Consider the following 144,179-nt stretch of genomic DNA (forward strand, 5'->3'; position numbering starts at 1 on the left):
TTTGCTCTGTCAGTCAGTGTATATTAAAATGAGTCTGCAGTGATAAGAGTCGAGGGCTATGAAAAAGAAGCAAATATCCAGAAAGGAATGAGGAAAGTTTGTTGATTATCTCGTTTGTATCTTAGATCTTTCGTTCTATTCCCTTTCTCTAAGTTCATTAGTCACACAGCCGTTTGGTCCCTCTAATCTCTTTTCATAAGTTCATTATTCTCACAGGTCCTAGGATATTTTTCTCTATCGTTAAGTTCATTGGTCTCTCACATCACTGGCACTTCTCTGCATTGTCAAGTTCAGTAGTCTCACGAGTTCTCCGTCATTATTCTTCCTATTCATAAGTCCATTAGTGTGGTGGTTCTTTGGTATTTCTTCTTTCTATTGTTAAGTTCAATAGTCTGGTGGTTCCTTGGTACTTCTTCTCTCTATTGTTTAGTTCATTAGTCTTACGGGCCTTTCGTACTTATCTCTTTTTGTAATTTCATTAGTCATACAGTCCTTAGGTTCTTGTTACATCTCCTGATAAGTTCATTAGTCAGGTGTTTCTTTGGTATTTCTTCTCTCCATTGTTTAGTTCATTAGTATGGTAGTTCTTTGGTATTTATTCTTTCTATTGTTAAGTTCATTAGTCTGGTGGTTCTTTGGTATTTCTTCTCTCTATTGTTTAGTTCATAAGTCTGGTGGTTCTTTGGTATTTCTTCTCTCTATTGTTTAGTTTATTAGTCTACCGAGCTCGATAGCTGCAGTCGCTAAAGTGCGGCCAGTATCCAGTATTCGGGAGATAGTAGGTTCGAACCCCACTGTCGGCAGCCCTGAAAATGGTTTTCTGTGGTTTCCTATTTTCACACCAGGCAAATGCTGGGGCTGTACCTTAATTAAGGCCACGGCTGCTTCCTTCCCACTCCTAGCCCTTTCCTGTCCCATCGTCGCCATAAGACCTATCTGTGTCGGTGCGACGTAAAGCAATTAGCAAAAAAAAAGTTCATTAGTCTGGTGTTTCATTGGTATTTCTTCTCTCTATTGTTAAGTTCATTAGTGTGGTTGATCTTTGGTCTTTTTCTCTATATATTTTAAATCTTTGGTATTTTAATATTGGTATTACGTCGCATTGACTCAGAGATAAGAGAGGCCAGCGGTAGTACTGGGAAGGAAGACTGAAATAAAATCTAGGGCTTGATTCCTACAATTGAAGCCAATCGTCTTTTCTCAAATAAAACAGGAGTAAATTATACCTTCATTAATGACCGGATACGGATGTTTAGGACCTAAAAATTGCCCAAATATGAAGGCAAATGAAGATAGCCAAATATGACCCCAAAAATGGAAAATATGACCAAACATACGTACTTCCAACGCGTGAGTTTTGCCACTAGTTCTTTTATTTTAAAGATACCATTCATTATACGATATTATTGCTCTACTTCAATTCATTTCTTTACTAGTTCTTTTAACTTAATTCCATTACACTATATCATCAATTCGTTATCAATAATTAAGCTGTGGTCAGTACCGAAGATATTTTAATTAATGTTGCAGTCTTACGCAATGGTGATAAAGACCACATCGCTGCTCCTGCAAACCACTGAAAATCATATTAATTATCGGAATTAAGAATGCGGCAACAGTTAACGTGGGCAAAAACCCTTTATTTGAAGTAAAATATGGAAAAAATATTACATACCACTTGTTCGCCATTCATCTCAGCATTTTTATTGTCTAGCAGTGTCACTAGACATTAAAACAACCTAAAGCACTTTCTTTAACTTCGCACACTTTACAGAAGAAGTTTCCTCCTCGAACACTTTGACGCAATTTCTTAATTTAACACTTTCACTACACTTCCTTCAGGTATCACTGTTAATGTAAGTATGAAGACTTGGAAATAGTCTCACTTGACATTTTTAAGAAATAACATTGGAGAAAGGTATTTTAGGCTCTATCTGAAGTGGTCACAAGTCACAAGTACTAAGACAGATAGGGAGATAAGCCCTTGTCTCGTAACAAGGGTGACATTTCAGTAGGCGTAAATCCTCGCAATGCAAGTCTTCCTGTAGGCTACGTTTACACTAGCAAGTTACTGCAGCAATTTACTTGCGCGGAGCAACTTACTGGGCAAGTTCCTCAGCAAGTTGACATGCGGCGATTACCAATTTCTTGGGCAAGATGCTTGCAGCCAGTCTCATGTTAGCAATGGAAAGGATACGTCGTGAGCTTCCGCAAGTTACTTGCATGAATAAAATTCGATCCTATTTTGTGGAAGATTTTTTTGCTAGTGGCTTTACGTCGCACCGACACAGATAGGTTTTATGGCAACGATGGGATAGGAAAGACCTAGGAGTTGGAAGAAAGCGGCCGTGGCCTTAATAAGGATACATCCTCAGCATTTGCCTGGTGTGAAAATGGGAAACCACGGAAAACCATCTTCAGGGCTGCCGACAGTGGGATTCGAACCCACTATCTCCCGGGTGCAAGCTCACAGCCGCGCGCCCGTAACCACATGGCCAACTCGCCCGGTATTTTGTGGAATTGGAAGACGCAAGTTTGTAAGTAGATGGTCCTATTTCACACATTTATTTCTCTGTATATTGTAATTTAATTTAGAAAACATAATTAAATTCATGCAAGCACCATGCATATACTCAATGGTCCAGGAAGGGCACTGGTGAATTAATATACAAACCGAGAGCTTCCCAGAAATTTGGGACGTTCACAGTAGTGAATCCAAAGACAGAATTAAGACACCCAGTGCTTACAATACCAATGCGGAGGGCTTTTACACGCCACCGAATGAAACACTTAGAAAATGCTACAACTTGAAAACACAGTTTTCCCAGAAAGTGAAAATTGTACAAATAAAAAGTAGCTCCTCGAGGTCTTACAAAATATATTCCTTAGCTAGGGGAAGACTATTTAGCTTTTTGAACACCTGAGAGCGAGGCTGTGGATTCCTTGTTCCCATTACAGAATATGTATTGCCGTAGCTGCTTATTGAGGTGCCAATGTACAGTGCATGGTGTTTTGGGTTCTGATTTTATGACATTTTACGCCTGTCTTATTTAGGAGATGATTTGAGTTTTGTTAGGGCAGGTCCCCAACTACGCTAACATTTGAACTATCGCGTAACGTAAGCGGCACCACGACGGGACTTCTTCTAAGCCGCTTGACCGAAGCAGCAGCTGCATTTTCGGACGAGGAAATTGCCGGCTACCAGCCCTGGAACATCTTAGACTGGAGGGTGGTAATACCACATGACATAAAATGTGCCCATATGCAACAAATATTAGTTGCTAAAACGTAGAAAGTTTAAATTGTTGAATTAGAAAGTGAGATGGTATTTTCTAGCAGTGTTTTACCGAACAGATTTTTTATATCTTTGTCGTTTACCGCGGGTATGAAGTGGGTGGGCCTTTTTATTGTGAGTTTGATCATGGAGAAATTGTATCAGGTAGCACATTTCCACTTCATTCTAATTAATTTCAAGAAACACTCCAGATCGTTTGTAGACATTCTACATAAATTTTGTAAACTATTCGCATTATTGTGGGCTCCATACTGTGTTTTCTGAGTATAGAGTCCTAACCCAATAATTTGCGCATTCGCATTATTGTGGGCTCCATACTGTGTTTTCTGAGTATAGAGTCCTAACCCAATAATTTGCGCAAGTTACTCTTTAAGCTTCGGTTTTTCAATGTTGTGACAGTTGATTTGCCTCCATTAAGCTTCATATGATTCTCTTCAACCCATTGATGGATACTTTCATGGTCCCTTTGTAATTCTGTACAAACCTCTATGTTATTTATTTCCCTATAAACAATTACGTCATCTGCATTCCATCTTATTTTTGATGTTATATTGTTCCCTAAATCGTTCGCATATATTACGGTATGAAAAGTAATGGACCAATTATACCACTCTGTGGAATTCCCTCCCAAACATTCCCTTCCTGTGATACACGATTTCCTACTATGACTTTCTGAAACCTTGAATTTGGAAATTTTCTTATTCAACGTATAACCCTTGTGTCCAATCCTATTCCCTCCAGTTTCTTTAATAATATTCCACGTTCCACTCTGTCAAATGATTTGGAAATACAACTGGCCTCCTGCATCCAACTGATCTGGTATGTCCTGATGAAATCTCACCAGTTGTGTCTTGCAACACAATTTCTTTCTAAATCCATACTGGCTCCTCAAGAACCAATTTTTATTTTCACATACTCCTCTAATATACTTTGCTTTTAAACTCTCCAGTATTTTACAAATTACACTGGTCAGGCTGACTGGTCTGCAGTTCTCAGGTATCCCTGTATCACCCTTTCCTTTATAAATTCCTTCCATTCCTTTGGTATTACACTATTATTCATGACATAGTCAAAGATCAATTTTAAATAAGGCGCTATGTACCACCCTGTTGTCTTCACTACCTCCCTAGTAATTTGATCACTACCTGTCGCTTTTCCTTGCCGAAGCAGTTGGATTTCTCTGAAAATATCCTCATTTGTGATTGAGAAGCTTCTTGTTTCCTTATGTGTCTCTCCCCCTCTATCTCCTGTTTCGCGTTCCAACTCCTGACAATCTTCTACTAAATCTATGCGAATTCCATATTAAATAGATTTGCTTTCTCATTATCTGTAAAAAAGTGTTCAATCCTCTCTCCCACCATTGTGGGAATTTGGATTCATTTTCCCTTTTGATTCCTAATTTATGAATACAGAATTTTTCCATTTCCCTTTGTGATCATTACCCTCTTATTATGCCATTCATGTAATTCTCTTTTGCTTCCTTTGTAACTAAATGAAGTTCCCTTATTAGCTGTTTTCTAGTTTCTCTATTCTCCCTACCCACTTTGATTTTCCTATTTACTATTCCTCATTTTCTTTTTAATTTTCTTATTTACCAGGTACAAATCTATCTCTCCTTCCCAAATGATTCTTCTAAAGTTTGCCCAAAGTGTATCGAGATTACTCCCTTCACCTATACAACTACTGAATTGTGAAGTCCCGAATTCATCAACTTGGTTTTTCTGTACAATTTCTTGTCTTGTATGACCCTCTTATTAAGCCATTTTGGTACCAGTCCTACATCCATTATTACAGCCTTATGGTGAACTATTCATTCAATTACCTCGGTTTTATCAACAATTTCCCATGGTTTAATAAAGAATACATTGGGTAAGTTATTGAGATGAGTTGGCGCTTGTTCTATTTGTGTAAATCCTCCCTGCCAAATGAACTTATTTGCCAGTTTCTGTTCATGGACTTCACTTGCATCTCCAATCCATTCAATTTCAGGCAAGTTTAGATCTCCCCCAATAAGTACCATATAATTATTATTGTTTTTATGTGTATGACCTATTCGTTTCTCAAGTATTTCCATGTTTCTTTCCCCTCTTCCAGGCCTATATGTTCCTCTAATTCCCACCTCCTTCATATTACCACAAACGAATTTTACACCTAATATTCCATCCATTTCATCGGTAAACCAGTCATGTGAGCAATAACTTTCCTTCACCAGAATAAAATCTCCCCCTCCCATCTCATCTTCTCGGTCTCTACGATATACTGCATACCGTTCTGGAAATACTTCTCTATTACCCACCCCTTCTTTAAACCATGATTCACCGGGCGAGTTGGCCATGCGGTCAAGGGCGCGCGGCTGTGAGCTTGCATCCGGGAGATAGTGGGTTCGAATCCCACTGTCGGCAGCCCTGAAGATGGTTTTCCGTCGTTTCCCATTTTACACCAGGCAAATGCTGGGGCTTACCTTAATTAAGACCACGGCCGTTTCCTTCCAACTACTAGGCCTTTCCTATCCCATCGTTGCCATAAGACCTATCTGTGTCGGTGCGACGTAAAGCCACTAGCAAAAAAACCATGATTCCACTCCTGTCACCATATCAATCTCATAAGATTCCATCAATGTACTGAATTTTGATAGTTTACCAAGAGCAGTCTTAGAACCCTTTCTTCCCTAAAACTTGGCTGTTGCAATTGGGCAACTTGAAATTCCTTACTTTCCTGATTTGTTTCCTGAATTTCATAGCACTGTTTATCTCCTTTCAGTGCCTTCAATTAGTTTAAAGAGCACGGAAGTGCAATTACATTCTGCGGTACTGTAAACTCTTTAATACTTGCACACAGTTACCTTGCCAATTAATCTTTACCCCAGTTATGCGTACCACGCCTTGTAAAATGCTGTCTATCTAATTTACCTACATAAGTCTATCATATTACCATTATTAAAGTGCCTACAGATACTAATCATATGTTTGTTAGTTTTTCCAACTTCTTTACTCACATTCTGGAAGATTATACATACGGGGCAATTTCAAAACTAACACATTTTTTGAATTTAAGCGGGATAGAGTTGATTTCAAATGTTTAATAGCAGCGCCCTCTTCATTTCTTTACCAGTAAACATCATTAGAACTTGCACACAAAATCACAGTAATGTTTAATCGGTTTTTCACATTTTTCGCGAACACTAGCCGTTATTACAGAAGTAGCAGCCCCAGAATATACGCTACCTTGAACTGCCCCGACACTACATTCCCGCTTAATTTTCTCGGCAAGTCCCCTGCCGTGACTGTGACTGTAAATATGCACTTATGGCCCTACTTGTTCCTTTTTCATTAAACTATTTTCACTAGGTCTGTTGGGAAATATGTCACTATCACTAAAATTATCATCTCTGCTAACACATTGAATCTATTTGACGTCAAAATCATTTTATCTCGTAGTAAAATAACGTCTATTCTTTTATGCTGAACTTGCTTAGGCTTATACCTACTAGGAACCTCCTTACACTGATTACGCTCATCTAGTTCCTTTTCTAAGTTTCTAAGCCTATCTAATAATTTGTCACTTTCTTCCTGTAGCTCCCTGATCACTTTATCTTTCGTCGTAAGTTGCGATTAAAGTCGCTTGGTTTAAAACATAGCTCGTGAACACGCAGTTACATACACATGAATCTTCGTTTACTTCCTCAGTGTTACCAACACTGTACGAGTGAAAACGCTAATTGATTGTGCCAGTTCCGCTAGAAATCCGCTAGATTCTTCAACACTTAATTTACTAATAAATAAAATATGCAATCTTGCATATTTGTTTCGCGAGTTGGAACGAAGCTTAATAGGGCATGGAATTGAGAATGGTTGCAATAGCAACACTTCGTTATAAGAGAGTAGGTATGATTTATTAAATATAAGATAATCTAGTGCTTAACTGATTACCGGTTGGCAATTTCCTTATTCACATTCTGGAAGATCATGCCTACGGGGTAATTTCAAAACTACCGGGCGAGTTGGCCGTGCGGTTAGAGGCGCTGTGAGCTTGCATCCGGGAGATAGTGGGTTCGAATACCACTGTCGGCAGCCCTGAAGATGGTTTTCCGTGGTTTCCCATTTTCACACCACCGCAATATAAAGACTGTACTACAATCACCAGGCATTAGGATGCTATCACACCTGAAATGTTCCGCGGAATTTTAAGACCCCAACATCTGTTGATTAGTCAATAATGATATTGTAAGGGCTGTCACTTATGTATTTTTTCAACTCATTTATGAAATGAGGGTCAGGTGTGTTTTATTTATTGCAGTATACTTTGTTCTATGCATCTGAAAATCTCTGTCAACAGCCGAGTCTGCAAACATTGTCTTGCAAACTTCGGCAAAGTGGTTAGTGGTTAATAAATTACAATGTTCCGGAATAAATACACATGATATTTAAACATGCACACACAGAAAGTACAATGAGTCATTAAGGCAGAGGTAATATAAATTGATAAAATAAATCGTTTGAGCATAAAAGCACATAATGCATGCACAACACACTGATGAAAGTCACTCAAATACTAAATACCTTAAAAATGAACCCTGTGGTGCTGCAGTAGAATGACTCAGTCCCACACAGACAGCACTGATGAACTGAATATACACACTCACAGAGGAAAACAGATCTCTTCCCAATTACATGAAGGTGATTTACAATCTCGACCCGACGGAATTGAAAGATAACTTTGGTGGTACTTCCACCGGGGACTAGGTACATTCTAATTGTTCCCTCTAAATTGATTCAATAATATTTATGCCATAAATGTGTGGCATTACCTTTACAATTTACAAAGCCACTAGAAAATCCTCTGACACATCAAAATTCCGCCAAACATTCCGCTAGCCACTACATGAATTCTTTCGGCGCTAAAAGGAAATAGATACCGCTAGATTTAGCGGCAAATCTACTAAGTTGGTAACACTGGTATGGCAGTGGGATCATTAATTGGATTACCAAAACTTTCCAAAACGCTGGCGGCTAGTGCGTCGTTGAAACACCAATTCAAGCCTGGTTTATAAGAAAGTACAGGGACGGTGCAGTAGGGCAACGGTATTCAAACCTTTTGACCGGGCGAGTTGGCCGTGCGCGTAGAGGCGCGCGGCTGTGAGCTTGCATCCGGGAGATAGTAGGTTCGAATCCCACTATCGGCAGCCCTGAAGATGGTTTTCCGTGGTTTCCCATTTTCACACCAGGCAAATGCTGGGTCTGTACCTTAATTAAGGCCACGGCCGCTTCCTTCCAACTCCTAGGTCTTTCCTATCCCATCGTCGCCATAAGACCTATCTGTGTCGGTGCGACGTAAAGCCCCTAGCAAAAAAAAAACAACAAACAAACCTTTTGGTTGGCGTACGACCAAAATCCAATTGTTTTACCTTCGTACCCCTGAAATACGAGCATATTTTGATTATAACAGAAATACCAAATGATTGTTGATGGATGCCAAATAATATTGCACTTAAGAAAATGGAAATTGCAACACCATGAAGGCATTGGTCGTTTGTATTGATTTTCAAGATATAGAACGATGCCATGTAGGTATGTAAACGATCAAAGATTCAGACCCATTGGATTGTTGTTACAGGTCTCCGCACGTGATTGGTCGCAGAGGAATCAACTCTAGTATACGGACTCTGGTGTAGCGTAGTTGACTTGCAGTCTATGCAGTGAACTGTTCCCCGTCAAACATGCCTCGACGACAGAGAAGAGCACGCTATCAACAACTGTCGCCGTTTGAGAGGGCTCGGATAATTGGGCTGTGTGAGGCTGGATTATCGCTAAGGACTGTCGCAGCACGTGTTGGCCGACAGGCATCTACGGTACAACGTGTATGGCAGCAGTGGTCAAATGAAGGCACCCACACTCGTAGACCTGGCACAGGCCCAGCGCGACAGACAACTGTGAGAGAGGATCGCCGCATCATTCGGATGGCTCGGATGGAACCCCACGCAACAGCAGCGCGTGTTACACAACAAACAGTTGGTTGGTAATCGCCTGCGTGCAGCTGGCTTACGAGCCCGTGTCCCTGCAGAAGGTGTTCCATTGATCCCACAACAGCGACGTGTAAGGCTGGCCTGGTGTCGAGAAAGATCGACGTGAGTCGACGAATCGCATAGGGTCGTCTGTAGTGATGAATCGCGCTTCTGTTTTGCCCGCAGTGATCGTCGGAATCCTGTGCGCCGACGTACCGGGGAGAGGGGCCGCCCAGATCTTATTGTCGAGAGGCACACAGGGCCAACACCAAGCATTATGGTCTGGGGAGCTATTGGCTTTAATGTGAAATCACAATTAGTGCTTGTTGAGGGCACTATGACTGCTCGACAGTAGGTTGATAGGGTACTCAATCCAGTGGTTGTCCCTATGATGGCGAACATTGCTAATGGGATGTTTCAGCAGGGCAATGCCCGGGCTCACACTGCACGCATCTCCAGAGAAGCTCTCCACGACATCACAACCTTAGAATGGCCCGCCAGATTCCCGGACCTCAGTCCTGTTGAGCACCTGTCGGACATGTTGGGTCGACAACTGGCCAACCGTCCTCAGTCACCCACAACTCTGGAACAACTGACCCGTGCAGTGCAGCAAGCATTGGCCACAATTCCTCAGGAAGCGATCCAGGGCCTTATTGACTCCATGCCTCGACGAATTCATCAATGTATTGCAGCTCGCGGTGGGCACATCCTGTATTGATTGTTGCCCAAACTTGCGGTTAAAGGGATCTGAAAGTGTAATCATCGAATCACAACCAAACACTCATCCTGCATGTTCAATTGCAGCAATGTAGCACCACTCCTCCTGGGTGTTGCAATTTCCATTTTCTTCAATGTAGCTATAATAATAATAATAATAATAATAATAATAATAATCATCATCATCATCATCATCATCATCATCATCATCATCTGTCACAGATTATCCCTCTTGCTCAGGGTCTCTGCGCGCACTGAGGCATGAAATAGTTGTGGCCGTGGATTGAATGCCGCATGTCCTTCCTGACACCATGGTATTTTTTATTGAAAATTCCACCCCAGCAACACAGGGAATCAAGCTACTGTCGCGGGGATGACAGGCAATCAGATAAACCACTACACCATCCTGTTCCTCAATAATAACAAAATACTGGATGTATCTGTGATGATGTTACAAACTTTCAGGGTGATGGAGGAAGGCAAATGGATCAATTTGAGATGTGTAGGTATTTTCAGTCTTCAGCCCTAAGGCTGGTTGGATTCTCAAAACTCCACCATCAGCTGTCACAGATGGCCTAGGCATCACTGAAGAGGCGTACTATGGAAATGAAGAGGGAGGTAGTTTCCCGTTGCTTTCCTCACCGAGCCAGAAGTTGATATTACATATCAGTCTGCCAAGCTACTGAAATGCATGCACCAACCGACCCTATAAGCAATCTTTTCACACCATTCATAGCAGGGACCGGCTGCAGAAGGAATGGCATTTCTAGCATCGCTCATACCCCAGTCACTTTCATACTGTCAAAGGATAAGACAGAGACAAATCAACGAAAGTAACAAAATTAATCTAGCACATACCAGAAGACATAGTGCACTGTAAACACTAGGTCCTGCTAGCAAAGGCAACAATTTGAGATAAGGGATCATATTCCGAAAACGATTGAGCCAAAAATTCTACTGATTTAAGTATGTTTACCTGAACAAGTTTCACAAGCTGCTCCATTTATAACAAATGTTCGAAATGGTGACCCCTGCATTAATGCGGGCATGGTATCGTCGCACAAAGTTCTGCCGTACCCGTTCAAATATCCCCGCTGTCGTCTGAAGAGCGCCGCAGGCAGCGAAAATTCTTGCCAAGAGATTCTCTTCAGTCTCGACAGGTGTCTCATACACGAGGCTTTTCACATGGCCCCACAAGAAGAAATCAAGTGAGGTGAGACCAAGTGAACGAGTGGACCAAGGAACAGGACCTCCTCTTCCTATCCACTTTGTCGGGAATGTCTGATCCAGGTGTTCACGAAACCACAGTCCAAAGTGAGGTGGGGCTCCATCATGTAGGAGCCACAACCGTTGAAGAAGGGCAAGTGGGATGTGTTCCACGAACGTTAGTAGTATATCTCTGAGCACCACTGTGTGCACTGCTGCATTTAGACGGGGAGGAAGAAGAACGGGGCTACTTCGAAGTTATTGACTACGCCTGCTCACACGTTAACTAAAAGTTTGTGCTGATGGCTCTTCACAACTATAGCGTGGGGATTCTCATCGGCCCAAACATGACTACTGTGACAATTTAGCATTCCGTCTCTGGTGAAACAGAATTCATTCATCTGTGAAAAGCACATATACAGGAAAGTGAGGATCGACTACAAGGCGCTGCAAGACCCATTAGCTGAACGTGACTGGATGTTGGAAGTCAGCAGGACTCAAAGCCTGCACTTCCTGTGGACGGTAGGGTTTTAGTTGCATTTCATGTAATGCTCGCTACACAGTCATATGCGAAATATTCATTTCACGAGTAACTGCTCGAGGGATTATTGCAGGCAGCTCACCCACTTGAGCAAACACTGCATCTTCTAAGTCGGGAGTCCGTGTAATTCGTCCTCCTCGTTCATTGTACTGTGGTACCAATTGCCCTATTTTACTTAATCGTTGCACCAGTATTTGAAACATGGTGTGAGCCGGATGTATCCTACGTGAATATTTGGTCCTGTACAACCTTTTGGCTTCTGTACTGTTTCCATTTTGCTTGTCCCTACACGAAAACCATATCTGAAAGTTCCGTAACTGGGTACAACTCCATTTGGATAGGGCTGATCAACGTACCACTTCAACACGTAAACACCGACTGAAGCCAAATAGTACAGACATTCCACACCGATCGCGTCAGTACACAGACGCCATCTGCATTAGTGTCGTTGAGTTATTATCCTAGCCACTTCTGCTCGTCGGGGTTGTCTCCCGTATTGTAGTGTACAGTACAGTCGGAGGTATCAGACCGATTTTTGCTTTAATCTGAACTGCCGGCGCAGTCATGTAATGGATGTGGCGTTGGTCTACTACCCAAGTTAACGGTTTCAAACCCGACTGAGGTCGGTGGCTTTTAAGGGTGTTTATGGGTGACAACTCCATGTCGTTGGCTTCCGCCACGTTAAAGAACTACTGCGGGACGCAATTCCCACACCCCGGCGTCTTAAGAACGGACGGACGTTAAACAACTTGCATTCTTAATAACTTTTGACTCGAACGTTTCCGGACTACGTTTCCTGATCTCAAATTGATCCATTTGCCGTCCTCCATCATCCCTGAAAGTTTGAAAAAGCACCCCGGATACATATATTGGGAATTTGCTTTACGTCGCACCGATACGTCTTATGGCGACCATGGGATAGGAAAGGGCTATGAGCGGGAACGAAACTGCCTAGGCCTTAATTAAAGTCCAGCCTCAGCATTTGCCTGGTGTGACAATGGAAAACCACGGAAAACCATCTTCAGGTCTGCCGAGAGTGGGATTCGAACCTATTACCTCTCGAATGCTAGCTGACAGCTACGTGCCCCAAACCATGCGGCCACTATTTCGGTTAATAACGATAATGTATTGTATAGGCCTATGTGTATATATATACCAGCTCCGATCGCGTGGACTTCCTAATTGGATCAAAGTAATCGTTCCTCGGTACTGCACTAAGACATTATCTGAAAATTCCTAAGTATAAAACTCAACAAGAAATGAGTTTCGTTTACCCCAGATCCTCCTTGTAACATGTGACATGTGAGAAACAGTCCTCCCACAAGTCGAAGACAAAAAAGTACGTGTTACTTTACGTTTAAAGGAAATTCCAAATGCCTATTCCGCCGTGCGGTTAGGGGCGCACGGCTGTGAACTTGCATCCGGGAGATAGTGGGTTCGAATCCCACTGTCGGCATTCCTGAAGATGGTTTTCCGTGGTTTCCCATTTTCACACCAGGCAAATGCTGGGGCTGTACCTTAATTAACGCCATGGCCGCTTCCTTACAACTCCTAGGCCTTTCCTATCCCATCGTCGCCATAAGACCTATCTGTGTCGGTACGACGAAAAGCCACTAGCAAAGAAAAAATACCTCTTCCCACGTCTGTAACATCTTAATTTTTTGAGATATAAATATCTCCATAAAAAGAATTCAACCCCTTAATCAGTCCTTCCCTCACCCTCTACCTAACTGGATTTTTCGAAAACTTAAATAAATACATGTTTCTTTATTTTTAAAGGACATTACAAATTCCAATTTTGACGTCTGTAACACGTTAAGTTTTTCATATATACTGCAGATATACAAATTTTAAAAGTTTACACACTTGCCCAATTCATTTCATCCCCTTAAATGACTTTTCCGAAAACAGAAGTACACTCTTCTTTATTTATAAAGGAACTTCCAATTACCAATTTTCATGTCTGTAACATCCTCAGTTTTTCAGATATTTGTGTCGTCATAAAAATAATTTAGCTCCTTCTTCACTTCTTTTCAACCCCCTCCCCACCACCTAATTGAAATTTCCGAAAACGATAAACACGTGTTTCATATTTTTAAAGGAGAGTCCAAATACCAATTTTAACGTCTGTAATATGTTCATTTTTTGAGATATACTGTAGATGTACAAATTGTAAAAGTTCACAAACTTTTTCAATTCTTTCCACCCACTTAAGTGGATGTTTCTAGAACAAAAAGATACATATTTCTTCATTTTTAAAGGAGCTTCCAAATACCAATTTTCACGCCTGTAACATCTTCAGTTTTGATATATGTATCCTATTAACATAATTCAACTCCTCCTTCACTTATTCGACCAAATTTTCAATTCCTTTCACACCCTTAAGTGGATTTTCTGAAAACACAAAATAGGCTTTTCTTTGTTTTGAAAGGAACTTCCAAGTACCAATTTTCACGTCTGAACATCTTTCGATTTTGGGATATACTGTGTGTATCCTCATAAAGAAATCCAACTCCTTCACTTATTTCCATTCCCCCCCCCCCCATTAAGTGGACTTTTCGAAAGCAAAAATACGTGTTTCTTATTATTGTCAGAGGATATTTCAGATACCAATTTTCACGTCCGGAACATCTTACGTTTTTGAGAAATAAGTATCCTCATAAAAGGGTTGCAACCCATTTTTCACTTTTTTTACCACCTTAAGTGGATTTTCAGAAAACAAAAAAGTAATTGGCTCTTTAATTTTAATGGATATTCCAAATATTAATTTTCACGTCTTTAAAATAAGATATAGATGTACTCATTTAAATAAACCCCTTTTTGCCCCCTTAGTGACGGAATATTCAAAAGTACCCTCTTAGTGAGCACCTACTCTGTAATATAAATGTATCCCCAAAATTTCATTCTTTTATATCCAGTAGTTTTGGTCCGGCGATGATGAATGTGTCAGTTAGTCAGGACATGTTATTTTATATATACCTAGGTATATATATATATATGCCAGGTGGCTCCCGAACGCCGTACTTTCCACTTACAAATGTCCCGCATGCACAAATGATGAATAGGATGTCTACCAACTGATTTTCACAGGGGCACTACTGTCAGTGGGTAGGTTACGTCAGAATATTAAGAGATAAGAACCAGCCTGTTGCTCGCAGCATGTTACTCAGCGTTACATGTCTAATGCACCCCTTGCAATAGTAAACATCGTTTTCCACCGCAAATTTCTAGGTTGGTGTATGGTACAGCCGTACTATATTTGCTGTCAGCATATCGGCAATGGATAGTGTGTTCAGCAGCGACAAATACACAGACATTATTTTAATCTGGACAACCTGGTCGGAATGCAGCCGAAGCTCCAAACAGACGTATGCCAATGCCCCCTACACACGTATTTCACCGAACAGTATTAGCTTTTGTTTCATACAAGCAACTCTATTATCGAGTGGAATTTCTACACGTTTATAAATTAATAATTAAATTTCCTTTTCTGCATCTTTGGCGCGTTTACAAACAGTAGCGGTAATTAGGGGGTGGGGCGAGGAGGGACAGTGACACCCTCCCCCCACTTTTTGGAGTAAACATTACATTTTTTCCACTTTAGCCAGCTGGAACTAGGAATTATTTTAAAAAAGCTATTTGTACTAGCCTTGTTGTCTTATCTGCTAATTCCTTCCTTTATTTTTTAATTATTAATATAATTATTGTCAGAAATACGCACAAAATGCCGTTCGTCACGGCTAAACGATTTGTATAGCGCTACGGCAGTTAGTAGAGACTTTGCATGTGCTGTGAGGAAGGGTAGTAGGGGTACATTTTTTTTGACAAGGTCGTGGACACTGAGTTATAATTCACCCGCTTGCCGCGCGCTTCCATCAGTCTGGCACTCTCTTTTAGTGCCAATTACTTTCTTAGTGTGTATTCAAATACTAAATGATTTTTAATTGCATAATCATGCCGTACTTCTATTTAATTGTACCGGGCGAGCTGTCCGTGTGGTTAGGGGCGCGCAAATGTGAGCTTGCACCCGGGAGATAGTAGTTTCGAATCCCACTGTTGGCAGAGCTGAAGATGGATTTCCGTGGTCTCCCATTTTCACACCAGGTAAGTGCTGGGGCTGTACCTTAATTAGGGCCACGGCCTCTTCCTTTCCACGCGTAGCCCTTTCCTGTTTCATCGTTGCTATAATTCCTATGTGTGTCGCTGCGACGTAAAGTCAATTGTAAAAAAATATTTAATTGTAATTTCAACGGGAGATAATACCAACCTTACTTTCACCGGGCTAAATTCTTTCATTTGTGTTACGTTATTTATTATGTAAATGTAATTAACTTGCCCCGTGGTTTATTTGTAATAATAATTTTTTGAGATTGTGGTTAAATGCTTTATACTAAATTTTTCACTAGGCCTCAGAAACAAACCACGAGACAGGTTAAATATAGATTTACTTAATAAATAACATAAAAAAATCAAATAATTTAGCCCAGTGAAAGGAACGTTGGTATTATCTCCCGTTGAAATTACAATTACAATTGAATTTGTTTTACAATTGGCTTTACGTCCGCCTCTGTGGTGTAGTGGTTAGTGTGATTAGCTGCCACCCCCGGAGGCCCGGGTTCGATTCCCGGCTCTGCCACTATGTTTTGAAAAGTGGTACGAGGGCTGGAACGGAGTCTACTCAGCCTCGGGAGGTCGACTGTGTAGAGGTGGGTTTGATTGCCACCTCAGCCCTCCTCGAAGTGGTTTTCCGTGGTTTCCCACTTCTCCTCCAGGCAAACGCCGGGATGGTCCCTAACTTAAGGCCACGGCCGCTTCCTTCCCTCTTAGTTGTCTAACCTTTCCAAACTTCCCATCCCCCCACCAAGGCCCTTGTTCAGCATAGCAGGTGAGGCCGCATGGGTGAGGTACTGGTCATCCTCCCCAGTTGTATACCGACCCAATGTCTCACCCTCCAGAACACTGACCTTGAGGCAGTAGAGGTTGGATCCCTCGCTGAGTCCGAGGAAAAATCAACCTTGGAGGGTAAGCAGATTAAGAAGGAGAAGAATTGGTTTTACGTCGCACCGACACAGATACGACTTATGCCGACGATGAGACAGGAAAGGGCTATGCGTGGAGAGGATGAGGCCGTGGCCTTAACTAAGGTACAGCCCTAGCACTTGCCTGGTGTGAAAATGGAAAACCACGGAAAACCATCTTCAGGCTTGTCAACAGTAGGATTCGAAACCACCATCTCCCGCGTGCAAGGTCAGAGCTACGCGCTCCTAACCCCATGGCCTGCTCGCCCGTTGCAATTAAATAGAAGTACGGCATGATTATGCAATTAAAATCATTTGGTATTTGAATACACACTAAGAAAATAACAGACACTAAACAAGACTGCCAGACTGACGGATGCGCGCGGCAGGCGGCTGAATTATAACTCAGTGTCCACGACCTTGTCAAAAATATGTACCCCTACTACCCTTCCTTACAGCACATGCAAACTCTCCACTACTTGCCGCAGTGCTATGCAAATCGGTTAGCCGCGAACGGCATTTTGTGCGTATTTCTGACAATAATGATGGTAATAATTAAAAAGTAAAGGAAATAATTAGCAGATAAGACAACAAGGCTTGTACAAATAGCTTTTTTAAAAATAATTCCTAGTTCCAGCTGGCTAAAGTGGAAAAAATGTAATGTTTGCTCCAAAAAGTTGGGGGAGGGTGCCACTGTCCCTCCTCGCCCCTCCCCCTAATCACCGCTACTGCTTGTAAACACGCCAAAGATGCAGAAAAGGAAATTTAATAACATATTAATTTATACACGTGTAGACATTCCGCTCAATAATAGAGTTGCTTATATGAAACAAAAACTAGTACTGTTCGGTGACATACGTGTGTAGGGGGCATTGGCCTACGTCTGTTTGGAGCTTCGGCTGCATTCCGGCCAGGTTGTCCAGATTAAAATAATGTCTTTGTATTTGTCGCTGCTGAACACACTGCCCATTGCCGATATGCTGACAGGAAATATAGTGCAGCTGTACCATACACCAGCCTAGAAATATGCGGTGGAAAACGATGTTTGCTATTGCAAGGGGTGCATTAGACATGTAGCGCTGAGTAATATGCTGCGAGCGAGAGGCTAGTTCTTATCTCTTCATATTCTGACGTAACCTACCCGCTGGCAGTAGTGCGCCTGTGAAAATCAGTTGGTAGACATCCCATGCTTCATTTGTGCATGCGGGACATGTGTAAGCAGAAAGTACGGCGTTCTTGAGCCACCTGGTATATATATATATATTGTCACTGGGCAAAGGAAACCTCGTAACGCCTTCGGAGTTAATTTTACATAAGACGCCAAAAACTGAACGGTGAACAATGGTCGGAGAATTGTTCCTGGCATTTTCAGTGCTTAATGATAGTCCAATTATTCAACCATTAGGGCTATCTGTTGCCTTCGCAAGCAAAGTGACAAGCCTTTACAAGGCTGTTGGAGAAACGTGGATTTTTCCTGAGTGGAATTACTAGGTTTTCATGGCCTAGCAACAAAAATAATACAGTATATATATAAACGGCTGTAATTATTAATGCAGCAATTTCTATCGTACTATATACACTGCTACTGAAAAGAAATTGAAGTGAATAAGTGGATATCGAAACAAAAAATTAAAAATAGAGTAATGCAGCACAAGTAAACACTTTTACTTACCTAGTCGAGGGAGGTGTAAAATGACACAAAGTAGAACTAATAGTTCGGAAAGGGGATTCTGTGTAGTGGTAGAAAAAAAACACTACATGACAACACGATTTTATTAAAAATGAGCGGGCTCATCTATTTTCTGAACTGGTCATAGAAAGCTACGACAAATTTGAGACGGGCCCACGTACCCCTAGTGGTACGCACACCACACTTTGAATACCACTACACTAGGGGATTATGAGATCAAAGGTAGTTTGTTGCAGATAATCAAAGACAATTTTGCTGAAAATAAAGGCGTACAGAGAATAAATAAATATATAAATAAATAAACAAATAGATAAATAAATGAGAGTCCACATCCTGTTTTCCAGTCTGTCGACCGGGTCAGGAATGGAATGAATGAAGCCCCATCTAGCGGCGAAGACAGGAAGTGTGCCGGCTGCCGAAGCCTGTTGCATTCCTCCAGGGCAATGATTAATGACCGACAGATGAACTGAAATAGTATTGGAGAGTGTTGCTGGAATGAAATATGAAAGGGAAAACCAGAGTACCCGAAGAATAAACTGTTCCGCCTCAGCTTCGTCCGGGTCAAATCTCACGTGGAGTGACCGGGATTTGAACCACGGAACCTAGCGGTGAGAGGCCGACGTGCTGCCACCTGAGCCACGGAGAAAAATAAATAAATAAATAAATAAATAAATAAATAAATAAATAAATAAATAAATAAATAAATAAATAAATAAATATATTTCACTCTGTTATTTTCGCGGGTATCTTGCACATGGTCATTTGTTGATTACGCTGAAAGAGCTTCTTATCGCCATACTTGCGTGCTTATTCCCAAGATGCCTCACCACGTTGATGAGTGTGTTAAAGCATTATCAGTTCAAGGACACATTCTCTCTGCGTGAGATTGCCATTTGGAACTTTCGAAGATGGACATACAACACAAAATAAGTCTGCTGGCCATTCTTGTAAGTACACACAGCATATTAGTACCCCAGTACAGGATTACTTTCGAACATTCAGAAGAAGCACAGATTATTCCAGTAGCGAACATCACGAGTACGATTGATGCAGAGTACCACTCATGAAATTAATCTGATTTTTAAGCATCATATGATCTGGAGTTGATTATTAGGTTTTTACTCGGGACAGATTTTCTGGGTTTTCTTTGACAATAGCCAAGGATAACATATTGATCATTTATTTATTAGTTTTTATGAATGTTGTCCATATTAACCGCTATTTTTAACCCATTAAAATCCAGTGTTCTGTTTTGAAGACGGTGCCTAATCCCTATTTTTTGATATTTGTTTCACGTCGCATTGGCACGGACAAGTCTAATGGGTGACGATGGGAGTAGGGCAAGGTTAGGACTGGGAAAGAAAAGACGGGGGCCTTAATTAATTTACAGGCCTAACATTTGCCTGGTGTGAAAATGGGAAACCATGGAAAACAATCTTCAGGGATGTCGTCAGTCGGGTTTAAACCCACCATCTCCCAAATGCAAACTCACAGCTACGTGACCCAAACCACGCATCCAACTCGCATGGTTACCCTGTTTTAAAAATAATGTCAAGGCTTTGGTTAATTAAATTTATTACTGATTCCTGTACGCTAAGGAGTTCTCGTAATGCGTTCGATAACCAGTAAGAAGGTCACTAATAGGCCGATGTCTTTACAATACTCTGCTACATTTTCCATACTTTCAACAGCATAAATTTAGTTGTAATGTTCAATGTACTTTGTAATTTTCCCCTTTGAAGTTACCATATAAGTAGTTAAGTGAAAATACGATTGTGTTCCCTAAAATGAATAATAGTAACTTCAAAACTATACACTTTGTTATTGACAGAAATTGATACACATTTCTGTAGGAAGTGAAACATTATTGTCCGTTTGTTAAACTGTAGTGCCCAATTTAAGTTTGGCCCATATCACCCAAACTGAGTACGCCTTTTGAAAGAGAAAAACATATTTTTGTTGTGATATGTTTCCACTAAACTTAAGTGTATTGAAGTAGTTATTTACATTACAAGGGCCGAATGTGAGGTTTCACATATGGTGAAGCACGAAGCTCGAAACTTTTTCATCCATATAACGTCGTTTAGTGCTATTTGTTTTACGTCGCTCCGACATAGATAGGCCTTATGGCGACGATGGGATAGGAAAGGCCTAGGAATGGGAAGGAAGCGGCCGTGGTCTTAATTAAGGTACAGCCGTAGCATTTCCGTGGTGTGAAAATGGGAAACCACGGAAAACCATCTTCAGGGCTGCCGACAGTGGGGTTCGAACCCACTATCTCCCGGATGCAAGCTCACAGCTGCGCGCTCCTAACCGCACGCCCAACTCGCCCGGTTCCATATAACGAAGAGTATGTCGAATTTCTTTATTTTTATTTAAATAATTTATGAAGATGAACATATTATGCGCAGTTCAGGGACCAATATACATACAGCCGACACAATCCCTGAAAGAATCGATATTCTTCAAGAATTTGTCGATATATATATTGACTCGCCATCATGAAGCAGTGTAACCATCTGGTAAGTAACTGTTTTACATGGAATAAGAACGATTGCTGATGGTATGTTATGTTGGCAGAAGCTGAATGCTGTAAATAAACACAGTATCATAAAGTTCCACCTTATACATTATTTTGGAAAACGTAGACCTATGAAATTCGACATCGTATGAAATGACGTAATTTGGACTTTAATGGGTGTTAATGCTGTTGCCAGAGACTTTTTGGTAATTAGTTCTGTGAACGTGATTATCTGTGTAATTGTTGTGCTTGCAGCTGTGGATGTGTACGTATATAATCGTCTCACTCAAGGTTAGATGTAATTACACCAAAACATAAGTTACGGTGCTATAAAATATGGGAAAGTATCACAGTTGCAGACGAAGGGTGGAAAGTCTGACTGAACGTAGTGCATTGGGTGTATCATAATGCAGCCTTTCATGCTGCTTTCAAAAACAATGGTGGTTTGAACTGTTAAGAAAAATCTATGTAAAATACTTTCGTCAACTTCAGGTATGTCAGACTGTGTGGCTCATATGTTCGAGTGTTGGCTTTCTCGTGTTTTCTCAGAATTCATCCTCTTCTTCTTTTTCTTCTTCTTCTTTACTCTATGTGTTTACCCTCCAGGGTCGGTTTTCCCTCGAACTCAGCGAGGGATCCCACCTCTACCGCCACAAGGGCAGTGTCCTGGAGCTTCAGACTCTGGGTCGGGCGATACAACTGGGGAGGATTACCAGTACCTCGCCCAAGCGGCCTTAGCTGCTATGCTGAACAGTGGCCTTGCGGGGGGATGGGAAGATTGGAGGGGATATACAAGGTAGAGGGAAGGAAGCGGCCGTGGCCTTAAGTTACCTACCATCCCGGCATTTGCCTAGAGGCGAAGTGGGAAACTACGGTAAACCACTTCGAGTATGGCTGAGGTGGGAATCGAACCCACCTCTAATCAGTTGACCTCCCGAGGCTGAGTAGACCCCGTTCCAGCCCTCCTACCACGTGTTTGGCACCGCCACTAAAATTGCCCACAGTCTGAGTAAAACCAAGGACGAATTGTCCCCACTTTTACATCCTGGGGTATACGAAATTCCCTGTACTTGCGGTAAGGTATACATCGGCCAAACATGCCGGTACATTGGTACCCGTATCAAGGAACATGAACGTAATATTCGTCTCAACCAACAAGACAAATCGGCAATAGCTGTGCACGCTCTATCGTCGGTTCATGATGTAATGTTCCAAGATGCTCGAGCTCTTACCCACACTAGACACTACAGGCCCAAGATTATACGGAAAGCTGTTGAAATACGTAGAAATCCTAACAATTTTAACTGGGACACTGGCTATCAATTAAGTAATACCTGGTTGCCAGATATTAAGAATTTAAGTATGTAGTTCCCTTCCCTGTCCCTTCACTATTGTTATTTCGTCTCGGTGTTTTATAAATTCGTACGTTCTTCATTGCCAGATGTTTCATTCCAGGCTTGTTTCTATGTCATACACCTGTCAATGTCATATGTTATGTGAACCTCTTAGGCTGATTCTGATGGTTCGGTCAGCTTCCGCTTCGAACGCTAGCGCTGTGCCACGTCCTGGAAACCATCAGTTCGCGAATGAACGTACCATTTCCACTTCTATTATAGCGTCTAAATTTAAAGAGTCATTGTTTAAGAAGCCTTTCTCATGGACAGTCGAGATTTCTTCTGATGACGCAGAGCACAGTTCTCTGCGAAACGTAAAGAATTTCACCTTTTTTTTCTTGACACGGCATAAGCCCAAAAGCCATACAGTATCATGTCTATAAGTACGGGTCGTGAAAGCATCAATGGCAAGTTGTATAATCGTTAGAAATGTGACATAATTCCACAGGCTTTATACGTTTATACTAGCGATATTTGAAAACCGCATCAGAAGCAGAATACAGTATAAGCATAAATAACAACGTCAATGTGTAATGTTATTTCCAGACACCAGGCTAAATTTTTATTTCATTATTATGTAAATAATTAATTTCTAACAACCAATAAGGCATTTAATTTAAATGGATGTTATATGATACTATGTTGTAAAAAAATAGTAAATATTGCACGTTCGAATTTGCCCCACTTATATACGAACGACTTACTCAAGTGAGTGCACCCAGCACACTCACCGGCCGTTTTCTTCCTGCACCTAGGCCTTTCCTACCCCTTCGTCGCGATAAGACCTATCTGTATCGGTGTGATGTAAAGCAAAACCGTAAAAGAAACTCCACCTGGCGATAACTAACACAGCTCATCTTCTTGAATAATAGATGAGTCATGCACAGGTAGTCCGTAATTACCTCAAATACTTGCCATATATTTTCCAGTACTGTCCTGGAGAAGCTAATGTCTGCTCTCAAGAGGCAAGATACTTTCTTAAATATGGTATAACTATACACCATTAAGAGAACGCTACTTAAAATACGCAACTACACGTGAAATATGCATAATAATAATAATAATAATAATAATAATAATAATAATAATAATAATAATAATAATAATCGGAAGTCTGATTCTTGTTGTTTTTATTTTTTATACTCTTATTATCAATATTGTAAAACGAATCTTTGCACTGGGAGGTTGGATATAATTTATTGTGGATCGTTTACTTTACAGTATTAGATTTATAAGTCCATTCTCAGTTTTACGTACTTAATAATCTACTTAACAGATTCAGAGTTGTTAAGGGAAATCATAAGTGACTCTGTGTACGAAAACTGCGTTATAAGCCAAAAAAAAAAATGTTCGCACGAAAATTGCGTTATAAGCCAAAAGAATGCATTTCATGTCACTTCCCTACCAAAGTTTGATTTTTTAATCTGTTACGATACGATATGTAAAATCTACCCAAGCACCCTTTACCGTACTCGTTAGCTGGAGTCGCTCAAGAGCGGCCAGTAACCAGCATTCAGGAGATAGTGGGTTCGAATCCCACTGTCGGCTGGTTTTCCGTGGTTTCCCATTTTCACACCAGGCAAATGTTGGGGCTGTACCTTAATCAAGACCACGGCCACTTCCTTCCCACTCCTAGCCCTTTCCTATCCCATCGTGGCCACAAGACCTTTCTGTGTGGTGCGACTTAAAGCAACTTGTAAAAATAAGAAAGAAAAAAGCATGTCCTTCGCAACATAACGTTTTGCATTGTTGCCCTTTCCCTCTGGTTTAGGTGACTGCTGTCCGAGGGGTCCTGGTTTGGGCAATCTGTACCTAGAGTAAAGGCTGCTGAATTTCTTGGACTAATTATTGACGAATGACTAACGTGGAAGAAATCATGTTGAATCTATCTGTGACAAACTGATCCCAGCTATTGGCATTCTAAATAGACTGAAATACAAAGTTTCTCATGATTTATTGACAAATGTTTTCCAAGCGCTAATTGAGGGCGATATTAGTTATATGATCCATATATGGGCATGTTGTACACTTGAGTTGTTATACTGCATAAAAGAGCATTGAAAATACTTTTTAAATTGCCTCTCTTAACTGCTACTGAACAGTTGTACAGATTGTGCAATGTTCTCTCACTTGATAGCCTACGACAGGAATATTCATTGGCTATGATTTATAAAATTATTCGTAATTTGGCACACTCAAGTACATCAAGTAAAACAAATTCAGTAATTCACAATTATAATACAAGAAATGCTAATAATATCCACAGCCAGTTCGTGCGTAACCTCGGCCGAGGTAACACGGCAAGCGGCGTGTCGGTACTGTGCGGTTATCGCGTAGTGCAAGTGTGTGTTCCAAATACATATTTTGTGTAGTTCTTGGAAAATTGTACGTACAATCATGGCAAGTATCAGGAAGAACACTATAAAATGTGTTTTCGAAGACAGGATTAATAGGCCTTCACCTTTAGAAATCCATCGTTGGATTAGTCACGAACTAAAACTTAACAGAGACCAAGTGATTGCCATACAGTTAAATAACGGAGAAAATGCTGTGTACATAAAACTAGTATCTGTGACTCTTTATGAAAACCTTCTAGCACGTCGCGAAGGAGTGAAAACTTTTCTATTAGCTAATGGCGGTACCACTAAAGTAACGAATTCGGCAGCGGACACTTTAACTAAACGCGTACGTGTGTTCAACCTCCCTCCAGAAATAAGCAACGATCGCCTTGCACGAGTGCTCTCTACGTATGGAGTAGTCAAAGACATCCAGGAAGAACGGTGGAATGAAGCCTACGAATTTTCTGATGTAAGTAATGGCATACGAATTGTAAAAATAGAACTTAAGTACCCTATCCCGTCTCAGCTTATGCTGAATGATTGTAGAATTCTACTGTCGTACGAAGGACAATCATAATCATGTTTCTATTGTAAAGAAACGACACACCTTCATATAGATTGTCCCAATAGGAAAGCGTGTCCCGCGCTGAGTAGAAAACAAACATACAGCTCCGCAGTGGCCGAATCTGATGGGAGCAGTACACTAAGCAACACAACAGATGCAGAAGTCGGCGTTCTCTCTCCTGAATACCCAACCGTATTAGAGAGTATTACTCACACTCCGCATAAACAACAACACAACTTTCAAGAAACCTCCCTTCTAGCTGACAGCATAGCAGACACACCTTTACCTCGTAGTACGGAAGAAGCAATCAGGACACTTTGTAGTGACAGCCTGGAGAAGGGGGAAAATATTCAGACACTACGGGAGACTGTAGATCAGGCGGCAGCTGACGAGAGCCCAGTTGGAATGAAACAAATAGTAAATACACCACTAGAAAGACAGCTGTGGTCTGAGGATATGGAACTTCAGGAAGACACTCATACACCAACAGGAGACACTCAGTTAACAAAAAAGAACACACACCCAGATTTTACAAACCATCCAGTTACAGACAACAAACAAACAACGCCTGCTTCCTTGCGCAGTGAAGACATGGAGTTTACACCGGATTTAGACAATTCTTCCCTTGCTGACCATGTAATTGATCCTAACGCAACTACAGGACCGAGTGTTAGTGAAAGTGCAGTGACGTTGCTAGCAGGTGACAAGACTACCCCGAATACGACAGGCAGTACCAAGGACTCTCACAACCTACAGATGAAAGTTGTCAAACAATACGTTGCACGTGACGAATCAAAACCGTACTGCACCCAAAGGCGTAGTACCTCACGCAGTCGGCTTAAATAATAGAAACTATAAACCAGTGTATGTGTGACAGTGTATTGACCACAACAGCTTAATCACATCCTTCTACCGGAATTAATTCTACTACAATTACCTTGATTCTTCCCTTGTTTCTGCAGATGACTCTTCTACGCTGTGTCACCACCTTGAATGTAGACGGCGTCAAAAGTCTAACCACGCAAGCTCTCCTTCAGGATTTTCTCAGGGTTCATGACATAGATATCCTATTTCTTCAAGAAGTTAATGATCCAAACTTAGACTGGCTGTCGGGATACGAATATAAAGTAAACGTAGGTCCATCACTTTGAGGCACGGCTATAATATATAGAGCAGGACTGACTGTTTCTGAAGCGGAGTTTCATCCCAATGGTAGAATTGTTTCTGTGCAATGTGAGGACATCATTTTTATTAATGTTTTTTGCTCCGTCCGGTTCGCAAGGGCGTCTAGACAGAGAACGCTTATTTGAAGATGACATCAGATATTTTGTGCAGGGCCCTATTAACAACATAATTTTGGCCGGTGATTTTAACTGTGTATTAAATCCGCGTGATCAAACTGGACATTTCAATAACTGTCGCAGCCTACAAAATCTTGTTGAGGGATTACAGTTACATGACGTTTGGGAACTGAAACATGGAACTAACGTCCAACTTACATTCTACAGGGCCGGGTCAGCTTCTAGAATAGATCGGGCTTATATATCACGAGAGATGAAAACTAGGCTACACAGTTCTGAGGTTATACCGGTGTCATTCAGTGACCATCATGCTCTCCTCTTTCGTTACTCAACCACAGTACGACCACCTCTACATGGGCATGGATACTGGAAACTTAATGCGTCCCTCTTGTACGACCAAGATGTCCAAAATGATTTTCGAACACTATGGATGAAATTGCGTAGTAAAAGATATAAATACCATTACCATGTTACCTGGTGGACGGATACGGTTAAACCGGAAATTAAACGATTTTTTCAAAAGATTTCCAAACAACGGGCAAAGGAAAAGAGGAATACCTTGAATTTTTGTTATGAAGTTTTATACCAGCTTCAACGACAGCAAGCCAGTGGAGAAAATGTACTTAATGAAATGAAATAACTCAAACACACTATCATTAATATTCAAGAGAATCATCTGAAAGGGGCGTTCATCCGTGCAAAAGTACCCTCGGTATTTGAAAAAGAGCGTGCTTCACTATTTCACTTTTTGACTGAAAGACGTAAAGGGAAGAGGAAAGCATTTACTAAACTCCGGGATGAGCATGGTCACATACAGTCGGATATGCAAGACATTCTCAAAATTGGTGCAGACTACTTCACAACACTATTCCATGATGACCCACCCATTAATCAGCACTTTTAAAGCATCCTACAGCACGGTCTACCAACACTGAATAAAGCGGATGAGTCAAGTTTGATTGCAGATATTACCTCCAAGGAAATTCTGCACTTTCCCAAGCACAGCGTCATCGCTCTCCAGGCCCAGATGGAATAATTTATGAATTCTACAAAATAATGTGGGATATAATAGTGGGGTGACCTGTTGCAAGTATACCAAGAAATACTAGAGCGGCCACACATCTTAATGGAAGATTTCACGTCGGGAATTATTATTTTAATTCCCAAAACCACAAGACCTCTAGGAATGGAAGACTTAAGGCCGATCACTTTGCTAAATACAGATTACAAGATCTTCACTAAAATAATAGCATCTCGAATAAAACTGCAGTTGAAACAGATCATCGGACCATGGCAATCGTGTGGGACATCAGGTCAAAATATTATCTCCAATCTGTTAGTGCTAAGAAACATCATTCTGTTACACGACAAAGCTTCATCGAACCTTCCTCCCACGACACTCGTAAGTTTGGATTTCCACAAGGCCTTCGACAGAATAAAACATCCATATCTATGGTCCACAATGCAAACTTTCGCCTTTCCACCTAAACTGACTGAGTGCATTAAAGGACTGTATAGAACAGCTACCTCACGAATCATTATAAATGGACATCTAACTGGGAAAATACCTATACGGAAATCACTTCGTCAAGGATGTCCCCTTTCTATGCTCCTGTTCATCGTAGCGCTAGAACCATTTCTTCACCGAATAAATCAGTGTATATCTGGCCTGTCACTCGGTGCACAAAAAGTGACAGTACGGGCGTATGCTGATGACGTGTGTGTTATCCTAACAGAACCATCCGACGAAGAGCGAACTCTACATATCATCCACGAATTTGAGGAAGATTCAGGATCGAACGTAAATAAGAAAAAGTCCGGAATGCTGCTTCTTGGCCGTCATCAATCACCTGCGCCTAATAGATCACTGCCCATTGCAACTAAGTTGAAGATCTTTGGAATTGTTTTCCAACAAAATTTTAAAGATATGTTAACCGAGAATTGGACGTCGATAATTAATAAAGTTAGAAACACTTTAATGCAACAGCATACCAGGTCTCTGAATTTCATCCAAAAAGTATGGCATATTAATGTGTTTGCTTTATCTAAAATTTGGTACTTTGCGCAAGTCCTACCTGCAACAAAACAAATAACACAGAGTATAGAACTTTGTCTAGGAGAGGTTCCCTGTTTCGGGTAAGACGTGATAAGCTGTACTTGCCGATTACACATGGAGGACTCCACCTAATCTGTGTAGACCTGAAATGTAAGGCTCTGCTGGGAAGAACAATACTTAAATCACTGTCAGGGTTGCACACTCGAACAGAACTGACATTTCTTCAACCTCCGGAGCCTGATGTCAGAGGTGGTCGACATAGGCATGTACATCCTGCTTTCCGAACCATTGTTGGTATCTTTGACAGTCTCCCGCAGGACCGGAAAGAAAGAAAAGAATTTCACTCGACAAAGAATTTCTACACTTACCTGCTGAAAGGATTACAGCGACCAGTACCGGTAGAACAAAAATTCCCTCGAAGAAAATGGAAAATGGTGTGGTCAAATGCTAACAATCAACGAGTACCCACTCAGTGGAGGTCATCAGTCTACTCGGTAATTAATGACATCGTTCCAACAGCAACAAAACGATTTCGTCACAACTTGTCTGAAGATAATATGTGTGGACACTGCGGCGAGCTCGATACCACAGTGCACCGAGTTACATCTTATCGAGAAGCGCGACTTGTCTGGACATGGACTGTCAATACAGTGAGGAAAATACACGGAGGTCTGTTTTCTTTATCGACTGAGCAGTTAATGATTAGCGAATTTCAACTGGAGGAAAAATCAGCAGTGAATGCTGTAACATGGTTGCTAGCGGCGGCAGTGCATTGGAATTTTACGGCATACGGTAAGAGTGGATGGACTTTGGTGGACTTTATCAGATCAATCAAGACTGCTCGTTGGGAACTGGTAAAAAACCGCAACATAGAGAAATTTGCGAAACATCTATTTCATTTTTGAATGTATTTATTTTATGTTACCCGGTGATGTACTGAGAACTGATAACAGTGAGATGACTTTGTATTTTTTTTTCAAAAGAGTTTTAGTCTAATTTTGGATTCTTTCCTTACATTATAACGTGCAGTTTAGTGTTTCTATTAGTCTCAACACTCGTATACCATTCTACAGGTGTGCTTTTGGGTTTCAGCTCAGTACCTTCTTTAAATTGTCATTAAAAAAATTAATTTGCAATGTGATTTGTACTTTGTAACTTTGTACATTTGAAAAGGTGAATAAAAACAAAATTATATCTTAAAAAATATATCCACTGCACTGTTATCCATTCAGATAAATATGGAAGTAATTCCATATGGCATTATTCTCTTAGTCTCTACAATAAACTGTCGGAAGATATAAAGAAAGTCTCTTCAATACAAATGTTGAAAAAGAAGTTAAAGAATTATCTTAAGTAGAGAAAAATGTAGATTTTATAAATTTCGAAACTGACTGTTACATTTTCTTTCTTGTATTTTTAATAGTTTGTTTGTCTGCTTGTTTACTCTTGCAGTGTATCATTATTAAACAATTCAATTATATAAAACAAAACATATACATATGATTACATTTATAGGATATATTAATATTCGATGACACTAACGTAACTTATGTGTGACGTGTGGTACTTAGATCTATTCATGTACCAAAATTATTATTAACTAAATTTGATGTAACAAACATATCTTACTGGAGTGTGTTAATCTACTTTATAAATACTCTGTAGCCATGATAATATTAGAACGTACTGCACCACAATGAGATTCAGCTCAGGTGCCTCAGCTAATAAATAAATAAATAAATAAATAAATAAATAAATAAATAAATAAATAAATAAATAAATAAATAAATTGAAAAATAAATACCTGTGATATGCGCAAATACAGAACATTCTACCATTAAAGAGGGACGATGCTCGACATTAGACTCATTTATTCCCACATTATGAGCTCGTTGATGACCTCTAACCTATGTTTTTCTGTTGTAGGACTGTGATGTATAACGTGTGGGCAATTCAGGACCTATCCAATACGAAACTCAGAATGGTCTACTAGCCAATTATTTGTTTTAATACAACCCGCTGTATATAGTCAGCCTAAAAATATCGACTCCTGTTCCTATACATAATTATTACAACGAAATATTTGGGGTTTAAGTTCAACAATAAAGAGAAATCGCTGGTACTAATGGCAGTTTAATGATAGAAACTGTAATCTATATATATAAAATAACTTGTCCTGACTGACTGACTGACTGACTGACTGACTGACTGACTGACTGACTGACTGACTGACTGACTGACTGACTGACTGACTGACTGACTGATTCATCATCGCCGAGCCAAAACTACTGGACATAAAGAAATGAAATTTTGGGGATATATTCATATTAATATGTAGGTGCTCGTTAAGAGAGGATTTTTGGATATACCGTCGCTAAGGGGGTGAAAAGGGGGTGATATTTTAAAATGAGTGTATCTATATCTCAAAACTTTAAAAGTTTACAGATGTAAAAATTGGTATTTAGAATCTTCTTTAAAAATAAGGAAACACGTATTCTTTCGTTTTCAGAAAATCCCAATAGGAGGAGTGAAAAAGGGTGAAAAAAGGGTTGAATGCCTTTAATCAGGACACCGGTACTTATACCTCAGAAACTGAAGATATTACAGATCTGAAAATTGGTACTTTTGATCTCTTTTAAAGATAAAGAAACACGTATTTTTTTGTTTTTGGAAAATCCAATCAATGGGAGGGTGAAAAGGAGGGTGAATTTTTAAAATGAGTGCATCTATATCTCAAAACTTTTAAAGTTTACAGACGTAAAAATTGGTATTTAGAATCTTCATTAAATATAAAGAAACACATATTTTTTGTTTTCAGAAATCCCAATAGGAGGGGTGAAAAGGGGGTTGAATGCCTTTAATGAGGATACTTATATCTCAAAAACTGAAGATATTACAGACCTGAAAATTGGTGTTTGGGGTCTCCTTTAAAAATGAAGAAACACGTATTTTTTGTTTTTGGAAAATCCAATTAAGGGGGGGGGGGGGAGGGGGTGAAAAGGGGGTGAATTTTTAAAATGAGTGTATCTATCTCTCAAAACTTTCGAAGTTTATAGATGTAAAAACTGGTACTTAGAATCTCCTTTAAAAATAAACACGTATTTTTTGTTTTCGGAAAATCCCAATAGGAAGGGTGGAAAAGGGTGAAAAAGGGGTTGAATGCCTTTAATGAGGCTACTTATATTTCAGAACCTGAAGATATTACAGACCTGAAAATAGGCATTTGGGATCTACATTAAAAGTAAAGAAACACGTATTTTTCATTTTTGGAAATTCCAAATAATGGGGGGTGAAAAGGGGGGGGGGGTGAATTTTAAAATGAGTGTGTATACATCTTAAAACTTGAAAAGTTTACAGATGTAAAAATTGGTATTTAGAATATCCTTTAAAAATAAAGGAACACGTATTTTTTTTTCTGTAAATCCCAACAGGAGGGGTGTAAAAGGATGAATAATTGGTTGAATGCCTTTAATGAGGATACATATATCTCAGAAACTGAAGATATTACAGAACTTAAAATTTGTATATGGGATCTCCTTTAAAAATAAAGAAACGCGTATTTTTTGTTTTGTTTTTGTTTTTGGAGAATCCAATTAATGGCGGTTAAACGGGAGTGACAATTTTGGGTGACGTTTTTGAAAGAATATATTTACAGAATATCTGAAAAACGTAAAATGTTACAGACGTAAAAAGTGGGTATTTGGAATCTCCTGTAAATGTAAAGAAACATAGGTGACTTGATTTTGGAAACTCCACTTAAGGGGAACTACTCGTAAAAAGGCATGAAATTTTAAAATGAGAATTTTTACAGTGCATCTAAAAAAACTTAACATGTTACAGAAGTGAAGAATGTTATTTTTTATCTCTATTAAAAATAAAGAAACGTGCATGTTTAGTTTTCGGAAATACCACGGGGGGGGGGGGGGGGTAAATGCGACTGAAAATTGTGTTGAATTCTTTTAATTAGGCTACTGATATCTCGAAAATGAAGATGTTACAGACATGAAATTTGATATTTGTCATCTGCTTTAAAAGTAAAGAAACACGTATTCTCGTAAAATCCAATGCGGGGGGGGGGGGGTGATAGGATTGCAAAATTAATTGACTTAATTGTATGAGAATACACACATCTAATAAAAACTAAAGTTATTACAGACGGGAAAATTGGTATTTGGATCTCCTTTAAAACAAAGAAAAACGCGTTTTGAGGGGGGGGAAACCATCTTGGGGGGCGGGATTGAAAAGGAGTTGAATTCCTTTCATGACACATAAATCAAAAACTGAAGAAGTTAGAGTCGTAATAATTGGTATTTAGAAGATCCCTTACTATTAAAGAAACAAGTGTTTTCTGCCGGAAAATTCACTTAGAGTGGGGGCGGGAGTGTGAAAGGAAGTGAAAAAGTGAATTATTTTTATGGGGATATTTATATCTCAAAACTGAAGGTAATAGACGTGAACATTGGTGTTTGGAATCTCCTTTAAACATAAAGAAACACGCCTTCTTTTAACTTTTTGGTGGGGGGGGGGTTAAATAAACTTAACGGCGGTGGGGTGTAATAGGAGGTGAGACCAATTGATTTTACTGTTCATAATTACTTATAAGGAGCCTCCGTTGCTCAGGAGGCAGCGCACCGGCCTCTCACAGCTGGGCTCCGTGGTTCAAATCCCGGTCACTCCATGTGACATTCGTGCTGGACAAAACGGAGACGGGACAGGTTTTTCTCCCGATACTCCGGTTTTCCCTGTCATCATTCATTCCAGCAATACCGTCCAGTATTTCATTCCATTTGTCTTTCATCGATCATTGCCCCAGAGGAGTGCTTCGGCAGCCGGCACAATTCCTATTGTCGCCGCTAGATGGGGCATTATTCATTCCATTCCTGACCCTGTCGAATGACTGGAAACAGGCTGTAGATTTTCGATGTACTTATTCTGATCATAAACCAATCATTTTTAATCTTTCCTGGGTTCGTTTTCAACAGCCATCTTTTCCTTCGGAGAATGTTCTTAGATTAGAGTAGACTCTCCTGGCATATAAATAAAAATTTAAACACATTTGAAATAAAAGATAGGAATGAGATTGACCGTCAAATTGTTCACCTCTATAATAAGGTCAATAATGCACGGAAGTATGTCATTCGTATCGCCAGAAATCCCGCACACATGCCTACGCGGTACAGTGGTGCTGGTCACATTGTCAACAATGACAATGGCAGCAGATGCAATTTACCGCCAGGTAGCGGTCTTGCATCTTGCTGTGGGGTCCAGAACATTTAATAATAATAATAATAATAATAATAATAATAATAATAATAGTAATGTTCTGGACCGTCGTCAAATATGCGGACCGCGCTGGAAACGGGTCCTGGACGGGTAATGACTAAGTAAGAATGCAGTCCGGCCGCGGATTCAGGACTGCCAAGGCACCCAGGACGACACCACGCCGGATCTCCTGATGGATTTGATCCATATTAAAAATGCTTATAGGAAAAGATGGCAAAGATTTAGGGACCCAACTGATCGGGTGGAATACCTGGACCTAGCCCGGGAAGTACGAAATCGATTGCTGGAAAGAAAGATTGAAAAATGGGAGGAAACTAGCCGTAATCTATTAGAAAACGAGTCAGATCGCGCATTTTGGCGGATTCTCGCAGTAAACTTGTCAGATCGCGAATTTCGGTGGATTATATATCAAAAACAATAAGCATTCAACTATAAATTTCAGTATAATACCGTAGCGAAGCACGGGTAACTTGCTAGTCTGTATATACACTGACTGGCAGAGCAAATGCAACACCAAGAAGGAGTGGTTCGAAAGGGATGAAAGTTGGGGAAAAAACAGAGACGGCACGGACGAATAATTGATGTTTATTTCAAACCGATATGCAGGTTACACAATGCGCACGGCATCGACTCAGTAGGATGTAGGACCACCGCGAGCGGCGATGCACGCAGAAACACGTCGAGGTACAGAGTCAATAAGAGTGCGGATGGTGTCCTGAGGGATGGTTCTCCATTCTCTGTCAACCATTTGCCACAGTTGGTCGTCCGTACGAGGCTGGGGCAGAGTTTGCAAACGACGTCCAATGAGATCCCACACGTGTTCGATTGGTGAGAGATCCGGAGAGTACGCTGGCCACGGAAGCATCTGTACACCTCGTAGAGCCTGTTGGGAGATGTGAGCAGTGTGTGGGCGGGCATTATCCTGCTGAAACAGAGCATTGGGCAGCCCCTGAAGGTACGGGAGTGCCACCGGCCGCAGCACATGCTGCACGTAACGGTGGGCATTTAACGTGCCTTGAATACGCACTAGAGGTGACGTGGAATCATACGCAATAGCGCCCCAAACCATGATGCCGCGTTGTCTAGCGGTAGGGCGCTCCACAGTTACTGCCGGATTTGACCTTTCTCCACGCCGACGCCACACTCGTCTGCGGTGACTATCACTGACAGAACAGAAGCGTGACTCATCGGAGAACACGACGTTCCGCCATTCCCTCATTTCTCATCCAAGTCGCTCTAGCCCGGCACCATGCCAGGCGTGCACGTCTATGCTGTGGGAGTCAATGGTAGTCTTCTGAGCGGACGCCGGGAGTGCAGGCCTCCTTCAACCAATCGACGGGAAATTGTTCTGGTCGATATTGGAACAGCCAGGGTGTCTTGCACATGCTGAAGAATGGCGGTTGACGTGGCGTGCGGGGCTGCCACCGCTTGGCGGCGGATGCGCCGATCCTCGCGTGCTGACGTCACTCTGGCTGCGCCTGGACCCCTCGCACGTGCCACATGTCCCTGCGCCAACCATCTTCGCCACAGGCGCTGCACCGTGGACACATCCCTATGGGTATCGGCTGCGATTTGACGAAGCGACCAACCTGCCCTTCTCAGCCCGATCACCATACCCCTCGTAAAGTCGTCTGTCTGCTGGAAATGCCTCCGTTGACGGCGGCCTGGCATTCTTAGCTATACACGTGTCCTGTGGCACACGACAACACGTTCTACAATGACTGTCGGCTGAGAAATCACGGTACGAAGTGGGCCATTCGCCAACGCCGTGTCCCATTTATCGTTCGCTGCGTGCGCAGCACAGCGGCGCATTTCACATCATGAGCATACCTCAGTGACGTCAGTCTACCCTGCAATTGGCATAAAGTTCTGACCACTCCTTCTTAGTGTTGCATTTGCTCTGTCAGTCAGTGTATAAAAGAACATGTCCTGACTGACTGACTGACAGACCCATTCATCATCGCCAAGCCAAAACTACAGGACATAATGAAATGCAACTTTGAGGATACATTTATATTACAATGTAGGAGCTAGCTAAGAAAGGATTTTCGGAAACTCCGTCGCTAAGGGGGTGAAAAGGGGGGTGAAATTTCAAAATGTGTGTATCTATATCTCAAAACTTTAAAAGTTTACAGATGTAGAAATTGGAATATAGAATCTCCTTTAAAAGTAAAGAAACAAGTATTTTCTTGTTTTTGGAAAATCCCACTAGGAGGGGTGAAAAAAAGCGTGAAGAAGGTGTTGAATGCCTTTAATGAGGATAGTTATATCTCAGAAACTGAAGATATTACAGACCTGAAAATTTGCATTTGGAATCTCATTTAAAAAATATAGAAACAGGTATTTTTTGTTTTCGGAATATCCAATTAATGGGGGTTAAACAGGAGTGACAAATGGGGTGAGTGTTTAGAAAGACAGTATCTACAGTACATCTCAGAAAAGTAAAATGCTACAGGCGTAAAAATTGGTATTTGGAATCTCGTGTAAAAGTAAAGAAACATAGGTGATTTGTGTTCGGAAGCTCCACTCAAGGAAAACTAAAAAAGGGAGCGAAATTTTGAATTGAGCATGTCTACAGTATATCTCAAAACTTAACATGTTACAGAAGTGAAAAATGGTATTTTTTAATCTCTATTAAAAATAAAGAAACATTTGTTTTGTGCTTTTGGAAAAACCTCTTGGGTGGGTGGGTCAAACTTACTGAAAATGGGGTTGAATTCTTTTTATTAGGATACTGATATCTCAAAGACTGGAGTTGTTACAGACGTGAAAACTGGTATTTGGATCTCCTTTGAAAACAATGAAAAACGCATTTTTTGGGGAATCGTCTTGGTGGGAGGGAGTGAAAAGGAGTTGAATTCCTTTTATGTGGACACATATCTCAAAACTGAAGATGTTAGAGTCGTGATAATTGTTATTTAGAAGATCATTTACTAACAAGGAAACAAGTATTTTTTCACGGAAAGGAAGTGAAGAAAAGTGAATTCCTTTTATGGGGATACTTAAATCTCAAAACTGAAGGTAACAGACGAGAACATTGGTATTTGGAATCTCCTTTAGCATAAAGAAACACGCCTTCTCTTTCCGGGGGGGTTCAAGAGTTCAAGAGTTCGTTTTGAAGAGCCATCTTTTTCTTTGGAGAAGTTAAAGTTAGATTACAGTAGATTCTCCTGGCATATAAATAAAAATTTAAACACATTTGAAGTAAAGGATATTAATGATATTGACCGTGCAATTTTTAACCTCTAGAATGAAGTCAATAATGCACGGAAGTATATCATTCGTATCGCCAGAAATCCCGCGCACTTGCCTATGCACGAAAATGGTGCTGGTCACATTGTCAGCAATGACAATGGCAGCAGATGTAATTTACCGCCAAGTATCGGTCTTGCATCTTGCTGCGGGCTCCAGAACAACAACAACAACAACAACAACAACAATAATAATGTTCTGGAACTTCCTCAAAATGTGCGGACTGTGCTGGAAAAATGTCTTGGCCGGGTAATGACTACGAGTGCGGTCCGGCCGCGGGTTCAGTACCGCCAAGGCACCCAAGACGACACCACGCCGGATCTCCTCAAGGATTTGATCCATATTAAAATGCTTATAGGAAAAGATGGCAAAGATTTAGGGACCCAACTGACAGGGCGGACTATCTGGAGCTAGCCCTGGAAGTACAAAATTGATTGCTGGAAAGAAAGATTGAAAAATGTGAGGAACTTCTTGCCGTAATCTCTCAGAAAACGAGTCATATCGCGAATTTTGGCGGTTTCTCTCAGAAAACGAGTCATATCGCGAATTTCGGCGGTTTATATATAACACGTTAAGCATTCAATTATAAATTTCAGCACAATACCGTAGCGAAGCACGGGTATCTTGCTAGTGAATATATAAAACTTTTTTTTAAATATATAAAACGATCACAGCTGCGAATGAAGTGAAATGGCGCATGGCTTTTAGTGCCGGGAGTGTCCGAGGACAAGTTCGGCTCGCCGGATGAAGGTCTTTTGATTTGACGCCCCTAGGCGTCCTGGACGTCGTGATGAGGATGATATGATGATGAAGACAACACATACGCCCAGCCCCCGTGCCAGCGAAATTAACCAATGATGGTTAAAATTCCCGAAACTGCCGGGAATCGAACCCGGGCCCCTGTGTCCAAAGGCCAGCACGCTAACCATTTAGCCATGGAGCCGGACACAGCTGCGAATAACAGTTACATAAAGCGTATATTAATCCTTTAGACTGCGAATTTCCAACTGATTGCTAGGACGAGTAGATGTAGAAGTAGGAAGGTGGCAAAAACACACCCCTCTGTGGTTAAAAATCCAGGTCGTGCAGAGACAGGTTCAATTCCCAGGCAGCACTTATTTTTACTGTCTATTACTTTGGATTCCAAAGAATGGATTTTCGTTTGCCACTGAACGGGTCCATTGGTATTTGATGTTACGTAGCAGAATTTTAGTGATACCAATTCAAAAATAAAACTATTTATGTAAAGGCTGAAACACTGCCTACTTTGTGTAATATCCATTGATTAAAATATTCCCAAAATATCGAAGTCAGATCGCAAAGTTTGTGTTGTAATTACTGCTGGTCGGTCTAAATTTATTGTTTGGAAATAGTCGCGTCACGGATGAATAGCTAATGTTGGTCTGTTGTACAAATATGTGGGACACTCTGGACAATGTCTAAAACAACTCCTTGATTACGCAAAGCAAAGAGAAGTCATCTCCGTATAGGCCATGAAAGCCCTTGAAGGTTTGGAAGGTAAAGGCTTTCACTATCCGTAACCTCGGCACTTGATGGGGTAGAGTGCTTAGCTTTAAGCCCAGCCACCTTTGCTCCCAGGAATTAACAAGTTACTCCTTTTTGGTGTAGGATGAGTAAACCTCAGGGCCATGTGCACCTCCAAAAGCGGAAAGCACGTTTCTTAAATTGTTCGATCTTCTTACGGGAATCGAAGCCACGTCCTTCCTTGTAAACCGAACACGACTTTACCGCCTCAGCTAGGCAGCCACTCATTTCATTATGACCGGACGCTAATAAGAATTCTTCTTCCACGAGCCCCAGTTGAACACAAGAGCGTTCATTGCTCAGGAACGTATTGTCTGCAGGTTTTCTTTTCTCAGGAAGTCGCTTTTGATGCAAGTGTTGCGACTGCATCTCCCCAGCTGAGTAACATATCGACCTACTGTACTCGCCATTAGAATGCTTCGCGTGTGAAGTATTATTTCAAGAAAGCCAGTTCAGGATATTTTAGGTCGTAACACCTCGCGCACTTTTAGGGTCAATGAAATTTACCTATTATTCTAGAGCAAATGTTCGAAGTTCGTTCTTCTTTCTTAATCTGTTTACCCTCCAGGGTTGGCTCTTTCCTCGGACTCAGTGAGGCATCCCAAGGGCAGTGTCCCGGAACGGGAAAATTTGGGTCGAGGAATACAACTTGGGAGGAGGATCAGTACTTCACAAAGGTGGCCTCACCTGTTATGCAGAAAAGGGGCCTTGTGGCGCGATGGGAAGATCGGCAGTTATAGACAAGGAAGAGGTCCTGACCTTAAGTTCGGTACCATCCCGGCGTTTGCCTGGAGGAGAAGTGGGAAATCATGGAAAACCACTTGGAGGATGGCCGAGGTGGGAGTCTAAGCCCCCTCTACTCAGTTGACATACTGAGGCTGAATGGACCCCGTTCCAGCCCTCATACCACTTTTCAAATTGCGTGGCAGGGCCGGAAATCGAACCCGGGCCTCCGGAGGTGGTAGCTAATCAGGCGTGTATGTATGTCAGAAAATTAGGTAGGCAAATAGCAAAGGAAAAGCCGGCTCCTTGGCTGAATGGTCAGCTTAATGGCCTTGAGTTCAATGGGCCCTGGGTTCGATTCACAACCGGGCCGGTGATACTAGCCACGTCTGACTCATTCCTCTAGCTCGGGGCCTGGGTGTTTTGTGATTGTATTAATACACGTTTTCATTTACATTCAACACATCACGCTACAAACACAGAAAGATGCAGTAGTGAATACATCCCTCCTTATAGCACTGGCGTCAGAAAGGGCAGCCGGCCGTAAAATGGGTTTAATCTACATTAGTGCCAATCCCATATCATTGAAAGAGGTCAGAAATAATAAGAATAACTTGCAAGAAAAATTATTTTAAAACCTAAAAGTGGGCTCTATCACACCATATCACTCATCCCGGCAAAAAGGAACAGATGTAATTTTCTTCAGTTTTTTTAAAATTTTTTTGCAGTAACCCACTAAGGCCAATGCTCTCTATCCTTTGACACTTACAAGATAAGTCATTTCATCATAATGCTGAATAAATAGCCCAAGTTTACTTGCAGATTATTCATTAATACAAAACAGTCCCCGATAAGAACCAGATAAATTGAGTTATCTTGTTAATAATCTGAATATTGTTAATAAAAGTGGCTGCCTCTTGTTAAAGAATTAAACGGCTCTTTTTTATCTTCTGTTTGTAGGCGGCACTGTGATCGCTTCTTCTCTTCCTCCCCGTACACATCTAGAAATCTTTAAATATCAAGCCTAATCATCGTTTCTTACATATTTCTCTGCTTGTACGTCTACGACCAAGCTGTTAGTCTCCTTACTTCATTCGCCTTACATGACTTCGCCATCGAAGCAGGTTAATATGTACTCTATATTTTCGTCCAACATATCCATTTCTGACGTAGACTTTTTGTTAGTGGTTTAACTTCGCATTAACACATCGAAGATATTTTGCGCTTTAAAATTGCGAAAGGGAGAGTAGCGACTGTGGTCTTAATTTAAGGTACAAGCCCAGATTTTTTCTGGTGTGAAAACGACAAACCACGGTAAAACACTCACAGAGTCGCCGGCGATGGTATTCAAACCCATAATTTCCCGAATGCAAGTTCACAATTACGCGACCCGTACCACGCGTTCAACTTACTCGGTGTAACGTAGGTTTTAGCTCTTCATTACTACTATACTTTTGCTATTGGCCCCTCTTGGTTCGAACCAATATGTCTTAAGACGAAAAAACTATTAATATCTATTCGGATCAGATAGGTCCTGAACTGTCCTCATTCCGCCGTAAGTAGTAATAAGAAGGAAGTGTACTAATGTTAATACTATTATTTATTTAACACCCCTTCAATTTCTGTAGAATTTTAAGCGACACCGTGGTGGAGTTTTTCAAGGTACCGAAACCTTTCTCCTTCTGCTACTTCTATTACTCCAGTCGGCCGGGCGAGTTGGTCGTGCGGTTAGTGGCGCACAGCTGTGAGCTTGCATTCGGGAGATAGTGGGTTCGAATCGCACCGTCGGCAGCCCTGAAAATGGTTTTCCGTGATTTCTCATTTTCACACCAGGCAAATGCTGGGGCTATGCCATAATTAAGGTCACGGCCGCATCCTTCCAACTCCTAGCCTTTCCTATCCCATCGTTGCCATAAAACCTATATTTATCGGCGCGACGTAAAGTCACTAGCAAAGAAAAAACTACTCCAGTCGTCACATTTATACGCCCGCAGATGCCATCGACCACTAACTGGGAACAAAAGGACAACGTCTAACCGATTGCGCTTGTGAGGATGATCTATAGAAAGGAAGAAACCACAGGTTAGTGGTCATTAAGGAGCTCAAAGCGTCCGAATACATGATTCTCTGGTTGAAATTCGTCTGTACGTATTGATAAAATATCAAGATTTTGCAATTACCACAGTTGTTTGTACATAATTCCCGTAACCGAAACCTTAAATCGAGTGCCAGACCATTTAGAAAGCAGTTGGCTAAACCATTGGATTTGGACATTGATCCCAAAAATTATGTTATCGCCATAATCGTATATTCTTAAATTCCAGGTGGGAGGCTGTGCATTCTCAGGAGTTAAAGCGTCTGCCCCAAGTTACTGCAAATCGCCTGGTATGATGTGTGACACTACTTTAAGAGAAGTCGGCCTCTGCACAGGTGACGGCAACTCCTGGGAACGACTTGGTGAGTGCGAGAGTGGATCCTGTGTGTGCGGAGGAGGATTGTGTAAATGCAGCGAAGAAAATATGTTGCATCAGCCAAGATTTCCTGCAGTAACTTGTGACAAAGTGGGAATGTACCCTGATCCACTCGACTGCGGAAAGTCAGTCTTCTGTACTACGCCTGGTGAGCCTGCAGTTGCTTGTCGTACGTGTCCAGGAACGGAGATTTACGACGCTTGCACAGGGGAATGCAAACCAAATGGAAAGTGCTCTGCTCCGATACTTTGTAAAAACATTGGAGTGCAGGGGGCTGTTAGTGGTAACGAGTGGCTGTTCTACTACTGCTTGCCAAATCGTCTCATCATGAGCTACTGCGACCTCAAACCGTTCAATCCTAAGGACCACGCGTGCAATAGTGAAGATGAACCACTTTGCGTTTTACCATCTGCCGATATAGACATATGTAATCAATCTTCTTCTACAACTATCGGAACCACTTCCTCCCTTCCTACTTCTATGACTCCATCTGAAACCACTTCTCCTCCTTCTACTTCTATGACTCCATATGAAACCACTTCTCATCCTCCTACTTCTATGACTCCATCTGCCACCACTTCTCCTGCTCCTACTTCTATGACTCCATCTGCAACCACTTCTCCTCCTCCTACTTCTATGACTCCATCTGCAACCACTTCTCCTCCTCCTACTTCTCTTACTCCTCCCAAGACCACTTCTACCCCTCCCATCATCTGCACTCATTTTGGGCCTGTGAAAGACCCCGTAAATTGCCATGGATTCTATTTCTGTGATATTACCCTCGTTCCACATCCTATAAACTGCTGGCCAGGTTACTGGTATGACGATAATGCTAAACAGTGCGTGGAAGGTGAATGTATGTCTCTCTATTCTTGAAGAGAATCCGTATAAAACCTCACTGATGAGAAAATACATTACAATCAAATAGATTCATTGTAAATCCTCAATAAGAACTTATTACCTTGGAGATAAATATTGGAGAAGTCGTATAGGAATTGTTTTTTTATCCTCGAGATTCACTCTTCTCTCTGTGTTTCGAGCAATGACTATAAATACCACGGAGCAGCTTTACATTTTCTTTTCAAACATACTTGTAACATATTTTAATAGACAGATTTTGTAAACAGAATATAGTAAATTAAATACCAAATTATGTGATAAATACCCACACAAAGAATTGTTTTATTCATGTGGCCTATTCCTTTTTCTAGATTCCATAGGAGGGTAATCTACTAGGACGGTGAGCCTCCCTGCTATTTGCTATAAGATCAGAATTATCCAGAAATTTCCGTGCATTAGTAAACTGAAGCTGGGACAACACCACGACCATATTTGGTAGCATAAAAGGAAGCCGAGTGCTGTGTTGTTAATTCATCCAAAGTACCAGTGCATGGATACATTACGAAAGCCCAGTGACTTCGAAAGTAAGCTAGGTTACGTCGTCGGCAATTGGTCTGACAGGGACATTGCTAACCTTCTCGAATTTCTCAAGTCCTCTGTTGATTAAGTAATTGTGAAGCAAAAAGGTTAAGGCACAGCTATAACCAAAAGGTGGGCATCAATGTACCGTCGGTTTCTGATGAGGGTGGACCACGAAAATCGTTAGACATCGAGTGAATAATCAATCACTGATGTGTTCCGCTGTGTTACTAATTGCCAAGCCAGTCTCAGAAATTGTTGCTGTGAGCATAGAGGAACGAGAGTTTCCCTATCGTGAAGCTGCCCTTAAACTAAATGTTTCTCCTCTGAATGCTGAGCTCCGCCCTAAGTGCTAAAAAGAGTGACGCCGCTGAAAAGTGAACAAATGGATACAAGTTATTTGGAGTGATGACCTACACAACTATAAAGTCCAATGGGACGGTTTCGGTATGTTAATGCCTGAAAATGATACCTGTCAACTTATGTACCGTCAACAATGCAATGTGGAGGAGTTGGCGTTACAATATAAGGATATTCTTCAGAGAATGGACTTAGCCATCTTCTGAAAGTTCATGGAAATTTAAATTTGGAAGGATAAACGTATATTTTGACGGCCGTGCACTGCCTACTGTAGAAGATAAGTTTGATTATTATTATTATTATTATTATTATTATTATTATTATTATTATTATTATTATTATTATTATTATTATTATTATTATTATTATTATTGTTCCGAGGATTTTGCGGAACGCAGAGGTATAAGAAGGTGCTGGGGTGAATGGGTGGACAGGGTACTGATCAGAGCATAAGTTAAAGCACTAACTTTTGAAATTTTATTTCTTTCCTTTTTCTTTTTTGTATTCTAAAATTTAGTAGGTAGAAAATCTGAACATGCAACAACAAATAACAGTTAATTGGAATAACAATGAGCTCGTCAGCTCTGATGACAGTAGTGGATTATAAGTCCAACAATCAGGTACAGTACAAGAACTGGATAGAATTACCAATACGGTAATATATAAGGGATGAGTATTGTAACTCTGAAGGTACACTATTATACAAGAGCGTATTTGCTCCACTCACCTACATTCTAGGAGACTTAGCTCCGAAAGGTTACTGCAGTCCAGCCTCTAAGAGGCACAAGCTTCTTAAAGAATTATGTCTTACGACTTTCAAAAACAGTGTTTGCAGTCAATTCTATTCAACAGTGTGTTACACACTCGTTTATCAATAATTACTTTTTAAGCCGGGGCAATGAGTGCCCATACTAGATGGCCTTAATATAAAATTAAGAGATTTAAGCCGATCAGCCATGAACAAAAGGCTAGGAGGCGAAACACTTACATTCCTTTTATAAAAACTCTAAAATCCTAAATGGGCTTATGGCCCGAAGTTGCAGAGGCTAAGCCTATACTACAGAGGGGTGACTAACCAAAAAATATTAAATGCCGAAGGCGAGTGAAGAATTTAGAGGTTTATAAAAAAAAAATAGTCACCCCATACCCAGTTGAATGGGAATCAACAGAGTGTGAACATTATTTGTTCCCTTAATTTACATGTTTCCCAGCAGGAATTTTTTTTGCTAGTTGCTTTACGTCGCACCGACACAGATAGGTCTTATGGCGACGATGGGAGAGGAAAGGCCTAGGAATGGGAAGGAAGCGGCCGTGGCCTTAATTAAGGTACAACCGCTGAAACCAGGGCTGCCGATAGTGGGGTTCGAACCCACTATCTCCCGATTACTGGATACTGGCCGCACTTAAGCGACTGCAGCTATCGAGCTCGGTAGCAGGATTTTGAACAGAGTCCTCAGACTTTCCGAAAATTTACATTTAAACAATGAATTTAGAACTTTACATTAAGAAAAGAAGTGTGAAACCTTCCCCTCAAGTTATCTACCTGGTGGTATCACATGTTAAGAAATTTTTGCCATTACCTTGAGTAGCTGGGCCTTGCGAACGACGGCAGGCAGCCTCTGCATCCTAATTACGCCGCACTCACTAGACCGGAGCGCTGAAGATGACAATATAGCCCAAAACTGCCCAACTTTTATAGCATCTCAGTGGGGAAAGTTATAGAACTCCTTACAGATAGGCTGGATGCCTGTACACACTGCCAATTTTAATTGCCTAGAGAAATATACACAAAATTCCTGATTGATTAATAACTTAAGGAAGAAGGAAGCCGTAGGAGTGTTGACAACACTGATACATTAAAAAAATCTACAAAATCTTAAGGTTTGGCACCTTCAAAAAATTGAAATTCCCTTCAGAATTAATTGTCCATAATCCCGCCAGAGGGGGCACATAGGCCTATGAGAGAGACATCATCTAATGGTTAAATGTACAAGAATTTTGAGTTACATTATTTCGAGATTCGTAGCACAGATGGCTTTCTAGAAGGATCGCAGTTCGACTGGACGGAGAAGGTGTACCCCCTGTACAATTACTATTATTATTATTATTATTATTATTATTATTATTATTATTATTATTATGAGGGTGGGAGATATTCTTGTGAAAATTCACGCTTACTTACAGCAGTAAAACAACGAAATTAAATTGAAACATACTTTTATTATGTAACAGGTACAAAAATACAACGAACAATTGTATGAAAACAAAAAAAAATATTACCAGAAATAAAGTAAACATTTCATGATAACGAAAGAAAAGAATAAAATAAATACACTAGAACAAGAACACATGAGTGACAGTTAAAAATTACTGGAAAGTAGTATAAAATAGTTAAAATCAATCGTATGGAAACTAAAGCGAAATTTGCTGAACGTAATTTAAAATATTCCCTTGCCTGTAAATAAATAAATAAATAAATAAGTAAATAAATAAATAAATAAATAAATAAATAAATAAATAAATAAATAAAGAGCCTTGTGAATCCCCTAAGGGCTGCGGTATCCTGCAATACAGGGACAATGCTCAGTCTAACTCATCAGGTGAGCAGGTCCTGAAGAGCATTATTATATTGGTTATTTCCTAGTTTGTTTCTTGAAAACGTATTACTGCATTTTGTACATTTGTGTAGTCTCACTTCCGAGTGGATGCAATTGGGATTTTCAAGATCAACAATTCGCGAAAACGCACTGTTACGTTATTGACACTTGTACATTTTTTCTCCAGGGAGGGTTGAGATTTGTTCTTGGTGAAAGCGTACCCTTGAGCACTTAGTTCTTCCATAGCTTCTCCTCCCAATGTTGTGGACGTTTCTTTTACGTTTTTGAGCTTATCCTACGTTGGAAATTCTCTTTGACATAATTTACATATGTATGTCCTCCTTTCACTATGTGTTCCGTGGTGAGTTATCAGATCACTACTTCATGCAAACGTCTTAATGTCTATTTGACAACAGTCCTGCTACTTTCCCGAGTGATGAGAAGATGACCATCACGGTATCCTCTTCGTGTGGAGGCGTACTCTTGTACAGGGTGTCCGAGAAGTCCCCGTACCCCTAGTTTCATACGTTTCATATTATAGTGGAGTACTTACATATAAACACTATGAATCCAGGGAATCTGTATGTGCACCATCATGCCTTACACAGAGTTCTATCCGTCTCCAAGTCCTCATTGACATCTTGCGGAGCATCTCAGGAGTTATGGAACGAAAGGCTTCCTCCACACTTTGGCGCAATTCTTCATTAGTCGTGTACCGACGTTGAGCCAGATGGGACTTGTTTATTCCCCATCATGAGTTGTCTGGCGTGGTAAGGTCCGGGCTTCGTGGCGGCCATTTCAACGGGGCTGGAAATGTTAGTGAGCCCCGGCCAATCCAGCGGCCTTGAAATTGTTCATCAAGGAACTCGCGCACCTGAATAGCAAAATGTGCTGGAGCCCCATCCTGCTGTAACGGCACATGACCCATGGTTCCCTTGTCTTGAAGCTGTGGTATTAACCAAGATTGTAACATATGCAAATAAGTTTTTCCATTCACATACCCATAACAAATACGGTCCGCACAAGTGACGTGATGATATCCCGGCCCATACCATAACATGAGGGGGGTTCCTTTCCAACTCTTGCACATAATGAGGATTTTACTTAGACCAGAAAACTACATTGCTCCTATGTGAACTGCGATATATCGCACATTCATCAGCAAATTACACTCTTGAGCAAGACACGGCAGTTGGGAATTGTGCCAACAAAGCACGGAAGGCTGCAACTCGTTGCTCCATGTCATTGTCAGACAATTTATTCACATGCATCGGCCTAAATCCTTTCATTTTCAAATCTCTTTTAACGTGGTCATGCATTGTTGACCGCACTATTTGAAGTTCAGCTGCTCTTTTGCGAATGGATTTCAATGGAGACTGCTCAATTGATTGAGCGACGGTGGCACACGTTTCTTCCCGCGTCTTCTTACGTCCACTACGCGGCCTGTCTTTGACACTGCCTGAAGCAAACGCACGTTTCTCCCAAGCAGAGTAGCTTTACGAGGTGGGGGTTTGCCAAAGCGATCTCTAAATGCACTCATTATCACTGTCATTATTTGCCCCGTATGTGCTCGTTCGTGCACCCACACACACGCCACTAATCGCTCCTCAACAGTGTAGCTGTGTCCGCTCACGTCCGCCATGACTTAACAACTGAAATGAGACTGACAACAACGCTAGTAGCCGGGGCACCAATACTAATAAAACAACTATTAAATTCCCCAGTTATACAAACTCAATTGTCCATGCCGAAATATAACAAAAAATAATATGAAACTAGGGGTACGGGGACTTCTCGGACATCCTGTATATTGTATACTTTACACCTTCTTTCCTCAGTGTACGCGATGATGATATTTTTATGTTCACCAGTTCATAAAAACCTCTTTTTGTATTGTTGGCACTTTTACTGTTTCTTCCCGGGGTGATCAGAAAGGTGACTTTCAGTTTTCCCCCTTTGTGGAAGCGCACTGTTGTATATTTTACTGTTGAACAATTTTTATAACATGTGTCTTAATCGACCTACCTTATCACAGGGCTTGAACCAAATGTGTATACAGCAAGATTATTTATCTATGCACACAATTTTTCCTAGGTCTTTCCACTCTTGATATAGATGTTGCTTCCATAGGGAACCTTGAATATTTGTCCCGAATAAGTAAATTTATAATACCAATATAAATGGTCCGTTATTGGACATTAAAATTTTTCCAGCTAACTCATTCCTGGTTGCCAGCGTTTCGCCCCAGTGTGCTAAATTGGGCTCATCAGTTGGTAAATAGCACGCCCATCATGACGCATGGCTAGTGCATACCATGGAAGCTCTTCTTCTTCTAATGCGTTAATTCCTCACCCAAAGGGCGGGGCGGGCCCCCTAGATCGTAACACGAACTATCGGGCCAGGAGCAGTGAAGACAACAATGTGCTGCTTGTAGATGTAGGGGATGGGTAAGCGATGTGAATATTATGGAGGAGCCACTTGGCTTGGGGAAGTGACTTTAGATGGAGGTTTACACCGGAGTATCGAGAAGGAAGTTGCGTGGAAAGGTAAGGTGATGAAGTGTTGAAGCGATATGGTAAAGGACACTTAAGAGGTGTTGGAGATGTGCAAGGGTAGGCGGGGTTGGAATGGAGTGATTAGCGAAGGAAAGAGGTGGACGGACATGGAATGAACGCTGAAAGCGGGAATGATCAGGCCGGGTATGGCGACGAGATGTGGAGGGGCGATGTCTAAGGCGGGGAGGTGAGCGAGAGGGTTCGACGGTATGATGGCGGGCGTAGAGAAGTGCACCGTTGGAGATGAGGTGGGCGACGGCTGCTGCCCTGCGAACCTGAAGTCTGATTAAGTACGTCGGACCGGTGGAGTTGTGGATACGGAACGCGCTCTTGAAGGGAATGGCTTGAAGGCGGTGTTGTTCTTGAATGTCGGTTGCCAGGATGAGTGGGCTTACGCCGCGGACGACGCAACTGAAGACTTCGATTATGGCTGATGTTGCTGACGGTGATGAAAGTTGATGAGCGGCTGCTGCTGGTACGTCAGACGGCGGTGGTGACGTAGGGGTTGGCAAGGCAAATGTAGACGGCGTGGAAGGGTGTAGTAGCGGGGGGGGGGATACTTAATAGTCGAGGTGGATCAACAGGAAGTAGCGGGGGAAGGGAGGAGGATAGACTCGACGATGGATGGGACGACGTGACAGTTGTGATGGAAAGGGAGGAGAAGGTGTGAGCAGGGGTCGCAAACGTAGTGGTGATGGTGGTGGTCGTCATGGTGGTTGATCGTAGGGAGGCTGACATCCAACGAGGAGTCGGCCTATATGCTTGATTCAGGTCGGTGGGTGCTGGTATTTGAGATGTGGAGCCACTCAGCCGATCAAAATAATTGGAGATGCTGCTGCGAAAATCGAGGATGTCCGCTTCAGTGAAGTCGATGTGTCGAATCGTGCCTGGTCCCAATGGAGGCCACTGTGTAGGCTACTTGGTGCCACCGGCAGTGCCAATGTACTATGAGAGACTTTGTCTCATTACCAAAACTTGATGCCTGCCTGGCCATCATATGATATAGTGGTTGATTCCCATAGGGAACCTGAAATATTTGTCCGGAATGAGTAAATTTATAATACCAATATAAATGTTCGATTATTGGGCATTATAAATTTTCCAGCTAACTCATTCCTGGTTGCCAGAGTTTTGCCCCAGTATGCTAAGTTGGGCTCATCAGTTGGTAAATAGCACACTCGCCAAGACGCATGGCTATTTGCTGGGAATCAACATCTATATCATCTGATGGCCAGGCAGGCATCAATTTTTGGTAATGAGACAAAGTCTCTCATAGTGCATTGGCACTGACTGTGGTTCCAAGTAGCCTACTCAGTGGCCTCCATGGTATGCACTAGCCATGCGTTTTGGTGGCTGTGCTATTTACCAACTGATGAGCCTAACCTACCACACGGGGGCGAAACGCTGGCAACCAGGAATGAGTTAGGTGGAAAATTTATAATGTCCAATAACGGACTATTTACATTGGTATTACTTTCCACTCTTACCCTATCTTTGCTGTTCTTGTCCATTGTTTTCCTCCCCATCTCGCAAACCAGTCTGCCCATCTAGTTCTTTGTCTTGCCACGTTCCGTCTTCCTTCTCCGGGATCCCACATTGTTCTTTTGTGAGTCTGCCGATTTTGATCCAGTCTCGCTACGTGTCCTCCCCATTTCCATTTTAGCTGTTCGCCTGTCGTCAGAGCGTCTTTCATCCCGGTTCTCCTTCGTAAATCTTCGTTCCGCATCCTGTCTCTCAATGAGACCTGGAGTAGTTTTCTTTCCATTTTACGCTAGCATGCATGGATCACATGCCTTAGTTTTAGTGTTAGTACCTAAGTTTTGCATTCATATAATAGGACCGGTATCGCACATTTTTCTAGGACTTCAGCCTTAAGGATGAGTTTCTGAGTCTTGTCCGTCAGTAAGACTTTTAGAGACCAGGGCCTCTTCCATGCTTGTCCTATTCGCCGTTTGACCTCGTTCTCTGAAGAGCTTTAGAATGATATGTTCTAGCCAAGGTATATATATTCCTCTATGTGTTCCAGTGTTTCTCCATTTACGTTAATTGGGTTTTTCAATGCATTGGTAATCAACTTTGTTTTTCTTGGGTTCATTGTCAGGTCCGCTTCTTTGCTGGTGTTATCTAATTCTATTATCATTTGTTCTAGCTCCGTTGCCGACTCTGACCAATACGATGTCGTAAGTTCATTAGTCTTGCTCCATGTATTTTGATGCCGTATTTGTTTTCCCAATCTAGTTTCCTGAACTGATTCTCCAGTAAGCACGTGAATAATTTTGGTGAGAGAGGGTCACCTTGCTTAACTCTTTTTTTTCTATCATGATGTTCTTTCCTTCTCTTTCTATTTTTATTCTGACCTCGCTGCCGTCATAAAGTTTATCCAGGAGTGTGATATATTTGTTCTGGATACCTTGTTTACTCAGTGCTTCGAAATCTTATTCCTGTTCCACGGAGTCGAATGCTTTATTGTAGTTCCACACATGCTTTATGTACATCCAGATTTAATTCTTGTGCTTTTTCGATCAGTTGATTCACTGCATGTAGGTGGTCTGTTGTACTGTATTTGTTTCTAAATCCTGCTTGTGTCACTGGTTGTTGTTCCTCTAGTATCTTCGTCATTCTCTTGGTAAGGATCATCATGATATTGAACCCTGTAGGTCCATATCGAGGGATACCTACCTTCCTTACCTATCAGCAAAGTTCATGAGATCTGTCTCTTGGGTCGTTTCGGGTTCTTCGTCACTTGCTGAGGTAAAGGTAGGGTTCATTAATTCTAATCTATCTACTGGAATGAAAGGTCTATTTAAAGGATTCCTATTTATTCAGGAAAATTCTGAAGTAATTTACTATGTCAACGGTGTCATAGTCAATTGTGTCCACTGGATACCACAATCATTTTTACATAAATGTCAGAACACTGGTGTGAGACTTTAACATAACTGCCTGATGGGCATTCTTACTAGAAACCATTGTCTCAATTATTAATCATTTAAGAAAGGAAGTCTGGAAATCCTTAAATTCGGCTTCCATGTGAGACCACATGTACCATCATAGTGATTCGTTATGGTCCAGCCCTCGTAACACGAACTCTGGACTCTGAGTATAATTAAGGCCGTCCAATCGGTGTGTGCCACACAGTGGTTCTACGGCATGGACCCTTAATTGAATCGATGTGACCTGCGTCTATGTCATGGACCGACCTCTAATCTTCTAAGTTACTTTAAAGTCATAGTGGATGATGACCGCAAGGAAATGATGCTACAATGGCATATGGCCCTAATCTAAGTCACTGAGGTTGATGACCCCCTGACCATCCAAGTTTCTAGGCTGAAGGCTAAACACAATTAAGTTACATCGGTTGATGACCAAAGTTTCCACTTTACTATCCCCAGCACATTCACTGCTCAATCAATCAAAGTTCAATAATTACAACAACGACAATGCTCACAAACTTTGTGGCATAAAATCCATTTCCTTCGGATATGTCCCTTTTATCTTTACTTTATTTTTTTAATATTCCCCAGACAACAAATTAAAATTTCCAGAATGCATCTCCAAGTTATTCGCTTGATTAAAGTTATTTCAAAATGCGGTTTCACTGAATTCAATAATTTAATAAATTTAAATGATTTAACGAAATGTTAAAGAACAGTAAATTTTATCTCCGCGGACTCTGGTTTCTTCACAACTTTCTAGGCAGCTGTGATGTGAATTCAATATTGCGATGTTTATCTGGCTGGAAAGAATTTGTTACATCATTCATGTCCAGCTATATATATCTCGTATCGTGATATCACACTTTAAAATCTAATCTAATCCTAACCGTTATTAACACTTGGATATCCTAATAATCTACGTACAAACCAAACAACTCGCCATATAATTACGATGTCATATCTCGTCATTACCATTATGAATTTTGCACACCCCTCACAGACAAATCGATCATCACGACCATCGCTCTATATTTTGGACAACCCTGAAATGGGGTTACTCTGTTCCTTATACTCAAAGTTCATGGTTTCAGATGTTCATTCCGTCCCCAATTACAGTATTTCACAATACTTAGATCATTACCGGCTATGAATTTTCAACTAAATCCAGCATTTTAACGTTTTCCCTGGCCGAGAATTACAGTACAATCTCGACTCCACTCCTATTCCCGTTATTATCCCCGCTGTCCGCTTAGGTCTCTCACCCCATGCTCGCTTGGCAGTTACAGGAACCACCTGGTTCGTTCTACCTGACTGACTTCTCAAAATGCTCCCTTTAAACTCTGCCGACATGATTAAACAAATACGATATTCTAACCAACAAAATGCACAGATATGCTTCCAGATGCCCACACTAATTATACGCGTCGCCAATTATACCGCTATGGATTTCTATGAATTTCTTTCCATTCTCAACATTATAAAATATTCCTCAGACTATCATATCCCGGCTTCACTGACAGGACTCTAACCTGATTCGCACATCTCATCTCAACTCATATAAAACACTCCTCGGGCTTCCGGGTCCCGGCTTCAATGACAGGTCCAACCTGACTCACAAAACTAACCTCTGTTTCCCAGCTCCACAATTATCATCGACAAAGAACTGGAATAAAATCCTCACTAGAAATCCCCAACGTCTAATATCGCACAATGCATTACTCATGAATAACTTCGCATAAATGATATCGTATTTAATAACTTGATTTTTACGAGAAATGACTGAAACATTCTACTAGATCTTTTATTGTCAGTCAGACACAGTTTAAAATGGGCATAGGAAAACGTTTCTCTCCGTGACCAAATTCATCACCCTAGGCTCTCACCCGACAGCGCGCTTCCACTCGATTGAAAATGAGTGACCATGGATTATTATTATTAACGTCAAAATTGCAGACAGAAGAATTTTACGTCGAATGAACATCTTACTTTGACATCACAAAATATAGGCAGCACACTCACACGGATGACGATCTACATTGGACGTGATATCACTCCCGAACCCTATTCAATACCCTTTTACAACATTATATGGCACTCGCAAGACTTCAAAAATTTATCCAAGTGGAAAATAAAACAAATGACTCTTTTAGTCGTACTCTCACATTTACAAACTTAGTAGGGCGACCACTGCGTCGTATATCCCCATTCAAATACACTTTTAGAAATCACGATACGAGATATAAGAGGTAGTAAGATGGAAAGTCACATTACCTTATGTAGTCACCAGTATTCGTCTTAGGGCTCACCTGTGACCCTGGCATTTTATTTAGCCATCTTTACATTCATGGCTGTACATCTCATTATGTTTCTTCAGGTTTCCTGGAATAAAGCATAAAAAAAAAGAAATACCCTTCACTTGTTTGCTGGGCGCACACGATGGACTATAATTATTTCGGCACACGAATTACTTAATCACATTAGAATATTTCAGTACTTTGACCGTCCTATCTGATACACTTATTTCTCTCAAGAAAACTATCTCCCCATTAAGTCAAGACTTAGCCACACTGGCTAAAATCTGCAGTCGAACTCAGTCTACTTTCGTTGGTTTGATTTAGCAGAGCAGCTCAACAATTTTTCGTCCGCTTTGTATCACAAATGCCGGAGAAGGAAACTTCGTCATGGCGTCCCTTCATATTTATAGCAGTTACCCCCTCTCTTCGGATCTCTCCCTTTGCCGCCAAGAAAATTCCTATAAATTTTCTGACTTACCTAAACTGTAATTTCAAGAGTTTTGAAAGTGACTACATGCTTGCTACATTTCTGGCGGTAGTGTTCATGGACATTTAAAAATTTTACGGGTTCGATTCGTGAGATGATTGACCTCCTTTGATAGGCACTATATTTTTTTGACTTGGCGTGGTCACGCCGTGTACACGCGCTTTGAAATAGTTCATAAAAATTACTTGAGATTCTTCCGCCGTCGACACGTGTGGTTGACGTCACGTACCCCAGAGCGTGGGACCGAAGGTAATCACCCCCTCGTCACGTGTCAACTCCATGCTATCAAGAATCCAACTTTAAGTTTAATTGTCATATTATGCATAATGTTCTTAGGGCACAAAGGTCATGGGTTCATATTTCCCCCAAGACACGAATTCCTTTCGCACAGTGACAAGGAATTTCCTTTAAATACTCCAGATGGCGAAATTTCTAATTTTGACGTCTGATGAAACATGACCTTTGAATGTAAATTCCTTTCTTCTCTCTTAGGTAGTTGTTCATCTTCTGGTGTACGGATACTGGTTGATGCCTTCAGCTTCCTGGTAGTTCTTGGTAGCTTGGAGAGTTCGGGGTTGCGGGGTAGATCTCCAGTGAATGGTAGTTGACTTATTGGAAGTTAGGTGGTTTGTCCTTCCAACTTCTCGACGAACTTGCATTCACATCAAAATGCGAAGTTTCTGGGTTCAAATCCCTGTCCTGGTGGTAGGTCTTTCGGATAGCTCCAGCATGGGACATGTCTTGAGCTCCTACACAGTCAGTGTTGACTTCCCTTCGTTGGATGCTGTCCTTCCATTTGTCCTGTCCGGTACCTGACCTCAGCTCTCTCAAATACTGGTCCCCTTCTCTCCTTCTCTCTTCAGGCCCGTGCCAACGGTCAGAACGTCTGGAATTTTCGTAACCGTCCCCTCTTCTGTTGCCTTCATTCCCGCGTGGGTTACTTCGTCTTAGATCTGAGTTCCCCTGGTATCGACCCTGGTTTCTTCTCCACTGTTCTCGGCGTCTGTCCCACTCTTCATGATGGTATCTGGGCTGTTCCCAGTTCTTCCTACCTTGGTATGGCCTGGTGTCGAACCGCCGCCCCTCATTCTCATATCTCGGTGCTCGTGAAACTCCCCTATCTGGCGCGCTCTCCTGGCTGTGATTTACGACATTCACCTGGGGCTCTGAATGCCTGACTATTCGCGGGGCTGATTGATGCGAATGGGTCTGGTCCAGCTGTCGCAATATCAATTCTGCCTGCATCGGGGTTTCGACCTTCGCAGCAATTAATATTCTCTGGATATCCGGTGGGAACTGTTTCTGGATAGCCTGAACCAGTTCTTGCTGACTTGGGGCTGATTCCAGTTCTTTGAACTTAACTAATTGTTCCGTAAAATATAGCGAAAATTTCGGTGGTCCTGCGGTGTTATATCGGCGACTATATAACTCTAGCCTTAGGTTCTGCTGAATCTCAGAATTCCAAAATTTGCCCAAAAATGCGGTCTGAAATTCCTCGAACGTGTCAAAGCTATATCGGAAACCTTTGAACCACAGCGACGCAACTCCGTCTAGGTACCGTTCCACAGTCCTTAGTTGCCTCCCTTCAGGTATCCTATTATCGCGAATATACTCTCTAAGTTCTCTAAGAAAACCCTTTGGCGTCTGGGTACCACTGCCATCGAATTTCTTAGGCTGATCTTCCTTAAGACGAATCATGTTTATAACATTAGTGACGTTTTGCCCCTGAGAATGGGTACAATTGTCAAAGTGTCCGTTCCCTGCAGGATGTATGGGACTACTAGCGTTGCTAGGGCAACTGAACGACATGTCTGAGGTGCGGCGAGATTTACTAACCACTTCCTCTATCTTGGCCTGGACTCCTACGATATTGTTCACTAACCCATCCAGTTCCAATTTCCGGGCACTAACTTCCCCCTTAAGAGCCTCATGAACGGATGTCAACTCGTCGCTCAGTGTTATGACCTTATCTTGGGTATCTTTAAGTTGTTTCGATAGGTCTACCCTCGTATCGCCTAGATCCTTTCCTAGTTCCTCAATATCTGCTTGTACCTCCTCAATACTCCTAGCCGTTTCTTCCTGAGTTGTACCTAATTTTCTCATATCCTCTTTATTCATCTGGATTAATTTAGAGTCAATGGCCTCAATACGCTGGCCTACAGTTGCCTTGACGTCTTCGGCTACCTGGTCTACTTTGTCATTTACGACGGCTATCTCTTTACACAACATTTCCTTATGTTCATTCATTGCTGTGAAGACCTTTAACTTATCGTCTTCACGCATGATGTTGAACTTCTCTACCTCTGTCTTCAGATCGGCCTTAAGCTCAGCTTGATCTGACATCAACTGCTGATGTAGTTCCCTACTTTCGTTGACGTGCCTATCGAGGTCCCCTCTAATTTTGTCCTGATTTTCACTAAGAACACGATGTAGCTCGCGAGTTTCTATAAACTGCTGATTTATTTCATGTTTAAAGTCACCAATGTCCTTCCTAATATCAACGCTAGCTTCCTTACAACTATCCTGAGTGTCCTGCACTTTAATGTCAACATTTTGAACAACTTCCTTCATACCTTTTAATTCTACATCTGCACTATCTAATTTATTGTCCATGGTTCCTACGACTTCCTTCATACCTTTTAACTCATTGTTAATAGATTTTACACTCTCACTTAAGTCCTTTCTATCGGCATCCATTCTCTCCATAAAGTCCTTCTTATTATTTTCCATCCTCTCCATTAAGTCCTTGATCATTTGGGCCACCTGCCCTTGGGCCAATTCTCCCTCCTGCATAAACATACTGTATTTAACAGAACGATAGGTCATCGGTGAGCCCGAGACTTCAACGGCGTATAATAAGACTACAACGATAAACATCACAACATCCTCCTATCTAACACATCACACTGTTAATGCAACATTCTCTAAAAAAAAAAATATTTAATAAAACGTGAAATGCAATGTTCACTCGATCAAAGTGATCAGCCAAACACTCAAACCAGTATTAAAAAATTTGGGAAATTACACTAACACACTTAAATTATACCTTTCATTCAGTAGATAAATTATTCTCATAGTGGTATCTCCTAGCCTTACTCATCGGGCGTTTATCTATTTCTTCGAGTTCACTATCAACTCTGGCGCACGATTTTATCATCCATAATGTGGCATAGCCTCAACATTATTTCTCTTTTCCTCTAGTACACGATTTTTCCAAATATCCTTATCGTTATCGTGACTTAGGTTCCCTCATCGTTATCGTGACTTATGCCCCATCGTTGGTGCGACATTTTAATGATCAACCAACGTATACCAATCCTACAGTTGGTCATCGTTTCACTGATGTCAACCAACCTAACTTGTATTTCTATTCTCGATGTACTTAGGCCCTCTCTTAAGTGACTGAAGCCCCACGTTGGGAGCCATTTTAATGAACCCTGTAGGTCCATATCGAGGGATACCTACCTTCCTTACCTATCAGCAAAGTTCATGAGATCTGTCTCTTGGGTCGTTTCGGGTTCTTCGTCACTTGCTGAGGTAAAGGTAGGGTTCATTAATTCTAATCTATCTACTGGAATGAAAGGTCTATTTAAAGGATTCCTATTTATTCAGGAAAATTCTGAAGTAATTTACTATGTCAACGGTGTCATAGTCAATTGTGTCCACTGGATACCACAATCATTTTTACATAAATGTCAGAACACTGGTGTGAGACTTTAACATAACTGCCTGATGGGCATTCTTACTAGAAACCATTGTCTCAATTATTAATCATTTAAGAAAGGAAAGTCTGGAAATCCTTAAATTCGGCTTCCATGTGAGACCACATGTACCATCATAGTGATTCGTTATGGTCCAGCCCTCGTAACACGAACTCTGGACTCTGAGTATAATTAAGGCCGTCCAATCGGTGTGTGCCACACAGTGGTTCTACGGCATGGACCCTTAATTGAATCGATGTGACCTGCGTCTATGTCATGGACCGACCTCTAATCTTCTAAGTTACTTTAAAGTCATAGTGGATGATGACCGCAAGGAAATGATGCTACAATGGCATATGGCCCTAATCTAAGTCACTGAGGTTGATGACCCCCTGACCATCCAAGTTTCTAGGCTGAAGGCTAAACACAATTAAGTTACATCGGTTGATGACCAAAGTTTCCACTTTACTATCCCCAGCACATTCACTGCTCAATCAATCAAAGTTCAATAATTACAACAACGACAATGCTCACAAACTTTGTGGCATAAAATCCATTTCCTTCGGATATGTCCCTTTTATCTTTACTTTATTTTTTTAATATTCCCCAGACAACAAATTAAAATTTCCAGAATGCATCTCCAAGTTATTCGCTTGATTAAAGTTATTTCAAAATGCGGTTTCACTGAATTCAATAATTTAATAAATTTAAATGATTTAACGAAATGTTAAAGAACAGTAAATTTTATCTCCGCGGACTCTGGTTTCTTCACAACTTTCTAGGCAGCTGTGATGTGAATTCAATATTGCGATGTTTATCTGGCTGGAAAGAATTTGTTACATCATTCATGTCCAGCTATATATATCTCGTATCGTGATATCACACTTTAAAATCTAATCTAATCCTAACCGTTATTAACACTTGGATATCCTAATAATCTACGTACAAACCAAACAACTCGCCATATAATTACGATGTCATATCTCGTCATTACCATTATGAATTTTGCACACCCCTCACAGACAAATCGATCATCACGACCATCGCTCTATATTTTGGACAACCCTGAAATGGGGTTACTCTGTTCCTTATACTCAAAGTTCATGGTTTCAGATGTTCATTCCGTCCCCAATTACAGTATTTCACAATACTTAGATCATTACCGGCTATGAATTTTCAACTAAATCCAGCATTTTAACGTTTTCCCTGGCCGAGAATTACAGTACAATCTCGACTCCACTCCTATTCCCGTTATTATCCCCGCTGTCCGCTTAGGTCTCTCACCCCATGCTCGCTTGGCAGTTACAGGAACCACCTGGTTCGTTCTACCTGACTGACTTCTCAAAATGCTCCCTTTAAACTCTGCCGACATGATTAAACAAATACGATATTCTAACCAACAAAATGCACAGATATGCTTCCAGATGCCCACACTAATTATACGCGTCGCCAATTATACCGCTATGGATTTCTATGAATTTCTTTCCATTCTCAACATTATAAAATATTCCTCAGACTATCATATCCCGGCTTCACTGACAGGACTCTAACCTTATTCGCACATCTCATCTCAACTCATATAAAACACTCCTCGGGCTTCCGGGTCCCGGCTTCAATGACAGGTCCAACCTGACTCACAAAACTAACCTCTGTTTCCCAGCTCCACAATTATCATCGACAAAGAACTGGAATAAAATCCTCACTAGAAATCCCCAACGTCTAATATCGCACAATGCATTACTCATGAATAACTTCGCATAAATGATATCGTATTTAATAACTTGATTTTTACGAGAAATGACTGAAACATTCTACTAGATCTTTTATTGTCAGTCAGACACAGTTTAAAATGGGCATAGGAAAACGTTTCTCTCCGTGACCAAATTCATCACCCTAGGCTCTCACCCGACAGCGCGCTTCCACTCGATTGAAAATGAGTGACCATGGGTTATTATTATTAACGTCAAAATTGCAGACAGAAGAATTTTACGTCGAATGAACATCTTACTTTGACATCACAAAATATAGGCAGCACACTCACACGGATGACGATCTACATTGGACGTGATATCACTCCCGAACCCTATTCAATACCCTTTTACAACATTATATGGCACTCGCAAGACTTCAAAAATTTATCCAAGTGGAAAATAAAACAAATGACTCTTTTAGTCGTACTCTCACATTTACAAACTTAGTAGGGCGACCACTGCGTCGTATATCCCCATTCAAATACACTTTTAGAAATCACGATACGAGATATAAGAGGTAGTAAGATGGAAAGTCACATTACCTTATGTAGTCACCAGTATTCGTCTTAGGGCTCACCTGTGACCCTGGCATTTTATTTAGCCATCTTTACATTCATGGCTGTACATCTCATTATGTTTCTTCAGGTTTCCTGGAATAAAGCATAAAAAAAAGAAATACCCTTCACTTGTTTGCTGGGCGCACACGATGGACTATAATTATTTCGGCACACGAATTACTTAATCACATTAGAATATTTCAGTACTTTGACCGTCCTATCTGATACACTTATTTCTCTCAAGAAAACTATCTCCCCATTAAGTCAAGACTTAGCCACACTGGCTAAAATCTGCAGTCGAACTCAGTCTACTTTCGTTGGTTTGATTTAGCAGAGCAGCTCAACAATTTTTCGTCCGCTTTGTATCACAAATGCCGGAGAAGGAAACTTCGTCATGGCGTCCCTTCATATTTATAGCAGTTACCCCCTCTCTTCGGATCTCTCCCTTTGCCGCCAAGAAAATTCCTATAAATTTTCTGACTTACCTAAACTGTAATTTCAAGAGTTTTGAAAGTGACTACATGCTTGCTACATTTCTGGCGGTAGTGTTCATGGACATTTAAAAATTTTACGGGTTCGATTCGTGAGATGATTGACCTCCTTTGATAGGCACTATATTTTTTTGACTTGGCGTGGTCACGCCGTGTACACGCGCTTTGAAATAGTTCATAAAAATTACTTGAGATTCTTCCGCCGTCGACACGTGTGGTTGACGTCACGTACCCCAGAGCGTGGGACCGAAGGTAATCACCCCCTCGTCACGTGTCAACTCCATGCTATCAAGAATCCAACTTTAAGTTTAATTGTCATATTATGCATAATGTTCTTAGGGCACAAAGGTCATGGGTTCAATATGTTTGTAAAGATTTACAATTAGGTTGATCGGTCTGTGGTTATTTATATCGTCTTTGGCTCCTCTTTTGTGCAGAAATATGATGATGCTTTGTTTCCACTCCCATGGTATGTATTCTGATTCTAGTATCTTGTTAAATAGCGCAGCGATTAATGAGGTCATGTCTTCCTCACCCCATTTTAGGAATTCATTGTAGATTCCGTCTTCCCATGGAGAATTCGCATTGTTTGCTTCCCTTATGGATACTCTTACTTCACTGGGTAGAATGGATGCTATTTCTTCCTCAACGTCCTCTTTTGGCATCGCGTGGCACTGTGTGCCATTTTGGGAGTTAATTGTATATAATTTCCTATAGAATTCTGTCGCTTTTGTCATTATCTTTTCTTTCTTGGCTTGTCTTTTACCATTGCTGTCTTTCACTCACAGTATCCAATGTTTGTCCGGAGTTAATTCCTTCCGAATCTTCTTTATTGATTTTGTGTTTTCCATGATTTCTTCGACTACTTCTGTGTTGTGGTCTCTGGTGTATTTTCGGATTTCCCTTTTCTTTTGTTTATTGATTTTTGTATATTGCAGCTTCTTGCGTTAGGTTTTTTTTTGGCTTGTGGTTTCAAACGTTCTCTTTCTTAGATACGTTTTTTGGTGCTATCCTTTAGTTTTATTATATTTCTTCTACTGTTTCCCGATTTCTAGGATTGCTTGACTGAGAGGGATATACATTTTACGAGCTCTGTATAATATTGTTGTACCTTCTGATCTTTTTGTTGTTTGAGCTCTTGGAGGTTGTGTTGTAGTGCTTTTGTGTATTCTGTTCGATCTGTACTTTCAGGGTTTTGGGTCGTCTTGTTGAAATATTGCCTCTTTTCCTTCTGTATTCTCATTTTCAGTCGGACCATTCTGTGGTCTGTATCGAATTTTAAACCATTAATAACTTGGATGTCTTTTACTACTTCTAGACTATCGGCTAGGATGTAGTCTATTTCAGTTTTTGTTTTTCCTTTCGGAGCGATCCACGTCCATTTACTTTCCGTGTTTTCCTAGTAGAAGGTGTTTACAACTTCTAATCTTTGTCCTAGTGCAAACTGTATGAGTCTGTCTCCCCTTTAATTTCTTGTTCCATATCCATATAGTCATAGAGATTCTTCGTCTTCGTCATCCTTTTTCGCTACTTTGCTGTTGTAGTCACCAACTACGAATGTTCTGTGTGCCTTGTAGTTAGTTAGTGTGTCTTCTAGGAGCGTATGGAAGTCTTTGATCTCTTCTTCTGTGCTTGCCTTTGTGGGTGCGTTTACCTGGATTATTGTGATTATGATAATTTTTATTTTTAGGGTTAATATCATGATCCTCACTGAGATCACTCTTAATTCCTGTATATATGCTGTTTTAAATGGCTTTTAATTATGAAACTTACGCCTTTTTTCCACTTGTTTTCCCTATCTAGCTGAAAATGTTGCCATTTTCTTCTTCTATTATATCTTCGCCGTATTGCCTGACTTCGCTGAGGCCTAGTATGTCGAATTTTATGCTGGGTGTAGCATAGCACAATTACAAAACTACCACGCGGTCACATAGAAATTAGACCCAGATTTTCAAAATATTCGATTACAAGTAAAGTTTTCGTGGCTCAGGCGGCAGCGTGCCGGACTCTCACCGCTGAGTTCCGTGGTTCAAATCCTGGTCATTCCATGTGAGATTTGTACTGGACAAAGCGGAGGCGGGACAGGTTTTTCTCCGGGTACTCCGGTTTTCCCTGCCATCTTTCGTTCCAGCAACACACACCAATATAATTTCATTCAATCCATCACTCGTTATTCGTTAACCCAGAGGAGTGCGAAAGGCTTCAGCAGCCGGCACAATTCCTATCCTAGATGGAAGCTTCATTCATTTCATTCCTGACCTGCTCGAATGACTGTAAACAGGCTATGGATTATCATTACAAGTAGGGTGACGTAATAATTACAATGAAATCACGTACACATTTACAGATAACTTAAATCTTGGGCATAAAGATGAAGATTACAGGCCAATCAGTTTGACATGCATTGTCTGTAATCTTTGGGAAAGCACTGGTTATTATATTAAACATGTTTGCGAAATTAGTAACTGGTTCGATAGAAGGCAGTTTGGGTTTAGGAAAGGTTATTCCACTGAAGCTCAACTTGTAGTATTCCAGCAATATATAGCAGATATCCTGGATTCAGGAGGTCAAATAGACTGTATCGCGATTGACCTGACTAAGGCTTTTGATAGGGTAGATCAAGGGAGACTAGTGGCAAAAATGAGTGAAATTGGACTAGACAAAAGAGTGACTGATTGGGTGGATATATTTCTAGAAATAGAATTCAGAGAATTAGAGCAGGCGAACCATTATGCGACCCTGTAATAATTAAGAGTGGAATTCCACAAGGCAGTATTATTGGACCTTGAGTAATGAAGTGGAATGAGGGATAAGGCTTTTTGCAGATGATGTTCTTCTGTACAGAGTAATAAATAAGTTACAAGATTGTGAGCAACTGCAACGTGATCTCGATAATTTTGCGAGATGGACAGCAGGCAATGGTATGACGATAAACGGGGTTAAAAGTCAGGTTGTGAGTTACACAAATAGGAAAAGTCCTCTCAGTTTTAATTACTGCGTTGATGGGGTGAAAGTTCATTATGGGGATCATTGTATGTACCTAGGTGTTAAACTAAGGAAAGATCCTTATTGAGGGAATCACATAAATATGATTGTAAATAAAGGGTACAAATGTCTCCAAATGGTTTTGAGGGTATTTAGGGGTTGTAGTAAGGATGTAAAGGAAAGGACATATACGTCTCTGGTAAGACCCCAACTAGAGTATGGCTCCTGTGTATGGGAACCTCACCAGGATTGCTTGATTCAAGAACTGAAAGAAATCCAAAGAAAAGCAGCTCGATGTGTTCTGGGTGATTTCCGACAAAAGATTAGCGTTACAAGGATGTTGAAAACTTTGGGATGGGAAGACTTTGGAGAAAGGAGACGAGCTGCTCGAGTTTGTGGTATGTTCCAAGCTGTCAGAGGAGAGATTGCGTGGGAGGACATCAGTAGACTAATAAGCTTGAGTGGTGTCTTTAAAAATCGGAAAGATCATAATATGAAGATAATGTTGGAATTCAACAGGAAAAATTCGGGCATATACTCGTTTATAGGAAGAGGGATTGGAATAACGTACCAAAGGAGATGTTTAATAAATTTCCAATGTCTTTGTAATCATTTAAGAATAGGCTAGGCAAACAAGAGATAGGGGATCTGCCACCTGGGTGACTGCCCTAAATGCAGATCAGTAGTGATTGACGTAATCAAAGTGATCTTTCCAGTATCTTAACACTAAGATTTATAGAGATAGAGATTTATAGTGACCTACTACCAGCTTATCAATGTAAGCACAATACTACCACACAGAGCCTTCCTCAACATTCACAGAATATTCGAGCTTTTTCTTGAAGCATTTCGCATATTTAGAATAGAATACTTCCATCCCCTAGTTCCGGATCGCCTGGAACTGAGTAGGGAGTAATCATTTATTGCAGTTCATTAAATCCGATACATGCATTACCTAATCCTCGTGTAATTATTTGACTATTACTACACTAATTTTAATTTATTTTGTCCTAGACTTTAACTATGTTGTATAACCTAGGACAGGGATGGCAAACCTTTTCCGACAAGTGTGTCAAATAAGGTCTTTCCTCTGAAAATCATCATGAATCCCCGTCCTTGACTTCTGAATATTTCATGATTTTATTTTTCATATATAATTGAAAAGTACATTTTTAAAACAGGTAAATTTTAGGATTTAAAGCTATTTCTTTAACATAATGAAAACTAGCGGCGAGGATAGGAATTGTGTCGCACTCATCTGGAGCAATGATTAATGACTGACAGATAAAATTATATTGTAGAGTGTTGCTGGAATAAAATATGGCAGGGAAAACCGGAATACCCGGAGAAAAACCTGTCCCGCCTCCGCTTTGTGCAGCACACAACTCACATGGAGTGGCCGGGATTTGAACGCCGGAACTCAGTGGTGAGAGGATGGCGTGCTGCCGCATGAGCCACGCAAGCTCTGCTTTAATCTAATAAAATTTGTAAAAATATATCAACATAGAATTAGTTGTAACATACTTATTTATTAAAACGTAATGTTAAAATATGTTAGTATGTCGTGTTTGAGTGTTAGCTAGTGGAACGCGTGTCATAGGTTCGCCATCCCTGGTACAGGACATGTAACGTCCCCTTGCTGTGTTTATTTAGTACTTACTCTTTTGGCACAAGTCTTATGGAGTTATCCTACCATTACAACAGACATTATGGCTGAAATGAATGAGTGGATGACTGAATGAATTGGTGAATGGATGATTTCATGGTTGAATTGTGGTCATACAAAGGGCACTACGAAAGTTTTGCAATGTGAGTGAACGCTTTAGACTTTTTCAAAATAATTTCCACCACAATCAATATACTTCTCCAAACGTCGAAACCAGTCATTGAACCAACTCTGCCATTTTTCTTCGGTTACATTTTCACACTCTTGATCCCATGCTGCCAGAAGCTCCTCGTCGGATGCAAAACACCGCCCTTTCAGCTTCATCTTCACTTCTGGGAAGAGTGAAAAGTTACATAGAGCAAGATCAGGACTCTATGGAGGGTGATCAAGCACAGTCAACCCTGATCTGGCAAGAAAATCCATTGTTACATTAGCACGATGTGCTGGAGCATTGTCGTGATGCAAGAGCCAAGTGTTGAGCCGTGACCTTGGACGGAGCTGCTTGAGAGCCTGGATGACCTGAGGCAGACAAGTCTCACTGTACAACGTCGCAGTAACTGTCCTTTGTGTTTGTAGCACAACCCGAGTCAGGATGCACCGTTTAGTGAAGAATACTGCAATCATTCTTTTCTTCACTGACCTTGACTTTTGCACAGTGACAGGAGTACTCTCATCTTCAAACAGCGACACCTTGTTCTGGGATTTTGTTGGGACATCGTAACAATAAAGCCAAGTTTCGTCACCTATAACGATGCTTTTGACGTTACGCGAAGTCCCATTTTCAAAATGTTTTAGCATTTCTCGGCACAATTTCACTCGATGTGCCCTTTGTTCCTCTGAAAGTGAATTTGGACACCCAAAGGGAACAAACCTTTTTAACATGGAGATGGTCGTGTAGAATTGAATGAATAGCTGGTGCAGGGATGTGGAGGGTCTCTTCTATCTGCGATATGTTAACCGCCTCTCTTGCTGCAGCATTTTCCTCACAGCTTCAATGTTTTCCTCGGTCTCTGATTCAGACTGTCGCCCAGAACGAGGATCGTCTTCAACCCCAAAATTTCCCCTCTGGAACTCTTTGTAATAGCGGAAAATTATTGTCCGATGTGAACAGTCTTTCCCCAGCACAGGAGTCATTTCTTCCAGGTACTGGTCAACAGTTAATCCGCGAGCAAAAGTGTAGCGGATAATTGCACGATATTCACCTTTAGACCACACTGACATCTTGACTTGCTTTCAATCCCACTGCTTGGTAACAACTGGTGTGAAGGTCGCACCTTGCTGTCTTCTAGACCGGTTTTCACCCCTATTTTCATCTCTCACCATAACAGGGGTGTAAAGCTAAAAGTTTTTGCGCATTGCAAAACTTTCCTAGTGCCCTTTCTACATGAATGAATAAAACTCTTCTCACCCGGTCACGGATAGCCGCATTCATTGATGAACGAGTGATTGATTGGGTGAGTGAATGTTTTGATAGACTGAATTGAGCATACCATTATGACTGAAATACTGACTGTCTAAATTAATAAATGAATGGATGAATGGCTGAGTGCAAGACTGAATGGACTGGATACCGAGCGCTCTCTCCTACTCGCGAATAGCCACCAGCTGTGGAGAGAGTTTAATGAATTATGAATTGCTGAATGGACTTACTACCAACTTTAAATTGTAAGCACAACACTACCACATATAATCTTACTCAAATTTTACAGGCTATTAGTGCCTTTTATTGAATCATTTTACGTATTGAGGAAAAGAACCCAAGACTGACGAGTGTAATATATTCCAATGAACAATTCTCTGATTTAAAAACGAATACTTTTCTGCCGTCTACCTATAACTTTTCCTATTTGATTGTCAACTCTCCCTAAGATGGATTTTTCGTATAAGGATTGAAGTTGGCACAGAACCGTGATCATTTCCTTCTAACCTCCAGCATCACGCACCCGAGTTTTGATATCGTTCTAGGATTGAATTCATTAAGCACAAATCTTTTAGTCCTTCAATCTATCATCTCTGGTTCATTGATGAACACTGCATTTTATGTATTAGCATGAGAGTAGTCCGTCCCGAAGAGCAATGCCTGTACGGAAAATCCGACTGAGATAGCTATTCGGGAGATAGTGCGTTCGAACCTCACTGTCGGCATCCCTGAAGGCGGTTTACTATGGTTTACCATTTCCACACCAGCTAATTATTTGGATTGTGCCTTAATTACGACCACGGCCACTTTCTTCCCTGTCATAGCCCTTTGCTATCTTGTCATCGCCATACCATATATCTGTGTCGATGTTCCGTAAAAAAAAAAGAAATACATAGGTTGATATATTAGTAGTGGCAACTACACTGACTGACAGAGCAAATGCAACACCAAGAAGGAGTGGTCAGAACTTTATGCCAATTGCAGGGTAGACTGACGTCACTGAGGTATGCTCATGATGTGAAATGCGCCGCTGTGCTGCGCACGTAGCGAACAATAAATGGGACACGGCGTTGGCGAATGGCCCACTTCGTACCGTGATTTCTCAGCCGACAGTCATTGTAGAACGTGTTGTCGTGTGCCACAGGACACGTGTATAGCTAAGAATGCCAGGCCGGTGGCAGCCCCGCACGCCACGTCAACCGCCATTCTTCAGCATGTGCAAGACACCCATGCTGTTTCAATATCGACCAGAACAATTTCCCGTCGATTAGTTGAAGGAGGCCTGCACTCCCGGCGTCCGCTCAGAAGACTACCATTGACTCCCACAGCATAGACGTGCACGCCTGGCATGGTGCCGGGCTAGAGCGACTTGGATGAGGGAATGGCGGAACGTCGTGTTCTCCGATGAGTCACGCTTCTGTTCTGTCAGTGATAGTCACCGCAGACGAGTGTGGCGTCGGCGTGGAGAAAGGTCAAATCCGGCAGTAACTGTGGAGCGCCCTACCGCTAGACAACGCGGCATCATGGTTTGGGGCGCTATTGCGTGTGATTCCACGTCACCTCTAGTGCGTATTCAAGGCACGTTAAATGCCCACCGCTACGTGCAGCATGTGCTGCGGCCGGTGGCACTCCCGTACCTTCAGGGGCTGCCCAATGCTCTGTTTCAGCAGGATAATGCCCGCCCACACACTGCTCGCATCTTCCAACAGGCTCTACGAGGTGTACAGATGCTTCCGTGGCCAGCGTACTCTCCGGATCTCTCACCAATCGAACACGTGTGGGATCTCATTGGACGCCGTTTGCAAACTCTGCCCCAGCCTCGTACGGACGACCAACTGTGGCAAATGGTTGACAGAGAATGGAGAACCATCCCTCAGGACACCATCCGCACTCTTATTGACACTGTACCTCGACGTGTTTCTGCGTGCATCGCCGCTCGCGGTGGTCCTACATCCTACTGAGTCGATGCCGTGCGCATTGTGTAACCTGCATATCGGTTTGAAATAAACATCAATTATTCGTCCGTGCCGTCTCTGTTTTTTCCCCAACTTTCATCCCTTTCGAACCACTCCTCCTTGGTGTCGCATTGTCACTGTCAGTCAGTGTATTTATTTTTTGGATACATAGCATACATGCAAAATTCTAGGTTTTTCAGCCACCAGCTTTGCGTAAATGTGTTCCCAGCGACGCAGAAGCCTTTTGATATTGCCGGCACTGTATAATCTCTGATTGGTGTGAAGAGAGACATCGATTGCCTACAGAACGTCTTCAACTGTTCGGAAGCGAATCTCATGCAGTGGTTCCTTCATCTTAGGGATTAGGTCATAGTGGCAGGGACTTAAATCCGTAGAGTACGGGGGGCATGGGTGGTAGGGGGTAGAGAACTTCCTAGCCCTAGCGACTGAACAAATCAGGTACTGCTCCTGCTGCATACGTCGTTGCATTGTCGTGCAGAATGATAGGTAGGTTATGCATGAAGTGTCCTCGACCCGGCTGGATATCGAATCCACGGCCCTCCGAACTGAAGGCCAATACACTGAACATTCAGCCACGGAGCCAGGTAGTTACCAACAGCATACTATCTTCAGGGGAGAGTAGTTGTGGGGATAATTTTTATGACCAAAATATACAGACTTCAGTATATCTGCGATATTCATCTCTTGGTCTCCCTGTACCATTCGTACAAGAAGTACCCTCTTAACAATAAGGGAATCATATTTTAATTTCTTCAGACGTGTGCTATGAACTAAAGTGACCAACACTCCCGGATTTCCAGGTATAACCCTATAGCATCTCATTTTTTAGATCATCCCGCCTCTCGCTTAAACTTTGATTTCTTCCACAGTACATTAACAGCTGAGATCGCTAAATTAAGTTTATATTTGTTACTTCCGCCAAATGTATTGTAATGTAGACTGTCATCAAGTCCATTTAAAATATATCAAAGCTTTATACAGAATAAACATGGTCACGACAGTGAAGTCTGATATCGCAGATAACCTTGATGCCGTTTTTTCGATTATTGGAAATTTTTGCTTATCGATGAATACTGACATTTATATTACTTGCAAACCTTTGTTAAATAACTTAATCCAGATTAGGTAAATTGTGCTTTAATAAAGAGCTTCCCAGCTCAAGGCGTTGTCAAAATACGAAGTATAGAAGAAGTTGGGTCAATATGTTAAGTGATTTACGAAATAAACAAGTTGATATTCCAAACCATAGTAATCTAAACATCACAGGCAAAAATCTTCACACAGATAAAATTTCCTTACTGATCACCGGTGATGGTTGTTGAGAAACAAGTGGACTGATCAAGGTAATCAATGCAGCTTAGAACTAGTTCTGAGTTAATAGTGGTACAGTAATTCATTGTGCTTGTAAGGACTTTCTGAAATTTTCACAATGCTCGGTTCTATAGTATCACTGGACAATTAAGTTGTTTATTGCTAAGAAACGTCAATATCTCCGTAATATACAGACGAAATGACGTCTGTTTCTCTGTTTCTCTGTCAGGGCCGACGAGGTCTACAGAAGTCAAGTGCTGATAGTAAGCTTAAGAGTGCATGCGTGTGCATTATAGGAATATTGAGTATCTATCGAGCAGTACCGGTGCGCTATAGGCAGGTGGCAAGTATATCCAAGATGTCAACAATCCCTTTAATGTAGCGCAAGTGGCGCTGACGTCATTGGTGGTAATGGTTCTTTCAATGACTGGTGGCGTTCTAATGAATCCCTTCCCTGAATTTCGAAAAAGCTAAAGGAGGTAATTAAAGATGTGTGCAAGTAGATAAGACCAGGAAAATATTACTAGACCAGAGTAAGGAGATAAAGTATATGAAAATCTACCTACAATCGGAGCTGAGGGACAAAGTTTAGCTTGACTCAAAATAAGTCTGATATAGAGGAAATGAAGAATCGAGGACTGGCCTTAGAAGAAAGTGTTAAGGGAATTGAATTTAACGGACCAGCCACGAGTCAGGGAGGATATGTAGGGAAAGATGGTAATATATGGACTGGAAGAATCCAATAAGGAGAATTTCAACGAGATGATAGAAGAAGTAACCTCGCTCATAAGGGAGAAATTGAAAGTGGGTTGTACTGAGAGTGTCATTGACAAGGCTTTTAGAATAGGAAGGAATACGGGAAGGAGACTTGTAAAAGTATGTATGCTGTCGAGTCTAAAGCTGCGTAAAGTTTTGGAACTTGAAAGGAGCTATGGATCGGGAAAGAACCGGATTCGGAAGAGATGAAAGACCTGAGAACGCTTCGCTTGCACTTAGGGAAAACACGTCACTCAGGTCTCAAAGCATTACCCCGCGGAAACAGACTAACGGTTGTAGGAAATTCTTGGAGCAGATCTTGGTTCGTCAAGCATTTACAAGGATTGGAAACACCCTTTGCTACGTTAGCAGTGGGTGGGAAATACAGTTCCATGATGGGCAGAAAGAAAATCTAGCAAAAACGGATGAAGTGGAAGGAAGTCGGAGTGATGACATGCGTGGAGCGACGACCTTGTGACACCAGAAGTTGAGAACTGTAGAATCATTTGAGACAGCTGTTTCGTAAACGGATGGCAGCATAAAAAAGGATACAAACGCAAGGTACCATTAATTTGAAAGACATCTGGGGTAAAAAAGGGGATGAAGAGAAAAGTACCGAGCGCGTGGTAGCGCGGTTTGGTTCACGCAGCTGTCAGTTTGCACTCGGAAGATACTGGGTTCGAACCCCACTTCCGGCAACCCTGAAAATGCTTTTCCGTGGTTTCCTATTTTCACACCAGGCATATCCTGGAGCTGTACCTTAATCAATGCAAAGTCGATTCCGTACCACCTGTAGCCATTTCCTGTCCCATCGTCCCCATAACACCTACTTGTGTAGGCACGACATAAAGCAAACTGTAAGAAAGGAGTAAAAGTAAAGACAGGGATACAAAGGACGACATAATAAGCTCCCATGTGTAAGTATCATGCAAATATATTTTCACGTATTAAAAAAAATCCATGTCACTGATTTCATGAGATATAAAAATAAATCGTAAGTTTGAGTGTATAAAATGCGTGCTTTTTGATAGCTATCATTGATAACAACGCATCGCTTACCTAACTGCTGCCGTCTTGCCGTGTCTAAACCTCAATGCTGCCAACTAAACCTCACTAGCGCGAGATTTGAATTGGTAAACAAAGCCACGTGCTTTTTAACAGCTGACATCGACAACAACGCATCGCTAACCTCAGTGCTGCACTCTTTACGGCACTAATGCTTACTAGCGCGAGATTTGAATTGGTAAACAAAGCCACGTGCTTTTTTGATAGCTGTTATCCGCTATCTTGCCTCGCTAACCTTAGTGCTGCTCTCTTTACGGCACTAAACCTTACTAGCGTGAGATTTGAATGAGTAAACAAAGCCACGAGCTTTTTTTGACAACTGTCATCCGCCATCTTGCATCGCAAACCTCAGTGCTGCACTCTTTAGCTACTTACCTTTGAAATGTGGTGGCGGCAATTTCTACGTGCTCTTGTTTGGAAACAATCCGACGTGCTTTTTTGCCAGCTGACAGCAGCCATCTTGCATCGCTAACCTCAGTGCTGCACTCTTTATCTACTTACCTTTGAAATGTGGTGGCGGCAATTTCTACGTGCTCTTGTTTGGAAACAAACCCACGTGCTTTTTTGACAGCTGACAGCAGCCATCTTGCATCGTTAACCCCAGTGCTGCCCTCTTTAGCTACTTAAATTTGAAATGTGGTGGTGGTAATTTCTACGTACCAGCTCTCATCCGCCATCTTGCATCGCTTACCGTAGTGCTGCTATCTTTACGGTACTGCGGGTAATTTAAAAAAATCCGTCAGCTGTCATCCTCCATCTTGTATTGCAAACCTCAGTGCTGCCATCTTTAGCTACTATCTTTGAAATGTAGGCGGCGGATAATTTGAAAAATTCTACGTGTTTTTTGACAGCTGTCATTCGCCATCTTTAATCAAGAGAGCACCGTGCTGCTATCTTTACGGTTAATACCTTACTTACGTAGTAGCGGGTAATTTGAAAAATTCTAAACAGCTGTTATCCGCCGTCTTTAATTAACAAAGAACCGTGCTGCTATCTTTAACTACATACATTTAACATGTGGTGGCGGCAATTTGAAATTCTATCCAGATGCCATCTTTAATCAACAGAGCACCGTGCTGCTATCTTTAGCTACTACTTTTGAATTGTGGTGGCGGATAATTTGAAAAAAATGTTTCGTTAGCTAACATCAACTTTAATGCATTTGCGGACCTAACCTCTCATCTACCATCTTGAAGGAGACCATCCTTGTTTTACAACAAGATGTACCTCCCGACGCTAATTACTACTTAGAGGTTACTACACAAGATGGCGGTGGCTGTTATGGCTACCTCCTCCTCTACCTCCTCCTCCTCCCCTACCTCCTCCGCCACCTCTACCTCCTCCTCTTCCTCTGTCAAGGCATAGCTTTATCGAACATACATCGCGAAGGCAAGAGTGTGCAGCGATAACATCATTGTGCATGATTAGACTTGACTACATACTACTGTTCAAAACATATTACAAGTGTTGAGAATACAAAATCGCATATTATAGTTCGATGTTGTAGAACACTGCATTGCAAGACTAGAATCAAACACTGTTCAGAAAAAAAATACCTTTCTCATCATACTTACTAAGCTGCTCTTTTTCCTTTTTTGTCAAGGCATAGCTTTATCGAACAAGTTTAAACATGCATTACTGTAACGACGTTAAGGTAAGAGTGTGCACGTGCTGCAGCGATGACGCCATTGTGCATTTTTAGACTTGTACACATACTTACGAAGCTGCTGTTAAAACATATTATGAGTAGAATTACATACTATAGATGATGTTCAGAACACTGCATTGCAAGACTAGAACAGAACACTGTTCAAAAAAATTCTCTTCTCAACATACTTACTAAGCTGCTTCTCTAAGAAGATAACTTACGAATCTGATAAACACCTTCTTTCTTGACATACAGCCTCTTCTGTTCTGAGTAATAAACAAAACTTACAAGTAGAAGGAGCGGGAGGAGCAGGAGAAGGTAATACCTAATCTAAAATAAATGAATGTGCGAATTCTACATTATTTATTTACATCTTGTATGTACAAGCTTTATCTTGAATCATTTGTCGTAGTGATAATCGTATACTTCTTCCCTTCTAGATGCAATTCTTATATGTACAAGATTTATCTTACAATGTTCGTGTACCTTCTTGTATGTACAAGTTTTAGTTGATGCTGTACCCCCATGGAACACTGGTAAAGGAATCGCTATCCCATACACGTTTGTCATCGCAAGGAAGGAATGAACATTTATTTTGTTCGATCGTATACACATGATGTTTACGTGATTGAATCCTTTTTTGCATACAGAAAGCGGCATTTCTAGAGGTGAGTACATCGCGATAGTGTTGAAGGTGTAAACGGCTAACGACGCTTGAACGTAGGCCTTTGGCTTTTTTAACAGACTGCGAATTTTGAGTGTCATAGGCATACATTTTTGGTGCTAAACCAATAAACTCAGTCATGATATTCATGCCGCATTCATCTTTCATAAGCCCTATGACTTCCTTGTTTTGCGGACGAATGTTAAACGGATTACTAGGGGAAAAGGAAGAAGTGTCAAAGTATTGCAAATGATTTCGCATCACATCGTAGACGTCTGTCTTCCGAATATGATAAATAAAAAAATCTGTATCCATATACAAAGGTGTAAGATCAGAAAACTGTTGCTTTGCAAATCCATAATGAAAATCATACATTTTTAATTTTGAAAAATCAAGTATAGCCATTCCCAAATAAATTGGCTTGGCATAGACCATCTCTGTTTTTCATTTCAACAGAAATAAGGTCACGATAAATAACATGATAGGCTTTGAAATTTGGTTTTGAGATGTACTTGCGCGCGCCATATCGCCCATCCCATTGATTAATTAAATGAATGTCGCGATGTTTGCGTAAATTTTCCATGCTTTTGCCATAGATCGAGTTATTCATCAGTTTGAAAAACGTACTCTCAAATGTTGTTGTAGCACGTTGACGATGTTCAGTATTTAAATCCATGTACGATTTAAGCCATGCTTCCTGCTGAAACGCAACGATACGATGAATACACTCCAACTGTAAGCCGTATTCGAGACATTGAACAAGACATTGGATGTGGATAACATAGCGCTTTTTCGGAAAAGGAGTGGCTAGCAGTTTAGTGTGTTTCGACGTTTCGTTAGGTGGAAACATTATTTCAACGCAAAAAGGAAGGTCAGAATGTGAATCGTACAGATGAGAAGGGTATGCAAGAGAAGCTTCCAGCACGTAGCCGCGATGAGGATCTTTAGCAGCCTCAAAAACATCAAAATGTTGAATTTCACTTTCTGTTAGCCATACAAAATCTTTACACGGTAATGGCTGTGACACGGCCCACTCATACAGATTATTCACATCGAACTACATCAGATAAGAATCTTCTTTTTCTGAATTATAGTTGTCGAGGTAGGGATTATTCGCGATGGCATGCCTGTTGACCAGCGAAACGAGTCAGCCGCGAATGCCGCGTTCAAAAAGCAAAAGCATGTCGACATCCGTTAGAAGATCAAGTTGAACACCGGTACACTTGAGCATCGCATCCCACGATAGACCAGGTGTCGTGTAGTAATAGCAAAGGTCTAATCCGTAAATAGATAAACACATTTTACGAAACTTCTCAAACACATAACAGAGTAAAAGTGTATCTACCTTCAAATACAAGTCAGCATACTGACCTAAGGTCTGTAGCTGAAACGTTGACCACACCTGGCAAGCATGCAAATAGTCTTCATCGAAATAGATACCGTATGCTTATCGCATGACGATGAGCTTAGAGACGGCGTGCTACATTCACTTAAAACACTTGTAAATGCAGACTGAGGAGGTAATTTTGTTTCTTCTAATGTTTGAAAGCTCTGAATGTAGGCCTAGTCATAGGGCAGAACCACTTTCCTTATACAAAGTTTAAATTGTTCAGGATCTGGAAAATACTCACGAATGTACTTCAAGTCGTCGCTGGAAAGCCCATTTACAAATGTATGAAGTGAAAAGTTCCTAAATTTGTAGGAATCTTGAAAGCGAATGGAAATATCACCTACACGATAACTGAATGAAATAAAAAGTTCATGATTTTGCTCAATCACAGTGAACTTTGTACAATTTAATTGCGCAAATTCACGAACGATATAGTGACTGTCGTAACCTGACATGTTATGGAAAAAGCATGGAATAAATTTAGGTACACAATATAAAAGATTGCACGAATCATGAGCAGGTCCACGATATTTCCCGGTAAGGTAACAGTGGTCTCTAACCTTAATCTGTGGGGAAATAATCGGCTGTTTACAGATATGACATTCATCAGTTTCATCATGCAAGATCATTTCGTCTAGCGTCATTTGAATGCGCACTGGTTGCGAAATAAGCGTATGAACGCGTTCCGCTAACTGTTTTAATTCATTCAACAGCCATGCGGTGCAGTTTTCGCCTCGATACATCTTAAAAAAGGATAGAGATGCATCGTACGAACAAACGACTTTGTATGCTACTGAAAACGGAGTGTGCTTTTGCACATAATCCGTGTAAGGTTCGCTTATGTCGGGTTGGCAACATTGAAAAGGAACAGTAAAACATTCAAAATCTGCATAAACCTTGAAGGGAACAGGTTCTTGTCGATAATAATTCTCAAACTTCATTTTTGCATTTTCCGTGGTTGGCAGAACAAGTTTTACGGCAGGATGTGTTGTACAATCTTTTACATGTGTAGCTAACAAGCTATCTATCGTAAGGTACTGCAGACATCGCTCACAAATAAATTTTTTCCAATGGTGTATTGAAAGTCGAGAGTTTAACAGACGGGAAAGATTAGATATTAAGCAATAGTCGCTTGTAGTTTCATTGTAAACGTATAAAAGATGAAGATGATGTTTTTTGGGAGAAGAAGCGGAGTAAAGTGGGCCTACAATACGGTCTCCGTCGACACCGTATACAGAAAAAGAAAAATTTGGTTTGTTTTTTTCAAACGTAGAAATGTTTGCTAAATCCATGGGAAAAGAAACACCTTCAAAATTTAATGACTGCTGTAACTCGATAAACATGTCCTTATACTGAGAAATTCTTGAATGATGAGGTGTTGCTGGTTTTAACGCCAGAGCGATGCACCATAGAAAGCAATAGTCATCGTTATTTTGAATATTGATGACTGCTTTCTTATTTACAATCGCTAGAGGAAGTTCAATGTGTCGTCTACCTGAATTGAAGGGGTCGAATTTGCACACATTAATTTGAAGATGCAAAATACTTTCAAGTGCCTTATTACTCCCTCCTTCTTCAAACTTTTGAAATTTAGCTAGCAGTGTGTCAACAATGTGTTTGCGAAACCATTCCGAAATATCGTCAGAACATAAGAGTTTCGTCATTTTAGAAAAAATGTAAAATGTTTCATGAATTTCCTGATTATCATTATAAAGAATGAAGGAACATCCAAGACTAGCGTTAAGTTTAAGCGCCGTATGCATAGACAGCAAAGAAGTGACTTTCTCTTCGAAACCATTATAGCAAGAGAGTAAGAAAGAATTTGGATCTAAAATATTTGATGCATTTCGTATAATACCGCTTAGAATACGCGATGAAAAACATGTATGTATAGTTTCCCAATTCATAGTTATAGTTACGCATCAACAAAACTAATAACGCAAGATTTAGTTAGCACACTGGGTAGTAGTCGTTTGCACGAAAAATTCTTTCCCGAAATTTATGAATCGCTGAATATTGCTGAGCCGTCTGGTTAATGCGTTTGTTTTTCTACAAAAAAAGCAGAATACTAGTTTTTAGATTTAAAAACAAAACCATATAAACATATGAGATCGATAAAAAAGGATCGAAACATACCTGAAGATGTGCACGTTTCAAGACTGCGACTTACATAAATAACGATTGAAGACTGCAACTCGGATAAATAACGATGATAATTCTTGATGTACCTAGAAAAAAACAAAAAATATTAATGTATGTCTGAAAGATAGCAGCATTTGCATCGCACATAGTGATGATAGGATATGAAAGGGTAAGTCGGTTCTTCAACAGCTAGCCTAGCTATCTTTAAAAACATGGAACACGAAGATTTTTATTACCTAGCGTAGAAGCACTTGCATCGCACATAGTGACGATAGGATAGGAAAGGGCTACAAAAGTTACTTGGTTTGTTAACAGCTAGCCTATCTATCTTTACAAACATGCAACTCGAAGATCTTTATTGCCTAGCGTAGAAACACTTGTGATGATGGGATAGGAAAGGGCTACAAAAGTTACTTGGTTCGTCAACAACTAGCCTGTTATGAATATCGTCTAACTGTCTGAAAGTAGCGTTAGCACATTCTCATGTTTACATACACAGCACTTGCCTCATACATAGTGATGATAGGATATGAAAGGGCTACAAAAGTTACTTGGATTGTTAACAGCTAACCTAGCCTTCTTTACTGAGTTAAATCGAAGATCTTTATTGCCTAGTGTAGAAGCACTTGTGATGATAGGATATGAAAGGGTAAGTCGGTTTGTTAACAGCTAACCTGTTATAAATATCGTCTAACTGTCTGAAAGTAGCGTTAGCACATTCTCATGTTTTCATACACAACACTTGCATCACACATAGTGATGATAGGATATGAAAGGGCAAGTCGGTTTGCCAACAGCTAACCTAGCTATCATTACACAGATCTGTATTGAGTAGCGTAGAAGTTGCTTTCGAACAAAAATGCAAACACTAACCAACAGTTTAGGCTTACAATAAGTTAAAGGCTTCAAACTGAAGAATGGTTACTGGAATAATATTCACAGCAGACGGTGATTTTCTAAAAACAAATAAAAAAGAAATTGTAAATAATAATAATAATAATAATAATCAAAGAATTAATCTTACCTTTTGTTTTACACTAGACGGTAGGCGATAAAGTAGAGGAATTGTATATGCACACACACTTAATACACACGGAGAACTGCTTGCGCTTCGCACAGACTTGTTACTAGGCGGGCTATGGAATGTACAGACGTGTGCACTACAATTGTAACAAAAAGTTTATGCATCAAGAGTTCTCTGTAAATTTTATCAAGTACCTTTAGACTGAGCTAGGATCGAACTTGGAGACGCCGATGTAACGGAATTTAGGAGTTCTGCTAGTAAACGGGGCTAGCGTATTTAAGCACTATCGGACTAAGCCAGGATCTAACTTGGAGACGCCTAGGTGCCGGAATTTAGGAGTACTGCCACCAAAATAAAGCTAACGTATTTGAGCACCACCAAACTGAGCCAGGATCGAACACGCTGTTTTCAGAGACGTCGAATTTAGGAGTTCTGCAGGCTCATGTATTATACTAGCAGATCGAACCTGGGGTTAGAAGGCCAGCGCGCGATCCTCGACCTCTGAACTTAGACGGAGCACTGAGCTGAGCAAAAAGAGAGGGAGTCATTATCTACGGTATCCCTTTCCTGTAGGTAGACAGGGGCTCTGAGCTGAGTTTTATGTAGAAGCGATCCTCGGGCACTGAGCTAAGCCCACATCTACGGTATCCCGTGCCTGAGCTTGGCGGGGCGCTGAGTTGAGCAAAAAGAGAGGGAGTCATCATCGACGGTATCCCTTGCCTGTAGGTAGACAGGGGCGCTGAGCTGAGTTTTATGTAGAAGCGATCCTCGGGCACTGAGCTAAGCCCACATCTACGGTATCCCCTGCCTGACCTTAGCGGGGGCACTGAGCTGAGCAAAAAGAGAGGAAGACATCATCTACGGTATCCCTTGGCTGTAGGTAGAGGGGGCGCTGAGCTGAGTTTTATGTAGAAGCGATCCTCGGGCACTGAGCTAAGCCCACATTTACAGTATCCCCTGCCTGAGCAAAAAGAGAGGGAGTCATCATCTACGGTCTCCCTTGCCTGTAGGTAGACAGGGGCGCTGAGCTGAGTTTTATGTAGAAGCGATCCTCGGGCACTGAGCTAAGCCCACATCTACGGTATCCCCTGCCTGTTAGCGACCTTTGAGCTAGGGTAAGAACAAATTGAGACGCCAAGGTGCCGGAATTTAGAAGTTCTGCCAGTAAAAACGAGGCGGACGTATTTGTGCCGCTATTGAACCTGTTATGTTAAAAGGCCAGCGCCTCTGAGCTACTCAGCCCGGCCCGAAAACAATACTTTAGAGCTGTGTGTGTGTAATTAATTTATGGTACAGTTAGCGAGCGAGCGGGTTAGACATTGTACCGGAAGAGAGTTGCTAGTTCATCGCATTCCTGCGCCCGCGCTAGGCCGACTCTTGCTGCCAGCTTGAAGCTCACAACGTTTCTGTAAAACACACACACCTATGATATTTCTTGGCAAGGGGGACTTACGCATCTCTAACCCGGTGTTAGAACATAGCCTACTCCTTATTCGAAACCCGGTGCTGGCACATAGCCTAAATACCGGGGTTCGAACTACAGTGTAAATGTTAGGGAGGTGGCTACGATCGCTGCCCTTTCTTCTTCTTCTCCTTCTCCTTCTTCTTCTTCTTATTAACAATCTGTTTTACGGCGGATGCCCTTCTTAACGCTAAAAGTCTATAGACCGGGGGATTTTAAATCTCAAGAATCTGTTTTACAGCCGGATACCCTTCCTGACCGGGATTTGCAAACAGTGTACGCCTATTACGATCAACAGCGTTATAAAGTAGCGGGCTTCAAACTCACGGTTGTCAGCTCTGCTAATTTTTACACCAGGCAAATGCTTGGAGGCTGCTTCCTTTCTACCTTTCCTGCTCAGCAAGAATCTGTTTTACGGTCGGTTGCCCTTCCTGACGCCAAGACTGGGATTTTAAATCGCAAGAATCTGTTTTACAGCCGGGTGCCCTTCCTGACCGGGATTTGCTAGCAGTGTTCGCCTATTCGATCAACAGCGTTATAAAGTAGCGGGGTTCAAACTACACGGTTGTTAGCTCTGCTAATTTTACACCAGGCAAATGCTAGGGGGGCTGCTACCTTTCCTGCTCAGCAAGAATCTGTTTTACGGCCGAATGCCCTTCCTGACGTAGGACCGGGATATTGAATTGCAGTATCTATCATGTGTGGGCGATCAAGGTAATGTATATTTTTGCCGTGTCACTTCCGTTTACTGTGCATTTTTGCTGAGATAACATGTCACTTCCGTACACACAGTAGCAGTACTGTTCTCATTTGCCTTTATAAATTCGAGCAGACAACATGCAAAAAATTATGAATTTAATCTTTTTCCTCTACCCCCTTATGTAAGTATCTTAGGAAATTCATATATCTGTGTGTGTGTGTGTGTGTAAGTGCTATCTCGCAACATTCTTGTCCGAGTGTTTCCAAAAAAAGAATGACGTGTATCAGTGTTCTTCACGATAACCCGTGTTGCAATTTCTAAGCGTGTTAGCTGTGCGGTGAGCGAGTTAGCTACGCAGTATGGTTTTTGATTTTCGCATGACGTGTATTTGCAATCACTAAGCGTGTTAGCTGTGCGGTGAGCGAGTTGGCTAGGCGGTATGGTATTTTAAAATTTTTGCACAAGACAGAGCATATCATTGAAGATGTACTTTTGCTAAATCGTTTACTGAGCGAGTTGGCTACGCAGTACGGGTTTTTGCTTTTTGCATGACGTATATCTGTGTTCTAGTCGATAACCCGTGTATTTGCAATTACTGAGCGTGTTAGCTGTGCGGTAAGCGAGATGGCTAGGCGGTATGGTTTTTTATTTTCACACAAAACAAGGCAAATCATTGAAAGATGTACTTTTGCTCTATCGTTTACTGAGTGAGTTAGCTACGCAGTATGATTTTTTGATTTTCACACAAGACAAGGCAAATCATTGAAATATTATATGCACTGCCTTATGCATAAGATCGCGTTGTATGTTCGGTAGAGATATGTCTTAACAGAGCGGGAAGAGGTAGCGGCGGCGGAGGAGGTTACAACAGCCGTTACCTTGCGCAAGCTGTTCAGAATTCTAGTCTTGTTAACATTGCAGTAAGCGATATTTTTTCCCTTAACATGTTGAAAGTAACGACACCGAGTATCGTGTTCCATTCTAGTCTTAAACACATGTTCGACATCGAGTACAGTGTTCGATTCTTTTCTTGTTATGTTTCATTCAGTAAACTAAACACGTGTTGTAGCAATAAGGTTAGAATCTGTCGAGATAGCTACAAGCGATATCATGTAAACGTAAGTTTTTATTTTCTACCACTAGAGCGTGTACGCGCACCTATCGATAATGCTTGCATCGACTATCCTACTAAAATTGATCCGCCAGAGCGTGCGGCAATGGCATGTGTGTGCGCGCATACACCTATCGATAAATGCTTGCATCGACTAACGCACTAATCTTCTTCCGCAAGAGTGTGCAGCAATCGCATGTGTGCGCAGATCGATGAGCAGTAGATAGCAGGAGGTGCACGCACATGTTGATCTAAGTATTCTCTTGGTATAAATACAAGTGTAAGTCGATGTATCCCTCGCTTGCCTCGTAAGAGGCGGCCGTGTCATTGCCTTCCCAGGGCAATATTTTTTTGTAGAGAAGCCATTGCTACGGCAGTGGATCTCTAGAGAGTGCACATCTCTCACTCACCCATCCCTTATTTTTGGTAAGGGGAGGTAGGGGAAAGAGGACTCCCTATACTCCCCCGAAGTAAGTAAAGCATAATTAGGTTAGCCTAAGGTAGCACCCATGAGGATTTTGCTCTGTTAAGATGCCAGCACTGATGCAAGATGGCGGATGACAGCTGTCAAAAAGCACGTAGCTTTGTTTACAAACAAGAGCACGTGGATTTGATTACAAACAAGAGCACGTGGGCATGACGTCATAGCCACGGGGCCGGGGTCAATGACCTCGGGTGCTGATTCAGCAAAAAAAAATGCTGACGAGGTGGTTCAGAACGCCCACTGTTCCTCTACTTTCCTCTTTTCTTTCGACATTACAGGCTACACTACCACCCAAATAGCGGAATTCATATCCATCGTGCAAAATTAAATATTTGAACTATAGAATACTCATTCAAACGGAGAGGTGAGTCACCTGGTCAACTTACTCACTGTGCACGCTCTGTGTAAGCTCAAAACTTTGTATTGATGGCTGCGATCGAACTTGATAGTACCTATTAGAAGATACGCACAGGAATGTGTTGGAATTAGAGCGACATACAGGTATTGCTGCGTTATCAGCGCGCTGAATTCTATGGTAGAACTTAAATATGCAGAACATCTGCCTGACAGGAGTCACATCACTCATCTGAGGTAGAGAAGTAGATTTACTGTGATACATATTGCAACCATCCACAGAGATTTCAACCCGAAAGAAACGATGTGCTATATCGTATCGCAGAAACCGATGAAATATAGGCATAAGCAAACGAACCTGAAGTTAAATCACAGACCAATGAATGACATCTTCCGGGAACACTACCGCGACTCAAGGTTTGAGAAAAATCCGTCATACAAGAAGCCGATGGCGATATGGACACAGGAGTGTCAAGGTTCAAGGTTACAGTTCCCGAAGGACACACTGTAATTGCACCTCATTTCTGCGGCACGACTGAAAAATCCAGAATATTTAGACAATGCAATAATCTTACAAGACAACGCTTGGCCTCAGAGAATAGACGTTGCCTATAGCCCTGGGTGGGAGATCCTGCTGCATTCTTCCTATACTGATCTTAGTCCGTGGGACTTCGATCTCATTCCTAAAGCGAGGAGGTCGTTACGTGGGGAAACGCTTTGCCAACACACAGTTCAGCATGATGTTGCTCACAATAAGGGAATTTCGTGCTGCCGACTGTGTTTCCCATTGATGGCAACGAACTTTAGATAAATTTCAAAATTACTCTGAAGGATGGTAAAGAGGTTATACATGAAGAAAACGATGATTTCAAATGTTTTATTTGTTCCTTGTGTCATTGCAGATACACTGACTGACAGAGCAAATGCAACACCAAGAAAGAGTGGTTCGAAAGGGATGAAAGTTGGGGAAAAAACAGAGTCGGCACGGAAGAATAATTGATGTTTATTTCAAACCGATATGCAGGTTACACAATGCGCACGGCATCGACTCAGTAGGATGTAGGACCACCGCGAGCGGCGATGCACGCAGAAACACGTCGAGGTACAGAGTCAATAAGAGTGCGGATGGTGTCCTGAGGGATGGTTCTCCATTCTCTGTCAACCATTTGCCACAGTTGGTCGTCCGTACGAGGCTGGGACAGAGTTTGCAAACGGCGTCCAATGAGATCCCACACGTGTTCGATTGGTGAGAGATCCGGAGAGTACGCTGGCCACGGAAGCATCTGTACACCTCGTAGAGCCTGTTGGGAGATGCGAGCAGTGTGTGGGCGGGCATTATCCTGCTGAAACAGAGCATTGGGCAGCCCCTGAAGGTACGGGAGTGCCACCGGCCGCAGCACATGCTGCACGTAGCGGTGGGCATTTAACGTGCCTTGAATACGCACTAGAGGTGACGTGGAATCATACGCAATAGCGCCCCAAACCATGATGCCGCGTTGTCTAGCGGTAGGGCGCTCCACAGTTATTGCCAGATTTGACCTTTCTCCACGCCGACGCCACACTCGTCTGCGGTGACTATCACTGACAGAACAGAAGCGTGACTCATCGGAGAGCACGACGTTCCGCCATTCCCTCATCCAAGTCGCTCTAGCCCGGCACCATGCAAGGCGTGCACGTCTATGCTGTGGAGTCAATGGTAGTCTTCTGAGCGGACGCCGGGAGTGCAGGCCTCCTTCAACCAATCGACGGGAAATTGTTCTGGTCGATATTGGAACAGCCAGGGTGTCTTGCACATGCTGAAGAATGGCGGTTGACGTGGCGTGCGGGGCTGCCACCGCTTGGCGGCGGATGCGCCGATCCTCGCGTGCTGACGTCACTCTGGCTGCGCCTGGACCCCTCGCACGTGCCACATGTCCCTGCGCCAACCATCTTCGCCACAGGCGCTGCACCGTGGACACATCCCTATGGGTATCGGCTGCGATTTGACGAAGCGACCAACCTGCACTTCTCAGCCCGATCACCATACCCCTCGTAAAGTCGTCTGTCTGCTGGAAATGCCTCCGTTGACGGCGGCCTGGCATTCTTAGCTATACACGTGTCCTGTGGCACACGACAACACGTTCTACAATGACTGTCGGCTGAGAAATCACGGTACGAAGTGGGTCATTCGCCAACGCCGTGTCCCATTTATCGTTCGCTACGTGCGCAGCAAAGCTGCGCATTTCACATCATGAGCATACCTCAGTGACGTCAGTCTACCCTGCAATTGGCATAAAGTTCTGACCACTCCTTCTTGGTGTTGCATTTGCTCTGTCAGTCAGTGTATTACTTTGCACGTCCCACCTGGTGGCAACATTGTGAAACACATGGCACACATTTTAAAACATACGTCACTCATACCGAAAAAAAAACAGATAAATCTATTGTTTCGTTCCTTAAATTTTTGAATTAACCTATTATGGTCAACCCTCCCTATCCTTTGACACTAAGATAAGTTATTTCGTCATAATATTGAATACATAGCCAAATTTTAGTTCCATATAATTCAAGAATACAAAACACAGAACCAATTAAGTCCAGTTATCTTGTTAATGTTCTGAATATTCTTAATAAAAGTGGCCTCAGCCAGGTAAGTCAGTTTGTCTTATGTGTAAAATATTTCCTGTGGTTGTTGTGGACGTGGGTATTATTATCTTTTAAATAAATTATTGGCAGTTAATTTATACATCTGCTTTCCATAAAGACAACTATTAAATTTGAGTAGCTAACAATACACAAATATGACTTACACGCTTTTATGTTTACTGGTCCACATGAGAAAACAAGGCCTGGTCAATATAGGTAAAATGAAATGTTGTATGGCTTTTAGTGCCGGGATATCCCAGGACGGGTTAGGCTCACCAGGTGCAGGTCTTTCTATTTAACTCCCGTAGGCGACCTGCGCGTCGCGTTGAGGATGAAATGATGACGAAGACAACACATTCACCCAGCCCCCGTGCTGTAGGAATTAACCAATTAAAGTTAAAATCCCCGACCAGCCGGGAATCGAACCCGGGACCCTCTGAACCGAAGGCCAGTACGCTGACCGTTCAGCCAACGAGTCGGACTCAATGTAGGTAGGTCAGTTTCATTCAGATACTTCATTCATTTTACAAATGAAACAAAATTAAACCAAAACTATTTTGAAAAGTTCTTTCATATACCGGTAACGCAGAATGGTTTGACAACATTTGGTGAATTGGTTGTTTTCGTACACCTTAAAAATAAACAAAAATGCTTATCCTGAGAAATTTTTTGACTTGTCTTGTTATTTCCTGGGATGAGTGAAATATCAGACGAATGTTTTCATGAAAAGTAAAACAATTCCGTGACTCACGAATGAACCTCAGGAGAGAGAAATATGTTTAGACTAGACTAACCCTCAGTAATTTGTGATCCAGAGAAATCTTCGTACCGAGCTCGATAGCTGCAGTCGCTTAAGTGCGGCCAGTATCCAGTATCCGGGATATAGTAGGTTCGAACCCCACTGTCAGCAGCCCTGAAAATGGTTTTCCGTGGTTTCCCATTTTCACAACAGGCAAATGGGGCTGAACCTTAATTAAGGCCACGGCCGTTTCCTTCCCACTCCTAGCCCTTTCCTGTCCCATCGTCGCTATAAGACGTATCTATGTCGGTGCGACGTAATGCAACTAGCAAAAATAAAAAATAAAAAATGAAATCTTCGTGTACGTATTTGTTCGAATGTCAGCTATTCAGATCAGTAGAAAATGGATCTAATTCGTTAGTGAGCACTATTAAACGTAGCATTTATAAAAACCTAATAAGCATCTCCTACAGGAGAAAAATTGAACGAGTACAACATTAGAAAGACGGGGCAACACGATTGAAGATATTTCATTATAAGGTTTGTTAGGTCATCAGCCCAGAGGCTGGTTGGATCCTCAAATAGCACCACCAAAGGTAATGCGGTTATAAGGAAACCCCAAAAACCAATGGCAGCACCAAAATGAGGCGCACTAGGCAATATGAGGAGTGACGTAGTTTGCCATTGCTTTCCTCACTGGGTCAGAAAGTACTATTGCAGCACGACTGACCCTATGAGCAGCACCTTTCATAACACTCAGATGCACTAGTCATGCTCTGAATGTCATTACTCAGCACTGCCCATACCCCAGCAACTTCCATATCGTCACAGCCATGGATGTTGACTGGGACTTCGGTGGAAGCTACACTTTACTCTGGCCTGTGCCAAGAGATGGATGCAAAAGTACTGTATCCATCAAGAAATGACAGCAGGCAGTCGTCATACGGAAGAAGATATAAAATATTCACTCGAATATGTTTATCTACTGCAGTTCATTGCAATTAGAGATGAACTGTACATAGTCACGTGCTATTCGTTACTTCTAGTCTTTCTCCCCGTCTAGTCTCAAAGGAAAGACGAAAAATATAGATATGATATGGGCTTTTGGGTTATGCCGTGTCGAGAAAATAAGATGAAATTCTATACGTTTCGCAGAGAACTTTACTCCGCGTATTTAGAAGAAATACTCGACTGTTCCCGAGGAAGCTCCAACAGTAAAACCATCTTAAATTCAAACCCTCAATATTGTGGAAGACTTTTTACAACTTGCTTAACGCCGCACCGGTACAGACAGGTCTTATGGCGGCGATGGGATAGGAAAGGGCCAGGAGTGGGAAGGAAGCAGGCGTGGCCGTTATTGAGGTACAGTCCCAGCATTTGCCTGGTGTGAAAATGGGAAACCACGGAAAACCATTTTCAGGGCTGCTGACAGTGGGGTTCGAACCTACTATCTCCCGAATACTGGATACTGGCCGCACTTAAGCGACTGCAGATATCGAGCTCGGTGTGTAGAAGACTGTTAACATGAAAAATACACTGACTGACAGAGCAAATGCAACACCAAGAAGGAGTGGTCAGAACTTTATGCCAATTGCAGGGTAGACTGACGTCACTGAGGTATGCTCATGATGTGAAATGCGCCGCTGTGCTGCGCACGTAGCGAACGATAAATGGGACACGGCGTTGGCGAATGGCCCACTTCGTACCGTGATTTCTCAGCCGACAGTCATTGTAGAACGTGTTGTCGTGTGCCACAGGACACGTGTATAGCTAAGAATGCCAGGTCGCCGTCAACGGAGGCATTTCCAGCAGACAGACGACTTTACGAGGGGTATGGTGATCGGACTGAGAAGGGCAGGTTGGTCGCTTCGTCAAATCGCAGCCGATACCCTTAGGGATGTGTCCACGGTGCAGCGCCTGTGGCGAAGATGGTTGGCGCAGGGACATGTGGCACGTGCGAGGGGTCCAGGCGCAGCCCGAGTGACGTCAGCACGCGAGGATCGGCGCATCCGCCGCCAAGCGGTGGCAGCCCCGCACGCCACGTCAACCGCCATTCTTCAGCATGTGCAAGACACCCTGGCTGTTCCAATATCGACCAGAACAATTTCCCGTCGATTGGTTGAAGGAGGCCTGCACTCCCGGCGTCCGCTCAGAAGACTACCATTGACTCCACAGCATAGACGTGCACGCCTGGCATGGTGCCGGGCTAGAGCGACTTGGATGAGGGAATGGCGGAACGTCGTGTTCTCCGATAAGTCACGCTTCTGTTCTGTCAGTGATAGTCACCGCAGACGAGTGTGGCGTCGGCGTGGAGAAAGGTCAAATCTGGCTGTAACTGTGGAGCGCCCTACCGCTAGACAACGCGGCATCATGGTTTGGGGCGCTATTGCGTATGATTCCACGTCACCTCTAGTGCGTATTCAAGGCACGTTAAATGCCCACCGCTACGTGCAGCATGTGCTGCGGCCGGTGGCACTCCCGTACCTTCAGGGGCTGCCCAATGCTCTGTTTCAGCAGGATAATGCCCGCCCACACACTGCTCGCATCTCCCAACAGGCTCTACGAGGTGTACAGATGCTTCCGTGGCCAGCGTACTCTCCGGATCTCTCACCAATCGAACACGTGTGGGATCTCATTGGACGCCGTTTGCAAACTCTGTCCCAGCCTCGTACGGACGACCAACTGTGGCAAATGGTTGACAGAGAATGGAGAACCATCCCTCAGGACACTATCCGCACTCTTATTGACTCTGTACCTCGACGTGTTTCTGCGTGCATCGCCGCTCGCGGCGGTCCTACATCCTACTGAGTCGATGCCGTGCGCATTGTGTAACCTGCATATCGGTTTGAAATAAACATCAGTTATTCGTCCGTGCCGTCTCTGTTTTTTCCCCAACTTTCATCCCTTTCGAACCACTCCTTCTTGGTGTTGCATTTGCTCTGTCAGTCAGTGTATACAGTTGAACCTCGATATCTCGAACCTCCATTACTCGAATCTTCAGTATCTCGAAGTAACGTAAATTTCCCGGAAATTTGTCCTATTCTTCACGTGTATTTATTTCTCTATTTCTCGAAATTCGGTTACACGAATTTTTCCATTTCTCGAAGCAAACATTTCCTCCCTTGAAGCAAAAACCCTTCTTCTTATTCTTCTTTATCTGTTTACCTTCCAGGGTCGATTTTTCCCTCGGACTCAGCGAAGCATCCCACTTCTACCGCCTCAAGGACAGTGTCCTGGAACTTCAGACTCTGGTTCGGGGGATACAACTGCGGAGGATGCGGCCTCGCCTGCTATGCTGAAAAGGGGCCTTGTTGGGGATAGGTAGATTGCAAGATATAGACAAGGAAGAGGGAAGGAAGCGTCCGTGGCCTTTAGTTAGGTACCATCCTGGCATTTGCCTGGAGGAGAAGTGGGAAACCACGGAAAACCACTTCCAGGATGGCTGAGGTGGGAATTGAACCCACCTCTACTCAGTTGACCTCCCGAGGCTGAGTGGACCCCGTTCCAGCCCTCGTAGCACTTTTCAAATTTCGTGGCAGAGCCGGGAATCGAACCCGGGCCTCCGGGGGTGGCAGCTAATCACACTCTCCACTACACCACAGAGGCGGACGAAGCAAAGAAATAACAAATAATATGTAACTCGAATTTTGTGCAACACTAACTGTGCAATACGGCATTTGTGGTTTGTGAGGAACAGGTAACAAGTAAAGAAAGGGCTACAGTGATGCTGGGAGGTTAATATGACGGGAACCAGAAAACTGAAACTTCTAGTGATCGCGAAATCGGCGAAGCCTCTCTGTTTCTCGACCGATGACCTTCGATGTTAGGCCCCTTAAAACAACAAGCAAGCAAGCAAGCGAGCATCTCTGTTTCTCGGGTGGGAATTAATTACCGGTCACGTACGAAAGCAACCCCCGAAGTCGTGTATGACAAGCTCCATTTACGAATCTCGGCTGCGTGTTATTGACGAGAAGTTTCGACGTGAAGGGGGGGAAAGGTTAACAGTAACAAACAGAAGAGACTAAGGAATTTTTTCCAAAGGTGTTACCGGATGTATGTGTCTTGTTTCATTACTGTATGTACTGTCTCCTGTCTTCTAAACTTACTATAATAAGTGTTATAATTAAAGTGATGCCGTAAAATAGAGTTTGTTAGTATATTTTAAATACTGTAAAAATTAATGTATTCAGTATAAACCCGTAGATAAATTTCATTTAATTATTTGCTATACTTGCTCAAAAATGGTATTCTCTATATCTCGAAATTTCGATAACTCGAAATAATATTTAGCTCCCGAGGTGATTCGAGATATCGAGGTACCACTGTATAAGAGTTTCATTCTAACTTACAACAGAATGTACCTCAACTGTAAATCGAATATTTCTTTCAGGTTTGTCAATAATGTTATTTGCTTTACGTCCCACTAACTACATTTTTTAAGGTCTTCGGAGACGCCGAGGTGCCGGAATTTAGTCCCGCAGGAGTTCTTTTACGTGCCAGTAAATCTACCGACACGGGGCTGTCGTATTTGAGCACCTTCAAATACCACCGGACTGAGCCAGGATCGAACCTGCCAAGTTGGGGTTAGAAGGCCAGCGCCTTAACCGTCTGAGCCACTCAGTCCGGCCTTTCAGGTTTGAGTTACATTGATGACTAAGTAGTGATTCAAATGAGCGCTATATACGAGATGTTCAATTAGTCCAGAATACAATTTCTAGAGTTGATCGCATGTTCGTTCAAAAATATTTATATTTTTTACAATCTGCTTTACGTCTCACTGACACAGATAGGTCTTATAGCGGCGATGAGATAGGAAAGGGATAGGAGTGGCATGGAAGGGACCGCGACCATAATTAAGGTACAGCTCCAGCATTTTCCTGGTGTGAAAATGGGAAACTACGGAAAGCCACCTTCAGGACTGCCGACAGGGGGGTTCGAACTCACTATCTCCCCAATGCAAGCTGATAGTTACGTGACACAATGAGCCTCCATAGCTCACACGGCAGCGCGTCGGCCTCTCACCGCTGGATAACGTGATTCAAATCCCAGTCACTCCATGTGAGGTTTGTGCTGGACAAAGCGGAGGTGGGACATGTTTTCCTCGGGGTACTCCGGTTTTCCCTGTCATCTTTAATTCCAGCAACACTCTCCTCTATCATTTCATAGCATTTATCACTTATTAATAAATCACCTTGGGAGTGGCGACCCCATTGTAATAATAGCCTATATATGGTTCATTCATTGCATCCCTGATCCGGCCACAGACTGGAAAACAGGTTGTAGGTTTTCATTTTCAGTTACGTGACCCAAACCGCACAACCACTTGCTTGGTCTTGTGAAAGTCTCGCCATCTGTGAAGGAACTATGCCATTATTCTACCGGGAGTAATAATAATTCAATATGCAACTTTCTTGGGGTGATAGAAGAGACCGAAACAATTATGTTTTATTAAACAACCATAGGTCGGAAACTGATAATTGAGGTATATTTTTACGTGCCTGAGAATGAAACGTCAGTGCTCCATTTCAGCCTAATTGTTATCTCTCATATTGTGTAGCCTGCCTGTTCTCCTGACCTTACCCCACTTGACTTTTTTGTTTGGGGGCACTTGAAGATACTCCAAACGAATCACAGGCGTAGCTCGCCGCTCTTATGCTTGCGGCGGCTTACACTCTTCAGTACACGTCTGGAGTGTTTGGACGTGAACGACGGGCCATAACACCTTGTCTCTGCGCTTGTATTGCAGCAAGAGGCTGCACTTTTGAATTTGTTTTATAAAGTACTACTGATAAATTGAAATACAGTCGAACCTCCATTACTCTAATTTTCAGTAACTTGAATTTCCCGGACTTGTGTCCTATTATTCACGTGTATTTATCTCTCTATTCGTCGAAATTCGGTTTCACGAATTTCTCGATTTCCCGAAACAAATGTTTCCTCCCTTGAAGCAAAAAATGCTCTCTAACGCGAATTTTGTACAACATGAACTCCGCAATACAGTATTTGTGCTTTATGAGGAAAAGTTAACAAGTAAAAGAAGGCTTAGAGTGATGCAGGGAGCGACTGGAGCCGAAAACTTAAAACCTCTAGTGATCGGAAAGTCGGCGAAGCCTCGCTGTTTCTCGGGTGTGATTTCACTACCGGTCACTTACGAAAGCAACACCGGAAGTCGCGGATGACAAGCTCCATTCACGAATCTTGGCTGCGTGGTATTGGCGAAAAGGTTGAACGTCCCTTTCGTGGACAACTGCCCTACTCATCCCAATGGCCAAACCTCCTACGGATACCGTCAACGGTGTTTCCGAGCAAGAAGAAGAAGAAGAAGAAGAAGAAGAAGAAGAAGAGTTGGAGCTGCCTTCTCCTGTACCGTCAGCAGACCAGGCGTTAAGTGCAGTGGCTATTAATTTTTCGATTGTACATACAGAATGAAATGGCATATGGCTTTTAGTGCCGGGAGTGTCCGAGGACATGTTCGGCTCGCCAGGTGCAGTTCTTTCGATTTGACTGCCGTAGGCGACCTGCGCGTCGTGATGAGGATGAAATGATGGTGAAGACAACACATACACCCAGCCCCTGTGCCACAGAAATTAACCAATGATGGTTAAAATTCCCGACCCTGACGGGAATCGAACCCGGGACCCCTGTGACCAAAGGCCAGCACGCTAACCATTTAGCCATGGAGCCGGACTGTACATACAGAATCAGTCGTATACAAATGACCAAGTGTTTACACAGCAATACGTTGTTGTAAAGTATGTGGAAGAAAAGAAGGTTAACAGTAAACAAACAGAAGAGACTAACGGATTTTTTTCCAAAGGTGTTAATGCAGGTATATTTCTTGTTTCACTTCTGTATGTACTGTATTATGTCCCCGTAAGTTACTGTCATAAGGGTTATAATTAAACCACGAGTTTGTTTGTATATTTTTCAATACTGTTAAAAATACTGTATTCAGTATAAGCCCGTAGATACATATGCATCGGTTATGTGCTACTCATGCTCAAAAACGGTATTCCCTATATATCGAAATTTCGATAACTCGAAATAAAATTTAGCTCCCGAGGTGATTCGAGATATCGAGGTACTACTGTATAAGAGTTTCATTCTAACTTACAGCAGAATGTACCTCAACTAACAATCTCCGATCATCTCTATAGAATAGCTTCCGAATGTTTCTTGGGTCATTAATCCATAGACTAATTTGATGCAGCCCTCCATCCTACCCTATCCTGTGGTAACCTTTTCATTTCTACGTAACTATTACATCCTACATCTACTCTAATATATTTGTCGTATTCATACCTTGGCCTGCTCCTGCCGTTTATACGGCTTACATTCCCTCAACAACCAAGTGAACACGATCCGAGTGTCTTAAGACGTGTTCCATCATTCTGTTTCTTCTTCTGGTCAAATTTAGCCAAATCGATCTCCTTTCACTAATTCGATTCAGTATCACTACATTTGTGCTACCCATCTCACCTTCAGCATTCTTCCGTAAGACCACATTTCAAAAACTTCTATTCTCCCTCTTTTCTAGATATCGTCCATGATTCAATTCCATACAATGCCACGCTTCAGCTTCAAGAACGTCTAATTCCTATATCAATGTTCGAAGTGAGCAAATTTCTTTTCATAAGAAAGCCCTTCCTTGCTTGTGCTAGTCTGCATTTTAGGTCCCCCTTACTTCTGCCATCATTAGTTTATGTACTTCTCAAGTAATGACATTCATATACTTTATTTAAGACTTCATTTCCCAAACTGATATTCCCTGCATCACCAGACTTCATCAGACTGCACTCCATTACTTTTGTTTTGGACTTATTTATTTTCATCTTGAACTCCTTCTCCAAGACACTGCCCATACCATTCAGCAATTTCTCCAGACCTTCTGCAGACTCAGACAGAATAACAATATCATCTGCAAATCTGAATATGAGTGAAAATAACTGTTGGAGAACAAATACAATCGTTTTCCAGGCAAAGAGATAGTTCCCTACGAGGGGCGCACGATATTGTTTAGCACTTTATTTTTTGTACGTACGGGTATGGTTCACATTTAACTTTTGAAGGTGGTCACGTGTAACCAGTATCTTGTTCCACCGTTTGGTAGCAGCACACGCACAGAGGCCAACGAATGCACTCGTCATAGCCATTTCATAACAACATTGTCAGCGTACGAGCAGACAACATGGAAAGCAACCGTCAGGGACAGCGCTGTACGACTTGGTTCTTATGGAAAGAAGGCGTGACCACTTCAGAAATTCATCGGCGCTTGGTGGCAGTCTGTGGAGAACATGCGCCGTCACGGAAAACAGTTTAAACTGGGTGGAAGGTTGGAAAACAGGGCGCACATCCGTGGACAAGGGAACCAGTTCTGGAAGAAATGTGACAGTGTCAACACCAGCCAACTTTGCCCGGGTCGAACAGGCCATCCAAGGAAACAAATGCATCACATTTACGGAAATGGAGGCAGCCACGGGAATTAGCTGAAACACCCTGTAGCGGATCGTGCACGGCCACTTAGAGTTGGGGAAGGTGTCATCCACGTGGGTGCCTAGACTCTTGTCTGCAGACGAAAAGCAGAGACATGTGGACGTGTGGAGAAAACTTTTGCAACACCATGATCAAGATCCAGCCGACTTCATGGCTAGGCTTGTGACTGGTGATGATACATGGCTCCATTACCATAAGCTACAAACGAAACAACAATCGATGCAGTGGAAGCAGTCCACAGCCAAAGAAATGTCGAACAGTCACCTGTTCGGAAACATGAAGAAACCTCTGCGTGGTCACCGTTTTTGCGGATTTTGCAGAACTGGACACAACTGTCAAGGCATGGGTACGCAGTACTCCGAAAAAAATGGTTTCAGGAAGGTCTGGAGAGACTGACACATCGATGGCAAAAGTGCATACAGTTACAAGGAGATTATGTTGAGAAGGTGGACGTAAAAACTGATGTGTAATGTACTTCATTTGGGTAGAAGAAATTAAAGTGTAAAACAATATAGTACGCCCTTCTAAATCATATTCCAACAGAACGAACTAACTCATTCAACTACCTCGGCTAGTCCCTGTCATTTGACAGCAATGTCGTTATCAGAAACAACATAGCACAAATTAGTGAAACCGTGGGTGCTATCATTTTGGCCATGAAACCGTATATAGTACAGCGAAACACAAGACTACACTTGAAAGACCAGTACTCTTACAAGGGAGTGAAACATGGACCATCAGGAAAAAGGGAAAAAAACCTGAATAACCGCTGCTGAGATGAGATTCGTGAGATGTACAGCAAGATACACGCGACAGGACCACAAGAAGAAGTGATGAAAGAAATGAAGGTACAATCCATATTCAAATTCGATGAAAGCCGAGAGAAAATCACTCTATTGGACTCCCGGCTAAGAGATGGATTGAGACCCTAACAGGCCAATTGGCCTTACCATAGGGTGACCAGATTACAAGCATGAAAATACGGGTCACTTCGACTGCTGTTGATTATTAGGACCTATTTAAGATTAGAATTCCTTAACACGAGACGCAGACCTCACAAAAAGTACCATTTAATTATAGAAAACCAGTACTGATTATTATTATTATTATTATTATTATTATTATTATTATTATTATTATTATTATTATTATTATTATTATTATTATTATTATTATTATTATTATTATTATTGTACCGGGCGAGTTGGCCGTGCGCGTAGAGGCGCGCGGCTGTGAGCTTGCATCCGGGAGATAGTAGGTTCGAATCCCACTATCGCCAGCCCTGAAGATGGTTTTCCGTGGTTTCCCATTTTCACAACAGGCAAATGCTGGGGCTGTACCTTAATTAAGGCCACGGCCGCTTCCTTCCAACTCCTAGCCCTTTCCTATCCCATCGTCGCCATAAGACCTATCTGTGTCGGTGCGACGTAAAGCCCCTAGCAAAAAAAAAATTATTATTGTACCGGGTGGTACACCCCCACGCCGCTAATTCAAACTTTACGCCAGTTGAAACTCCTCTACTGGAGGAAGTCTGAACTTTATCTACTGTGTTAATTTTCAAGTTTCTCAGAAGATGTCACTACTTGGAAATTTTGAAGTTTCTGATCTGGGTCGTTTTCGATGTATTTTTGTTTTGCCTGTAGTAAGAAGTGTGGACATTCTCTTCCAGATGGCACTACTGAAGAACTACAATTGTGCACCCTAGTGCGAAATGAAAGAACTATGTTTTTGGAGAAATTTTGAATTCATAAGTTTGTTCTTTGTTAAATTTCTTTCAGTTATTGTTTAAGTTGGCAATATTAACCCTTTCTTTCTGCCAGTTTTGAAACTGGCCAATCATAATTTTCTGTAATTAATTTTCCACCAATAAGGTGTTTCTTCCTCATCTAGTGTAGGGGTTTTCGTCGTTAACCAATAAAATTTTTGTGGGAGGGTGTTCTCATTCCTGAAACGCCTCGAACTTTCCACGAGGTTATATAAACTGCTGATTTTCGGGTCTCCGGGCCACTCCAGTAACATCTATCAGTGCGTAAAGTACGTAGCAGGGGGCGGGAAGCGCCTCTTTCTTCGGGCAGCAGTTCAGCCACCAGGTAATGGCCGTTTAATAACTTCTTTTCTTGTCAGCTCAGCAGTTTAACTCTCGGGGCAGGTCCGAAGCCTTTCCACCATGTAACTTTTCCCCTAAAATGTAAAGACACTTAGTATCAATTCTATCTTTTAAACTACATATTGGGATAGAGAGTGTTTAACCCTCTCGAGCTCCCACTCATATTGCATTGAGGTGAACTTATTTTCACAACCGTTTCTTCCTTAACGTAATGTAAATTGTTTCCTTCTAAAAGTCACCTCTTTAGTATGGGATTAGCCCTTGCAGTAACGGCCTAGTGCCAAGTAGGTTTTATATAACGTGTATTAGGAGTGCAAGAACGCCTCCTCTCAAGTTGGTATTTTAGAGGCCATGTAATTTGCCTGTTTCTTTACTTAATAGGCCTCAGTAGGTTGGGTATTTTTACCCCTGTTTTCATGTCCTTGGAGGACAACTTGAATGTGGAGTTTGGTGTGGCCTTTGATAGGCTTAAATTTTGAGAGCGAGTTGCTCTTTCTTGAAAATTGAGTTGTTGTATGCCTCGAGGAGGCATGATTGGGGTCTTCTGCCCCTTTGTTGAATTCTGTATATCGTAAGGTTGGGCTTATAGCTCAAGAATTGTGTGTCTGGCTCTCGGAGCCCAAATCCTGTAATCACTGTAATTGTATATTTTCGAATTATGTTTCGGCTACTGAGTACCTGTTCTACTTGTTATTTCTTAATCTTGAAAAGAAAATATAACCTTGTTAAATTTTATCTTAACTTTAATTTCGTATTTTGAGACCTGTTCACCCCCGCACCTTCTTTCACCTCTGCTAATCCACCAAACCACGGTAACAATTATTATTATTATTATTATTATTATTATTATTATTATTATTATTATTATTATTATTATTATTATTAAAAATTCCGACTCGTTGGTTGAATGGTCAGCGTACTGACCTTCGGTATAGAGTGTCCGGGGTTCGATTCCCGGCTGGGTCGGGCATTATAATCGCTTCGATTAATTCTTCTGGCCCGGGGACTGGGTGTTTGTGTCTGTCCCAACATTCTCCTCTTCATATTCGGACAACACACCACACTACCAACCATCAGAGACACAATCAATAGAGATTACATCTCTCCATGCAGGGTTGACTTCAGGAAGGGCCTCCGGCCGTAAAACAGGGCCAAATTTAATTGTGAGACTCAGTTCGCACCCGTGACCACACAGGTGTGGGATAAGCGATAATTACTTTCCACCAGAGATATGCAGATGCTGGGAAACTGGCAACGAGCTGCTACTCGGGCAGCGGCACACTGCAGTGGTACAGGGGTGTGACGTGCTCCCATGCACTGTATATCTGTAGGTTGCAGTCGTAGCTATTCTCAGTTAATATAATGGAGGTTACTGCGGAAGGTTCAAAGTGGAGACTCCCGACTTCGTTGTTGTTTTGACATGAATGGGAACTATTGTACTTATTTATGTACGCTCAAGGGTTGGCAAAATATTTAATTTGTTATAAAACCTTGAACCAATTGAAGAAATTCAATGTAAAACGAAATATCGTTTATCATATTAAGGATTACCATGAATACAAAGATAAAGATAGTTTAGCACTAATAAAGCGACTAAAGGAGGAACTGATCAACCAAGAGGTAGGTATTATATTGACATATTTCAAAGTTTATGATTAATTTATGCCTAATCATATTAGCCTATTCAATATGGTCCAAAACTGAATACGCAGTAAGTACGACGATGTCATTCTGTTACGCATTATTAGCACATTGCTAGATGGTTCGTAAATATAATTATTAGAAGAAACTAAAACCGGAAATGTCCATGTATAAGAATTATTTGTTTACATTCAGGGCAATGAAATTGTAAATAAAAACACGAGCCTCTCATACAAAATTTCTCTTCAATTGGTAAAACGATTACGAAGTTCATCAGATGCAGATTTGATCAAAGATTTTTTTAAAATGAATGTGGAAGATCTTTGTCCAAATATGATAAAACAATATGAATCAGTAATCTTATCAAGATGGACTGTGAATCGACGAATTCAAGACCTTAGAGAGGAAGTACGGGGTGCTATTACCAGCCCGCAGGTCACCGTTGGCGCACTGGCAAGCGGCTGCTCGCGGGATGCTTGTGGGCTGCTCTAACGAGCCAAGCCTGCAAAATATACACCAAAAAAAAAAAAAAAAAAAAAAATGGAAATTGCAACACCAAAAAGGCATTAGTCGTTTGCGTTGATTTTCAAGATATGGAACGATGTCATGTAGGTATGTAAATGATCAAAGTTTTAGACCCATTGGATTGTTGCTACAGGTCTCCCCACGTGATTGGTTGCGGAGGAATCAACTCCAGTATACGGACTCTGGTGTAGCGTAGTTGACTTGCAGTCTGTGCAGTGAAGTGTACCCCGTGAAACATGCCTCGACGACAGAGAAGAGCACGCTATCAACAACTGTCGCTGTTTGAGAGGGCTCGGATAATTGGGCTGTGTGAGGCTGGATTATCGCTAAGGACTGTCGCTGCACGTGTTGGCCGACAGGCTTCTACGGTACAACGTGTATGGCAGCAGTGGTCAAATGAAGGTACCCACACTCGTAGACCTGGCACTGGCCCAGCGCGACGGACAACTGTGAGAGAGGAATGCCGCATCATTCGGATGGCCGGGATGGAACCCCATGCAACAGCAGCGCAAATTCGAGCAGCTGTTGCACCCCACGTTACACAACAAACAGTTGGGCGTGCAGCTGGCTTACGAGCCCATGACCCCGCAGAAGGTGTTCCATTGATCCCACAACAGCGACGTGTAAGGCTGGCCTTGTGTCGAGAAAGATCGACCTGGGTCGACGAATGGCATAGGTTCGTCTTTGGTGATGAATCGCGCTTCTGTCTTGCCCGCATTGATCGCCGGTATCGTGTGGGCCGACGTACCGGGGAGAGGGGCCCCCCAGATCTTATTGTTGAGAGGCACACACGGCCAACACCAAGCATTATGGTCTGGGGAGCTATTGGCTTTAATGTGAAATCACAATTAGTGCTTGTTGAGGGCACTATGACTGTTCGACTGTAAGTTGATAGGGTACTCAATCCAGTGGTTGTCCCTATGATGGCGAACATTGCTAATGGGATGTTTCAGCAGGACAATGCCCGGGTTCACACTGCATGCGTCTCCAGAGAAGCTCTCCACGACATCACAACCTTAGAATGGCCCGCCAGATCCCCGGACCTCAGTCCTATTGAGCATGTGTGGGACATGATGGGTCGACAACTGGCCAACCGTCCTCAGCCACTTACGACTCTGGAACAACTGACCCGTGCAGTGCAGCAAGCATGGGCCAGAATTCCTCAGGAAGCGATCCAGGGCCTTATTGACTCCATGTCTCGACGAATTCATCAATGTATTGCAGCTCGTGGTGGGCACATCCTGTATTGATTGTTGTCCAAACTTTCTGTCAGAGGGTCCTGAAAGTGTAACAATCGAATCACAACCGAATACTCGTTCTGCATGTTCAATTGCAGCAATGTAGCACCACCCCTTCTGGGTGTTGCAATTTCCATTTTCTTCAATGTACATCAGAGCTTTGTGATAAATAAAGGTAAACACGGTATTTTAAATTATACGGAACGATTCACGAAAAATGGTACAATATGTGTCCTGTATATTTCTTGCTGGGAAAACGGGACACTTTAGAGAAATAGGGACGATTTGTCACCCTAACTTACACCTGTTTGGATAATGATGATTTAGTAGAACATTTTTGCTTTCTGTCATCCCTAGAAGTTCTAGTAGTGAAGTTTGTTACACTCTGCATAAGTAAGTTAAGTGGAATATATAATTATTGGAAATGAAGGGGTAGTAATCAGTGAATTAATTACTGTCTCTGAATTTACAGGAAGGTGAAATAAGGAAACAAGAAAGGCCATATTGGGGCTAGCGAGCCGTGGTTTTGGAGTCCCACTGTCTCCTGTCTCCATCGATCAGCTCTTAAACACACTTGAGAATATCTGTAAGATGAGGACGGTCCTCAAAAACGCATAATTTTTAAAAATTGAATTGTGAATTTTTGATATATATAGTATCATTGTAATAGGTAAAGGGAATTTTGTAAATAGTTCATGAATGCATGTATTGTGCATGTGATCAGAAGATCTTCACATGAACAAATGTTGAAGCCTTACTGCTCACTGGAACACTCCTTTACTCCTTATCAGACCACTTCGGGTTATCTCTAAACTACAAGTGAGTGTAGAGCTTTAACCTAATATAACATCAGGGCAATATCTAGCATTTTGATTGATATTATTGGGCAACACAATGGTTGAATCATATTATCTTCTTTGCCTTATCTGCAGCTTATCGTTTAGCAGGATATCGAAAAGCAAACACCACTCGAACCTACCAATGCCACAATTGAGCAATTTCGTTTGTCATTGGTAGAAGTGAAATGAAAGTCTGGATCTTACTTTTGGGATATCTGGTAAGTTTGTTTTTCTGGCGATGTTCCTAAAATAGAGTATTTAGTTTTCTCCATTCCACTGAGCGTGTGCCGAGGTTCAAAAATAACTTTCTTCCCCAGTGACACTAAATTTAAGATGAAGGATACGTTGCGGGTATTTCAATAGTGTCAATTTAACCTGCAAAACTAGGACAATGCGGCGCCATATACAATTCATATTGTCTCCATTGCTGGTGCTAATATCGCAAAGAGTAGTGCACAGTACAAATTTACTAATTTGAATAACGTCATACTGTAAAATATTGAACCTCATCTGTGTTATCAAAATTTTCAATAATTGTACGACTTAATTTATTAAACAACTTTGCGACTTTTTAAGGTTAATTGTTAATTACAAAATCCTTCACAACTTTCCAGGATAATATTTATTAAACATACCCATGTACATGAAAAATACGCCAGGATAAAAATATTTGTATTTCAATGGAATTAAATAGCTCTTCAGCACAATAATTTCATCAAATTCGCGGTGGAAATCTTCATTTGTGGTACCAACGAATACTTTATGTACGTCATTATTTTCAAACAGCAAGAGATTCATAATTTGAAAGGAAGCCCTCACAATGTTGGGCACATTATCAACGAATATCTAATTGTTACAATGTAATTCAACTTTCCGTTATATAAATTGTATCATCCTTCATTGAACCAACCACTGCCATTTTTATTTTCCAGATTGATACCATACCTTTAAGCATTACATTCTGGTATATATTTCTAAGCTATTTAACAGTGAAATTTACTATGAATAACTGGCTGGTGATGATGGAGACAAGAATCGTTGGACCATCTCACCTTAACACAACAGCCATATAATACAGTATATAGACATAAATGCCTTCTGAAAGACATTATTCTGCTTAAGGTGAGGGAATTAAGCATTGGAATCGTTTTGAGAAAACTAAATGTTGGTCTCAGTAAACAAATTTTCGAAATAGATTTTGTATTTTGAAAGAAATGTGAAGTACGCACTTTAAAAAAATATATTTAACTTAACATTTGAATGAATGAATAGAAAACAACTCTCTCCCATACAGCTGTTGTGTATGTGTCATTGCCGGGTTAGCTTATTTAATTGCATCAGTAAAGCCAGCTAGTGGAGACAGTCAGAGGAGACAAAGCATATTGTTGACACCGGACTTGGTGATCACTACACTCAATTTTCTTCTGGCTAGGCGATATTAAGACATTGGAGATCTACGCTTTCAACCCGTACTTTTTATTTTTTTTACAGTTATTCTTCCTTCGTGTTTTTCTCTCAGTTGAATAGTTGCCATGTCAGCGATGCTTGCCATCGATGGACTTAGAAATATACATCTAAATTCGATCTCGGACCTGTTCAGAGATAGAGAGGGAGGGTTTTTTATTTCCAACTCCCTCGCTTTACCTTACGACTGTCCGCTTCTTTGGCTGAGAGGGAGAGCGCTCACCATCGTTTCAATGGAGGCCAGGTTCGATGCTCGAACAGACTATCGGATTTTACCCGCGAATGTTCAATTCCACTGGCTCGGAGGACTGGATTTTATACTGTCTACGCACTTCTTTATAACTCACACAGATGAAATGTTCCTCTTCTTATATTACACGCAGTCCCTTACACGGCACGCGCCGCGCTCCCTCCGCGGAGGCTCTACACCAAGGCTACAAATAGCCACATGAAATTATATTATTATTATTATTATTATTATTATTATTATTATTATTATTATTATTATTATATATTAATCCGTTTACCGTTTTTTCCTCGGACTCAGCGAGGGATACCACTTCCACCACCTCAAGGGCAGCGTCCTGGAGCGTGAGACGTTTGGGTCGGGGGTTACAACTGAGAAGGTGGACCAGTACCTCGCCCGGTGGCCTCACCTGCTATGCTGAACAGGGACCTTGTATGGGGATGGGAAGATTGGAAGGGATAGACAAGGAAGAGGAATGGAGTGGCCGTGGCCGTAAGTTAGGTACCATCCCGGCATTTGCCTGGAGGAGAAGTGGGAAGGCTACAAACAGCCACATGAAATTACTTTATTATTAATAAATGATTTGGCTGGTTACATAACTCTACTCATATTTATATTTCTGGGAAAACATGAGTGTACGCTCTGCCCTCAAGGTCAAATTTTTTTATGAACTTCAAAATTTTCAAAATTCTCTGCAGGCGCTGGCTGTTGAAGGTCTGAACGTGATGACCTAAATGAATGCTGGAAATGCAGAATTTGCAGATATGCTTCTATTATTAGTTTTACGGTCTGTACAGCACGTCCTAAAGGAAACTTGAGTAGACCTAGTTTCATTGAAAAGGGTTTGAAGAAAAAAAATTCTTCTTTCATCGCTCTGTCCGTTACTATACACCGTAAAGCCCATTTTAATATTCTGAGTGGCAGCTAGATGAATTGTGTCTGTCTTCGTTCTGTCCGTTACTACGCGCAGAACAGTCCCCTGTAATATTTCTAGAACAGAAACTAGTTTTGATGTGCAGAGAAGTGTAATGTTCTACACTGCATCGAGTTACAGAAATATATTTTACATTTTGGATTAAAATATCATTCGAGAGATCGAAGAAATAGAGCGATAGAAGTTCTAATTACAGAATACATGTAAAATATTTAAATCCCGCTGGGAAACGAAAATTCCTTGAATATATGGGAGTTTGACGATAGTTCCATTTAAACAAACAACGTGATATCGCTACCTCGGTGCTTATTAAAACGCGGTACGTATACTGCGCTTTCTTTCATGCGTTCCTTACTGTTATTAAAGTAGGTGAAAACAACCCATCGCTGTCTTCAACTAATAATAATAATAATAATAAGAATAATAATAATAATAATAATAATAACAAAAGTATGGCCTCAACTACCGTGTGGAAGTTTGTTTTCTAAATTGACGCCTCTGGTTGCTTGCTCGTCAATTTCGACGTTCCGGTTAACTCTAGGCTTACTGAGTGGCAGAGTAAACCGAAATTTCTTGGGCAGCGAATATGGCTGAGTTTTAATGAATTTTGTCGGGTAAATACCTAATGAATTGCCAGAGATCTTTTACACGCCTACATCGAATGTCACGGAGTGTCGAGAGAACTTTTTTTCCACCCTTCAAATATTCGACTATTTTGTCGGGTTCGAAGCCGTTCTCTTAGGATTAGGAGGTCGGAACTCTACCACTGATCCACAGAGGGAGCTTGTCTTCAGCTAATCTGAAGATATTTGAGGTGAAGAGCTACGGTAGGCCACACACTACACTTCCTCCTGAGTTAGTTTGGGGATGATTATCATGACCAGATTAAAGAGAGTAGGCGAGGTAATTCCAAGTTGTGGGACACCTGCCACTATTGTGCGGGGTCCACAAAGTTTTGATGACTTCAACTGCTTGTCGGTCAGGTAACTGGTCAGCAGAGTTAGTTTGTAGGTGAGTCCCTGGTGCTACGCTCGGGCGAATGCACGCGAAATAATATCGAATATCATGATCCACTGGCACCTCGTGCAGGCGAGAGGGTCGAATAATCCGAATGGGAGATGCGCTACAAGCTTCTTAGTTCCTTAAATACTTTTGTGCCCTCAGCCGAGCAACGTCAACACAGTTTTTCAGGAAGTCAAACCAAACCAAGATTAGCTAGGACCACAAGAGTTCCACAAATTCACGCTATATCTGACACATGCTTACACAACATTTCTTACAAGCAATAAATCTCATTGTAGACCGTACTGGACATCAAATTATGAACGTTCAAATAAGAATAAAAGTTTACACCACCTTTCTAATACTTATCTTTCCTTATATTTAGGATATAAACATTACAACAGGCGTTGTATGATGGGACATGTTTCGCTTAACTGTCGTAAGCATCATCAGCCGAAAATAATCTTAGCCTAAAGTTAGGTCAGGGCCCTGAACCTAGTGACCTTAAAATATATGGCACCTTAAGATTCAACACTTACAATATAGAAAATCAAATAGGCTTAAAACTAGTGCGAAGAAACATAGAAGGTTCATCATGGCTAAGAGAAAAGAACACACACGTGTTGAACAGAGGTTAAAAACAAGAAGTATAATACAGAGCTGGTAGTGAAATAATTAAAATCATATAGGATATCATTGTTACCAGTCAGTCAATCAGAATTTTCATACATAAAACAAGTGTGAAAACATACAGATCGTGTTTTTCACTTAGCCAAGATGTACATTCTTATATGTTTTCACACTTGTTTTATGTATGAACATTCTGTGTTTTTCACTTAGCCAAGATGTACATTCTTATACGTTTTCACACTTGTTTTATGTATGAACATTCGGTGTTTTTCACTTAGCCAAGATGTACATTCTTATATGTTTTCACACTTGTTTTATGTATGAAGATTCTGTGTTTTTCACTTAGCCAAGACGTACATTCTTTTATGTTTTCACACTTGTTTTATGTATGAACATTCCGTGTTTTTCACTTAGCCAAGATGTACATTGTTATATGTTTTCACACTTGTTTTATGTATGAAAATTCTGATTGACTGACTGGTAACAATGATATCCTATATGATTTTAATTATTTCACTACCAGCTCTGTATTATACTTCTTGTTTTTAACCTCTGTTCGACACGAGTGTGTGTTCTTTTCTCATAGCCATGATGAACATTCTATACTTTTTCGCACTAGTTTTAAGCCTACTTGATTTTCTATATTGTAAATGTTGAATCTTAAGGTGCCATATATTTTAAGGACACTAGGTTCGGGGCTCTGACCTAACGTTAGGCTAATATTATTTTCGGCTGATGATGCTTACGAGAGTTAAGCGAAACATGTCCCATCTTACAACGCCTGTTGTAATGTTTATATCCTAAATATAAGAAAAGATAAGTATTGGAAAGGTGGTGTAAACTTTTATTCTTATTTGAACGTTCACAACATTTCTTGCCTGATCACCTCACCTCAAGCTGCAGTATATCACTCTCAATACTAATAACTATAATATTACACTATAACTATTACAGATAACTTAAATCTGTAAATTATTATATTAAATAAAACTACAGTGGAACCTAGATATATCGAATCACCTCGCGAGCTAAATTTTATTTCGAGTATCGAAATTTCGAGGTATAGAGGATACCGTTTTTGAGCAAACATAGCGCATAATTGAATCATATGTATCTACGGGCTTATACTTAATACATTAATTTTTATAGTATTTAAAAATGTACAAACAAACTAGTATTTTACGGCATCGCTTTAAGTATGACCCTTATTAAAGTAACTTTTTGGAAGAGGGATTGCAGTACATACAGTAGTTGAACAAGAAACATACCTCCGTTAAAACCTTCGGAAAAAATTCGTTAGTCTCTTCTGTTTTTTACTGTTAACCTTCTTCCCTTCCACATACTTTTCAACAAAATTTATTGCTGTGAGAAACGCTGTCATTTATAATCGACTGACTCTGCATTTAGGTTCGAAACCACGCAGCCAAGATTCGTAAATGGAGCTTGTCATCCACGACTTCCAGGGTTACTTTAGTACGTGACCGGTAATGAATTCACACCCGAAAAATAACGAGGCTTCGCCAATTTTTCGATCACTAGAAGTTTGTTTTTTCGATTCCCGTCATATTAGCTCCCAGCATCACTGTAATCCTTTCCTTATTTGTTAACTGTTCGTCACAAACTACAAATGCTGTATTGCACAGTCAATGTTGTACAAAATTCGAGTTACAGATTATTTTTACTTCATGGGAAGAAACGTTTGCTTCGAGAAATCGAGAAATTCGTGTAATCGAATTTCGAGAAATAGAGAAATAAATACACGGGAAGAATAGGACAAATGGCTGGGAAATTGAAGTAATTCGAGATACTGACAATTCTAGAAATGAAGGTGCGAGATATCGAGGTTCGACTGTGTGTGTAATAACATATTGTTATCATATCGTCATTGCGCCTACGAAAATCGCTATGTGAAAAAAATCAGCTTAGAACTTTGGCCGGTAATATTTGGTCGTCATCAAGATTCAATATAATGCGACGGATTTAAAAGAATTCTCGCTCGTAATGATATGCGTGCTGCGGGTCGGTATTTCTCCCACAATATAGCGGTTTTCGCAGGTGCAACGACGAATGCCAATATTTACTACCCTTCAGTGAAATCGTCTTCTCGATACGTTAAACTGTTGGGGAAATGTCGGAAGTGTTCACATTAGGTGGACCACCATGTATATGACGATGGAGAGCTGAACTGCTGTGCTATTAGGTTCCGCGCTGGTTGGTATACAGCGATGAGTAACGGTCGCTGATTGGTTTACAGTCTTGGCTAGGGGTTACTGCATGGTTTACAGTGGTGGTAAGCGGTCGCTTGTTGGTTGTAGCTTCCTGTTCCAACTGGTTTTTTTACTTTTGCTGTTTGAACCCATTCGGACACAGTGTACATTATAATTTTAATTTGTGTACTTCCTTTCTGATATTTAGCCTGAATTTACAACTGTTGAAATGTTTTATACATGTTGATTGACTTCTTTGATTCATATTCTTCTTCTTCTTCTTCTTAGAAACAACTAACAAAAATATATAGGCCGGTACTAACACCAAAACTCTGGTTATCGGACAGACTTCCCACACATCCTGAGCTTACGTGTCTATTGATTTGGACGTTTCAACCATATTAAAGGAAACAACAACAACAACAACAACAACAACAAAAACAACAACATAATAAACCAGTTCAGAAATGAGTCGTATGGAATAAGAATTTCGTAATATCGAATGTTCTTGTTATTACGTAGATTTTACAAGAATATTAACCATATGCTCTTGAGGCTGATCCAAAGTATTTCTTGTGAACGTGAAATATACTGGGACGGGTTGTCAGGATCAGGTTAAAATTGTGTGTGTGTGTGTGTGTGTGTGTGTGTGTGTGAAAGAGAGCAGAATTCCACACAATTGTCTAAGTGTAAACACAAACGAGTGGATCTCACCGGAAAATATATCAAAATCATTTAGTATTATAAAACGTTTGTGCGAAAGGATGATGGAAGAACATGAAGTAAGGAACATAATGTAATAACAATGGGTGAGGACTTAAAACTGGAATAATGTGTAGAATGTGTATAAAACAATTCTTAGATCTAATTATCATGATACATGCAGTTATAGGCAAACTGACTGTAAGAAGGTTTCTTTATATGCATGTATCAAAACTATTCTTTGTATTACAATAAACGAATACTTTCACTTTAGTTTCTGGCGATCCAGAACCAGAGGAACAGTGTGTTCTATTGAATTCTAATGGAACCTGACAAACAGTCATTGAACACACATAATGTCGGTGTGACTTGGAGGGGGGGGGGGGGGGTGAGCGTACTCACAACAACTCCTCATAAAGCTTCAATCAATTACACCCATCGTACGTTTTCGAACTGACAACTCAAAAGTCATCTATTTTAATCAGGGCGCTTCACATGTTCTACGTTCCATGAAATTCTAACATAGTTCATTTCAGAAGACAGGATGTTACAAAATCCAGCTATCCTTCCGTCGTTATTTCCAACACTAATAGGTTATTAACAGAAGGGATTGCCCTTACTCATCACTTCCAACCATAGTTCTTCGCAATCACCAGGCTGCCGAACGTCATTGTCTGACATACAATATGAAACAACACAGTTCTTGTCGGGCTCAGCGGCTAAGACGGTGGAGCGTTGGCCCTCTGTACCTGGTTCGATCCCGGCTAAGTCCGTTGGTATCTGAAGGTACTCGAATGCAACTACCTCATGTCGGTTGATATATTGACATGTTTAAGGAACTCCCATGGGACAAAATTCTGGCAACTCGGCGTCCCAGAAAACGGTAAAAGAAGTTTGTGGGACGCGAAACGATACCTTCATTATTATTATTATTATTATTATTATTATTATTATTATTATTATTATTAATTAAATCATGATACATGTTATTACAGGCATATAATATCATGTAGTTACAGATTTTAACTGACAGTTGTTGCTTACATATTTTCAGGTTTGGCACGTTTGCGCGCAGAATGAACCTTTCACAAGTCCGCCTGCCGCTACTCCAGGTAACGAATTTGACTGCAAGGAAGAAGGCTATACCATGGAAAGTTGCAACTCATACCACATCTGTTCGATAGATCTCGTGCATACGCTCGTGACGTGTGATGAAGGATATAAGTACAGTGAAGAGCGAAACCGCTGTATTCCAGGGGAATGCGATATGTCAACGACAGTGGCTCCAACCTCTCCAGTAATACCAGAAACTTCCACTGACGGTACTACACCAGCCCCTCCGGAGCCTCTAAAATGTAACGGCACGTTAGGTTATTTTAAGGACGTATATGATTGCCACTCTTACTATATATGCCCTTTGTCAGGCGAAGCTATTCACGTCACTTGCGACGAGGGTTTCTCTTTCGACCAAGAAAGAGAGCGCTGTTTAGAAGGTGAATGTTCGGGTGCTTTTTAGTGGGGAGCTGTTGATTTCTCAGCCTGGAAAAGAGAAAAGTGTATCTTTTAAAATAAAGTTCAGTACAATTTTCAGAGTTATATTATTTACTTCTTTGCCCTGCTATGTACCCTGCCAAGACAACACGACCTTATTCTTCTTTCCAGGTAAATTTCTATATTAACTTATCTAGGATCAGTGCTAATGTGGATTAAGCTCAGTTTCACGGCCGGGATGCTAGTAGTGTAGTAGGGAGAGTAGTGGATTAAGGCTCTAATTGGCTACCTGGAGCGTGGATTTAGGCCCGGAGCTTGTAGGCAGTTGGTGCTTATTCGCAATCGCAATAGGAGATGGTGTGGTTTATCATTGATAAGAAGGGAGGCAGCGAATGAGCGGCAGGCTATTGTGTGTGTAGGTTGAGTGTAATCCGAGAAGAAACAGGTCTTGGACTGGAGTACGCGCATGTGTTTACAAACACAAACCGCTATTTTGCTGAAATAGTATTCGAGAAAATACTGACAACTTAGATGGCATTAACAAAGCAGTTTGGGCGATTTTTACTACAAATTTTCTTTTGATTCTGGATCTATACACAATTTGTCTTCTAAAACTTGGTGTAAGTATCTGACGTCAAAGGAAGACGGTATCCTAGAAGCGTTCACGCACAATAATAACAACAAAAACCGTTATGGTCGCCATAAAACTTGTATTTAGATATCTTGCCCACCCAAAATTGTTGAAAAAAGTGTTTGAAAAGAAAACCGCAAAATTCCAACGAATCTTTCAGTAGCGTTGTGTTGTCGAGAGTTCTCAATAATGCGTTTGTTAGTATGTCAGCATAACTTGGTGTGTTTAATACCGTATTGACATTTAATAATGGCTGCACTGCAAGACTACAAGAGTACCACTAGGATTCAATGCCGTGGAGAGTGTGAAGGAGTTGGACGGGGTACGAATTTCGAAGGCGAAGATCGCAGTATCAGAAAAAAAAACCCAGTTGAACTTAAGAGAAGGTCAGAAAGATTTATTGGTCCAAGATGGCGGGCAATAAGCAACTAGCTGTGTGTGGTTCGTGCATGAAATCAATTACTGCCGAGGACGACTACATCATCTGTGACGGTAAGTGTCATAGAAAACATCACAGAGCGTGTGTTAAATTAAATAAACGGGAATTCAAGACACTAATTGAGGACAAATCAAAGAAGTGGTACTGCGGCAAGTGTGATAGTGTGAATGGCGATCTGGCCACAGGGCCGAGTGACCATAAGCTTGGGGATATGGAATCTGTAGTTAGGGACATCCACAAAAGGCTATGTAAACTAGAAGGAATCGAAGCTGAACAAGCGGAAATTAGAAAGTCGGTAACCTTCTGTGCTGAGAGTTTCGACGATATTAAGCGTCAGCTGCACAAAATAACTAATGATTTTAAAAACACTCAGGCAGAAGTAGCGGCATTGAAGTCTAAGGTTGCTGTCCTCTAAAGGGAAAAGACAAGTGGAGATGAAGTCTCTAAGCTTAGAGATGAAAACCAAGACCTCCAACAGTACGTCCGGAGGAACAACGTAGAAATTCATTGACTGCCTCAGCTTGGTGCCGAGAATCCAGTCGCAGTTGTGAAAGCACTTGGCAATGCGCTCGGTGTCGAAGTGACCGACGGTGATATTGATGCGTGTCATCGTCTACCCCCAAAAGAAGCAGGAACTCCCTCCTCCTCTCCTTGTAAAATTTTGTAGCCGGTTAAAAAAGGATCAGCTGCTCGCAGCAAGGAAGAATAAAGCAACACTAAGCTCTAAAGATTTAGGTATCCAAGCAGCTAACCGAGCTGTATATATCAATGAACATCTGACATCGCGGAATAAATATCTCCACAAGATGGCGAGGGATCTACGGCAATATGGATATAAATATATTTGGACAAGGGACTGCAAAATCTACGTAAGAAGGACTGAAAACCATCGATCAGTGCGAATTAGGAACATTGATGATATTAGAAAGTTGCAGAGCGAAGACACAAGTGTAACGGCACAGCCAAGATATCATACCAACACTCGTTAATGGCAATACCTAAGTATTATAACAAATATTCCATTTTTCCATTAGGCTGTTATGAAATTCAATACGATTCCATAAATAATTTTGTTTTACAGAACATCAGTTCATATACAGTTGCTTTTCACCTGGACGGAAACAGCTCTACTGGTCCGTCAAACTCTTACAGTGCGGTTAGGTGCTTGTGCCTAAACAGCAGGAGTATCCTAAACAAACTTGAGGAAATAGAAATTCTTTTGCACATTATAGGTCAGGTAGATATATTGGTTGTGACAGAAACCTGGGTAAAAAGTGAGGAGGAGAAATACTATAATATACCAAATTATAGAAGCATCTTTTCACACAGAGACGGCAAAGCTGGAGGTGGCTTAGGTATTTACATTTCACACTGTTGGAAAGTAAATGTGAAAATGAATTGTGAACTTGATCATAGCTTGATATGGGTTGAAATTTATAGGGATAAATTTAGTAATAGTAAATATAAAAGTATTGATTTAATTGCAGGATATAACCCAAATAGGAATAATGCCACACCATTTCTAGCATCCCTCGAAAATTTTCTAAGTAAAACAACTAACAATTTATGCCAATTTATGGGTGACACGAATATTGATATCTTAACTAGTGACCAACTAAAAAGAAAATACATGAACCTGCTTTCTTGCTATGATTTCAAGCAATGCAATAATGTATATCCAACACGAATATGTGATACCACAAGCACGTTAATAGATCATGTGTCTATAAATAATTCTGGAATATATTATTATTATTTATCAAATGTTGGTAGCTATATAAGTGACCATAATATATTAATATTTGATATTCTTTTGCCAAATTCTAAATCTCCATCACAATCGCTTCAACTGAAAAGGCTGAAAGCAACTAATGTAGACCGAAATGATGATAGACCTGAAAGTAGTAATATCACTGAACATAACACAAAAGTCATAAACAACACTACTAGTAGGATCGACATAATATATAATTCCTTTATTGACCAACTAGCGCTTAGTACACAAAGACAGAAAGCACAAAGTCATCGAACACAAAGAAGTGGTAGCTCGCCATGGATATCTTCTGAACTTCTCAGCCTTATTAAGCGACGTGACATTTTACATGCGAAACTTAAAAATCCCACCCTAAAGAATAACATCAATCTCAATCAGGAATATCGCAGGTGTAGAAACAATGTAACAAATCTGAAAAGGAGCTTAAAACAAATATTACTCTGAAAACTTTAGAATTCATAACAAGATACGAAAGGAAACATGGAAAATAATCAATGAAATCATACATAACAGAAAAACAACAAAAAGTGATAATTGTACATCTCTAGAAATAGATAACAAAATAATTACAGACAGTCAGGAAATATGTGAATCATTAAAATTATATTTTTCAAATATTGCTTAAAACCCTGGCTTCAGCAATCCCTCCCCAGAGCACTGAAACACGTGGGGTTCCTAGTTACTTGAACTCATTTTACCTATATCCAACTGATGAAACAGAAGTAAGATCTATAATATCAAATCTAAAAACAAGAGTAGCTGTGGGCAGGATGGTATAACTGCCAACTTTCTAAAATAATTCTAGGATTCTTTAAGCGGGATGCTAACAGAGATCATTGACGAATCCTTGGCATCTGGTACAATACCTAGTGAACTAAAAGTAGCTAAAGTAGTTCCTGTCTTCAAGGGTGGGGATGGGAGGAATCCTAGTAACTATAGGCCTATCTGCATTCTCTCCATAATCTCCAAAATATTAGAAACGTTAAAAAGAGACTTCTCACTTTTTTAAACAAAAATAATTTCTCTTACAATGCACAATATGGCTTTCTTGAGAACTCTAACACTGAAATAGCAACCGTAGATCTCGTAAATCTGCTGCAAGAGTCAATAGATTTTAATAATTTTACTGGTGGGTTGTTTATAGACCTAAAGAAGGCCTTTGATCCAGTGGACCATGAAAGACTGTTAGTTAAATTAGAGAGAGCAGGAGTTCGTGGTGTTGCTTTGAAGTGGTTTGATAATTATCTGCCTGATAAAAAAGAGTATGTAGTGCTGAATAACTGCAGGAGCTCAGCAATTAGGGTAACCCATGGCGTTCCACAGGGGTCGGTATTAGGGCCGATACTCTTTCTAGTCTGCATCAACGACATTGTGCCGTTTGAAAGGACGTATCACACTATATGCCGACGACACAAACTTGTTCTATACTGGTTGTAATATAGATTCCATTGTTAAAGATATGCAGGAAGACCTCAATAATCTGTGCTTTTGGTTTCAAGCAAATAAATTAACAATTAATGTGCAAAAGACTAATTATATGATAATGCCAAAACAAGGTCAGAATGAAATCCCACAGAGTAAAATATATATGCAGAATACTGAAATAAAACTAGTTAGTACTGTCAAATATCTTGGGTTGGTGATTGACAGGAACTTGAACTGGACAGACCATGTTGAATACACTACTAAAAAGATCACACCTGTTGCAGGAATTTTAAAGAAACTTAGTTATCTTATCCCAAAACATCTTCTAAAACAGATCTACTACTCTTTAATTCATAGTCACCTACAATATTTGAATGTAATCTGGATGCGCTGTAAGAAGTCTGACTTGAATGAGCTAACGGTAGTACAAAATAGAGCTGTTAGAAATCTTCCCTACTTAACGCCAATAAAATATATATACCTAAGTGTTAAAATATCACCCCTAAGCATGAGTACGGAATTCAATACAGCTGTACTCACGTATTAAATAAAACATGAATTTATACACCAAAACACTACATATACTCTGAATTCTGACAACCATCCATATAGTACTAGGCACGCAAATTACTTTGCCTTATACAATGTTCGCTCTTATAAATATGGTATAAACAGCTTGAAGTTCTCTGCCATCCAGTTATTTAATAATATCCCTGTGGAGGTAAAAACAGCACCAACTTTGGCAAAATTAAAACAAAGAGTCAAGCATTATTTTTGGGAAAGGTACAGTGCTGTTTAAATCAAAATATCAGCTGTCATTTAAGTCATTCTCCCAAACAATCTTGCAAACTGTCCGGAATTATTCTTGTAGCTCTGCAACTTTTATGTTATGTAAATGTAAATAATCTGAAATCTATTTTTGTACTTCTGCAACTCTTAAGTTATGTAAATGAAAATACTCTGTAATCTATTCTTGTACCTTTGCAACTTTCATGTTATGTAAATGCAAATACAGTCAGAAATAATTCTCTGTAATCCTCATGTTGATGATGTACATATTTTATATATTGTATGTGTTTATGTGATCAACCATTTACTAATAATCTTATATACACAAACTATATTTTGATGTGTAAGTGCCCGCCAGTATGTAATGTCCTGTACAGTTCCTATGTATGAGCTTGCAGGCTCGTTGGAATTACTTGAAATAAAAAATGATTTTTTTAAGATAGAGAAGAACATGGGGACTACCAAGTAGGAGCGTACTAGAATATTTATTCTGCATAAGGTCAGATAAGTTGACAAGTATTTACTTTAAATGAATCTATTCGAAAATATATTTTTGTGCAAAAATATCCACGTTATCTAAGAAACTGTTCGTTATTCTCCAATACATTTTTACCATACGTACAGAATAACCCTATAATACCGTGAATCCTCCGAAAACAATAGTCCTTCAGTAGATTATTTAAAATAAGTAATTGTCCGACATTTTTGAATATAGATCTCGTTTAAAACAAAACAGCATTTTCTCTAATACGTACTTTAATTGATTGAGGATCAGTGTATTGCAGACGAATGAATGAAAGTCTTGTAAAAAATCAGGTCTCAGTACTCAGCAGATCCTGAGAAAATGCAGCATTTATATCACCATTTTAACATGGCTAACATAGGAGTTTACGACTTCCCATAAAGACTTCCCGCGCAGCCCTCAGGGTTACCTCACAAGATTAACTTAATCTTAGAAACAGGTCCACATATTTCCACGTAGCTATTAGATGGTAACACATTAGACGACTGATTTGCTATACAGGGCCATAAAGTGATACCATTTTAGAAGATCTTATAACCCGCAAGCTGAGGCGACACGATTATCAAAATTATTATTATTATTATTAGTATTATATTTCTTTCTTTCTTTCTTCTTCCTTTCTTATTCTGTTTACTGTCCAGGGTTGGTTTTCCCTCGGACTCAACGAGGGATCCCACCTCTACCGCCTCAAGGGCAATGTCCTAGAGCGTGAGATTTTGTGTCGGGAGATAGAACTGGGCAGGAGGACCAGTACCTCGCCCAGGCGGTCACTCCTGCTATGTTGAACAAGGGGCCTTGTCAGGGACGGGAAGACCAGAAGGGATAGACAAGGAAGAGGGAAGGAAGCGGCCGTGGCCTTTTTCCTAATTTATTGGCGTTGAAACTTGGATGGAATTAGCCCAGTTTTATGACCGGATGCCTTCCCTGTCACTAACCCTATGTATTCACTATTGCGTGCTTCTGTGGAACCGAACTCGATAGCTGCAGTCGCTTATGTGCGGCCAGTATCCAGTATTCGGGAGATAGTGGGATCGAATCCCACTGTCGGCAGCCCCGAAGATGCTTTTCCGTGGTTTCCCATATTCACAACAGGCAAATGCCGGGGATGTACCTTAATAAAGGCCACGGCCACTTCCTTCTCACCGCTAGCTCCTTCCTGTCCCATCTTCGCCATAAGACCTATCTGTGTCGTGCGACGTAAAGCAAATAGCTTCTGTGGCGTGTTGTGTAGGAATGTAGAGAAATTCATTAAGCAGACACAATCATTCCGTCCCCGAATAGAAGTATAAACCATACCCAGTTATTCAGCCAAGGAGCTGTACAATACAGCAAAGGCTCTGCAACTGAATCTATATAAATAAAATTGTAGGGGGTCCGCTGTCTGTAATTTCTTTTGTTTTGCCAATTTTTCAGATATTTATCCGTTTTAGGTCAACTCAAGACCGAATCGGTGGTTTTTACGTTTCGTGTCTGTCTGTTTGTCTGTTTGTCTGTCTGTTTGTCTGTTCCACCATCACGTCGAAACGGCTGGATAGATCTCAACCAAACTTCATATTTAGAGTATACTCATCCCGGGGAAGGTTCATATATGCATATCGTTGTAAAATCTTTGATCACACGGGGGGTTTATAGGAAAACCAGAATGGTTTTTCCACCATCACGCCGAAACGGCTGGATAGATCACAACCAAACTTCATATTTAGAGTACACTCATCCCGCGGAAGGTTTCGATATGCATATCATTTTAAAATCTTTGAATAGACGGGGGGTTTATAGGAAACCCAGAATGGTTTTCCTCCATTTTCTCTAATACTATTGATTTTCTGTAAACTTAGTTTATCGTACGTGAAACGTCCCTTCAATATAAACAACTTTCGTTACGTTCATAATTGACCTTACTCTTCACATGACGGAGAAATTTACAATTTTCCGCTGGTATCATGCTCTGCATTGAGTGACCGACAGACCGACAACGAACCTACAGGTTACCATGGCAACGTCTCTGACTGCATGACAGCAGGGAAGTAACGTATTGATATTTTCCTCATCATGCTTTTAAATTCGTGGTTGTTCCTTGGGTAGAAGGCAAGAGAGGCGTCAATCGGCCTATCTGCGGGATATTGGCGAAATATCGTTGGATGTTATAACCGCCCTCGAATAGATTAATAACACCATTAGTCATCTTCTTCTTATTTGTTTACCTAAGAATCACTGGACCTAAATTTCTCCTCTGTTACCGCTTTATTATATCCATAACTCACACTAGCATAATTTATTGAGGGGCATTTGATTTTCCAATACATTCACTTGGCATTTACATATTTGTCGTTATCCGGCTGTCCTCAGTTATAATCCATTTTTTATTACTTTCAACTTTCTTAACTGTATTATTTCCTTCCTTAATTACGCCGTATGTACGCGAGTGCTACAAACTACTGGATGTATTTCCACCAAGACTCATATTTAGAATACACCTGTCCTTGATAGGTTTTAGGGCAAATATTGTTTCTAAATCCCTGAACTGACTGGGGGTTTATACGAAACCGAAACAGTGATTTTGCACTTCCACAAAATATACACAACCAAACTTAATGGAAATCTACCTGCCTTGGTAGAAATTAATTTCTAAACCTTTTTTCTCATGTGCATCATTTCGATACGAGGATTAATAAGGGAGATATCATTAACGGACCGTTTTTCTGTACAAGTCCCATCGGACTTAATTCACGAGCAGGTGCGTGTAAAGCGTATTCCTTACAACTTGAAAACTACTGAAGACATTCGAACCAAAATTTATATTTAACATCCACCTGTCCAAAGGTAGGTTTTAAACGTAAATAACATTTCATGTTCCGGAATGGACTGGCGGTTTATAGGGAACCGAAATGGTGATTTTACTCTTCCACAATATATACAGAACAAGACCAATCTGACTGGAAATCGACCAAACGTTATGGAATTTCACCTCTAAACCTTTTTTTCATGTGCATTTTTTCGTCAGGAGGATTAATAAGGGAGATATCATGAATGGTCACTTTTGCAGGTTAAGTCCAGCGGACATAGCCCAAAAGGTGTTTTACATGGAGCAGATTCCTTATCAATATAAATCAAATCGTAACGACTGTGTGCCTCTACACTGACTATTTTGGCGAAATTTTCGTACAGCTTTCCGTTTAAGTGGTAATAATGACCATCTCCATAATTTTTGGTTTAGTTTCCTGAAAGTCCTAATTTTTACCCGCCTCGCCCAAAATCCACATTGCGGCATAATCTGCCAGAAGAAAAAGAAGATAATTGAAATTTGACAAAATTATACGTTTTAGCCTGTAACGAACGGAAAACATCCAAGATCATTAAATTTTTCACTTTTTATCCCCGAAGAATATCGAAATATGCAGGCAATTTGAATGATGGTGCAGACCTTCGGTAATTCCTATCACATAACGGATTGCACAATCTCCGTTCAATTTGGAATGATGTACAACCTTGGTCTTATGACTTTTTGCCGTATCTGTATCCCTTTTACGTTTGATTTTTCTCTGTTAATCGATGTTAAGTCAATTTGGAATTTTCACATCCATAATTCATACTTTCAATTACATATGAAATACAGAATCATCAAATTCTTCACGAAAATTGGCCCAACCAGTAGCCATATGTGAGCCAAATGCTATGTATGTAGCTGTCACATAATTATCCGAAAAGTAATGTAATGTGAGATAATCTTAAAAAACCTTTACCCTGTTCCACGTTTCTAACTCAATCTGACCCAAGAATAGATGACATATCATAGGACCAGCCATTTAGGCCACTAAATCTGGCGTGTCTTATGGTATAATCCTTTGTCGATATGACGTAGGGGAGAGTCCTACAGTACCGGCCGGCTTGCAGTACCGGCCATTGCTGGTTCTCGTTTTAGGTGCTATATGGCAGTAGCTTACAGGTGGCATATGAAGGATGCTACATTCCCGCGTGTCATACTTTGGGGGCTTCGTTTAGCGTTAAGTCTTGTGTGAGATGTGAGTATTGTACATTGGCCGGCTTACGATCGCGCGCGAAAAGTTATTTTCAAGCTTCAGGCACTCCATTTCCGGGTAAGCTGTTGATTTTGTTTTCACTAATATATTATATACATTCCTTGAGGACGCTATAGCTGGTAAGAGTTTCACGACATCATCTATTAAACAATATCCAGTTGGGGAATTTCCTTCACGTGAGTGTCGTACAGTACCGGCCAACCATATGTCTTCCAGTACCGGCCAATAGGACTTTTAAAGAAATAAAATGATATCCACTTATTATCACTTCTCATAGTGAAATGACAGAGAAATGGGGTAAAATACAATGAAAGTAGATCGAGGACGAGATGAAAATGACACTGAACTAAATTATTTCTAACAAAATGACTGCAGGGCAAGCTGCTGAGGCTTTTTGTGCGCCAAGAAGTACGTTAGGAGATCGTCTGAGAGCACGTAGAGTGGGTGTGGTAGTGGATCTGACTCCTCAGATGTGAAGAATTTAAAAAATACTTTTATTACGATATGTAAAATCAGTTGGTTACTTATATGAAGGATCTAGAAAATCTTCATCTCTCTGGTCAGGAAAAAAAAAAACATGTACAATTAGCATTCGCTTTGGCCGAGCATTCAAAAGTACCTTACCAGTTTAACAAAGAAAACGAAACTGCCGGAAAGCAGTTTTATTATGATTATTATGTAAATACTAAGGAAATGGAAGAAGACACATCATGCATTATATGTTGTGACTCATTGGATGAAGAATGGGTGCAGTGTACCAAATGCAAAGACTGGGCGCATGTTGGATGTGTAGACCACGGGAATATTTTGTATTTTATTTGTAATTATTGCAAAAAATAAACAAAACTTGAATTTAGTGGATGCCAATCCCAATAATTATGTGTTTTCGAGTTCTTTCTGTATTTGTATGATATTAGTAATGTATTAGACATATATATCTTAGAAAATAGTAACTGGCCGGTACTGGAAGAAGATTTTTGTAGTCCTTGGAAATTAAGCTTTGTTGTATTTTTAAATATTATTAACTTTTGGTAAGATTTTATGGAAATCACACCCTTACATTGAAAAAGCATTTAGTAAAGTTCAAGATTATTGTATAAAAATCTAATACCGTAGAGCATTTTACTTTTTATAAGGGAAAAAGTTAAGGTGGCCGGTACTGTAGGACTCTCCCCTACGTTTAGTAGCAGTTAATCTGTAAATGAAGGTCTTCAAAATTGTAAACACGCATATACTTTCGTATGTCGATCTATATATATTCACTGATGTTGATTTTTAGCGATCGAGAAAGGGTGGGTCTGCTATTATAATCAGTACTCCCCACACCGACTTTGAGTGGCAGTAGGAAAGGGTTCCTTCTCCAACTCCTGTGTAACTGTCATTAGTAAGGAAGGCCTACAATTGTAATGAATAGTTCCCTTCTCGATTTGACTTGCAGAAGGCAAGTGAGCATGCAGTTTTGTTTAAAACACCCCTACCCGATTGTGTTTGGCAGTAGGCAAGGGTACCCGCCATTATAAAGAAATGTCCTCATCTAAAATGTGACTGGCATTAGGCATAGTGGCCTGCTATTTTGATGGAAACTCACCAACTTGGTGTGACTGGCAGTAAGCTGGCTGGCAATAGGAAAATGGGCCTGGCATTATAATGATAACTGCACAACTCGATTTCGAGTGATAGTAGGGTAATTGCCTGCCATTATAATAGAAACTCCTCAACTGTAATCTGTCTGGAAGTAGGAAAGGGGGGCTGCCATTTAAACGAAAACTCCCCAAATCGATTCTGTCCCCGTAGTAGGCAATGGGGCCTGCAATTATAATGTAAACTTCCCAACTGGATTATGAATGCCAGTAGGCAAGTGAGCCTGCCGTTATATCACAAATCCATAACAAACACTTTACATTGGAAACAACGTACGGGGCCTCCCCATGCTCTTTCTCGGATAACGCTAAGAGAAATGCAATTTTAAAACAATCTTATTTACTGCATGAACACTATTTACTTCGATATTCGAACACAATGTAGAATACCGTAGCGAAGCACGGGTACATTCGCTAGTCAATTATACGAACGGTTACATTGCTGCAATGCACGCGAAATTGCAAAGTAATGAACGGTGGATGAATGGAGTGGGTCGATAATAATTTCATTCTCGAAAAGTGGAGTATGTGTGCAAGTAGTTTGAAGACCGCTACTGTAGAGGGTCGATATTCTGAGTGTTTGACACGAGAGGGAGCGCTGTTATCATTCTTCTTGCACTGGGAATATTACAAGGAAACTCTTTCATCTCTAAGTTCCGATCTGATTGAGATTGGGTGCAACGACTTCTATAGGAATATTTTATTCAGCCATATCAAAATTAGATGCCCAATCGTATATTTAGAACCGGTTTCGGGGTGTCAGAGTTTGCTCATTTGAGTACCGCAGAGACAGGAGTAGCGGCGGGAAGCAGGTAGAGGTGGCGCGACTGGCCAGTTCATCTGCCACATTCTCACTCTCTCTCTCTTTCTCTCTCTCTCTCTCTCTGTCTGCCATGGCTGCTGCTCCACGAGGTCCATGAGCTCCTCAATGCAATATTTTGCCGTATTTTTGGAAAACTTTATGACCCTGTGGCGTGAACTGGATGTGTTTAATTGCAATGAGTAATAAAACGTTATAGAATTGACAACGTATATGTGAATAATTACGTGTTGTTTCAGTTTACTCGCGAGTTCTTATAGTTGTTTTTAACTATGAACAGATATCACAACGAATGTCCGCATCCTGCTATCTAATGGGTAGAATGTTGTTCAAATCTTAATGTCATTACTTGACGAAGAAGACCGGCACGAAAGTGCAATAAACAAAGCAGAGGCTGCTTCGGCTTTTGAGACAAACAATATGTTTTCTGCGCATATTCGTTCAACGAAATCAAGGGGGAAGACCACATGTTAATTATGTTCTTTCTTTCTTTCTTTCTTTCTTTCTTTCTTTCTTTCTTTCTTTCTTTCTTTCTTTCTTAATACATTTACCCTCCATGCTTGGTTTTCCCCTCAGAATCAGCAAAGGATTCCACCTCTACCGCCTCAAGGGCAGTGTCCTCGAGCGGAAACTTTGGGTCGGAGGATACAACTGGTGATGAGGGACAGTACCTCGCCCACGCGTTCTCAGCAGCCATGTTGAACAGGGACCTTGTGGGGGACGGGAAGATCGGAAGGGATAGACGAGGAAGAGGGAAGGAAGCGGCCGTGGCCTTACGTAAGGAACCATTCCGGCATTTGCTGGAGGAGGAATGGGAAACCACGGAAATCCACTTGAGGATGGCTGAGGTGGAAATCGAAGCCCCCCCTGGTCCTACTCACTTGACCACCCGAGGCTGAGTGGACCCGGTTCCAACCACCGTACAAATTTTTCAAATTACGTGGCAGAACCGGGAATTGAACCCGGGCCTCCGGAGGTGGCAGCTAATCACGCTAACTACTACACCACTGAGGCCGACTATTTATTTATTTATTTATTTATTTATTTATTTATTTATTTATTTACTACATTTATTTTAGGACATATATGTGTACGCAGGACTGTGCGGTCCCATTCACCGCATTGAGTGGCAGCGATTCCGAGGCTAAGGAATTGTGTGCGTGTGAGAAAGTGAGCAAATTTTGATACCACAAAATGGGTGCTAAATATAATTTTACCGGGCGAGTTGGCCGTGCGGTTAGGGGCGCGCGGCTGTGAGCTTGCATCCGGGAGATAGTGGGTTCGAATCCCACTGTCAGCAGCCCTGAAGAAGGTTTTCCGTGGTTTCCCATTTTCACACCAGGCAAATGCTAGAGCTGTACCGTAATTAAGGCCACGGCCGCTTCCTTCCAACTCCTAGGCCTTTCCTATCCCATCGTCGCCAAAAGACCTGTCTGTTTCGGTGCGACGTAAAGCCACTAGCAGAAAAAAATAAATAATTTTGATATGGCTATATAAAATATTCGTACTGAAGTCGTTGTACCAAATCTCAATCAGGTCGGAGCCTCACACAAGGAAGGGTTTCCTTGTCAGTTACGATATCAGCGCTTTTGCTTCGTCTTAATCTTATGAAGGTCAAATATGTTTACTGCCACTCTAATCTCCTAGTCTTGATCTCTTATAATCGCAGCCAGTAGCGTAGCAAATGGTAAAACTGGAAAAAATAAATTCTATACGTTATTCGGGACCTTTAAAAAAATTAATTTATTAGCAAACAGACGCACGCCTCTATGGTGTAGAGGTTAGCGTGATTAACTGCCACCTGCCGGAGGCCTGGGTTCGATTCCCGGCTCTGCCACGAAATTTGTAAAGTGGTACGAGGGCTGGAACGGGGTACACTCAGCCTCGGGAGGTCAATAGAGTAGAGGTGGGTTCGATTCACACCTCAGCCCTCCTGGAAGTGGTTTTCTGTGGTTTCTCACTTCTCCTCGAGACAAATGCCGAGATGGCACCTAACTTAAGGCCACGGCTGCTTCCTTCCCTCTTCCTTGTCTATCCCTTCCAATCTTCCCATCCCCCACCCCCTATACAGCATAGCAGGTGAGGCCGCTTGGGCGAGGTACTGGTCATCCTCCCCAGTTTTATCCCCGAGCCGATGTGTCACGCTCCATGACACTGCCCTTGAGGCGCTCAGTCCGATGGAAAAACCAACCCTGGATGGTAAACAGATAAAGAAAGAAAGAAAGAAAGAAAGAAAGAAAGAAAGAAAGAAAGAGAAATAAAGAAATAAAGTAAAAAATAAGGAAAGAACAAACAGACGCAGCATAATCATATGAACAGATCGAATTAGAAATAGGCTGATACCACATCCTACACTTAGTAGTTGATCTAAATGCACAGCTATCGAAAGTGAGATACAATAGTACTTCATTAATCCGGAGCCCCTTAGTCTGGACTTCGCTTAATCCGGACAGCCGTCGAAAAATAAATTATAATTATATTACCTATATCTACAAAAATGCTGAGTTACGATCGCAGTGTTGTATGATTGATGCAGAAATCCCTGAAACGGATGAATATGACCAGGATGAAGCAGAAGATGTTATTAACCCTAAGCCAAAACCCACTGAAATTAAGGACCATCTAAACATTGTCATTAAGTACGTTGAAGTTAACAACGATGAAAACATATCTGCATATTACGAATATATGAGGCATCTGCGTGAGTTAATTAATAAATAAAGTAATGTCAAAGGAATACAACAAAGGATCAACAGTTTCTTCAAACCAGTAAGCGTGTCAACTGTGGCCAATAAAGGTGTGCCTAGATTGTGATGTTCTAGTTCTATACTGCACTAGCTGTTCTGTATTTTCTAGGGCCTAATACTGTATTGCGTTATATCTTGTGTACTAAATAACTTTTGCATTTCTTACATTTAAAATACTGTACTGTTCACGTTCTTTCTTTTACCAAACAGAATGTCTAAATATGTATCTTGGCTCATTTCATAAGTTATTTGGTTTAATCCGGACTTTCATTAATTCGTACAACCTGGAGTTCCAATTGGTCCGGGTTTAATGAGGTTTTACTGTATTCCAACATGCCTTCAGTGTAGATGCAAATGTATTAGTGTTCTATGAGGCAAACTCAGAAGTAAACACACCATGCGACATTCCTCTCATCGAAAGTCGCGTTGTCAGCTCGTTACTTCAAAGGTGTTTTTTATCATGCCTAAAGTGAGTGCCCAATTAGCTTTGCTTTGCTAAGGCATGATACTAAAACATTTTCGAAGGCAGGATTTTACGGAAGAAAACAGGAAGACGACTACGAACATATGATTTAAAAATGTGGCCAGTGAGATGCAGTGGCGTGATTAAGAAAGGACGCCCGCCCCCCAGGAAAATCAATATTTTGGGCCTCCTTCCTCAAATTCTGACATACAGTAGTGCGAGAATGCTATTTTTTTTACGTCGCACCGACACAGAGAGGTCTTATGGCGACGATGGGACAGGAAAGGCCTAGGAATGGAAAGGGAGCGGCCGTGGCCTTAATTAAGGTACTGCCCCAGCATTTGCCTGGTGTGAAAATGGGAAACCGCGGAAAACTATCTTCAGGGCTGCCGACAGTGGGGTTCGAACCCACTATCTCCCGGATGAGAACTCACAGCTGCGCGCTCCTAACCGCACGGCCAACTCGCCCGGTGGTGCGAGAATGATGATTTCTACATTAATCACTGCATTTTTACATACTAGAGATAATTATAATTCACTGAAAATCACCAGAAGTGGCTCCATCATAATTTTCTGGAGTGTCGTTGTTTGTTTGACAGAAACTCGTTAACCACACTTTCCAGATTAATATTGCTGGCCTATCACTTTCAGTAGAGAGCGAAGTAAATGAACTTAACGTTCCCTGTGACATGGTGCTGCGCAAGTATGTTTTTAGCTTACTGAACGATCGCCCGGCGGATGCTGTTGTGATCGGTTAAGTGAGATAATTGTAGCTCTGTACACAAAACAGGGACGCTACTAGCAATGACCGACTTATCTACTATCAGAACAAGTTCAGCCAGTCCTTTTACAGTTGAAAGGTCACGAATGGTTTCTAACGCTGTAGATCGGAAGCTTGTTATCTCACCAGGAAGGGTAAGAGGTAAATCGGTTGTATAATATTAGCAAAGTTTATTTGTCTCTCTCCTAAGCTGATGGGTTCTCTTGGCTAAAGTAGCGAAAATATCGCTGATATATCTTTCATGCTTCCATAGCGTATTGGAAGCTGCTTAATTATTATATCCAGACAACCGTTAAACACACATATTAGAAACCTGTCTTCTGGGTTTTGATTCTTTCATCAGTCGCCAACTCATTAAAGAACATCTTTTGACGTGACGTCGAGTTTCATTGAGAACTGGGTCTATTTTCCAGGTAATGTGCAATTTCCCTTACTACCTTTATAACACCATTCATGACATTGTTTCAAATTATGACATATTACTCTGAAGCTGTTTAAGCATTGTGGTGTCAATAGAATAATCATGCAAATATTTTGAAATTATATTAATTTGACTATAATATATTACCCTAGAACACAAGCAAAACCACGGTCAAAACTATTCAGTTGTTCTTTTTTCTTACGGTAGCGTCTCTCTTTTTAGATGCTTTCGAAAATGTAATATTAAGTTACATCATTACTTGCGCAAATAATTTTACAATGGGAACAAACTGTCAAACAGCGAAGACTGTCTAATAGGACAAATGATTTTAATGTTCGTTTGACTGTTTCATTATTAAGTGCAGTGTTACATTTTTGCCAATGCGGGAAAGTTTCCCTGAAAATACATATTTTTCCTGCACGGATGTATAAAAGTCTCTACTGTCTGAGATGTTACAAACAGAATCATTCAAAACTAAATTTACAATGAGTCGCGCTATGTACAAAATCAGCTTTCGGCATTCTCTCCTTGATATGCACTTGCAGTCCATGTTATCGGCCGCTCATGTTAGCAGCTTTGTCATATCTCTGACCGCGACATTTATGTAGAACCAACTGATTGTTTCTCAATACAGGAGAACCTCACTAATTGGGACCAATAGGGACTCTAGGTTGCACGAATTAATGAAAGTCCGGATTAAACAAATTTCTTATGAAATGCGCCAAGGTACATATTTAAACACTCTGTTCAGTAAAAAGGACGAATACAGCACAGTATTTTAAATATAAGAAATACAAAGTTTATTTAGTATACGAGATATAATGGAATACACTATTAGGCTCTACAAAACACATAATAAGTAATGCAGTACAGAATTGCAACATGGCAATCAAGGCACACCTTCATTGACCACACTTGACACGCTTACTGGTTTGAAGAAACTGCTGATCATTTGTTGTCTTCCTTTGACATTTACTTCTTTAATAATGATCTCACGCAGATGCCTCAAATGTTCGTAATATGCAGATATGTTTTCATCGTTGTTATCTTCAACGTATTTAATGACAATGTTTAGATGGACTTTAATTTCACTACGTTTTGGCTTAGAGCTAATTTCAGAGCTTTCTACAGTGATCACACATTCAACGAAGTCCTCTGCGTAGTGCTAGTAACTCAGCTTTATATTGTAACTTCATTTAAGCATTAGTAGTATGAGTGGGGGGTTCAGCCGCCGCCACCGCCGCAGAGGCCTCCGACGCATTGACTACGCTGGCTAAGAATGCATGCTTAACCTCACATCCGCCATCCTAGAGGGGCTTAACCTTACTTTTTACGTGTAAGAGAGCAAGCCTAACCTCATGGAGGGTCGTAACCTCAGTTTTACGGCCAGATGCCCTTCCTGACGCCTAAGAGAGCGAGCTTAACCACACAGACGCTATCTTGAGGGGCTTAACCTTACTTTTTACGCGCAAGACAGCAAGCCTAACTTCAGAGCCGCTATACTGGAGGGGCCTAACCTCAGTTTTACGGCCGGATGCCCTTCCCGACACTGCCTTGAGTAGTAGGGCAATGGGTATTCTCTAGACGTTATTTTGAGTAGTAGGGCAATGGAGATTAGCATAAGAGAGCACACCTATCAGCATGGAGGAGCCACACCTCAGTTTTACGGCCAGATGCCCTTCCTAACGTCAATTGCACAAGATGAGACTAACTCTTAGAACCTGGGTCAGAGGTTACTGTGCAAGATGGTAGCTATAAATAGGCCCTTATGAGACGGCTCAGGGGCACTTGCACAAGATGGCGGCTATACACAGGCTTATATGGAGAAAGCTAGCCTAGAGGCTAAAAAAATCTTGATTTAACTGCTAACGTGATTATAGTGTAAGCTTATCTTATTAGGCACGGATTCGACTCCAGGCTTAACCTGACCGACCCCGGGTTTAACCCTAGGCTTAAGGGCTTAAGTCCTAAATTCGATGACAAAAAATCTTGACTCAACTACTAACGTGATTATAGTGTAAGCTTAACCTATAAGGTACGGATTCGACTCTAGGCTTAACCTGAGAGACCCCGGATTCAATCCTAGGCCGAAGGGTCTAAGTCCTAAATTCGATGCCGAAGAAATCTTGACTCAACTACTAACGTGATTATAGTGTAAGCTTATCCTATCAGGTACGGATTCGACTCTAGCCTTAACCTGATAGACCCCGGGTTCAACCGTAGGCCTAAGGGTCTAAGTCCTAAATTCGATGCCGATAAAATCTTGACTCAACTGCTAACGTGATTATAGTGAAAGCTTATCCTATCAGGTACGGATTCGACTCCAGGCTTAACATGACAGACCCCGGGTTCAACCCTAGGCTTAAGGGTCTAAGTCTTAAATTCTATACTAAAAAACTCTTGACTCAACTGCTAACGTGATTATAGTGAAAGCTTTACCTATGAGGCACTGATTTGACTCCAAGCATAACCTCACAGGTCCTGGATTCGACCCTAGGCTTAAGGGTGTTAGCATTACAGACCTAAGAATGGTAGCTTAACCCAACTAGTAACGTGATAATAGTTAAGAGTGCTAGGTTAACCCACGCATTTGTCGCCATAGGGCGTTACAGTCTCAAGTTTGAGGCTCAACCTAACTGGACATGATCCAGGGACTTCGGCGCTAAGGTTAGTAGAAGCTGACGGGGAGATTGAGTCTGAACTACTGCGGGATTAAATTTGGGACGCACACAGAGATTACATTGGGTCTCGGTAGGGAGAAACACTTTTTAGCTGCTACAGTCAAGTTGTGGCAGGAAAAGTGTGTGTCAGGAGTTTTTCTATGGAGACATGAACTAGCGAGTTCATTGCTTTCTTTACCTAGCATACACATATCAGCAAGACTGCACAGGCCAGTTGGAAGTATTTGCTGACACAGGGAATACAAAGTTAATTGTTCGTACAAGTTCGCGACTTGGGTGCATACACACAGGATCTTATCTTCATACTGAATACCTGATGTGGTGCCGGAATTTAGCCCAGCAGGATTTTCGCGTATTGTCTACCTACATTTTACGTTCGATACCCTCGCAGGCCTAACGTTGCGCTGACCACGCATTAACCTCCCAGGACTTCACATGTTACTAGGGAGATTGTGTAAGGCGTAAAGGGGTATCTGATACGGAGGAGGCATAGCTACGTTCCTCTTTTACATTCCCTCCTCCTCATTAATGCAAACATCATATGATTCCGATCAATAAATCCCGACGCTAATTGCACAAGTTGGCGGCTATACACAGCTCCTTATGAGACGACTTAATAAGTAAGCACATGGAGGAGTATAACTACACAGGGCCGTAGTTTTACCGCAAGATGTCTTTCCGACGCTAATTGCACAAGATGGTGACTATACACAGCTCCTTATGGGACGGCTTAGGGGCGCTTGCGCAGGATGGCGGCTGTCCAATTGCACAAGATGGCGGCTATACATACACTCTTATGAGACGGGTATAGCTGATTGCGAAGATGGCTGCTGCTCTTATGAGACTCCCTAGGGATGCTTGCGCAAGATGATGGCTATACACGGCTTTTTATGGAGAATGATGACGGCCATGAGCGCTTGCGCAAGATGGCTGCTATACATAGGCCCAGAGCATCGTGCTGCCATCTTTACAACACTAAACCTCACGGCTACTACCATTGATATTTGGTGGCGGGCAATTTGAAATTCAACATGCTCTTGTTTGTAAACAGAGCCACATGCCTTTTGACAGCTGATAAGCTGAGATCAGCCATCTTTAATCAACAGGGCACTGTGCTGCCATCTTTACAACACTAAACCTCACGGCTACTTCCTTTGGCATGTGGTGGCAGGCAATTTGAAATTCCACGTGCTCTTATTTGTATACAAAGCCACGTGCTTTTTAACATCTGACAAGCTGACAGCAGCCATCTTTAATCAACAGAGCGCCGTGCTGCCATCTTTACAGCACTAAACCTCACGGCTACTACATTAGGCATGTTGTGGCGGGCAATTTGAAAAATTCTACGTGCTTTTTGACAGCTGTCAGCCTCTATCTTTAACTCCTTGGACATGGCTTACTGCTATCTTGACGGAAGTAAACTTTATAGCGCGACTTGACAATCTTGAAGGGCATAAATCTGTAAAGCATAACTTCGAAATATATGCATGCAAGCAATGTACTGCTATATTCAACAGACGTGATAATCTCACACGAGATGTAAATTCTAAACACATTTGTTTAAGTAATTTACCAGTAGAACGCATAGAAACATTAAATAAATGTCGTAAGCGCGATATAAATAAGCGTGATCGAAACGATGTAACATCGTCACAGCTTACTACAACTTCAGTTACTAACCTCACACCACCAGATAAAGAGGAGATGCATAAGGAAGAAAAAGAAGAACACAATGTTTATTTTCCATCGGAGCTTTTTCATTTTACTTTATTTTCTAACCCAGCAACATGTTCTGTAGCTGTGCAAACATCTCAAGAAGAGAAGCAAGATGCATCAGTAGAAGAAAAAGAAAAAGTTTTAACCGCTTCTTTTCAATCAAACCGTGTTATGTTTTTTATCTGCTGATATCATTGCAGAAGCACATACCGCATCAAAACAAGTTCTTCCCTTTTCTACACATCAACTGTCTACACGTATTAGCAAAACTCTGTTGCCCTATGCACATGTGAGATACTGTAAAGACGTTAACTTACTCGTTGAACGATTACAACTCCTAAGAGCTTATCAAGATGCTGGATACACAGTGTATGTTCGAGAGATTCAAGGAATAGAAGACGAATTACACCGTAAGCGTATTATTGTGTAACATACTGTACTCCCTTCCAGACACTCTTTTTAAAATGTATCGGCTGTTAAGTTAACAGCTTCTTCCTCCTCCTCCTCCGACCGGACATAGCCGTGTTCCTCCTCCTCCGCCTCACAGGTCAGCTACGTTCCTCCTCCTCGACCTCCTCCTCGCAGTTACTGAGGTTAGCTCAATCCCTCTTCCTACGGAATAGTCCTTTATCATCAACATTAGTTTGTTCTTCGACATCGTACGCTAAGGAACAGAAAGAAAACTGTCAATGTGCATGCTGTTCGCATGCTCATACGCAACATCTTATTTATCTCACACGAGTAGATAAGGCTATTAAGATGTTCTATAAACATGGAACCTTATCTCAGATGTCGAAGCATCTGATTCAATATTTACCACCAGGATTTTTATCTACGTACGCTGCTCCTTTCGTAAATAATTTTCGAGACATCCTTCCTCTCCATAGTAAGATGTCAATCGATGTAGCTTTACGCAGAGCCTGTCAAAGTAATTACAAGCATCGAGGGGAAAATGGTGATGATGATTGGGATGGGCCAAATCTGAAGACTGAACACTGTACACAGTGTATGGATGAACCTGTTCTAGTACATAATGATGATGATGATGATTCAGAAAAAAGAACTACATAAATAACAACAAGATAAGAACTGCATTATCTTCTTTGTAAAGCATAACATACTTAGTATAATATATTTCTAAATATTTTGTTTAATTTAACTGTTTCAGGAGACATTACAATTTCGGAAGCATGCTACTTCTTCGCAGAAAGCTGTTAAGAACCATAGCAACCTCGTCAGCAGCAAAACGGAGCACTGTTGTAGTACATTGAAAATAAATATTTCATTGCATTCAAAATTTTGTACTTATTGCATTCCTTTGCCTCCTTACACCTACTCATTCTATCTATAAAAGCTTGAGAAAACTATTAGTCGAAACATGTACAACTATCATGACGTCATCGCGGCAGGTTAACACATTAATGACGGGCTACCTTAATTAACGTAGTTTCGTATAGGTGTGCGGGCGACCGGCTACGTAAATTAACGTTTTCTCACATTGCTTCATTCTTGTGTGATTTTCTCCTCTCCGCTGTATATTAATCGAAATATTTCGTGTTGTTTACAAACTACAGTCTTTGTTGATCGGAATTTAGATAGATATATTGTTTCCTTGACAATGCTTTCGGCACAGGAAGTGTGGCTTCATAACACTCAGTACCGCGTGACCGAGTGTATTGTCAGGTGTCAGCATGGCGCGCCGTGGCAAAGACAGCTTGAAAGATGATGAAATATTTGGAGAATTGCATGCTGATAGTTTATCTGATGTCCCTAGTTATTGCGAAAGCGTAAGTATTAGTGATTGTGGAGATGTGTGTCCGTCAACATCAAAATATATGCGCGGAACTGAAAGTGTGACATTCAGTTCAGACGAGTCAGTTGACGGCGACAAAAATACGAGTTAAGATGTTAGTGATAGTAGTGACAGTGTGGTTGATGGATGTACAAATAATGATGAAAACAAAGTCCTAGAACAATTTACAGGTGTTACAGGTATTTATATTACATCCTACTTCTCATGCAAGGTGTGCTTCTGTTGCCGGTCCACAGGAAAGAATGGAGTAGCGCGCGCACGGACAGCAATGTGTTAAAACAGAATAATAGCACGTGCTCACTCTAGCCTTCGCGTCGTTATAGTAATGCATGTTTAAACTTGTTCGATAGGGATATAAAGCTATGCCTTGACAGAGGAGGAGGAGGAGGAGGAGGAGGAGGAGGAGGAGGAGGAGGAGGAGGAAGAGGTCATAACAGCCTATGTATAACCGCCATCTTGTACAGTAGCCTCTATGCTTGCTTTCTTCATAAGCACGTGGCTTTAAAGAGCACGTGGAACTTCAAATTGCCCGCCACCACATGCCAAAGGTAGTAGCCGTGAGGTTTAGTGTTTTAAAGATGGCAGTACGTGCTCTGTTGATTAAAGGTGGCTGCTGTCAGCTGTCAAAAAGAACGTGGCTTTGTTTACAAACAAGAGCACGTGGAATTTCAAATTGCCCGCCATCACATGCCAAAGGTAGTAGCCGTGAGGTTTAGTGCTGTAAAGATGGCAGCGCGATGCTCTGAGCCTATGCATAGCAGCCATTTTGCGTAAACGCCCATAGCCGTCATCATTCTCCATAAGAAGCCGGCTGGGCTGAGTGGCTCAGACGGTTGAGGCGCTGGCCTTCTGAACGCAACTTGGCAGGTTCGATCCTGGCTCAGCCCCTGTGGTATTTGAAGGTGCTCAAATACGTCAGCCTCGTGTCGGTACATTTACTGGCTCGTAAAATAACTCCCGTGGGACTAAATTCCGGCACCTCGGCGTCTCCGAAGACCTTACAACATTAGTTAGTGGGACGTAAAGCAAATAACATTAATTATTAATTATTCTTAAGAAGCCGTGTATAGCCATATAGAGTCTCATAAGAGCGTATGTATAGCCGCCATCCTGCGCACGCGTCCCTAGGGCGTCTCGTAAGAGCATATGTATTGCCGCCATCTAGTGCAATTAACGTCGGAAATGCATCTTGCCGTAAAACTACGGCCCTGTGTAGTTATACTCCTCCATGTGCTTACTTATTAAGTCGTCTCATAAGGAGCTGTGTATAGCCGCCAACTTGTGCAATTAGCTTCGGGATTTATTGATCGGAATCATATGATGTTTGCATTAATGAGGAGGAGGGAATGTAAAAGGGGAACATAGCTATGCCTGATAGACCCCGGGTTCAACCCTAGGCCTAAGGGTCTAAGTCCTAAATTCGATGCCGAAAAAAATCTTGACTCAACTGCTAACGTGATTATGGAGTAAGCTTAGCTTATCAGGTACGGATTCGACTCTAGTCTTAACCTGTCAGACCCCGGGTTTAACCGTAGGCTTAAGCGTCTAAGTCTTAAATTCGATACTAAAAAAATCTTGACTCAACTGCTAACGTGATTATAGCGTAAGCATAAGCTATGAGGTGCGGATTTGACTCCAAGCATAACCTCACAGGTCCTGGATTCGACCCTAGGCTTAAGGGTGTTAGCATTACACACCTAAGAATGCTAGCTTAACCCAACTACTAACGTGATTATAGTTAATAGTTATAGTTAATAGTTAATAGTTATATAATAAATGTCAGAACCTGTTGTTTTATATTTTTGTGTTATTGTCGCTAGTCCTTGTCTCTTTCCCTGCCTTCGAAAATAAATAAAGCCAGAGAACGAACGGTCCACCCTCGGGACTCTCGTTCTCCGGCTGAGCTTTGCCCGGTAAGAAGGGGGCAGTATAGCTACCATGTTGCACGGTAACCTCTGACCCAGGTTCTAAGAGTTAGTCTCATAAGAGCCTGTGTATAGCTCATTGACATCAGGAGGCGCATCTGGCCGTAAAACTGAGGTTAGGCTCCTCCATGCGGTTAGGTGTGCTCTCTTAAGCTAATATCCATTGCCCTACTACTCAAAATAACGTCTCGAGAATACCCATTGCCCTACTACTCAAGATAGCGCCGAGAAGGGCATCTGGTCTTAAAACAGGTTAAGCCCCTCCAAGGTAGCGTCTGTGATGTTAAGCTCGCTCTCTCTCTCTCTCTCTCTTAGGCGTCAGGAAGGGCATCTGGCCGTAAAACTGAGGTTACGGCCCTCCATGAGGTTAGGCTTGCTGTCTTGCGCGTAAAAAGTAAGGTTAAGCCCCTTCAAGATGGCGGATGTGAGGTTAAGCATGCAGTCTTAGCCAGCGCAGTCAATGCGGCGGAGGCTCTGCGGAGGGCCTGCGGCGTTGGCGGCGGCCGAACCCCTCCTTTATACTAGTGATGGGACATTCGATTCATTTTACTGAATCGATTCATTTGATTCCGTTCACGTTACTGAATCGATACAGTGATCCGATTCACGGCTCATTGGTCACCGCTCCTACTGCATATGTGTAGTATGTGCTGGTAAGACAGCAGCAACAGCATTCAGTGCTCGCAGCTGCCATCTGGTCTTCATACTATGAACTCCTTTCTTAGAAAAAATGCTAGTTACTCTAATACATCGAAGGTTTCCGGCGACGCAGGGTGGGAAAGGTTAGGATTAGGAAGGTAGCAGCCATGGCCTGAATTAAAGTACAGTCCCAGCATTTCCTGGTGTGAAAATGGGGAAACTACGGAAAAACCATCTTAACGGCTGCCGACAGTGGGATTCGAACACACCCTCCCCCGAATGCAAGCGCATAGCCACGCGATATTAACCGCACGACAGCTCGCTCAGTCATTAAAAAAAAGTATTTTTCTATCAGCTGAGGATTTTTTAAAATCGTCATATTTTGTATAGGTTACCCGAGATGTAGGCTACAGTAGCCCGCTGGTTTTCTGATTCAACATACTGTTATTGCGTTTGTCCACATATGATCGAAGTCTTGTGCAACGATGTGACATATGAACTGAGAGAATACTGAGCCGTTCTTCCCAATATAAAACAGGTACTTTTGAGTGGTCATGAGCATGACTCATAGTCGTAGGGCAGGCTAGAGTCGAGTTTAATTGTCAAATGTCAACTTACTAAGATTCATTAAACTAATAAATAGTATAACCTAATAGCCTACCTACTTCAGAATTATGTTGTGACTACCTTTTTAACACTGCAAATAAATCCATCTATTATTTAAACCTCCCTGTAAGAAGAGGACAGTGAATGCAAATGGGTATTATTTTCAAATGAGCTGAGCTCGAGAGTCCATTATAGCATACGATTCTTTCAGTGTAGCATGGCTCACTGTATGTCTCGCTGCAGTGAGCCGATAAGGAGCCGTGCGTATCTTGTGTCTCACTCAGCCGTGCTCGTTCACGATTCTTTCGGTGTGCCATGGCTCACTGTATGTCCCACTGCCGCGGAAGCTCGGCTCTCCGCGTGTCCAGTGAGCCGATAAGGAGCCGTGTATATCATGTGTCTCACTGAGCCGCGCTCGTTCACGATTCTTTCGATGTGCCATGATTCACTGTCTCGCTACAGCGGAAGCTCGGCTCCCCGTCAACGTCCAGTGAGTGCGTCACTCAGCACTGTCCGCTGGGAGTAAGCTGAATCGTGTGCCGTGAGCTCGCCGTTCCTGTGAATCGATTCACTCGGACACTTGAATGAATCGATATACTGCTTCGAATTCAGTAGCCAACACTACTTTATACTACTTGCATTATTAATAAATGGATGTCTGGATTAAGGGAAGTGCGTAATACTGGGGTCTGGATTAATGAGGCTCTACTGTACAGTATATTCAAAATATTATTTTCTGGAGTCATCCTGTTTGGTCTTATATTTCTTGAAACCCAATGCAGTATTCGTGAATTGTTACAGACCTTCCTGCATTGAGTTATAAACATCTAAGCACTGCGTTTAACCCTACTTATGCCCTGGGTCGTAAGCAGTAAAATAGGAAAAATATAACATTTTTAATTTTGTGAACAATTGAGCTCAAAACTGCCTTTGAAATATTGATGTTGGTTCATTGTCCACTTGAGGATTTAAACATTTTGTTCTGCTTTTCTCACTGTCAATATGAACCCTCAGTACAGGATCATGTAGATCAAGTACCTCAGTAATACTTTTAAAATTTCCTCTCTTCTTTTATATTCATTTTAAAATGTGACGCTACCCACTTGTTTTTTCTTCTAGTGCTCGCAAGGTAAACAAGATGAGAGACGAATAATCGATATTTCATGCATCACTACTTATTTTGATAACCCCTGCCAATCCTAAATTGTACCATTGCATTACGCATTATTAAAGGTTTTGTTGCTCCGGTCGGTGAAAAGCCAACAAATATTACAATATACTGCCTGTACTATTGTTGAGTAACACAACCAGATTCTATGTGTGGATTTCCCTGTCTGCAATATAATGTCATAATATTCAGAATTGAACGATCTATTTGTCACAGGGCCCTTCGGAAAAGGACCTTTCGGCTAGCGAGTTATATCAAGTTCTCAGTTATTTACCCAAAGTTTAAATTTATTGTTACATAATTTGATGCAATAATTTCCCCTTAAACTTAATTTACACAACGAAATAATTATCTGTTTGTTTACCAGTTCCTTACTGGATTAGCAAAATTAAACAAATAAATCAAAGTTTGGAAATATAATTTAAATCATTTTAACCTTTATTTTTAAATATTTATCTAATTCACCACTGTACCGGCCACGATTAGTGCCAATTATATTTCTCGCACTATCAGTTTCAAAAAACTCTGTTGTTCATAAATGTGACTAGCGCAAACTTCCAAATCACTCTATGCTGAAATGTAATATTGAAACAAACAATGCATTCCCCTCACTTCGTGCTGCATTTTCACTTAAATTTGCAACCGTCACGCTGGATATATATTTATCACTGCTGGAAAATGGTAACAAATCTTCACGTACACTTTCAAAGAAACAATACATTTTTTGTTACGTTTTAACTGATTCTCCCTTTTCAAGTTCTCTCTTGCGGTTTTTGAAACCGCTTAAATACTTAGTTTTAATTAATAATTAATGTTATTTGCTTTACGTCCCACTAACTACTTTTTAAGGTCTTCGGAGACGCCGAGGTGCCGGAATTTAGTCCCGCAGGAATTCTTTTACTTGCCAGTAAATCTACCGACACGGGGCTGTCGTATTTGAGCACCTTCAAATACCACCGGGCTGAGCCAGGATCGAACCTGCCAAGTTGGGGTTAGAAGGCCAGCGCCTTAACCGTCTGAGCCACTCAGCCCGGCAATACTTAGTTTTACCGGTACTTGAACTTATGGAGTCTTGGTTTGTAGGCGGCTCCACATCGTTACCATAAATGAATCCGTCTTCATAGATTGCAGATTTATTTACACACAGTCACCGCGTACACTTTTAGTGCAATTAGATTATAGGATACATCGGTTACACAAGACCAGACACAAAGAGGCGGGTAGCTCAGACACATTCGACGACGCTGAATGACGCTGGTTCACGAGTTTATGAAACATGATGCAGTGCTGCATCGTACACAAGGGTGCATTCTAGACGTGGGGTGAGTTCGTTCTTACGAATACCGCCCCCCCCATGGTACTACAGCCCTTGAAGGGCCTTGGCCTACCAAGCGACCGCTGCTCAGCCCGAAGGCGTGCAGTTCACGAGGTGTCGTGTGGTCAGCACGACGTATCCTCTCGGCCGTTATTCTTGGCTTTCTAGACCGGGGTTGCTATCTCACCGTCACATAGCTCCTAATTCTAATCACGTAGGCTGAGTGGACCTTGAACCAGCCCTCAGGTCCAGGTAAAAATCCCTGACCTGGCCGGAAATCGAACACGGGGCCTCCGGGTAAGAGGCAGGCACGCTACCCCTACACCACGGGGCCGGTACGAATACCGCCACAAACTCATAATACAGGGCTTTCACTCAAAGTGGGGCCGGCCGGCGCAGCGCAGCGGGTAGATGGGCGAGCTGAAGGTCAAACGAGCACATGGCAACTCGCTAACCCTGGGGCCGGGAAAGCGCCCGTATGAATCGCATGTAAATAACAAGCACATATAATAACGCATAATCAAAGTAAAATAATTTCTCACCTTGTGACAGAAGATGTTGAAAATATCCTCCACCTGCATCTCCTTATTTTTCAACTTTCCCCATAAATAAAAATCGCAAACCGTAAGATCTGGGAATCTTGCGGGACACAATGCTTTACTAATTACCCTATTGTCAAAAATATCCTCAATTAAATTTTATGACTTAGTGGCTGTATGTGCGGTTGCCGAGTCTTGTTAAAAATATCCAGATTGGCATTTATGGTCCGTCAACTGTTAAAAAATGGAACGAGAATATCATTCCTATATCTCTGATCAGTGATCGTGATTTCAAAAGCTATAGGCTCTATTATTCTGTCTGCAGTTACTGCTGCCAACACTCCAATTTTCACACTCTAGATGAGCTCAAGCAAAATATCGCGGGAGAAATTGAGGCTATCTCGGTACATGAACTAATGCGTATGAATGACATTCTTTTAGATGAAGCCAGAAATGTTTAGATGCAGTTGGAGGTCATTTTTGACATCTTCTGTGACAAGGTGAGAAATTATATTACTTTGATTCATACGGGCGCTCTCCTGGTCCAAAGCTCAGCGAGTTGCCATATGCTCGTCTGACCTTCAGCTCGCCCATCTACCCACTGCGCTGCGTTGCGCCGGCGGCCGGCCATACTTTGAGTGAAAGACCCTGTATAAACCTATGTACACTTCACCAAGTTACCAGCTGAACTGACCACAACCGACTGTGAGTAGTATAATTGGACAGTTCTGCGGCACCTCCGCCGCCGCCCGCGGGAAATTTGAATTTTGGCGGGAAATTTGAATTTTGGCGGGAGATTTGAATTTGTAAACAAAGCCACGTGCTTTTTGACAGCTGTCATCGACAACAACGCATCGCTAACCTCACTGCTGCCATCTTGACGGGCCTAAACCTCACTAGTGCCAACTTAACCTAACTAGCATGAGGTAAACAAAGCCACGTGTTTTTTGACAGCCACGTGCTTTTTGACAGACAACAACGCATCGCTAACCTCAGTACTGCCATCTTGACGGGCCTAAACCTCAGTAGTGCCAACTTAACCTCACTAGCATGAGGTAAACAAATCCACGTGCTTTTTGACAGCCACGTGCTTTTTGACAGATTTGTAAACAAAGCCACGTGCTTTTTGACCGACAACAACGCATCGCTAACCTCAGTACTGCCATCTTGACGGACCTAAACCTTAGTGGTACCAACTTAACCTAACTAGCGCGAGGTAAACAAAGCCACGTGCTGTTTTGACAGCTGTCATCCGCCATCTTTAAACTACAAAGCACTGTGCTGCCCTCTATATCGCAGTAGCTGCAAAATTCGTCACCTGTCATCGGCAGTGCTGCCATCTTGACGGGTCTAAACCTTAGTGCTACCAACTTAACCTAACTAGCGCGAGGTAAACAAAGCTACGTGTTTTTTGACAGCTGTCATCCGCCATCTTTAATTCTATTGAGCACATTGCTGCCCTCTTTAGCTACTTACCTTTGAAATGTGGTGGCGGATAATTTGAAAAATGCTTTTTGACAGCAGCCATCTTGCATCGCAAACCTCAGTGCTGCCCTCTATGTAGTCAAATCCACGTGCTTTTTGACAGCCACGTGCTTTTTGACAGCTGTCATCCGCCATCTTTGAGCACTGTGCTGCCCTCTTTAGATGTTAAATTCTTCACCTATCATCGGCAGTGCTGCCATCTTGGCAGGCCTAAACCTTAGTGCTGCCAACTTAACCTTACTAGCGTGAGATAAACAAAGCCACGTGCAGCTGTCATCCGCCATCTTTAATCTATAGAGCACAGTGCTGCCCTCTTTTCCTACTTACGTTTGAAATGTGGTGGCGGATAATTTGAAAAATGCTTTTCGACAAGCAGCCATCTTTAATCCAGAGAGAACAGTGCTGCCCTCTATGTGGTGGCGGCAAATTGAAAAATTCCACGTGCTCTTGTTTGAAAACAAACTCACGTGCTTTTTTGACAGCTGTCATCTGCCATCTTTAATCAACAGAGCACAGTGCTGCCCTCTTTAGCGATTCCACATGACAGCAGCCATCTTTAATCAAGAGAGCACTGTGCTGCCATCTTTAGCTAGATACCTTTGAAATGTGGTGGCGGCAAATTGAAAAATTCTACGTGCTCTTGTTTGAAAACAAACTCACGTGCTTTTTTGACAGCTGTCGTGCAGCTGTCATCCGCCATCTTTGAGCATAGTGCTGCCCCCTTTAGCTACTTACCTTTGAAATGTGGTACGTCATCCGCCATCTTGCATCGCAAACCTCAGTGCCGCCCTCTATGTGGTGGCAGACAATTCCACGTGACAGCAGCCATCTTTGAGCACAGCGCTACCCCTCTTTGTGGCGGCGGGAAATTCCACGTGCTTTACAAACCTATATGCTTTTCTGACAGCTGTCATCCGCCATCTTTAATCCAGAGAGAACAGTGCTGCCCTCTATGTGGTGACGGTAAATTCCACGTGCTTTACAAACCTATATGCTTTTCTGACAGCTGTCATCCGCCATCTTTAATCCAGAGAGAAGAGTGCTGCCCTCTATGTGGTGACGGCAAATTCCACGTGCTCTTGTTTGGAAACAAAGCCATGTGCAGCTGTCATCCGCCATCTTTAATCACCGTGCTGCCCTCTATGTGGTGACGGCAAATTCCACGTGCTCTTGTTTGGAAACAAAGCCATGTGCTTTTTTGACAGCTGTCATCCACCATCTTGAATCACCGTGCTGCCCTCTATGTGGTAGCGGTAAATTGTATGTGCTTTACAAACCTATATGCTTTTCTGACAGCTGTCATCTGCCATCTTTAAGCTGTAAATCCCCGATTCTCGTGTTAGAAGTTGTAAAACAGATTCTTAATCCGAGTTGTCAGGAAGGGCAACCGGTCGAAAACAATAGTGTATGACGTGAGAGGCTAGATACTGCTAGTTTTGCGTCAGGAAGGGTAACCCAACAAATTCATGCGATTTAAAAATCTTAGTCAGGAAGGGCATCCGGCGAGCATCTAGCTGTAAATCCTCCCCGATTCTCGACAGATTCTTAATCCGAGTTCTTTGACGTCAGGAAGGGCAACCGGTCGAAAACCATAGTGTATGATGTGAGAGGCTAGATACTGCCAGTTTTGCATCAGGAAGGGCAACTAGTCTTAAAACAAATTCTTGCGATTTAAAATCTTAGTTTTGCGTCAGGAAGGGCATCCGGCCGTAAAACAATAGTTCGTGATTTAAAATCTAAGAAGTGCATCTAGCTGTAAATCCCCGATTCCCGTGTTAGACGTTGTAAAACAGATTCTTAATCCGAGTTGTCAGGAAGGGCAACCGGTTGAAAACTATAGTGTATGAGGTTAGATACTGCTAGTTTTGCATCAGGAAGGACAACACAACACATTCATGTGATTTAAACACATTTTTATTCCCAAGAGAATCGAACCCGAGACTACTGGGTGAGAGGCATGCATGCTAAACTAAACTGTAGGCTATAGATTTGTTCTACAGTCCTTGAAAGTATCGGCACAGTCATTCTGAGCGAGCTGTGTGGAATGCATGTGTTGGCTGAAATTGTACACGTATCTTCCGGCTCGACCTTGAACGAGGACACTGCGTGCTGATAAGCGATTTGTAACTCACGAACGTCTTCTTAGCTGAGTACCATTCAGCCCATGTAAGCTCTTAAAACACAGTACTAATTAAGGTTGTAAAATATTCTGAAATAGTCCTTCTCTGTAGTGCAGTAGTTAGTGTGATTAGCTGCTACCCTCGGAGGTCCGAGTTCGATTCCCGGCTCTGCCACGGAATGTGTAGCATTTAGCCTATGTAAGTTCCTAACGTAAACTATCATGATTGTACGGAGAGGTTAAAACACACACAGTGCCTACTCCTATCGAAAGAACCTGCACGGCACCGGCATGTAGGCTTCTCCTGGTGAAGGAGCCTGCACATGGTTTAACGCCTCCTATCAACAGCCCTTACTTAATGCTGGCTTTTTTGCACACCCCGCCTCACACCATAGTTTTACGACCGGCTGCCCTTCCTGACTAGGATTTTAAATCGCAGTATACCCGATAAATTTGTTGTAGCGGGTTTTATAACTAGATATCCCGGTACCGACACATAGCCTACTCCCACTGAAGAAGCCTGCACAAGGCTTATTGCCTCCATCCGACAAATGAATCACCGTCAAGTCTTGTACTCAAAAAATCATTTTCGAAGGAGTCTGCACAAGGTTTAACGTCCACATCAACAGCCCTTACTTAATGCTGGCTTTTGCACACCCCGCCTCACACCATAGTTTTATACAACCGGTTGCCCCTCCTGACTAGGATTTTAAATCGATATCCCGACATAGCCTACTCCTACCGAAGAAGCCAGCTTAATACCTCCATCCAACAAATGAATCACCCTCAAACACTCTTCAATCATTCTCGCTACTTCGGAAGATAGCGGGTTCGAACTGGAAGCCGCAAATGCTAGGTGAGGGACCTGCGTGATCGTCATTGCATGATCTAGCCGGATGCCCTTCCCGACGGCATAAGTTGCCAGGATTTGAATCGCGTACCCCGACTAGAAGAAGCCTGCACATAGCTTAACGCCTCCATCCGACAAATGAATCACCCTCAACACTCTTCAATCATTCTCACTACTTCGAGGGATAGCGGGTTCGAACTAGAAGCCGTAAATGCTAGGCGAGGGGCCTGCGCGATCGTCATTACATGATCTAGCTTTAGCTCAATACCTACAGGTAAGGAATACCGCGGATGTACCCTCGAGAAGTCGAGGATCGCGCGCTAACTTTCCAAGGCTCGAACTCTTAAATTCTGACACCTCGGCATCAACAGGATGTTCGAATACGTCAGCCTGCAGGTGGGAGCTCTTGTTGCATAAACACTTCCTTCCGACTGTGCCGCAGTTGTCAGCGATTTTTTCACATCCGCTTGGTAACAAGCAGAATATTTAGCCGCTGCAGTCTGCGCGAAGTGCTCACAGTTCTCTGTATGCGTTTATTACGTACACACACATCTCCCGTCTGCAGTGAATATTATTCTTCAGCCTTTATCTTAAGGTAAGGTAGAACTGTTAGTTACTTTTTTTATTTGCAAAGCAACTTCTACGCTAGACATCTACATTCATATATGTTTATTCTTTTTTAGGTACCGTTCGAAAGTACGCAATTTTATTCATCCGAGTAACAG

At 41.6% G+C, this 144,179-nt stretch overlaps 1 protein-coding gene across 3 annotated transcripts; it reads left to right on the forward strand.

Moving 5' to 3' along the window:
- The first annotated feature begins 19,314 nt into the window (after positions 1 to 19,314).
- On the forward strand, positions 19,315 to 110,213 carry LOC136863347 (mucin-2). 3 transcript variants are annotated; one of them, XM_067139734.2, is made up of 2 exons: positions 19,315 to 19,415; positions 41,772 to 43,095. In XM_067139734.2, exons 1-2 carry the CDS (start codon positions 19,377 to 19,379, stop codon positions 42,792 to 42,794), a joined length of 1,062 nt encoding a protein of 353 aa, XP_066995835.2. In that variant the 5' UTR covers positions 19,315 to 19,376; the 3' UTR covers positions 42,795 to 43,095. The 3 variants fall into 3 exon arrangements, 1 of the variants encoding a protein (XP_066995835.2); XR_011017797.1 differs by lacking the exon at positions 41,772 to 43,095 and adding an exon at positions 109,672 to 110,213 and having other exon boundaries at positions 19,326 to 19,415; XR_010859205.2 differs by lacking the exons at positions 19,315 to 19,415; positions 41,772 to 43,095 and adding exons at positions 101,539 to 101,649; positions 109,672 to 110,213.
- Positions 110,214 to 144,179: the final 33,966 nt, after the last annotated feature.

The sequence above is a fragment of the Anabrus simplex genome, chromosome 2, assembly GCF_040414725.1.
Source record: "Anabrus simplex isolate iqAnaSimp1 chromosome 2, ASM4041472v1, whole genome shotgun sequence".
Lineage (NCBI taxonomy): Eukaryota > Metazoa > Arthropoda > Insecta > Orthoptera > Tettigoniidae > Anabrus > Anabrus simplex.

Coding starts and splice junctions, on each gene's coding strand:
- LOC136863347 (XM_067139734.2), top strand. CDS start 19,377: ATGGACATACAACACAAAATAAGTCTGCTGGCCATTCTT. Junction 19,416..41,771: donor TAAGTCTGCTGGCCATTCTT/GTAAGTACACAC, acceptor CTTAAATTCCAG/GTGGGAGGCTGTGCATTCTC.